General features: G+C 37.3%; 1 protein-coding gene across 1 annotated transcript; it reads left to right on the forward strand.

Moving 5' to 3' along the window:
* The first annotated feature begins 62,360 nt into the window (after window positions 1-62,360).
* On the forward strand, window positions 62,361-114,039 carry LOC150096557 (uncharacterized). Its single transcript, XM_090408637.1, has 2 exons — window positions 62,361-62,511; window positions 113,189-114,039. The coding sequence occupies exons 1-2, from the start codon at window positions 62,361-62,363 to the stop codon at window positions 114,037-114,039; spliced, it is 1,002 nt and encodes a 333-aa protein (XP_090264763.1).
* The last annotated feature ends 30,140 nt before the right edge of the window (window positions 114,040-144,179 follow it).

Raw genomic sequence — 144,179 nt, forward strand, 5'->3', positions numbered from 1 at the left:
GTCATTAACTACGTGAAGGACCAAAAAAAAAAAAAAAAATGAGGGGAGGGATCGGGGGAGAACCAAAAGGCAGGGGAGAAGAGGAGAGTGTGCGTGAAGCAAGTCGCTTCCTATCCCCAGTACGGGTTTCAACCCTCTCGGAAGCTTTCTTGTGTAAACACCACTTTGGGTTGAAGTGGTTCGGAAAATATGTAAGACAGTGAGGAGTTTGCTTTTCGTTGCGCCTGCTGCGTTTAACTACGCGTTCCGATTACGGGGAGACGTAAAATGGCGGGAGTTATGATTTCCTACTGACGGACACATTTAAAGTAGCTGTAAAATGTCTCAATGACACCTTTAGTTGCGCCCGTATTTGCACACGAGTCTGCAGGGGAAATCCCTCCCCCCCCCTTGTGTGTTAAAAGTAATTCCGTCTGATGAAATTGGTGGAAGGTTTTTTTGTTTGTGCATTTTTTTTTTACACTTACCACAAGTTTGTCTGTACTCGATGCAAAAACAGGAAACTGCCCATTAAGTGGCCATTCATGACAAGATTTTCAAATATCTTTTTTTTGGGTGGGGGGAGGAGATTGATTGTTAAAATTATTTTAATTTTATGCGTTTTTTCCATTATTTGAAATAAACTAAAAATATTCAAATATTTTAATCTAAACGAATACTGAAGCAACTCAGGTCGCTTGTATATTATATCGAATTGTGTGTTCTGTGGATGGTAAACCCTCATCTACATAGACGGAGAAGAATTCTTTTTGTCGAGTGTTAAAGCAGATTCAACACGAGTCTTTCTAGCGTAAAATCATCTCGTTTTCTATGCATTCCCGAGGTGAGTTGTGTTTTTCCTTCAACTAAATGAACAGTATGATAGCAATGCTACTTTACTAGGGAATTATAGAGCAAGGTGGTTTCCTTTACTATCCTTGTACAAAAGTGTTCTGTCTTTAGATAAGTGCGTGCGTACACTGTCGATTTATCTATTTTGAGGGAAGTACCCTCCACTGTATAACACCAGTTAACTCACTCTGACTGAAAAGTCCTCATAAAGGTTCTCCACATCATAGACGGGATTCGAACCCAGATTTTTCAACCAAAAGGCTCCGTCGAAACCAACCGAGCTCCGGACTCCTTTACTGAGATAAATCGACTAATAGTCCTGCGTCTTTCAATGGGCCATATATGGCCCGCAGTAACGAATATGGTTCTATTTGTGTGGGATTTGAAGATCCCAGATATAAATTGAAGTACATTAGAAGCTTCCTGAGATCTTGGATAAAGGGACTCGTCTGCTTATCTTACACTTTTGTTTTTGCCTTTTTACTTCTGACTTTCCACCATTACGCTATTTGTGTGCCGAATGTGGCTTTTTATAATTATTTCAGTGCATTGTTGCTGAGTGGTCTTCTTTCTCGCCTTAGTTTGGTTTGAAGTGTCAGTTTCGCACTCATCAATCAAGTCTGGCTTGGTAACAGTTGGTTTTGTCTCTTTCCTTTTCTCTATTCTTTTCTCTCCCTTCTTCGTCGTCTTCATTTTTATTAAGCGTTTTATGGGCCAGTAAAAGGAAGACAGCGCCGTAACAAGATAAGGGATTCATTGTCGTTTTTGCGTGACTGGAAAGAAAGCGAAGGCGTCCAACTCTTTGGGGATTTCCATCATTGCACCGTCAAGAAGTGTCGGCGTTAGCGGCCTCGCATGGGTCAGCAACGTGTGGCAATTGGTCAAAATCCTCGCTTTGCAATTTTGGCATTCCGATCATGTCCCTTCGATCGTGCCGGCAGGAAATCGACTTGGCCTCGTCCTACTTACAACGGCACTAGATGCCAAGATGCATGAAAGGGCAAGGCGTACGGATCAGGTGAAAAATGGCACCTCTGAGAGCGACAGAGGATAGAAGCACTCAAGAGAAGTTCGATGTGAGGCGAAGGGAGAGGAAAAAAAGTCAGACAATAGAGAGACAGGCCTCCTGCCTAAATCCTCTAGTGGGTCTCAGCAAGAAACAGATGAATTCGGTAGCGTTGGGAACAAACTAACAAGAGAAGTAGCTTTGTTCGGGGTCAGAGCATTAGCAGTAATACTAGTGTATAGTAAGTAGGGCGTCACCCACAATCTCCAAGATTAATATGTTAGGAGAGCTCCGGGCCGATAGTAGACACAAGAATATAACTGGAGGGAATCAAAAAGATAATCACGAGAGCAGATATTTCTTTTCTTGCCAGATCTGTGTTTTTTTTTTTATTATTATTAAACATGGTTAGCGAAAAAGCTACGGAACTTCTGGTAGGTGTAGCTCTGTGGAACAAATTAACTTGCACAATAGCGAAGCCAAATATTGAGATATTAATGGGCAACGACACGATCTTCTGCCCTTTATCTTCAACGTCCTTTTCCGAATAAACACGTTCTCTAAATGGACGGTAACAACTTCACCATTAGGTTTTCTTCGTATGTTACTGCTTCGCTTGTACTTACCATAAAACTACTGTTAATATCCATTCCTTCTGTTGCCCTATCCATAAACGTACTGTTGTTTTGCTCAATCCGCCTTACGATCGGAAAGAGGGGAGAGCACCAGTGACCAGGGACCCAACATTAATTATGCCCGACAAGCCCAGTAACAATGGAGACTGGGGTGAAATACGAGCGAGATTGCAGCACAGATTTCATGAGGGGGAGGGGGGGGTTTGAACGATGGCGACCAACATAAAACAAGGGCGACACTCTCGTGGGAGGAGGGGTGGGGTGAAGGAAAGATCTTTCTGATGTGTGTGTGTACTGGATTGTATTAGAGAATTGGATACAGAAGAAATGAGAAAGACGTAATATTTTATTGTGTATACATAAAATATTACATTTTTCGCCAGTGGCGTGTTTTATTTTTTATAAAACAATACTGAAAGGAAGGATGTCTATTTAACTGAGTTTACTTTGGTTTATCTCATAGGCTTCTTGTCGACTCCACACGAACCAATAGGAAGTCGGCCATTGTTTGAACTAATTTTTTTTTCTCAAAAAAAGTGGAACCTGAGTAATTTTGACGATGTATTGTTGCGTACTGTCCTGTCAAAAAAACAAAGAAAAACACTCACCTTAAGCCAATGAAACAGTCGAATTCACCGTGGTATTTTTGGCTTCTTAATGCCACTTCTTTCGATACACTTGACCAGGTCACTTAGTACATCGATGTATGGTCGTATAAATTAAAGAATACCACGCCTAGTAAATAAGAAATGCGAAAATATTAAGCAACAAATCTACTTTGATGTATCTTACTATATTTCTGAATACAGCACTAATAAATTACGCCCTCTAACAATATTCCCAAAGAGCATCGGAGGTCACTCCTCTGCTAATGATATTAACAAACTTAATCCTCCCTCCCTGACTATCCCTTGCATGTAAATCATCTTACCTAAAACCCTTAAGAACTAAACTGCTGAGAGCTCACGTAATCTGATCTTCTTTTTGCATGTCTAATCAATTCTATGCAGTTCTACCAATGAATTATGGGTAATTCCCCACGCATCCTTTTATGATAGGCTACGTGTTTTAAGTAATACGAGGTAACTTTTACGTTGAAACTTGTTCCACAAAAGAAGGTGTAGTTGGGGGGATGGGGAGGAGGACTTTTGTCTTGATAGGTGCGTGAGAATGCTCCCTAGAGCGCGAGCCTCTAGATCAACCTACGAAATCGGCCGTCACTCATCCATCTTAAATAATAGTGGCCCATGTATTTTTTATCGGCTTACAAAATAACGATGTTCAGTCTTTTAATATCTTGAAGGCTGGTGTCGTTGAAGTTTCTAAATGAGATAAAAAGAGGGTTTGTTTAATGCATCCTTTCCACGCGCTAGACATGGGACGCTGGCACATAACGCCAGTGATTTTTGTCACGGGGCCAAACTTTGCCCAGAATGTATTTTTTTTGCTTCTATTTTACCTGACTGTTCGATTAGTTGCGAGATTGAATGTTTCGTATACCTTTTGACGACTCTTCAGGTGAATCAGAAGTGTTATGAGAAAAATATTGTTATTTATCCTTCTGTTGATAGTTTATGAACTTCTCAATACATTAATAAAGATATAATTTATGCAGAAAAGTGCAATTATTATAATAACAAGATCTTTGAAACGGTATATGCCATTCTCGTCTCGAAGAAGAGTTATCTTGTAATGGGGGGGGATATGGGTAATTCATTTAGTCGACTTGCTATTCGTAAGAGCAAGTATTTATGCGTCTTTAACTGGACCAGTTTTGAGGGAGGAAAAAGCCCGACAAAGTTCACTTACCAAAAATATATCTTTCATATACAAGTTGGCATGGTTCTCAGACAGTTCTGCGTATCACTGAGAACTAAGATCAAAGCACACAATAATAAAGATACGAGATAGAATGTGTTTAAATAGTGCAACACCAAGACCACTCCTGCTGACGGTTATGTTTTCTTGAGGTGTGAATCTCTTTCTAAACATTTACGGCATCAAAGACCAGGAGCCTCCATAACTCAGTCGGTATAGAATAGACGAAGCCCTTTGGTTCGATTCCCGTCCCTGATGTGAGGAATCTTTATCTGGTCTGTTTCCACTAAAGGTGAGTTAGCCGGTCTTTCCTTCCCCAGAACAGACAAACCGGTCCCGTGAACACACTTGGATGATCAAGACGGTTCCTCCAGCCATAGGTCTGATTCATCAGCTATGCCGGTCCCCAACCCGGATAAAAATAGGTGGTCTGAGATGGTGTCGTACCTCCCCGTAAAAGGGACTCACGGCCGTTGAATCATCATACGAAATAAATAAATCAAAGACCAAACTGTTTGCTTAATTGAAAACCGATAATGTACAGGGTGTTTCAAAAAGAATGACCCGATTTCAAATAATTATATTTAATATAGAAGTATATAAAATTTAAATTTAGTAATCATTTTAATAATAGATATGCAATTTTCAAACACCTTGTATTTTGTTGTCTTTTCTTTCAGCAGGTATCTAAATATTTTCTTTTATCGAGCTGTCAGTTGTGATTGACTAAATTCGCCGATACTTTAATACTTGTATTTATTGGCGAGTCTTACAATCTAACGAAAAATTGGAACTTAAAGATGTTTTGTTGGTGATAACTGTACCCATTCTATCAACGATTGAGCTCGATTCTTGGACTTAATCCTATCATTACATTATAAAAAACGAAAGCTTGGTTATCACCAGTAGCATTCACTTGATTTTTATCAACATCAGAAAAAAAATTAATAAAAACAATGGTTATTCGCTGACTTTCTTGTTTATATCCTGTTGCTTTGGTCGTTGTGTTAGGAAACAATCAAGTATGACACAGCCTGCACCTGCCTCGAACAGCACGCACAATGCAGGCAACAATTGAAGCGATGACACATAAATCGTTTGATTTCCTCTTATTTTCTCGCAGTTCGCGCTACAGAATGTCTGATAATGCGAATCCTCTTAGTTTGCTTCTAGCGCGCTGACTGGAGCGTTTCAAAGCCGCAGTTCGGGCGACAAAAGATCATTCTAAAATAACTGCTGACAACTACACAAAACCAAATATGATGAAACTGTGAAAAGAAATGTGGCTAATTGTGTTGTGCTGAGTCAGATTTTGATAAGTAAGAACTGGGAATGGAGGGAATTTTTTTTTACCCTTCATACTCCTTCCGCTTCCGCTAGAGGATCTGTTGCAGTTATAAGGTTTGCACCAAATACAATAGGTGGTTGTGTTTATTGTTTAAAAAACTCTGCTAAGTGACGTAAGGTGGAAGCAGTCAGAGAGGAAAACATACGTATCACGTAGGCTTGTTGCTACTTCCTCTAAATACTGATACAGATGATTTATTGCGTGCATTCGAATTAAAAAAAAAAGGGCACGCGATGGAAGTCTATTCCCTCATTATTAACTTTGTTTGCTCAGGATGTTTAAATTTATTTCATCTGTTTCTGACGCAATTTAACTTCGAATTTAGTTGAAAAACTAAAGTTGGAATTAAATTGTCTCAGACATGATTCTTGGTCCTAGACGGGATACGAACCAACGTTTTTTCAACCAAAATACATCTGCTGTTCATTTTATTTCTTTACAATGGAGGTGTGTGTGTGTATCCTCGTGATGAAGATTCAAAGGAAATGACCTACTAATTAAACGAATTAAAAAAAAAAAAGGTCAGAAAGTTGCAAATTCCTGAGTAATACCAAGATCGTCTGCTATTTTTCTCTTCGTTCATACTGCCCTTATCAACCTTTCCTTCATTCTATCTTGAGACGATTTCCTAATGTTTTTACAAGCTGGTTATTTCACTTGGCCCATATACACTAATTACAAAGCATGTTCTTGCTGATGAGTCTCCATTATAACGAAACGTCTTCCGATTTGCATTAATCGAACGCATACGATCTTAGACATTGTCACCGTAACTCTTCTCGATAGGCACGTTCTTTTATTTTTTTTTCCTCAGTCGTTTCCGAAACCCTCCCACTTGATAAATAAAGTCCACAATCCCCGTGGATTGATTTGGAGGCGACAGTTACTGCCATGTTATTTATAATGTTTTTTAGGACATAACTTTTTTTATTTTGTTTTCCCCTTCTGGTAATACACAAAGGCCAGTTGTGTTCTAAATAGCTAACAGTTCTGGCACACAGAAAGAGTTTTGCGGAAATTGATGACCCACTACATCACTGGTATAGTGTTCTTAGATGAAGAAAAACAAGCACCCATCGACATTGTATCGGCCGCATTTTCTAACTGCCGTTGCAGGCTACATTTTATGATTATCAGTCAAAGAGCCACCCCCTCGATGCAGCCATGTATACGCTACTGTATATCTTAGCACGCGTGACTGTTTCAACTGCCGAATGGACTTCTCGGGACATAGACGTACGTAAGATTAACATATCTGTTCGTATCGTTGCCAAATTTTGTTCACTTCGAAGCATCCTGGCAAAGTTTTCTTTTTTTTTTTTAGTTTTCTCCTCTCTTATTTCTTGGCCTATCACCTTCACCGAGTTTCTTGCAACGTCTTGAGGGGGGTTATCAGACTTGAGAAATCAGAGGCGTTTACCATTAAGAAATACAACTACAGCACCCAAGGTTCCGCATATTCGACGGTGGGGGAGAAGCAGAAATAGAACATAAAAATGCAAAGCAAGCTATTCGAGTCTTTATGACCTACTGGTAGTTTGCTGCAACGGGTTTGTGCATAAGCTATTTCTTCTTCACCCCCTAACTCCCCCCCTCATACAATACATCGAGATATCCTCTGTCTCGAAATCACTTTGCTAGACTTTGTGTTGAACTTGGGCACGCGACAGCGACACCCTTCTCTCTAATATGTCTCCCCGAATGGGCCCCGAAACCGTGCGCCAGCTAACAGTCATTTCCTTTTATTAGTCAATTTCGTATTCAACTTGAATGCGAAGCCTCGATTTTCTCTGTCTAGGCTGGTACTTGGGAGGAGCGTTTATGTGCTAGAGCTGCTCAGGTGAATACGGTCCGCCATATGCCGAAGGCCATTTCCAAAACAGTTGTCAACAAATGGACGAAGCATTCGGTCCGTTTTCGCCTTCCGCTCAAATGAAGTTGGTACCTGGACCTGTCTGTCGTTTTTCCCGTTTTTGTAACTGTATGTGCCTAATGCTCTCAGCTATTCCACTCTCTCTAGAGCGAGAGAAACGGAGCGTAGACAGATAGTTTTGAACACGTGGTGTGGGTGTGAAATGCCTAATGTGCTTCTTCGATCTTTTTTTTTAGGCGGGGGGGGGGGAGTGAAGGTATCCAACTAAACGCAGAAAAGAATACGTGGCAATGGTAAAAAAAAAAGAGAAAAATAAATCATTACGATAAATTGCAAAATAATTTACTATTCTTGGATATTTATCACCCAAAAAACTTAGTTTCATAATTAAAACCTATGAATAAATTCGAAAACTCACTCAAAACACATGAAATTACTCACGCTATTCACGCATGCGCAAAAATTGCAACAATGCAAACCTATCCGTCACATGATTTGACAGCTTTTAGTCACCATAGCAACTTGAAAAATTTCCATTATTGCTTTTTTCCCTCAAAGAAGATATTATCGACGTTAGTTCTAACAGGAAGGGTGAAGGGAAGATGCTAGGAAACAAATGATAAATAAGATAATAATCACGTAATACGCATCATAAGGTAATGGGATTTTTTCTTCTCCCCGGAATAAATTTTTATGGACTCGCATACGTTAATATGTGACCTGATCATATTAGACGAAGCTCTTCCGTAGGTGTGATCGCCCAGTAGTAAGACTCCAAATGGCATTCCTTCCTATTACAGAAGGTTTTTCATGCTGCCTAAACGATAACTTCCCAACTCAGTTATCTTTCCGAGCTATGGGCTCAAACATTCAACTGCTACAGATCTTCGAGTCAGGCAGAGAGAGCGAAAGAGAGAACAATTTCTACTCTCTCTCTGTCCTCCAGCTGACGTCACCTAGGTAACGACCTAACGGGCACTCCTCGGCGTTTGCAATCATGCAGCAAAATGGCACTTATCTTCTTTCTGGTTCCGTAAAAAATCAAGCCATTAGATAGAAAAACGACAGGAGGGGAGGGGACGAACGGGTTAGGAGTTCGTTTCCATATCGGCGACTATAGTGAGTACTAGGAAACGGTAGTCTGAATGCCACTATCAGGAAAGACTTACCTAGTGTGTTACTCATTTCGCTTTAGCATCTGAATTTGATAGCAAAATTTAATAAATTGTTAGAAAAAAAAAACTAATGTATTATCATGACTTACAATCCTCGACAATTATCATCGCTAAAAAAGTCTCCGTGTTAGAGATTCGGAAAAAGCATTTAAAACATATTACCTTCCACTCCCCCCCCCCCCCCAAAAACATTACCATTTACAACTCCCATCTCTAATGTTCATGAGACTAAAATATATTTTAATAAAAAATCTAATTAGTTTTCCAAATAAACAGTTGGTATATTTGGTTATGTTATGGTGAGTGGGTTGTCTCTACGTAATTATTTTGTTTCTCTCAATTTTCAGCTTTACTTGAATCTTTGTCAAACATGTGAACGAAACAAGAAAGAAAAGGAATTTAGATATTTAAGGCTAAAATGTTCAGAGCATGAATAATCATAGGGTAATCATAGGTTAAAGTTCAAGCTAAATCAGGCATGAAACAAAGGATGGGTAATTAGTACTAAACCGGTTTGAAAAAGATGAATAACTGTAGACTAAAAGACATGAAAAAAAGAAGCACAAAAAAGTATGCATGACTGTAGGCTAAAATAAGCATGGACAATTTTAGGCTAAAATCGGACCTTTGAGAAAGATTAGAAAAGGACTAAGATATTTAAGGTTAAAACAAGGAAGCAAAAACGATGAGCACAATTTTAAGGCTAAAACGCTCAGGATAATTATATGCTAATCATACCTGAAAAAATATGAATAATTATAGGCTAAAACAAGCGGGTAATTGGTCCTAAAGTTTGAAAAAGAAGAACAATTGCAGGCTAAAGTAATCACGGACACCTTTTAGGCTAAAATATGAAAAAAAAGGACCAAGGTAAGGCCCGCAATGTGCAAAAAGAAAATAAACCCAGTTGATCTTTTTCACCAAAGATATAGTTTATAGGAACCCCCTCAAAGTATTTTCGTACGACACTATAAACTCCTATAAATACTTATGTTTCTTATACCTGTTACTTCTTAATTTCATATTCTGCTTGTATGGAGGCTGAAGAGGCAAAGAATGAAGGAAAAAGAGAAAAAAATTAAAAAAAAAGATTTATCTCATTACAAACCAACTACAATGGTGCTGACAGAATCAGAAGTTGAATACATTTAAATTAAAAGTACTTCTTTATTTTTCGGTTCACCTCCTAATTAACTGTACCAATTTCTTCCGTGTCTTCCAGGATAGTGTGATTGAAATCGAAAAGACAAAAAAAATGACTTAAGAAGTCTGCCAAAGAAACTTTTTGGAGAAAAGTTAATTGTATAGAATAACGCTCAACAAATATTCCTCTGGTGAAAATGTGGGATTCTATTCCAGCCTCTAGCGGCAAGCTAACAAAAAGAAAGGGAACGAGAGGGGGGGGGGAGAAGTAAGACTTCTTGTGCTCTCCTTAATAAGGGACACTAAATCAGCTAAAAGTGTTTGAAATAAAAGAGATGTGTTCCTCTTTAGCTTCACGATAATTGGACTGCTAATAGAAAGCATCGATTTTTTTTTCTCCTTTTACATTTAAACCCGGAGTAATTTGGTGTCCTAAATACGAAGTCCGCCTTGATCAAGTTAAGGCAGAATTAATTCTTCACATGTACGCTTTATCAATGGCTCGGATCATCTGCATATTGGCTGGCATGCAAATGATCCCAGCTCTGCTGTCGATGATAAAAGCAATGCACTGCTGCTCATGTACATTAGACAGACAAATGTCAGTTTTTTTTTTCGTCACTTAAACACTTTCTTTGTGCTATTGATTTAATGCGAACCGAATCAACAGCGCCAAATGATTGACTTTTTCTTACCCAGGTTGAAATACAGCTATCTGCCTGATAACAAGTACAGATTAAGACTTTATCTGAGCGAGAGAGAGACAGACAGAGAAAAAAAAGGAGCAAAAAACACAATGGCTTCCTTTGAAAACCTTTGCTAAATGTGCCTAATGAAGTTCTTACTGATCACTTGCACGCTTTTTATCTGCGCCCCCCTTTCTCTGGTCTCTTTTCTCTTCTTAATTGTAAGACAACACTGAAGAGGATCGGGAGCTTCTAGGGATTGCATTTTTTTTTTTATTGTTGCACTGAGTTAGGAAAGATGCCTGAGGAAATCAGGATGTTGTGATAGCAACCTTCCATCTGTTATAAGCGTCGAAGCTTAGTTTACGGAGTTTTCTTGCTAATGTCCATATTTGATACGTTGATTAGCGCTTTTATGTTATCGTAATGCGATTCGCCCCTTAAACGAATATTTGGCAGAATTTGACATCATTACGTTAACATCTTTCTTAATAAATAAAATTTCTATTGAACAATTTAAATTATTCGCGTCAATTTAAAGGACAAATATGCCACAGAAAACTTATATTTCCATTGAAATGCTACGTTTGTGAGTGAAAAGGGATTCAACCGATCACACCAAAGGGGTGAAAAATCAATTCGAAGAGGGAAATGGCTGAAGAGACGTTTTCTAAAAGCTTCGTCTCCCCCTTTTTCAAGTGATAGGAACCTGGTATTGAGGTTTTTTTTTTTCTCTCCTTACTCAACAGGGGAAGAGATGCATCTCCCCCCAACGAAAGGGAGAGAATCTTCTATTTCCAAAAATACATTTCCATTCTGCGGAGTGTGAATGAGTTGGGAGTAATCCGGAAGCGGGTCCAGATGTAGATAGGAATGCCTGCAGTCTGCCTCCAGGCAGGGAAGGACAGCAGTCGCGTGCACTGTGATAGACAGTCTCTGGCTGACGAGAGGGGGGACAAACGAAGCGTAATGGGATCCGTTAGCAACAGGGTCCGGCAACAGGTTCCGGAAACCTAATTTCACGTCAGGACCAAGATACAGTGCATTATGGCCGACAAAATCTGGCGAAAACGTATTTCATTTTCCGCTTTCGTTCGCGGACTGCCTCGAGGGCAACACCGTGATCGAATTTGGTCGCTCCATCAACCGCTGATCTGCCAGGACTTGTAGGCACAACCGAATACTTCTCCAATCAACCCAATCTATCCGCCATCCCACACACGGCAGTGGCAGCTGCCGTTGCTTGCTCGAGATGGGAGGGAAAGGGGGATGCGGAAGACTATGGACAGTCGAAATGATCGCCTGAAGGAAGCTAGTTTCAGCAAGAACCGTTTATATGCATTTCTGTGCCAACAAATTCGTGTATTTCTCGAAGCTACAATTAATTGTTTCTTTTATTTCATTCTTCTGTATGTTCTCATCCGTTTCTTTTATATCATCACTATGCAATAAGAGCGTGTATTTTTTTTTTATTCGTATTCCAGTAAAAAATACTGAAAAATTCTCAAATTTTCTTGATTGGCAATTACAACTATATATCTGAGTTAAAAAATCATCAAAGGATTGTTAATTGTACTATTTACATCCCAGGAGTTGCCTTGATATTCTGACGAAATCGTATTTATTTTTTAATTAGTGAATTTCGTATAGTTTCACCCTTGACACCTATTACTAACCGCTTTAATTTTTCGTTACAAATGCAAGTTAGTGGTATGCAGATTATTCTATGTAAGCATGAAATTGATTAATTTCGTTAAAAAATATAATGTATATACATTTTTTAATTGTAAACAAAATTAGGAAAATCTCTTTAAATATTTAAAATTTTATTCATACACCATAATATTTTATTTATCTGAAAAGATGACTAATAACATGGTTCACGATACGTTCTTTTTTAACGACTTAAAAATAGTTTCTGCATCCTTGTGTTCATTCCTTTGCCTCTCCCCTTCGTCACCCTCCCTGGTTGGTGCTTGGTCTCTGTAATTTAGAGTGCTTTAATTACCACCTCTACAGACCTAATACACTTCGGCAGTGCATCCATGCGTATACAGAGATACGGACCAAGATTTATAGAGGTATACTATACTCTTCCTCCTCCTCCTCTGCTATGTGAACATGCAGGATTAATTTGCTCATCAATTAGCGCACCTAATCATCTTCTATTAATGTTACCTTTGTAATGAGGGAACCACTTCATTCAAGAGGCGACTGATTAATTTCATAATTAATGCGCAACAGATGATCAGTTTAATAGAGCCTTACCGTTCACTTTCTCTCTCAATTCATCCAATACCCAAGGTGCACTTGTCTGTAATGAAAGCCATATATTGCATTTACTTGGCTATTTACGTTATAAACAAGCCTGAATAATCCTGACTTCTAAGACCGGGTCGATGCTCGAATCAATGGGAAATGATTTAGAACGAGATATGCAATATAAGTTTGTATGGAAAATGTGATGTCAGGCTTACAAGAGTAATTTTGATTCTATACTAAACATATTTAATAATAATAATGCATCTTATATTATTTTTTTCAATAAAAACAAAAGGAATTTCTTTAAATATATAAAAATTGAATTAATACACCATAATATTGTATTCATATAAAAAGATGACTTATAAATGGTTTAGACATTTTATTTATGCAATTATGTTTAATAATGTAGTTTGTTCGTAGTAACATACTTCAGTAGTATTCATGTTTGAAGAAAGTCGATATTATTACCAAAGGAACCACTTTGAAACGGTGCCTTCCCCTTCTCTTACCCTAGCAGCACCCCACTCTGAGAGAATGCGGATCCTTTACAGATACTTTATTTCGTGAGTTATATCACTGGTGTAGCGTCAGACTTCAGGGAATGAAGTGGTAGCACTCCAACGCCCCGACAACTGTCACAACCAGTTCCCTGTGTGCTGCAGAAAGTCAGTGAAACACTGCACCCCTGAGCCGACGTGCGAAAGCGGCACCACCATCGCCTTGACATACATCACAAGGTAGATGTTCTGAAAGCTATTTTATTGCGTCCATTAGCTGTTGTGCATGGTAACTTCCGACTTCCAAACCATTTAACTTTACATTTCGACGCCAGAGGAGATCTTACGTGCTTCTGAAAGCTTGTGGGGTGGCAGAAGTCCCTCGACCCACGTGTGTTGTGTACTCAGCGTGTCTCATCCCCACCCTCTTTTCATCCCCTCTTTTTCGTAAACGAAATGCGAGTATTACCAGGAAGAATAGAGGAACTTAACATGAATACCTAACAGCAGCCGACATGTGTAACATATCCGTTTACATGCAAAACATTCCTCCGACAACCCCCTCTCTGACATTACTTGTGCAACATTAGAGGGTTGTGTGTGCCAAAAATCCGGGGAGACATTACAATTCTTTCCGGCGAGTTGTTGAAGAACCAGTGGCGCTAACACCTTGTAAAGTGATCATGACTCATCTGGGTTAGAGAGTGCTGTGTTCCTCTCATGTGTACATCCCGAACACAAAGATGGATGCTACGTCCAGGGAATATTGATATTCACTACTTATTTGGGAAACTGTAAATCTGTATTTGAATGGCGAAGAAAACCTGCTCAAAAAAGACATTTATCTTTGCAAGAAACAAGTAGGACCCTTTCAGTATTCTTGATAAATGACGAATAAACATCAGAGTGCTGTTTTGTACACGTCACCAATTTTTTTAAAGGGATCCATTTCATTTTGTTGTCGCCTAGTTTCCAATAATTTGTCCACCTAGTGTTGTCTATGTCATTTCACCCGATTTAGGCCTAACAAAAGAGTTAACTTCGATAGAAGCCTGTTTACTAAATTTCAACAAACTTCCTTCCGACAACACCAACCCAATGGAGAAAGGAAAATTAACAAAATCCTATACCAGTTAAGTTAATTGCGTTATATTAGGGATCTGGATAAGTATCTGTTCGCTGTATTGTTGCTCATCAAAGAGACCCAACTTCGGTAATTATGTTTATTATCGTATATACGGTTTATTCACAGCTTAATGACAAGCACCGCTATAATGAAGTACCGCCCAGTATTTCCAACTGGGCGCACAAATACATAAAGTCATTTTTATGGATAATAAAATATTTGTAATTTGATAGACCACTAAAATTAATTTGCATAATGAGATGGGAGCTAAAAATATGCGTAGTAATCAGATCTCTGTTGTTATTAAGTATTCCGAACAAGCTCCGTAAAATTCACACTTCTAACACGTATTATCAAGAGTGCGCGTGCATGCTTTGTATGCACGTGTTTATACCTTTCATCGTCAAAAAGCTGGATGAATTGGGTATGCCTTAAACGTTGCATTTGGTCTCATTTCTGGCTGCGAGTTTTCTTATCTGGTTAAATAGGCGATTTGTTATATTATTATACTAAAGATCAAAGGAACATCGTATATAGAGAAAGATTCTTAGAACTAGAGTGTACAGAGTGATGCAACAAATATTTTGCTTCATTAATCCATATCTTGTACGGCTGATATTTTGCTATCTCCATCATAGGACGTACAAAATTCATACGAAATCTACTGGAGTTGGACATCTTTGTATTAATGTGAGTTAAAGGAGATATTTTCAGAAAATAAACGCTGACATCCAGTGCCATCATCCCTTAGAAATACAACTATTTCTTAACTACTTAAGAATATATATTTCTTTGTGCAACACCGTGTTCACCTATAAAAAGAAAACAAAATATAATTTATTATCATGTTTTTTAGAGGGGGTTAAAAAGACTTTGAACCTCGGTTCCCTAAAAAAATAGATGACACTTTCACCTACATTAATAATAAGACATTCTTAATCGCCAGAGGGAAGTAACTGTTGGCTGAATGGGTAATGTATCTTCAACTGACAGGAAGTACGTATAAATCCCCATAGATATGCATATTGATGAATGTCTTTCGGTAGATGATTTTCACCGCCTGGTGTGATACCATCCTGCTTATTGGAAACCTGAAGTGGAATGATTCTAATAAGGATTTCAAGACTCGAATTCTTATCCCACTCGCTGTATTAATACGCTATAGGCGGGCGAGTTTCACATAAAAAACCTACGTTTTTTTTTTATGCTTGGGAAAAATGGTCAGGCTGAGCCACCTTAATATGTTTAAGCTTCAGGAGAAATACTAAGGATGCCGAATGCCTTTTAGATTTTATAGATAGCGTCTTTATAAGAGAGTCGTTAACCTTAGGCGAGTACTCCGTCCAGGTTACGGCACTATCCCCCGTCAATATTTAACTTTCTAATGATACTTTGACATGGACGTCCGTAGAGGGGGGAAAACGGGGCACTTCCCCCCCCCCGAATCTACTTGTGAAAAAAATTAAATAATGCAATTATTTCCCTCCAGCTATGCCCCCCCCCCTCCCTACTGAAAACTTTTCTGCAGATGCCCATGACGCCTGATCATATTACAATTATCTGCATTCTTCTCTCGTATTGTGTGAAGAAATTATCGGTGGAGATGCCCAATCAATTGGCTACATTCCCCATCACGGTAGCGCCACCTACCGGGAATACGATTCGGTCCCGTTAAGCCTTTTAATTTGGATCTATTAATGGGTGTCGAACTAAATTTCGATTGACCATCGTTCGGGTTGCGCGAAAACTTATTTTCGTGTCCGAAGAATCGATGCGACAGTCTTTATTATAAGGACAAGGTATTGTATTTTACTGATGAATTGCGGCCGCAACATTCCTATTTGTGTCAAGTAAAAGGTTCTCCCTACTTTAAACGAGGTTGACAGAAACGGGGTAATGGGCAGTTAAAGTGATTGTGTTTGAAACGCAAGAGAGAGCGAACAAACAGTTGCTGTTAATCCTAATCAGTAGTTCCCATTAACGACAATAGAGCCCCTGTGTGTATATGTCCTGGCCGTTGAAGCGTCGGGGTCACTAATTGCATGTGGCTTCTCAGCCAGCCTTTATCAGTAGGTCGGTAATTAGGTAGATAGGCTTAGTGTCCATTTACAATTAATTCCCTAATATGTACTGGCAGTATTGTTAACGTACTAGATACGTTATCGTTTGAAACAGAAACGTCGTCATTGTTTCTCTCATTGTGACGTGCTGACCACGTCACAATTAGCTGCAGGAAAATGCGCGAGAAGGCTGGCTCGAACGATCTAGGTGAAGTGGATTGTTGATAACTGCAAGCGCTACCAGTTGTTAATAATGTTATCCGATTTCGTATTAAACACAGCGTCTTGTAATTATATTTCACTGCTCGGTGTTATTTAAGCGAGGTTAGGCACTAGTAAGTGATAGAAGTTTAACCTGAAGACTGGTCTTACAAGCAATGACACGATATTAATTTCTTCTGAAACACTTCTAGCAGAATTATCTTTTGCATTTACAAAATTACGCATCACTCGGAATGTACACGCCTAGAATTTGATAAAAATTTCCTATTAGACAAAGATACTGAAGTAATTATATACCGGACTTGATATTTAAATTCATATGGATAACTTTAGGTGTTTTAACTCAACTTTCAGTTTCTTAGAAAAATATTAATTTTTATGATAAGATTTTCATTATTTCTTAAGTATAATATAAGATACAAGACTATTGTATTTATTTACTTGTATTTAATTTATAGTATTTACTTTTTTCTGCGCATAGAAAATTCTTTAGGACGTTTCAACCATATAAAATAAAACTGACCATAATGTGTCTATCACTAAATATTTCTTTAAAAAAGAAATTAATCTCAAGTCTTTACAGTCTACAGAAAATTACCTAGCGTATCTGAACAAAGAAGCCGGCACCAGAAAATGCACACATTGGTTACTGTAGTTACTCAGTCGTCGTCATCATGCTTGTGAAGGATTTAGGCCTCGAGTGGTCTGTTCCGGCCTTAGAAGTCATCGTTGAACCTGATGGTTTGTTTTGGTGTTCCATCCGTTTGTGTTTATATTTTTTTAATTACTGATTCCGTGGTTTAATTCTTCACATTTTCTTTTGCGATTGAATAGAGCACTTTGCCGTTTTTCTCATAAACTTCATTTCTGCTGTTATTAATCTTCGTTTGTTTTATTGTCCAGATTTCACTTCCATACAATAGGACTGGTAGGGCTAATGTATTGCATATTTTTAGTCTGGTTTGAATACAGAGTTAATTACACTTGTTATTTTTAAATCTTTTGCAATTTTTACGTTTATATCTTTTTCATTTTTATATGTGATCATACATCCTAGGTAGTTAAATGAATTCACCTGTTCTAAGATCTTGTTATCTATTACTATTTTAGTTCTTACTGGATCTTGTTCCTTAAAAGCCATCGTTTTTTTATTTTTCTGTTGATGTTATCGTTCCATAATCTTTGGCTATCTCATTTAAATTTAAAATATCTTTCTGTAAGTTATAATTTGGTCATCGGCAAAAAAGGAGAGTGTTTAAGTTCAGCGTAGGAGAAAGATTAATACCTTAATGGAAATTTTTATTCCGTTCAGATAAATATTAAAAAGAGTTGCTGAAAGGGGACATCCCTGTCGGGCTCTTTGGTTCATCTCTCTCGTACATGATAGTTCATAATATTATTTGGCATTTGTCTTTCTTTTAATATGCTAAATAAAATGCTTCTTCAAAGTCAATAAATGCAATGTGTTTCTAAATTGTATTCTCTTCTTTGTTCTATTATTAATTTAAGGCAAAAGGCCGGATCTATACTTAGTTTGTGCTTAAAATATCTTCGATTATGAAACAAGGACGCATTTATATTCTAGAAATTTGAAATCTGCTAAAAGAATTTTTTAAAAACGTTAAAACTGCTATATTTATAGTAACAATTGCTTAGATTGTATTTTTGATAGCGACCTCCAGTGACATTTTAAACATTTAATTAGGTTTTATAAATTTTGCACATGAAAAAAGTACGGATTTATAATATTTTACCATTATTAAATGCAGAATCTGCTATACACCATAAATTTCATTCAATCATATTTCTATATATGAAGAGCAAATAAAATTTTTTCTTTCAGATGGAGGTGGTCAATCGACCGTAAGATGCGGTGATTGATTCATTAATGCCCTTGGGGGTAACGGATGGCAACAATGCAATGCTGTACCAGTGAAGTTTAACTGAGGTTCGGCTGTTGCTGTTACCCCCTTGGGCGACGAGTTTTTGAGTTCGCTCTCTTAAGGTTTTTGCTTTAAGGGAGCACTTTGAGTCTCCGGGGGAGGTGTTCTCCGGCACGGCCCGCTGAGGGGCTTTGTCGGTGAATTATTTTCCTCGGAATTTGAGCGGTTCTGCTCAGTGGTCGGGGAGCCCGTCACTGAGTGGAACCAACGCTGAGATTAGGACGGTCTTTCGCCCACTATGGAGTGGCCTAGAGATCGTCCGTATTTTTGAGATTTCACCTTTACTTACATAGTCGGTGATTGATTCATTCAATCCAATACCCTTGGAGGGTAATGGATGGCAATGCTGTAACCAATGAAGTTTAACTGAGGTTCGGCTGTTGCTGTTACCCTCCTGCCATGATCAGAGCTTTAATAGCTCAATAACACCTTATCCCTACACTGTCCGCTACAGATAACGGGGAAGATGAAAAGCATTCTTGCTTCGCCCCTTTAAGCCAGTCCTTATAAGGACTTTTTCTTTCAGATAATTTTGATTTGATTTCAAAATTGATACATTGTTTCATGTGAAGGATTGCTTTTCTTCAAGTTTTCTATGATTGTAAGCGATTTCGACAGCGGAATTAAGTTTGCTTTTTTTTTGGAATCGCTAATTTCTCTCTCTTTTTCTTTCGTACCATTTGTAGAGAGAATTCTTTTCTTATGATTTTTCAACGTAAAATAATACAGCGGCTATTATCTCGGAAATTTATGATAATTATTCACATTTTGTACAAGAAAGGACACCCCGTTTACCATTCTCTTTTACGGTTTTGCGAAAGAAAAGTCAGAGACAAAAGCGGTGTGGACACGGATGATGCACTACTTACAGCACTGAGATAACGATGCTCTCTAGTGTCTCCAAAGTAGAAATAAAAGAAGTTCATTATGAAGACCAACAATAGCGAGGTTAGCGAGGCATCTTTTAGGAACAGATTTTGTGTGTGTGCTCCTAAACAATGACAGATTTGCTCCTGTGTAGCAATAGATTTTTACCACTTATTATTTTAATGTGCGGGGCCTTGCAGATGTCTAACAGTAGCAACTGTTTAAGGGCTTGGAGTGCTTGTTATCCTACACCCTGATGAAGAGGAGCACGGTCCCCAAACAGTCTTTTGTATGTAATGAGAAATTGATGGAGGTTTCCTCGCTATCCGGTCGAGAGCTGTTAATGCGTTTCAGTACCCCTTACCTCAGTCAAAAAGGTACTAATGTGCCACTGCAGTCGGAGAGACTGAAGGTGTCAGAAGGAGATAAATGATTAAAGCTCCGGTTTTATTTCTCTTCACTCTCGGGGATTTTTATTAATGACTTCTACAGATGCCCAACTCCTATGGTGTACAGCGACACGAAAGGCTTAAACAAATGCCACATTTACCCGAGGAAAAACAAGCTGTGATTGTAGCATTTCTGTGTCGCTTTCTTTAACTTTGTCTTTCTTTTTTCGAAACAGTTTTTTTCCCTACCGAAATCAAGTCGCCATTTTTATAAGTCTTGATTGCTAGTTGGACGTTCATTTTTCGTGACAGATAAAGAGGATGGAGAAACAGTGGAGGAACTTGATTCGGAGTATTTGGAAACTAGGTCATCTAAACAGTAAAACATGATTAAATTATTTGGGTTTTCTTAGAAATACTCGACTCCTGTCCGGTGTAGAAAGATTATGAAATAAGAAAAAAATAGAATTTGTAATCAGATGCATGGAAGATAGAAGCGAGGAGGAAAAGGGCACAGATGTCGAAGTAAAAATTATGACTAAGCAATTAAGAGAATATATGACGTCTTTTAACTGCTGCGTTCTCAGGCTGGTTTGTCTGTTTTGGGGATTGAAAAAGTCAGTTTTTTCAATAGGAAAACCTTGTTATGATTACAACTAATTCAAAGAACACTCGTAAAAGTTATTTTTGGTTCTAAATTGCCTTCGTCACAACCAACTGAACTACGACCGCTCCACGTGAGCAAAAAGAGAAATTAATAAAACTTAAAGAGATTTTTTTTAAAGATTAAACTACTTATGTATTCTCTTTTTTTTTTGTTCCATTCTGTATCTTGCGTATTCTTTGCCCGATGTCTTAAGTTCACGGTGGAGTGTTATTCCGATGCTGTTTTTCGAGTAAGCAATTTGAAGATGCCCTCACTTTCCGATAAACATGCAATCTCAAACATCTCATGTAAGGCATTCTTCACACGATTATCTGATCAATAAGTTTAAAGTGCTCTGAAATCCCAAAGTTTACCGTGATGGAGAGAAAATGTCTGTCATTGGAGAGACACTTGACGCTCTTAAAGACATAGATGCCAGGCCAAAACACGTAGGTGACTCCCTGCTCATTAATCAGTTTTGAAGCAGCCTCCACGTCTATTCCGAGACTCTTGCCAGTGCTAGGAGATCGTTTTCATTGATCTTCGCATTCTGCAATCTTTCGTCATCCCCCCCCCCCCTTCCCTGCTTATTCTATGGAGGTTTTCTGACAGACACTTCTGACTACTCCTCAACACACACCAAGGAATGTATTGAAGCCAACACGCACTGGGGTTATTTTAATAAGTGCGTGTGCGCGCGCACACACACACTATGAACTTTGTCCAAGGACTCCAGAGATCAATACGATTGCTATCAATTAGAATCTCGTTCGAAACGGAAAAGACGACGGAGAAATCTTCATTTCTCCCCCGCAGTCTTACCCCCCCCTCCTCGCGTCTCTCACGCGTTCATTCAGTTTCCCAATAGAATGTGGCAGTTAGAGGTGAAGAAGCGATTGTTTACGGCCAATCTATAGAATTGTTCACGAGCCGAAGGGTTTTATTCGCCCTACGGGATGTGCTTGGATACTCATAAGGTGCTCGGAGTATGGAAGACTAAGCATTCACTTGTAGAGCGTGAATTACTAGAAGATATGCTCTTTGTTTCAACTCACCGAACTATTATAAGAGGTTTAATGGCGACTTTAAACGTTCCAGAATGACTGGCATAACCCACTGAGCAATGGTGTTAGGAGACCTAATACGAAGAAGACCTTGATTGTCACTCTATTGAAATAATTATGACCCACAGTAACCGGTGTGGATGATGTTCAATAGTTCACTTAGTAGTTTTCACAAAGAACCTCTTTTTTTTTATTGGGGTAGCATCTTTATCTTATTTAACTCTCCATGGTTGGTTTTTAGTAACAACCATGAAGGCGGTATAGAAGAAGCCCTTTTGGTCGGAAAGGCTTGGGTTCGATTCCCTTCAATGACATGAGGAACTGTTATGTGATCTCTTTCGACTAAAGGTGAGTTAGCCGGTCTCATGCGGAGAGTTTTTTCTCCCGCAAACTCTGATTTTTTCGTCCCTCAAAATAGGCAAACCGGCCCCGTGAACACACACACGGATCTACAGACAATAATACCTCTTCCCGCTCCGTGACAAGTCGGTTGGGATCGTATCATAGAAGAAGAAGAATGGTTGGTTTTTAGTACGAAATAAAAATCTGATATGAATCCCAGATGTAAATTTGGATGATATTAGTTAAATCGTCTTATACGCAGTGGATTGGAAATCATGAGATAGATCGTCCAGTGGATGATTTTTATCAGCCGGTGTGATAACACCACTTGTTTATTTAAAAGAAGACTGCAGCGTGAAAAAGAAAAGGCCTCACTAAAACCAGGGTACATGTACGTCTCACATAAAAAAAAAAACTGACGTCAGACAATCATTAACATTATAAATACTAATGTTAGATATCATTTTCTAACATTGGCATTATATCCTCCCTGAATATTTCAAGAAGATGCAATCTTGATTCCTTAAAAAGAGTTTTGTCCAAATCTCTCACACTGAATGTATGCTCGAACAAAATTCTTAATTTGTCCCTCTTGGGAGGTGCAGCGGTTCGAGAGTATCTGGAAATTGATGGGCGAAAGACAAAATGCGTTCTCACTCAGAAGAAAGGCTTTAAATACCTGATGAGGAACTCGGAAACGTAAAGGCGATAGGGATCACTGCGATCGAAATACGAACGCTGTATACACTGTTTATGGGGGGGGAGGAAGCTGGCCTAGTGAGCCGACAGTCAATTAAGATGAAAGAATGGAACCACTGAGTCTTTGATGGACTATAGAGGGGTAGAAGAGTGCCACACGACAGTCGAACAGCATCCGGTAATGTTCATAAAATAACTTTGCAACTGGAGAGTGTTGCAACCTGAACCTAAAAGAGAACTCAGTAGATTGCTCAGAGAATGAAAAAAAAAAAAACTTTGTCGATTCTCTTCCAGTGTGCACATCGTTCTCTGTGTCTTTTGGTAGCATCATTGTGGCCAATAGACGTCGCTCTCTTAGTAGGTGACCTTGTTGACGTGTGTGTGAGTAGCTGTAACAGAACGAAGACTTGCTTACTACGGTCGTAAGTGGCTGGTGTTTTTCCAATCAGCTCCGACTGTCTTTGTGCTTTACTGTGATTAATGTATTCGGGTAAGAGACAAGCAAACATGACTTCAAAAAGTTTGTATTGTGATTAACTAGGTCGAAAGACATTTTAACTACTAGATGAGATTCCAGACTCGTTTTTTTTTTTTAGTTCAGGTGCTTCATATTGTAAGAATTACATCCACTGATTTTCAAAAATTACTCATGTCGATTATTGATAAACTGATGACGAATATTTAAATTAACTCAATTTTTTTCCTTCCGAAAACTAAAAAAAAAAAAAAAATCAAGACTACAGACTGGATATTTTGTACTGGGGACTCCACATCTTTCGGTTTATTTATTATTGACATAAAACAACTAAATTTAATAAAAAAAAAATTCGCCTGTTGATCAGAAGTAGACCCTTAAGAACAGGAAGAGGAGGTGTGAATACCATAGGGGAAAAGTAGGGAGGGATACAAAGCACGAGGAATGAAAACCCCGAAATCGACAGATATGATTTTAGAAAGAGATAAAAACCGCAAATTTCACCGCTCCAAGCGTCAAAACCTTCAAACAAGGCAGGCGTTTCTGGCTGGTAGTGGTGTAGTCGCACAAGGCGTGCGGGACGGGCGGCCCGCATCCGATAAGCCTGTAACGAAGTCTGTCCGCAGCCACCGTACACAAGGCAGGAGCAAGTATCATATTAAACACATTGTCAATTCCGCACACGCAGCCGCCGCCTTGATCCGCCGTAAAAGGCAGCCTTAGACAGCTCTTACGGTGATGCTACTGGAATTAAATTTACGCCAACTTAAGGTGACATTTTTGGCGTCCCTAGGGGAAGGGGGCGGAAGTGGTTGTGGTTATCAGATCACATTGTCAGCCTCGGAGACGGGCGATCACATGATGAAAGAGGAGCAGAGATTGGGAAAAGGGGGGAGTAAAAGAGGATAGGTGGATGTGAGATGGAGGAGGGGGGGGGAAGAATTTTGTGACTTTCCATTCTCCTGCGAGAAAATCTTGGTTGGCAGCCGGATGCTCAACAGGCCTTGAATAGATATTCATACCGCTATGTTTTTTTTTTTGTTTTTTTTTCGTTCTCGTCACCATCTAAGACAGCCTTTCTCGGAATGTAGACGTGTTTCGCTTATGGTTGAGATCCTCCCATTGCATCTTCTGTAGAAGTGACGTCAGTTTTTTTTTTTTGTCCTGAATGATGTTGTAGTCCCAGATAGTTGCTTTATTACTTGCTATTAAGAACCCCTGAACTGGATTTACTTCCTGTTTAGTACAGGAAGTAAAGCTCTCCCTAGGTAAGTCCGTCTTAGGATGTCCTAAATAACTTGATACCGAACCCACTTGCGGTTTCTGCATAACACAATGGAGTATTAGATTGAAGAGTGGGTTCCATCCGTAGTAAAGAATAAAAAAAAAAGATTTAGATTTTTTTTTTAATAGAAATAGAAAAAAATCTGATATACTTAGTGAAATAAATTTTATACCAATAAGAACAACAACATTTGATAAAAATCACAAATCTGGGTAATTGATTCACAACTTGCCATTATATAGAGGGGCAGGACTCGCCTACCTGTTGTTTAAATTTGGAGTTACGTCAACTTTTATGAATGCATTAGAAATTTCTATCCATCTATATAATGAAATCTCATTTGAAGCAATAGCCGGTAATGTTTCCATGACAACAATGGATTCCACGGGATATTTAGTTTCCTTCGAAGCAACTTAGACGATCGATGTGTTATATCAGTTAATTTGCGCACGGTCTTAGGACCGGTTTGTCTATTTTGAGAGAAGAAAAACACCAGTTGCGTGGAGGAAAACCTTCCAACTTTGTATGAGGTTGACTAACTCACCTTCAGTCAAAAAAGCCCTTATATCCGCTTTGGGAGCTAAATGGGGAGACACCCAAATGGGTGAGATTTTTAACGCGATCCGAGTGTAACCTTTTATAACCTCACAGAACTAAAGACTATTCCATCATTATATTTTATCTCCTTCTTATCCTTTTTTTTTTCAATTTCCACTAGTGAGTCGATTGTATAAGAGAATACAATCCATTTTAGATCCCCCTTACTATAGCCTCTTATGAGACGTTAACCTCTAAAAGAAAAAAGTACATCGATCAAGGATGGATCCTGGGTTTCACAAACTGAACTTTAAGAATAATAAAAGTAAAAAAAAAGTGATGGTCTTAGAGGAAGTTCATTAAGCCTGCCCGATCATAATCCAGTCTGTCTCGAATCCTGTGCAGTCACTCGTGCATGGCGATGTGATGGTTGCCCATTAAGGGCTAAGACAGACTGGTGGTCCCAAGAAGGGAACAACCTTTCAAATAGCGGCAGGTGTATATGATTAAGAGCAGTAACGGCACGCACGTGTTGAAGCCAAGGAGCCTTTTACCGTGTATTTTTCATCCGGCATTAACAGAGTGACAGCAACAGGGTCCGCTGATGCGATGGGTGGGAGGGGACTCCGCTCATCGATCAGTTAGGCCTGGTTGACAAAAGACGAAGGTCTGGTGATGTGTCTACCTCAACTGTTGCCCCTTTTCTCGACAACGCCCACTCTCGTACTGGCATCTTGCCAGGCGCGAGCCAGAAATGACACGAGGCCCCTCCGCATTCCTGAGCAAAAAGACGCCATGCAACAGAATAAATGGTATTTGCGTGCTCTGCCAGGGTGGCGAAGATTAGAGCGAAGATAAAAGTCCCATTTGGGGGGGAATAGCCATTTCTGTTTAGTCATTACATCAGAGCTGTACTTGTCTTCACTTCTCTGTCATCAGACGAACGCCTTTGCTTTTCTTTCCACCTCGACAGGGATGAAAGTCGAGGGGGTTATACTTCTCCTAGTAGTTTTGGGAAAATGTACGCTAAGTGACATCACCGTGAAAGACCTCTGGGATAGCTCCCAGAAACTGTTGTTCACGTGATACTGGGCTGCATGCCACTGACAACTTTTCATTCTTTTGCGTGTTTTGTTCTCCACTGTAGGCGGACCTAACTGAATGGTTTTCCACGCTAACACACGTTTTTATTTAATTAGCGTTTGGATACTTAATTATACAAATAACAGGTTCATTATTCTCTTTAAAATAATTGCAAAATGAATTAACAGAGTTTAATCAACAAAAAAGCGTCTAAAGCAAAAACAAAACAGCTAATGTGACGTCACAATTAAAAATCGGAAATTTTAAGCAACATTATTATTATTATTATTATTTTTTTTTGCGTGTTTGTTTCTTCCAACACGCTATATTGTAGTTTTCATAATGATCACAAAAAAATGTTAGTATCACGTCACAATTAAAAGGTGGATATTGATAAAAAAAACAAACGGGTTTTTTGCTTGTTCCTTTCAACACACTATTGTAGTATTCATAATGGTCGCATAAAACAGTTACTGTGACATCACAATTAAAAAAACAGATATTGCTGAACAGGAAAAATGTAAGCAACAATTACAATTTTTTGGGTGCTCCTTTCAACTTGTAGTTTTCATAATGATCGCATAAAACTATTATTGTGACGTCACAATTAAACATTGGATATTATTAAAAACAGAAATTGTAAGCAACACACATTTTTGCGTTTTTTTTTTCTTTTCCCAAACATGATCAATAGAAAAAGAAACTGGTAAAATTTTAAGCCAAAAATAAAGTCCTAAATTGCGGAATCACATTGAATCATGTTTAGTTATTTTTATGAAATAATTCGAATGTCTGCTAAAATCAATCGGTTACTTTAGCGATTAAACTTAAATTTCCTGCTGAATTGGTAGTTTAGTTCAAAGATAACAACGTACTCAGTCTTCAAACATGTTATAGTCCGGAAGCTATTCAATTTCTGCGTGTGCCTTCAAATAAATAATAAAAAAAAACCCCGAAATATTTCGAGTGAAATGTAAATTAACAACTCCAAGTTAACTTCTCAGTTTAATAGATGTCCCCAACTGCACTAATTAAAAGTAACGAACATCCATTCGTACAACTGTTTATAAATATTCCACCAAGAAACAAGTGTTTACTCCTTGTGTATGGCGTCTTCAATGACACCATCAACATGCCCATCAGTAAAAGCTGCGTCCTATCGAAGATCCAGCAGCAAATTAAGGGAACACAATTTAACACTTGTTATACTAGCTAAACTGTCCCACATCATTGTAGCATCTCTATTCTGTACTCTTCCCCCCTTAAGCAGCTTTGAACTCCTTTATTGTATTCGTCTGTTCACCACTGCCTTCGGCTAGAAACGTGACCGGCATTACATGCAATTAGTCTCTCGCGCGCTGACTACCTTTTGAAGCACCTCACCAGTTTCGGACCGTGAGACAAAATTACACATTTTCGTATGTAGTCGTCTAAATTAGGTGGGATCAATAGTACACTCCGACTGCTACAGTAACAATTAGGACACAGCAGTAGCGAGGCGAAAGGCTGTTCTACTGTATCATTTGAAGACTGTACGCGCGAGCTCTCTCTCTTGTCGTTAGAGGCGGACGAAGCTCGGTGCTCATAAAGAAAAGAGGGGGGAAAAGATGGAATGGAGAAGGCCTTTGGGAAAGAGAGATCGAAGCGAATACAGGGAACAAATGTATGGTGTGAAGGGGTGCTTCCAGTAAAGCTAAGCAAGCTGACAGCAATATTAAAGCGCTTAGAATATGAACTCCACCCCCACCCCCCTTTTGAATTTGGCATGATTAAATGCATTTTCTCCATCTAGACGAGTGCGATTTGGAAACCTCGATTTGATAGAAGCAAACAATACAGATACACTCTGTAAGGTCATAATGCTTCTCTATCACCATTGTGACGTCACAGTAATGAGTTTTTGTTTTTTTTAATCTCAATAATGACTTTTTTTGCCGTTCATCGTAGGTTTATTTCTTTAATGCAAGTTTTCGAAGGATAATTATCGAAACGCGAATAAAAATATTAATAAAACTTCATTTGCAAGTGAAAGATGCGGATTGTATACTTCGTAGTTGAACAAGTAGTTTTCGATGGTGTCATCTTAACAATCGAGCACATTATTTCCCCCTCCTTCAACGAAGTTTTTGCATTCCTCTCTTAAGAGAACTTATAATTCAGGCAGCGCTGGCTACAATTTCTAATGTGCGGGTTTATTGTTGCTAAGCCTACAATAATATTTGATCTGCAGCTAAACCACAAGCGCTTTGATATCTGAATTTTAGTGGTCGGGAGATCTTTTCGGTCGACACTAATACTTTCTTCGGGCTTACTAAATGATAGAAGTGAGCGGATTGGTGATTTATTCTAACGGAAGGAACGACTTTCTTCTTAAGTATGATAAATGAATGATTAAGGAATTGGTTTTCCGTCCACAGGCTACGATTTCCTCCAAATTCTTCTATCGCAACGTAATAACAGAGGTTAAAGTTAATGGAACCCTCTTCCTCATTCCCTCCCTCCTTCCATCGTTCTATCTCGGTGTCTGGTCGCTCTTGATACACCGGTTAACTACACCAACACTGGCGTGGCTGCAGAAGTAGTTAGCATGCGGGCACGAGGCCATAATTCAACTTAATTCTCTAACCCTAACGACTTCGACGGAGAATAGGGTGCTAGGTTTCTTACCGGTTCGGCCGTAAACCCTCTGCCCCGCAGTTGGAAGGGATTAGGGTAGCAAGCTGCTTATCTTGTAGCCTTCGAGAGGCTGAGTCAGTGTTTCCCCCCCTGCTCCCATCACCGCAGGCACTGTACGGTCCTTGGATTAAGGCAGTTATCGGCAGGGGCCATGCAACAGTTTATTTCGTCACCTGGAAAAGCGCGCGTTGGGGAACAGTTTGGGCGATGCCAGACCCGATACACTGCCTGTTAGTTTCATTAGACATCTAATAACAATGTAACTCAGTTTTGCCGCAAGAATACAACTGAACACATTGTTGAACATTTTACCACAACAATGGCAAAAATTGCATCGATTGTTAGCATGTTTTTAGTATCCCCCCCCACTTTATCGATCTAGTCTTCTTTTATCAAAATTTTATTTTTGCATTGCAAAGAGGGAAAAAAAACTGCATCTGTATGAAAAGAAGAAACCTTAACAACCTTGACAACAAGAGTAGGTTTAAGAAATGACCATATATCATTAATCATATTTTCTTGAGTGTACGACAGCAAATGGTTTTCAAAAATCACTCGCGAAAGACGTAAAAGGGGGAGATGAGAAAGTAGAATAAAATTTTTCCGCACAAAACAGAGAAACTGCAAGATGTGGAAAACACAGTGGTAGCAACGTCATTAACCCAAATACAAGCATTACCGAACGAGGATTAGGAACAATACAAGTTATAAGTGTGCTTGCGGAAATAAGTGGAGCATGTAAATCTGCCTGCATCGCGAGAAAGAAACGAAAGAAGGAATATTAATAATACCTTAACACAAGGCACTAAAAGCGAAGTGGGTTGTCACCGGAATGGGGGTCTTGACGTTCACTCTCTTTCTTATCTACGAAATGACAACTGTACATACTCGAGTGACTTTTGACCTTGAAAGATCTGTATGTTATTTTTCATTCGAGTGACCTTTACCTCAAGTAACTTTTAACAAACATGACCTCTGACCTTGAAGTATCCCGTAGATTATTTTAACCTTTTTTTGATAAGTTAAAATGGTATCTGACTATTATTATTATGTGACACCTCCAGGGAGTCCAAAGTTTTGTTCGATGCTGTTGGCACACTCATCGAGGGAGAGTGTGCCAACAGCATCGAACGATTAACCCCTTCCAACTACTAACCGCGTCAAACTTGCTTAACTTTTAGCGTGCGCCATTAGTAGCAGAGACAATACCAATCAACCAACATCCGACTATTATTTGTTTTTGTAGTTTTTTTTTTAAACTAATTTTTTGATTCTGCGGATCGAACTGTAGTTTAATTGACGATAATAAAATAATCACAGTTGATCCTAAAACTGATTTTTTGGCATTTTTCAAAAAAAATCAAGGTCTCTGTAGCTCCGTCAGTTATTGACGATGTCTATTTGAAAAGTTCGAAGAACCTTTATCAGAGCTTTTCAAATAAAGCTGAGTTAGTCAGTTTCATACAGGAATAGAAGGGCTTTTCCCCCCTTCGTAAAACAGGCAAATCTGTCAGAAGAACACGCACAATATATAGACATAAGAGAGTGCCAACCTATTCCGTCGTATCTGGTTTTGAATCCTGCATAGTATTATCAATCACAAATCCTAAATTTCACTAAAATCTGTTTAGCCGGAAAAAATGTCGTGTAGTACCTCAAAATAAATAAACAAAAATGCCGATTTCTTTACTCCCAACCTTCAACCTATCACGGAAAGGATTAATGGCTGAACAAACTACTGAGTATGTAATTATCTTAAAATATACAAATACGATAGACAGAAGGAGAAATATTAATGATTCAAATTAGATTGCGATGGGTAAAAGATCTAAATAGTAACCGAACATCTTTCCTGCACGCCTTCACTACTTACTTGGCTTCTTTTACTTTCTTTCTTTTCTGATAACTTTCTTGCCGACCACATGTCGTACGGGCGCCTTGTTACTGAGTCGGAGGCAGCGAATAGATTCGCCGTATAATTTTTTGGCGTGGCAGTCGGTGATTGAATGTGTGACTGTATGCAAATGGTGAGGTGTCTCTCCACTGCTGCTGCCGCCTCCCATTCTGGGATGTAAGAGTCGATCTTTTTACCCGTTTTACACACTCCTTAAGATCCCTGTTGTCATTTGAAATTCACATCGTCTCTCGGGGTGATATAATCTCGCGATTATAAGTAACTGCCACATGCGGGCGACACTTTATAATAACTTCGGTTTGAAGGCCATTTTCTCTCACAGCGCCATATTTAAAATATTTATTATGAAAAAGTAATTTTTTTCCCTTAACCCAAGGCGCATTTTTGCTACTGCAGTACCCGAATAATACATTGAATTATGTTATGACTGAAGGTTTTGATCATTTTAAGAAGTATATTTCTAAGATATTTTAGGTCATTCTTTCTTTTGCTATTGATATTAGATTGTACTATACTGCTACTATTTGTCTTTCGATTATGACAATTTTATGTGCCAGAATTGTTTTAATATTTCTTAGAATTACACCCAAATAGGCTGCTCTTAAATCTTGGTTTATACCGAACAACAAAGGCGTCGTCTTGAATTTTTTATTTGCGGGTCTATTTCGGTCTTGGTGAGGTTTCTAAAGACACACAAAAAAATTCACTTAATTCTGAAACAATAGCAGCGAAAATATACGACTGTGTGGGGGTTGAAAGTGTATTGAAAAAGGTAACATTGCACTACTGTGATTTGGAATGATTGGAATACGAAGAAAGTCTTATTCTAGAAATAGCTAAGAAGTGATAGACCAATGTAAATCATTAAAACTAAAACGGCACACTAATACGTTAAAAAAACGGGTCAAACCGGTTATTAAATAAAAACAGATATCGCCTGTTCTGATTATTTGTATATATCATTCTCCCCCCCCCCCCACATGAGCAGTCACAAAAAATTATGACAGAAGAGTACTGTGTACATATGTGGGCCGAATCAAGTAAGCCTATGAAATGCGTGTATATTGGTTGGTTTGTCTGTTTTTGTGGGAGAATTTCATATTACTGAAACAAATAGAAGTTCTCTTCCAGAAACTACACTATTTCCAGGGGTGGGGGGAGGGTTATCTCCCGCATCCGTATGAAACCATGCAATCCACATTCAGCTGAAAAGCCTTTTCGAAGTTTCGTCGCTTAACAGACGGGATTCGAACCCAGGGTCACCGTCGATTCCACTGACCTGCAAAAACTAAAGAGAACTGATTGCACCCGACTGCCGTCCTCCTAAAAAAAAAGCTAAGAAGATTCCAGTAAGTATGAATTTTGTTAAAAAAAATATCTGTGTTGTCTGGAACATATCTGTACAAGTCATAAGCAACTGTGTATTGATGAGCCAATAAAGTTTTTTTTTTTTCATGCCGATGCACTACAGAAATAAACCTTGATAGTCAATTCTGTGACCATTGTACAAAGACATTCCAATCAGCATTTTGCAACTAAAGCTAGTTATCTTCAATAAGTTACACAGAAAAGCTATGTAATTCTTTATATGCAAACTTTTTTTTTTAATAATACTAGTTTTTTTTATAATATTAGCAAACAAACACGACACTATTTGATTTTCTTTAAAATGAAAATAAATAACCTTCAGATTTAAGTTAAAACTATAATACGGATGATTACTTTCCCAATTTTGAAATCAAAATTGTTTTAACTTCCCCTAACAGTACATCAAGAAAAGTTATGGCACCATGATTTCCCATAACTTTATTTATCGGAAAGGATGTGACGTCATGCTCCTATGGAAACAGTAGCAATCAGTGCCATCGGAAAAATGTGGTAAATATTTCTTATATTTTTTTAACTGAATGTAAGTTACTTATTTTATTTGATCAGTTTTGGCTTTTAACGGAGCTTGACAAATATCTGAACGCTCTTAAATGACTAAAAGAAATAAGCCTTAGAGACAATTAAAAAAAAACGGGCTCAGTTCAATCAAAACATTCCACCCTCTGAATATATGATTATGGACAGAACAATGCTTCAATCCGAACTTGATTTTCTTGCCACTAAATTCCTTTGTTCAAAGTCTCAAGAAGGATATAAATACCGCGAGTTTTAATACCTACTGCCACCTAAGCATTCGGAGAAAAAAGTAGTGCTAGAAATAAAAGCAGCCGACAGCAGTAAAGGTCACAGTCTCCGATAGCCCTGCTAAGTGAAGGTACGGATGAGAAAATGCCACCTGCTGAGTGCCAAGAGAGAGAAATGGGTGTTCCCACCCTCCTGTCGCTGTTAGTCAAGCAACTTTTGTCTTATCTTACATTACAAGGGCTAAAAGGTCGCCTAAGCAACAATTTTTGCTTGTAGGTTTCAGTCGCGTGTCTAATGCATTTGGTCAAGGGCGCGCGCAGTTGTTCGATTGGCTGAACAAATTAACAATTAAAAGGCGAAATTAGCGATAATTAATATTTGTTCTTGCGTAACATGCACGTGAACGTCAATACCCGCGCAGAGTTCCGTCTTATTGTATTATTAAGACATTTTTCTTAAATGCTCGTGCATTCTAAATTCTTCCATATAACTAGGTAAAGTTCGTGCACTTCAGGCTGACTATGACATATTTTTATTGCTGGATTATTTGCATTCGTAATAAAAAATGATTGCCCTCTTCGTTACATTTGGTATGCTGAGCTATTACCTGCGTATTGCTAGCCTGGAATTGTTACTAGCCAAAGGCAGCGCAGAAGTAGATTTATCATTATGTTATTATCTTTTACAAAAGCGTTTGCTACAGGGAAACAAAGTCTTTTCCCATTTTAAATCACAAAGAGGAGCTAATGGAACAACCCTGGTTCATATTTGCATCCATATTTACATAATGAAGAGCAGATAATCCACTAGAACACTAAGTGCGTAACGTTAGCATTAGCCAACGGTGTGCACATCGGGATGCCATACTATGATAAATAACCACGCAAGATAATGGCTTGTTATGATAGCTGTCTCAGTATTTCCATCTTGTAATTATGTTATACTTCCAGACGACTATCGCAAGATTAAGGCTTCAGACTATATGACAATATGATTTAGTGTTGTCTTCGTCTGTTTTATAGAGATTGATGTCGCCTTTGCTTTCTCGATACTTACTGAAAACGAGATTAGGAAGGCAGTAGATTATGAAATGCTATCGATTCGATCAAGTATTATCCAAACAGATAAGTGCATTGGAACGACTATTAAAATTTTAAAATTTAAAATGACATTATAGCACGCTGACTTCAAATAATAAGTTAAAATTTTTATAGATTTCCTCCGCGTACTCCGGACTTTTGCACAAGAAACCTGGTTTTCCCTTTTCAGTCGTTTCCCACAAAGTACCCCTGGTGATATGTTTACAGGGTAGTTCACCATTGCTTCCCCATCCCTCCAATTTTATCCGTGCTCGGGACCGGCATACGGCTAGGACGTATTCATGACCCGTGAATATTCATGGATTACGTGCTGTAATTCAATGGGCCAGTTCGTTCTGGGGTTGGAAAAACACGAGTTTCCGTGTGAAAAAACCCTACCTCCGTATGAGACCGGCTAACTCACCTTTAGTCGAAGGAGACCAGATAAAGGTTCCTCACGTCACTGACGGGAATCGAACTCAGGTCTTCGTCTATACTGACTAAGCTACGGAGGCGCTGCACAAGAAACAAATAGTAAAATTTAAACGGAATCACTGCCCACTGAATTCAAAGAATAAGTTAATTTTTAGATATTTCCTCAGGGGTACTCCGGTCTTTCGCCCAACACGCAAATCAGTCATAGACAGAATTATTATGACTTCACGTTTTTTTTTTTTTTTGTTAGTTTGGTGCACTGACTTCAAAAAATAAGTTATTTTTTTTAATAATTTCCTCTGGGTACACCGGTTTTAAAATACATGCTTTAAGTTCACTTTCGACACTTATGCTTTGACGCGTTTTTTTTCCCCCCCTCCAGTTTGGCTTTTCGAGTAATTACGATTTGAGTGCTCGTGCTACTTAAACACCCATTAAGTCGTTAACAAGTTATTCGCGAAAAGTGGTAAATACAACTAAAGTCATGCACTTCTGACGTGTCCCAAAGTGACCACGTGGTGTCATTTATCACTGGCCTTAGCAACGGTTTCACACATTTCTGTCACTTGTCAGCAAAGAATGAAAGAAAAAAAAATAACGGAGAAAAATGTGGAGAGCAGGAAAACCAGCAGATGTTTTTAATAGGGTGAAAAGACATTCTGTTGCCATAATACAATTTGAATCCTGGCGGTCACATTACTCAGAAGGTGTATATACATCCCCGAAAGAAAATATGAAAAAAAAACAAGACTGCAACATCTTTGGAGTAGCGTAACCATAGCAACCCAATCAATCAGTGCCGACCACATTCCTGGCTACGTCACACACCCATTTCACGCCCCTCAGAAGAACAAAGAGAACTACCATCAGTGTGGCTCTGCCCTCGCCCACAGCGTCACGGCCGACACTATGTCGGGAGAGACTGATGAAAAGGTTTCGCTTGCGGCCTGACCCAGACCCTTTTGTGTCATCTGGTCTGGCGCACTCCATCATACACCACCTGTCACGGGCATTTTGTCCCGGGGCTCCAAGCAGTGCCAGCTCTGAAAGATACTATAATGGGAAGTGAGTAGAACAAGAAGTCCAGCTGTTTGGCTTCCCACTGGTTGTTGCTCGATAGGGAGCCCCCTAGTGAATAAAATTGTAAACATTCACCTACTACGAAAATTCATAGTTTTATTTATTTTTTCATTCGTGTCTCGAATGAATCCCACGCATTTGGAGATCCGCTGATGAGGAAGTAGTCTGAGAGCATCCTCAACAGCATCGCAAGCCAACAATTTCATATTATGTAAGACTGCATAAATGTCATGTATTCAACAGGCAAATCACATTTATTATGTAATCAAGAAATCCAGTGATATTAAAAATGAGATTTTTTTTGTGGTGTTCCATCAACTGATTCACGTGACTCCGACATGCGAAATCCATTCGCAAAACCGTAATCTTACTATTGCGTATATAATAAGGTACGTTTCTTATTCTGCCGTTAGGTGTCACTGATGGGAGAATCAGATTATCGGACTTATGAGAAAGCAACTGAGACATTGAGAACTACCTATTTTGCGGGATGAAAGAAAAAAAAAAACAAGAGGAATACCTCACCTTCACTTGAAAAGTCTTTAGCCAACTAGGTACAACTCTTACACCACACTGCTGAATATATCTATATTGTTAATTAAATATATACACACACATTGTCGGTATGGAACCAACAGTGATTTTTTAGCACCAAATATCCATTGGTAGGTTTTTATCGTTTCAAGTAAACGATGCCAATTTCTCTGTTGTTGAGCGAGTCGTCAATATTTTAATCACCATTGTTATCATTTATAATATGAATAATGAGATTTGTAATTCAATAACATATAAAAGATTTATATTTTTACTAGAAGTAATTTTATTAATTCATAAACGTGACTTTTACTCATACACCAAAAACATTTTTATATGTTTAACATTGATTATTCTTTTGAGATTAAACAGCTTTAGTGATGACCGTATCCTGAACAAAACACCACGGTTTTGTTCTTTGGTCTGTAGATAGATGCGAAACTGCGGCCAAGCACTGACCAAATGACATAAAACTGGTAGAAGGAACGATACAGATGTTTGGAGCTAATTCACCCAGACAGTAGTGCGCGGGTACTTCTACAACTTTACTATTTACCCATTCGTCAGGTCATACTAAGGCGCGAGGAGACAGTAGCACGCGCCCATTAAATGCGGGATATAACCATTAAAGCGGGAGAGGCAAAACCAGCGTATGATTTCCCTTCTGATACTATCTAAGTGGTACCGTAAAGTCACAGACGTCCATGGAGGGAAGGGTGCAAGAAAAGGATGTAGTTCGCCTGCACCAAGTTACTGACTGGGTTTCATTTATTGTCTTCTTACATGCGCTCTTCTCTCTATCCTTCGCTGGCCTTTTAAAAAGTGGTTCTAACTTTAGTCATTACGATTATTTTGTATATTCTTAGATGTTGCTAAAAAGTCCACACACGTTTCGGGGGGTGGGGGTTGTCTTTGAACTAAACCATAAAAACAGTTCGTTTATAAATAAACTACTTTATAGACAGGCGTTGAAAGAATTTTTTTCTTTATAACTTAAGATTTATTCTTCACCGAGTTTAACTTACGAATCATGCTACAACAGACGTGTAGAAAAAGTGTGGTTTTATTGCAGGTGACACACTCGAAGATTCTCTAAGCTTGTATCCAAGATGGATAACTCATTTCTCAGATTAAAAGAATTTGCCACCACCAGGTGGCGTCTCATCTCTCCGACTTTTACGTATGATTTTGGATCGTAAGTTAAGCAAAGTGAACTTAACGTCAATACATTTGGAAAATAATATTCAGTGTTGTGTAAATAGTTGGCTAAAAGCACTTCGTTTTTAGAATCCGGTTATCCCTTAATAAAACAATTCGCCTTTTAATACGAGAAATATCCTGAAGAGAAGAAAAAGTAAATAAAAAAAAACTGAAGTAGTAATGAAAGAAAAAAATTTTCTTTTCTTAATTTGAATTTATATATAGCTTTTAACTGCACACCGTTCTTTTTTTAATATCAGTAACTTAGATCAGGATTACTGCTGATGACATGCTAAAAGTAAGCATTTTTTAAACTTGTTCATTTTATAGGCTTTTAAGTAATTTGCAATAAATATTTGTGTGTTTTCCCCCTTTGATTTAAACACATTGGTAACGAGAAAGTAAAAGACCAACTAAGCAAAATTCTACCAAGCAGTTCCTAATGAGGAACTGCTTGGTGAATTTTGAGAACGAAGCAGAGGATGTGTGTGTGCGCGCACGCTATTTGTACTGCGACTTACATTCGTCCTAACTCATGTTCAGACTTCCCGGAAGGGCTGAAAGAAGGAGGACAGAGCAATCAGTTGACGCAATAGAAACAAACACACGTTTCTGTGGGAGGGGTGGGGAGGGGGAAAGCGAGACGGAAACGAACGGTTCTGCCTTGTCATTGTTGAAAGGTTAGATCTTCGTCCTTACCCAGAGCACATCTTCTGCATAGTTGCTCATTTTGCAGGCCCTACCTTTATTCTTTATCCCGAGGCCCCCCAGGAGAGTTTGTATCTCTGACTTAGCAGTACTCTCTGGCGATTGTGTCTCATCCGTGCAGGGGACTCCTAATGCCACGCAAATAGCGGTACGACGAGCAACAGAGCGTACTAAGCAACGGGCCTCGTAGACCGACTTAAGCCTCTGGATATGAAGTCGTGTACAAAGTGCCACAGCCCCGGGTTATTAAAAATTGCGCTGAGTCAACAGTTACTGTCTGATCGGGACTAGCAGGTGGTCGGGAAGCTGCTCGAGTGAAGAAGGGCGAACACCACTTGAGGTGTCCCCGAGATGTTATCCGCGTAGGATTCCCAATGTTCGTATACGATGTTAACTCTTTAGCACGAACAGGCTGCTATTGTGTAGTTTAGGAGTTGAAGAGGGGCGGGAGAATTTTTTTAAGTGCAACGCTGGTGGGTAGTGGGATAAGACATAAACAATCGTTGTTAAAATGAACATGAAATGATTGTCAATTGATGCTTTTAAAACGAAAAATGGAAGATATTTTTCTTGAGAAAACACTGCGTGGCATTTATCTTTGCTCTAGAAGTCGAGGTTTATTATTTTTGATTTGAAAACTTACACTGCATTTTTTACCATGTAAAATTAATGAGGCACAAAACCAACGGAAACTTGTGTATTTAAGCCTTTTGAGACAAAGAGAATAATGCTGATCTCGAAGATGTATAATACTTTATTATCTAAAGGAGAAGTGATTTGTCCATTTATTCCTATGTGAGTCATATCGGAATTGCTTTTAAGTATGCCGTGAACAACCATCACTACAATCCCAGAATATTATCATTTGAATCCGTGCTCTGCAAATATCAACGAAAGTCAGAAATCACCACTGTTTTTATTATTTCATTAGTTCGACTGGCTCGTCTATACCAACTGAGTTGGTATAGACGAGCCCTTTGGTTGAAAAGACCCGGGTTCGATCCCGTCTTAAAGAAAATTTTATTACGTAATTTTCAATCCGATGGAGAGTTAGTCGGTGTCATACGAGGTAGAGGTTTTTTCCTGCTTCAGAACAGACAAACCATCCACGTGGACACAGTTCTGTAGACATAAAATACTCCTAGAGGGAGCAGCAGAGGAATGGGAAGCTGGTTGCATTGACTGTCTACAGCCCTTGATCAGAGAACTCAAACCGTCTTGGATGGATGGAAATTTTTTTCACATTGGCCAAGTGATTATTGCAGTGAAGACGACTTAATGTATGGAAGAAGAAGAGTGGGCGGTAATTCAATTTTTTTACAGGATGACGGCGTTAGCAGAATCATATTGTGATGAGTAAAAATAAGACTTTTTTTAAATGATGTTTCTCCAACAGGTGAACGTGGCTCCATCTATATGTTTAGTGACAGAAATTTAAAAAAAAGGATGATGACGCACACATTTAGAGGAGCAAGTGGGGATGAGAAGAGACCGAATGGGATCACCACATCCCAGAAGAACTGGCACAATTACCGGTATCCTCAATGGATATTTGTTGTTTAAAATGACAGCAGCTTGTCAAGTTGGCTTCTCTTGTTCGTTACAGCGATGTCTGTGTTGGAGGGGGAAACAAGGACGCTCATCTCATTCAAACATAGTACATCCCCGTCCTTGGACAGACAAGCTTAGATAGCAACGCTTCAACCTGTAACGAGCCTGTTGGCACACGTGCTTCGAATGACAGACGAACGTAGGATGCCCGCATTCATAGCGTCCATTGTTTGCTCGTAGGGGCCCCCTTTGCGTCCGTTAGCGGGCGGGCGGCCAGCTGGAAGAGAGCAAAAGGGGGAGCAAAGTCTCCATCTCAGGCACGTATCGCCGAGGAGACCGTTACGGCAACGACGCGAGGGAAGCCTAATTACGGAGAGCCAACAATTGAGACCGACACCAGTCATCAGGAGCTCCAGCCATTGAGCTCGCCTACCGCCTACTGACAAGAAGGTCTAATTGCAGGCCCTTGATAATAGAAGGTCCGTCAGGACAACTGGCCTTCCCCGGGAGACTGTCAGGATAGGTTCCTGTACGTGATCTTCAGCCCTTGTTTGATGGCACCCCCCCCCACTAAAAGATCAAAGAAGAAGAAAAGAGTGACTTCGCTACAACTTCATTTCTGTGTACAAAAATGTTTAGATGAAATTCTTGGAGGATCCCCTGCTCCAATGGCCTTTCATAATCCATTTTTCGATTGACTGTGATGATATATTCATAATAATGTCATGTAACTTCGTGAAATCTCGGATCATATGATAGTTTGCGAGATTTTATACATACATTAAATGTTAAGAGTTGATGGATGTTTAACATTTGTTGCCTAGTCTTGTGCTCCTAACAACCACGAAAAAACCCTCTGTAAACTGGTGTATTTTTTTGTGTATCCAAACTTGATATATTCGATATCTATACTAATAAAATACGAGGGTGACCTGAAAAGTTCTCGGCCTAATAATGGAAAAAATGAATTTATAATTAATTTTATTTCTCAACGTTATCTTCCTTAAGACTAATACATTTATTCCAGCGATGCTCCAGTGCCATTATCCCGTCCCTTTAGTGGTTCTCAGCAAGATCTTAAAAATACCCCTCCACAGCTGCAATCCCCTCTTGATACGAAGAAAAACGCTGACCAGTGAGGAAGAGATAGAAGTTACAGGGAACCAAATCTGGGGAATTCCAATAATTCATAGTACAAATCCCTTAATTTTCCCATTTGCCAAAACACCTTCGTGGGCAGGTGCATTGTCCTGATGAAAGATGCTTTTTTCTTCTGCAAACCGGGTCTTTTCTCATGAATTGTTTCGTCTAGTCCGGTTAATATTCCTCTGTTATTGTTTTACCAATTTCAAAATAAACAAAATGCCTTTAGCATCCCAAAACGCCGATGCCATGACCTTTCCTGCTGATGGAACCGACTTTGGCGCTGAACAACCGGTTTCTGTCTGCTGTTTGGATTCTGGTGATGCATAGTAATAAATCGACTCAAAAAATCAGTTTTATTCAACGCTACAAACACTGCTCAGAGATTTTAATGCAAGTGCGTTTTTGATCTTCTGTGCACGCACGGCACCTTTCTTGCGCATAGCTTTTTCACTTACAATTCTTTATGCAAAATATATCCTACGCGTTCTTTTCAAATGCCAATAGTCTCAGCAATTGACTCGCCGGTCATCCAATACCATATCCTGCACTTAATCAATGATTTCTGGTGTTGTTACACTTTTTTTGGACGTCCTTCACGTGGATCATCTTCAAGGCTGGTACGGCCACCACATTTAAACTCGGCAGTTCATTTCTTAATTGTCGAAAACGAAGGAGAAGAGTGCCCATACACTTTTATGAACTTCGAATGAATTTCTTTTGGCGTTAAACCTTCTTTTACAAAGAATTTTATAACCGTGCGATACATACTCAATTTTATCCATTTCAAGGGATACAGACACCTGTATAAAACAAACTACTCGATAGAATGACTTGCGATTTCACATGGATGCTTATGACAGATGTACCAACTCAGAAAAAAAAATTTTGCCGATAGTGTTGCCATCTATGGTTCGAGGCCGAGAACCTTTCAGACCACCTTTGTACATTTAACGAATTCATATGTTTTAAATGCCATTTAATTCATATTGAGATTTTGTTTTGTCTGCATCATGGATATTTGCTATGAATTTAACAAATTCATAAATTTGTTCTTTTTTTTTATTCGTATATAGAAAGAGAAGGAACAAATTCATTTCGAAAAAAAAAACTCTTCAGCTGACAGATGAAATAAATTTATTTTAAAATGGCAGTCGAATTTAAGATTCTTCTACTAAAGAACCGCAAAGGGAAAAAAATCTAAAGACTTATGAGGATTGTCCACTCCGTCTTTTTAGGAAGTGACCCGAAAGAGTTCTCTAAAACTACTGACGAAGTCGCATGAAAGGGATAACTCTGGGGGCGTGACACGACTTGGCTAGTTTTAAACCCGTAACAAAAGGAGAAAGAGCTTAGGAGGTTTCTCAAAAAACACTTGGATTGGAGTTGTTCCAAAGGGAAACTGATATGACAAACATATTTAAGATTCACAAGGAAAGTGAAGTAGGAGAAAAATATGCATTCAGAAATAGGTCAAAAGACAAACATTTCTACAAGTGGCTTTAATTTTTATTGAATTATTATATCGGAGGAAAAAATACTTGAAGGTTCGTTTCTGATTGTAATTAAACTTGTTATATATGAGTAGATGGAGAGAAAGTGGAAGTTGATTTTGAGTGCTATTTGTCCTTTATTTATCAATGTAACGGATATAAAGCAACCCCTCGATTAATGCGCTCTTTAAAACAGACTCATTAATCGAAAACGCACAACCTACGGGAAAAAGTATAATTCGTTCCTCAAATTTCTTTTTGGATCTTTAATATTTTTATAAACGAATTAGGGTGGGTATGTCTAAAGGCCTAGTTAAAGGAAAACCACGAAGCCGAAAGGCAATAAAACATATTCAGAATATAAATTTATTATTCTGCTTCTTAACAAAAAATTGAGCTAACGTAGTTTGGCGGGCATTCCGTTTCTTTTTTTTCATACAACTGACGGTATGGCCCGATTGCCTTTTCTACTCTTCTGCAAATGTTACTGCTTCTCTCTTCATCAGGGTCAGCCTCTAAGCATTGCTGCTTAAGAACTTCGGTTGACAAAAAATATTTCAATTTGTTTCTTTGGACTTGTCAGCGACGAAATTTTCTTCTTATTCTTTGGGATCTTCCCGCTGTGCATCTACATTTAGCAGGTCGGTATTACTCAATTTCTCAGAAATAGATTCATTTGAAAAGCCTCTAAAATCATTTGCCCAATGGGGAAGAATGTGCTTCCAAACAGCTCGCATATTGCTTGCTCGCAGTAATTTAATTCGACTTTGCAACCAGGCTGAGATTTCTCTGATTTAGCCAGAAAAGTCTTGGAAGGCGTCCACTTTCACAAAAAGGCCGGTTTCATCGATATTAAATATTTATTGGTTAAAATAGCCCCCTTTGTCCACAGTTTTCTTCAAAATCTCTGGATAATTTGCGGCCACTTCCAGCTTCGCCTGTGATTCGAACATTATGTAGGCTATTTCTCTTTTCTAAACGCTCAAAGCAAGCACCCAGCACTAGCGTGGAATTCTTATTTTCCATCATTGATAGCCCCTTTCTTTCAAGGATGCAAAGAGACTTAATGATTTTGATTTAATAAGGTCAGCTCTTAGCAGGATCCGTTTTTCGTTACAATCTTCGATCCGTGTGTACAAAGAAGTCTCTCTAATTCAATCATTATAATACTTTGTATTCAGCAGCTTTGCTTAAAATTGCTCTTATAGTTGATTCGCCCATTTTTGCGTTCTTTTATCTTTGCTCTGGACTCGCCTTGTTCATTTTCTTTATTACTTCAGGTTTTTCTTCCAATGAGATTACTTTTCGAATCATTTTCACACTTCCAAAAGATTGGGAAAATACTTTAAAATAAAAAAAATTAGGAGGCACGAGATATGATCATCAAACGACATTAATTAAGAAACATAGTGTAGATAGGAATAATGTCGTATGCCATTAAAAACAACGTCGTAAAATGTTTTAAATCGGTAACTAAATTATTTCATTCTGGCGAGTGATTTTTTAAAATAGTTAGCCATAAAAATGTATAGATCGAAAATTTTTGAAATCGGTAACATTTATTTTTAAGATAGGCGCACTGATCGAATTTGGGTATCGAAAAAAAGTGCACATTAATCGAGGGATTGCTGTATATTTTTAAGTAATATTTAAAGGGATGGGACAAGTCATTGTGTGATTTATTTATCCACTCGTCAAAAAAAAAAGTTAACCGATCTAGTATCCTTCATGTTTTTCCCAGGGGATGGAGACAACTTGTCCGCGTCTACATGCTTAGTAAAAAAAGTAGATTTATCCATTTCTCAATTATTTGGTTCCTAAGAAGTCCATACAAAAATTACACTGGAGAATTTATCAGTCCATCTCATATGAATAAAATGCCACTGCTGAACGAAGCTTTACCTCAAAAAGTCCTCTGTTTTGTCTCATATGAGCTTTTTTATGTCACTAAGTTCTCGCCTCTGAATAAAGTGTGCCTCCACACAAACTTTTATTCGAAGCTCATAATCTACCTCTTCGAAATATTTGTTGCAGATGATAAGCTCTCTGTACAATATTCCTCTGAAAGAATCAGTTTTAGGAACACCAAGACTGTATCCCTCGAAGCTTATTATTTTGAAGGCGGCCATAAATATCTCATTCGGATACCATACATGCACGATTTCTACTAGATACTCCTGTCTGGTTCAGTAAAACCTTGTTAATTACAGGCAAAACGGTCGCAACCAATAAAAAGTACACACTTAAACACGGACAGTGTTTAAGTGTGTGTTTACAATCTACGAAAAAAACCTGCAATAACTAAACGACACAACTTGACCACGATATGTTCACTGTATTTACCAGCAACTAAGTAGTGAAATGAGCCTATCATTCTACCGGTCGAATCTAAACCAAGTTGGGTTAAATGTTTATTATTAAAATCAATTACGGCATCAACTTCATGAAATCTAGAATATCCCTCTAATTCAGGGACTGTAGTTCAATATAGAACTGCACGTACTTTGTGATTATCTTTTTTATTTGAAAAGTCTTTAGACGGAGAAGATTAATTCTCACGTGCAAGCTAGATATGCATATTAATTTTCCTTTATACATTCCAAAGACAGAAACAGAGACAATTTCACTTCAATTACTTGTGGAAATTGGGAGGTGGAGAAACTTAAAAGAGCAAAGGTGAACAAGAACGACACACACACAAGAGACGCCTCACTAACTAGAATGAAGAGCTCATATTTTCGTTTTATTTTTCCACCTTCCTGCTCATGCTAAGAAGAAAACAAACGCAATTTTTAAGGGGGGGGGTGTCGGTGAATGTGGTGCCGCAACTAGTGCGGAACTAATGACCCTATTGTTGGCCCAACTAAAGAGAAATGCGATTCTCTCTGCCTCAGTGAACAGTGCTTTGCCGCAAGTAGAAAACTCCACTAAGATTACGCTAAAAAGGTTAAATATGACCACTACAAATCTTTAACTAGAACCGGGTCATTAGCACCAACAGTAAATTGGTGGTTGTATCGCAAAACCTGACAAGAAACTTGGACCAGCATCACGGAATTAACTACCATGTAGTAGCTAGTAAACTCGCAATTTTCTCCAAGTAATTATAGGTTGAGCTTTGTGTATATAATCTGATACGTTTTACTCTTGCGACAACACAAAAACAATCAAGCAAAAATGATGAGCCTAAACACACAGTACTTTTTTTTTTCTTCCTATTCGCCTTACAAGAATGCAATAGCGCTAACTAAAGCTAGTGTTCAGTATATAGAAATATATTTTTTTATTTATAAGTAAATGGGGAATAAACTAATAATACCAACAATAAAAAATCACGAGTGCTAACAATCGAAATTATCCTAAAACAATTTTATTTTTTGAGATGGCCGTTAGGTGTCTATTTTAGTATAACGAATATTAATATTTTTAATTAAAATTAACAAGACTAGTCAGTACACAGAAATGCAAGCTAGGTGAAGATTTTTTTTATTTTAATTTTCATTTAGATATCGAAGCTCTAGACGCGCCATAAAAATGCACTACTGTTTTAAAAAACGGTAGAAACTTCCCTGCAATACACTACTGCAAGAAGGGGAAGATACTTTGTCGGATAACTCAAAGTCTCTCGGCCTTTAACCTATTTATAACGTGTGTTTTTTCCCTTTTCTACCAGCACAAAATTCACATACTTCTATTTGCAAAGTAGCAAGAACAGTGTTTCCCCTGATGTAAAACACCCACTAGAATATGTCAGCAGATTCTGGGTGTTGAGGGGGATGCTTTGAACACAAGTACAGAAAGAGAAAATTGTAAAAATCAAGAAAGAGCAGAATGGGAGGAAGATGGTTGGTAAGATTGTTCTACTTCTTATCTATATATTGTACACACACTAGGGGTTTTTATAAGGTAATCATAATTTTTATGCATTTCACTCTCGATCCACTGGACTTGTATGGAATCAGAATGAAAAGTAACCATGAAAATGCAAAGGCATTCAAATGAAGTAAAGGGGAATTCTTTGCGCCTGATTTATCTCCGTACAACGCTTCCATGTGATTGCACAGCTGCTGTAGTGAATCACTTTGTTACAAACTTCCCTGCAATACACTGCTGCAAGAAGGGGAAGGTACTTTGCCGGATAACTCAAAGTCTTTCGGCCTTAAAAAAAAAAAAGAGGGGTAAGAGAATTAAAATTTCCAACAAAGAAAGAGTGAGATAAAATTAAGAAGAGGCAAGTCGATATTAAACTGAAAGAAGTTTACGTATAACAAACAGAAAAGAGTTATCTGGATTCACTTTTCTATCATTAAAACAGTATTTTCGCTACACATCGGAATTGCGATTTACGGTTAAAATTTGGGCTAAATTATTAGTCAAGTGTTTTGACGCCATCTGTCAGCGTAGATATTTACTTGTTTCTTAATAAGGTTATGTTAGTTATAAATATAAATAAACTAAAAAGTTAACAAGGTTATGCTGAAATAATAATACGGCAGATTACTAAAAGTACTTTTTATTTTAATAAGTAATATAAATATATATATATATATATATATATATATATATCACGTTGGTATGTTTGAATTCCAGTCTTTAACCCAAGATGAATCGATTAATTCATTGTTTTTTTTTTTCATTTGGAAAAATAGAATACAAAACATTTGAAGGTGTTTTTATACTTTTTGAATTATAGAAAGTTTTTAATCTATAAAATAATACTGAACTAAAAGTTTAAATACTATTATAGGTTACATTATTTTTTTATATGAATATAAAATAGTATATTTTCTGATTAGTGGAAATCTATGGCTTTTTGTTTCTTCCATCGTGACATAAACAAGGTTAGATGCAAAAATATTGGAATTTTTTCATCTTCTTTTGTAGCCTGCAATTAAAGGCTTGTACAGTATTCAGTGAATTGAAACTATAAGCCTCTTACAACCGTACTGTCAGAAAATATTAATGAAATTGTGCCAAACGTTTTAATGCTCCTCTAACCCAGATACACAGGCCAACAATTTGCAGGCTCTCTTAGAATCGAGAGGGAACGTTTAACACTATGCTCGCTCTCTACGTATCAACATCATCCTTGGCTTTTATTTCAGCAACTGGTTTTTATCTAGGTCATTAAGAAGAGCACATTAAGTTCCCTTTCTTGGAAGTCGCTACTGCGTAAGAGATTGAGTTAGGCGTGAAATTAATTTATGCCATGGCTACTTCTTTACAGTGAAGGTATTACAGGCCGTAAAATGACCCCCCTTCTTAGGTTACCCCCCCTTTCTCTCTTGTCTCACGTTTTCCAGAGGCCGTAGGATATGAATATGTTCGTTTAATGGGATTATTTCCTCACGTATGCCTCCCTTGCAGTTTACTAGCTACAAGCTGACTCTACAAAGTCAGGGATGTGAGAAATAACTTCAGCACTGCGCACGTTTTTCATGAAGGCCAGCGTCGCAACTATCTTCGTTCTCTCTAATTTACTTATAAGCCCCGCCATGTAAAAGATTCTTCCCTCCCCCTTTAGTTTTACTCACTTCATAACAAATACGAGAGATCTATATTAACTCGGCGTAAAAGCAGGTATATTTTATAATGCACTTTGTTAAAATTGCCCATTTTAAAACACATTTTTTATTATTTATATCGAAATAAAAGCAACTTTAAAACCGGGATTTCCTTTTAGATACGTAAGCTAGTTTACTTTACTTGATTTTATTTAAATTTAGTGTGATTGAGGATCATGACTAATTTTTAGAATCGTTTCAATGCATTTAGAAAAATGCGTACCAACTTAGCCGTCTCTACACACACACATTCTTAGGTGGTAGAATTTCATCTCCCGGTTCGAGATTACCTCATCTGCTAATTGAAGGCATAATCCTAGTCAATCCACTATATTTAAATATTCGATTCCTTTTAAGTGCCATCTTATGCACATTATGGATCTCAGGTAGATGACCGTAATATGCAGTGGAAAGATAAGATGGTGATGTTTTAATCTCTTCTATCCCACATCTGTAAATAAGTGCGTTTACATGACCGGTTTGTCTGTTTTGAGGGGCGAAAAACCGGAGTTTCCGGAAGAAAAGAACCTCTCCATTACCATCATATGAGATAGGCTAACTTACCATTTGAAAGCATCTGAAAGGTTTCTCTCGTTATACTCAAACCCAGTTCTTTCGAAATGAAAGGCTAGTCTATACTAACTAAGTCACAGAGGTTCTTTACTTGTCTGCAGAATAGACATAAATGCAACAATATTTTAAAATAATGAGTTTCTATTTGTATTCTTGTGAAATGACAATAATGATCCAATGACTGAACGTATGGCTTAGTAAAACTTGACCTATTGAAGAAAAAAAAATGAGACGACACATTTCATTCACCCAGAGCGAAGTTATATGTTCGGAGAGACAGAAGATGCGATATTCGATGACTTCAGTGAGAGAGCAACAGTCTAGTAGTAATAGTTGAATCTCAGTATTGAAGGAGAATATTATGAATCTTTAGGGTTGTTTCCATACTATTCCACAGAAGAGCGTATCGTACCTAAAAAAAAAAAAGCTTAAATTATACAAATAGTATTTATTCTCATCTAGTATTACTCACCGAAGAAATATTTGTGTGCAAACATCACCATTACGATTCTTAATGCAAATCTAGTTCACCCAACCAGTTGCTGTTACGTCAGCCTACATATCTACAGTGACAAGCAATGCACCGTGAAATACAGCCAACTTTCCGATAATGATAACATTACGTCTTCTCATTCTTGGTCTTTTATGCATCTTGTTTTAGTTTTTGTACATTACCCTCCTAAGTGTGACTCCGTCCAGTGTTCTGTATATGGCCAGTTTCCCCTGTATGAGGATATCTCTCTCGCTTTAGTACTTTGTTATAAGAGGCGTCAACATTCAGTTTGCTAGAATGGGGAGGCCAAAGTATTGGCGGACAGAAGGCGCCAGTCTGCAAGCTACAAGATGGGCTTTGTGCTTTGTGAATATGTAGTAGGAATGGACTTTAGTATTCACACTACACTGTCGTCACATAAAAGGTCACCCGGATGAAAAATCGCCGTGTCAAACGACGGAAAAGTCTTTGTCCAAAATGGTGCTGGACGACAGTTTTTTTTCCTCTCTCCTTCTTTCTCTCTCCACTTTTCTTTCTTCCATTTAAAGAAGGTGTCTGTTGGCCTCCGTTTGCCGCAGATAAATATCCTGCCATTTGTAGCACTAGAGGGATGGCAATAAGGGACATGATATGTCGTGTATGTCCCCTTTGCTGTTTTTCAAGGAGAACTGGGGAATATTCCCTCCTTCTCAATATGCCTGAGCTATTTATATCGGAGATCTATAGGAGGGATAGCTCTGTTCATCTGGTAATGGCTACGATAACATTCGCCCAATCTGTGATAGAACTCTTATACTTACAAAAGAGAAAGGATATTTTCGGAGAAACCAAACAAAAAAAAGTGAAAATCAAAAGAAATGAGGTTGTAGGATGGAAAATAAATACTCCGTTTCTGTCTTCATAATGTGTCTCCATGGCAATGTGCACGCTGAGACGAGAAAACAGGAAATATGTAGTGTGAGAGGAGATAATAGATCCGAAAATGGAAACAGTGAGATAGATGGAAAGAGATAAAAACATAGCGATGAAAAAAAAAGTTTGGTTTGTTACTGAAAGGCAGTGAATATAATAAGTTTAGGTTTCCGAGATTCATCTTATCTCTATAGATAGATGTGACTTGCATCGCTTGACTCCTGTTTAACTACCAGGAAGGTATCTGAATTTTTTTCTTTTATAAAAATTAATTATTTGACTTTAAGTTTTTAGACGCATGTATATTTTTTGCTTATTTAATATAGAAAGAAGAATCTTTTATACAGCTCTGTAAAAGACTATTCCAATGTGATAACTGTGTTAAACGTATCCTAGAAATGTTTTTAGTGGTGTAGCGTTTTATCTTCCATAAATATAACTTGCGATTACCATTACACACTAGAATCCAAACAACAGTCAAACCGGTTCCATCAGCAGGAAAGGTCATGGCATCAGTGTTTTGGGATGCTGAAGGCAGTTTTTTTATTAATTATCTTGAAACGGGTGAAACAATAACCGGGGAATATTATTCCCATCTTTTAACCAGACTAGAAGAAAAAAATCCTCTTTCATCAGGACAATGCACCTGCCTACAAAGGTGTTTTGGCAATGGGAAAATTAAGGGATCTGCATTATGAATTGTTGGAACATCCACCCTATTCCCCAGATTTGGCTCCCTCTGACTTCTATCTCTTCTTAAAGCTAAAACTCTTCCTCGCTGGTCAGCGTTTTTGTTCGAATCAAGAGGGGTATTTTGCAGATCTTACTGAGAACCACTACAGGGACGGGATAATGGCGCTGGAGCATCGCTGGAATAAATTTATTAGTCTTAAGGGAGATTGTGTTGAAAAATAAAAATAATTTTGGAATTATAAATTCGTTTTTTCATTGTTAGGCGAGAACTTTTCAGACCACCCTCGTATATTAATTTACCGATACCAAATTATAAATCGTGTACATTACTAGATTTTGAATTTTTACGCTTGCAGTTAGTCACGAGTTGACAATGATACCATTTAATCTCTGTACGCTTATTTAAATATTTCGCATTCCTCTGCTATTCGTTCAATTAAATTTGTCATATAAACACTGTGGTAGTATACTTTCAGAGGGGCCCTAAGTTACATATTCTTTACGAATAAATCTGATCACTATGGAGTGACTAAAACAGTCGCTGCACAAGGATCAGATCAATATTTAGATTCTATCAGGTTTATATTGGTAAATAATGTGACGCATTGTCCTAAAATAACAATCTAAACACTTGGGTCTTATGAATACGGTGTTAAGAATACTTAGGAAATGCATCGATGTCCTCCAGTTATTACAATCTAAAGTAAATGTTACAGGAAGACTCAGAAGTCATGACGTAGTTTAAAATATTAATAACGTTTTTGATTATTATTTTAAGGAACATTTTGGAAATTAATCATAGAAAAATTCACATCCCAACAACGAATCAAAATCGGGAAATTTTAGTTTGAAAATCAGCACTCGATTTCAACGTTCTACAGATCTTACTGCTCCCTATGGGGTTCCTTGAAAGAAAAGGCGTAGGGGAACAAGCCCCAGAAGTTCAACCTTCGTGCAGAAATCGGCCGTCGAAAGGGCCATCATTGTAAAGCCGAAAATGAAAGGGATAATGTGGTTTTTCATCATCATACGCATCAAGGATTTAGGCCTAGCATGGCCTGTTCCGGCCTTAGAAGTCATCGTTGAATCGTTTTTCAACGTCGTGGTTTTTCATATCTAGTAAAAATATCCAGGTTATGTATTTCATTATAACAACAAAAAAAAAAAGAATGAAAATAATGTTTAAACCCCTTCGTGACTTATGGCCACCCTTTATAACCTAATAACATTCGAAGGGAGAGTGTAAGTTTCAAATCTTAAGTAGTCTTCAAAAGATTTTAGTAAATGTCTCCATACTATAATATGGAGATTCCGTACTGGGTAAGGAATGTTGTCCAGTAAGCTCGATAAGATGTACAAAAGGAGATCATGAATGAAAGACAACACGAGAGAGAGAGAGTAAAAAGGTACAGACTATGATAACAGAACAGATGATGGAGTTGATAAAAACAATAAAAGCAAAACGGAAAAAGTTATCAAAATAAATCGAAATATACAATCCTGCTCTTTAACTAGATCCTGTGCACGTAGGTAGACAATCGAAGGATTATTGCAGGGAGGGCACGCCCCCCCCCTTTCACTGATATGCTGCTAAAGCGGGGACATTGACTCCGTACATTATCCACTTGGATGTGTGTACCTAAGTGCAGGAAAGAGAGAAGATGGAAGAGATGAGGGATGACCGTTTAAAAGGTCTCTCTCTCTCGACATTCGCGCTGCTACTCAACATCTCTATACCGACCACCTCTCTTGTTTCTTTCCGAAGGTGCTCCATTTTCTCGTGCAACAAGAGATTTTCTGAAGGAGGGGGATGAAAGGGTCCACGATTGCGCACCCTAACTCGATGACCAGAAACAGTTGGTCTCTTCAATAGCCCCGATTACATCTTGCGAAGGTAGAAAGGAGGGATTTTGTTTCAGTGCGGTTATTTGCGGACGCACCGGGCTGGGATTTCCTCAATGGCCTAGTTTACAGGAAGAGCCTTGTACGGAGTCGTGCGGTACTTATAGCCGTCGCAGCCCATTGTGTGTGTCGGCTCAGCGTAGAAGAATACGTAAAAATGTCTTGACGCTTTCTAGCGCTCTTGAAAAGTACTCTGGGGGCTCACTTTGGAAATAGGGTTCGTTTCTGATAGCAGAAGGAAAAATAAGACGCAGCAAAAACAGTGACAAGTGCGAAGACTTATGAGGCAGCTCAAGTGTTCTTTTTCTTCGGGATAATCAGAGTTCACCGGAAGCATCTAGAGGGTTGTCATTATCCCACTCGAATAAATGACGTCACACTGCCATTCTTGATTAGATTTCATTGCAGATGGATCATCGCAATCACCTTTCGATCAGGTTGATGGGATCTTCTTCTAACAACTCCCCCCCCCCCCCCCCAAACAAAAACAGTTTTAGTACTTAAATGTGCGTGGCTACTACTGATCATCAATCTATCACTCTAATTTGAACAAGACGATCTTCATCTTTTAATCATTTCAAGGATAAACTTTAGTAATCTCTTGTATAGGAAAATAGTCAGCAGATTCATTATCATTGGTTTTAACAGGCACTTAAGTACCCACGATCTTCTAAAGTATCCTTGGATTTCGTAACGGTAAAATTGGCTAACTTACCTCCAGTCGAAAAGTCCCTCGCATCTTAGACCGGATTCGAATCCAGATATTTAAACAAAGGAGTCAAGAGATTAACAGAGGTTTATTGTGAAAAACCAGCGGCTTTAAATAAAAAAAGATTTTCATCATTAGCCAGATGATGAAAACCTAAAAATACTCGAATATTTTTATGAAAGAGCCTCCGTAGCTCAGTCGAAGTCTTCGATCGGAAAGACCTGGGCTCGATTCCGGTCAGTGATGTGAAGAACTTTTATCTGGTCTCTTTTGGCTAAAGGTGAGTTAGCGGGTCTCATGTGGGGGGGAGAGTTCGTCCCCCAGTGTAAACCGTCACCAAACCGGCCTCGTGAACACACATGGATATTGCCCTTGGTGGGGGGGGGGATGCAGTAGAGGAGTGACGAACCAACTACATTAATTCGTCGTAATCCCATCACTAGGGAGGTGCTCAACCCTATGAAACAGTCTTCACTGAATTAATGTTTAGATTTTGAGTTCCCAAATGTAATGTAGTATACTCAAAGGCCAATTTGGTATGAGGAAATTTCATCGTAAGAATTTCTGAATGCTAACGAAACAGTGTGAGATTTTCTAAACAAACTTTTGGCATCGATGTTATTGTAGGTGGCTGAATTTGTTTTTATTTAGAGGCAAAACACCTGTAAGTGTGGTCTTTATTTTTTTTTAGATATCTCACTTATAAATCAATGATAATTCGCAAAAAAGGTTGCTTAGAAAGCAGTTTTCCATATATTCTTTTTAGATCCAAATTTAGCATAAAACATAATTCTCTATGCGTACTCAAAAGATTACAGTTACTTAAGGAGAGAACAAAATGCATCATCCACAGATGCAAAAAAAAAACAAAACAAACCGTCTCCACGTTCGATATCTGGATTATGACATAAAGTGTGCCTTGCACACAACAGAGCCAACAAGAAATCTACACGGCTATTACACCTCGTGCTATCTAGGACCAGGCCACGTGACTGATGTATTGTTACGTACGCTGTGACGAAATCTAGGAGCTGTAGCCACTTTATTTATGTCGACGTTATGCTCATTACCATGATGGCGATTTGATAAGCCACCGATGCCTCTCGGTTCGTTCTTTACCGTTAGTCATTTAACGGATACGACTTTCACGCGCGCACGCGTGCGTTCTGTCAGTGTGTGTGTGCGTGCGCGCGCGCTCTCCCTCTCTCTCTCTCTCTCTCTCTCGGAGGCTGCAGTGCGGCCCAAAGAGGACGCTAGTGACTCATTACGCCTCTAGCGGCTTTGGGCGGCAGTTTGCGTCCACCGAAGGAAGTGGCGGGGGTATTCATCAACAGGCGAACGCCTGATGCGCGCACAATGCTCGGATGATGATGTCAGAGCCGACGTCTTTGTTTCTAGGGGAACGGGGAAGCCTCCGCGAAAGTTGTGCACGCTAATGTGCGGATGGAAACCCGCCCTCCCCAGGTACAGGAAGTGGCTCACTAAAAGAAGCAGCGCTGTGGACGGAAGTGGATTATGGCAGCCAAGAAGTTATTGCAATATGCGTGAGAGACGGTCTATGAAAATGAATACGAGACAATGGGCTCGATGGGAATGCGTGTGACCACAGTCGATTAAAATGGGTGACAGTCATCTCTTTATTCATTGCTCTGTTTGAACGACAGCAACGATCCCAGTCTTTACACTTCTATTCTTTCAGAATGAGAAACAGAGAAAACAAGCGACACAGCCAAAACACTCTTTTCTAATTAGACCCCAAGCTACTGATTAACATCTGTTTGCATCGATCCACAATTACTTTCGTGTTCAATATTTCGGAGATAATTATTCACTCTTTCAATCCATCTCAATTTATTTTTCTAGTTAGTTGAGTCGAACGACCGACAATTATGGGTGCAAAAGTCATCTTGATATCTGTTCATTGCTCAGCCCGACATACGAGATCGTTAAATTATTGGGACTTTTAATAAGTAAAAAATAGAATTAATTCTTCTAGCTCTGATTTTCTGATGGAAATAGTGCGGTAACCCCTGATCATTCCTCTTGAAAGAGAACCAAGATATTCCTCTGTATTGCTAAGTAGACATTGCGTTTCAAGTCAAAGCTGGATATATCTGTAGAACGTTGTCGATCCCCAATTGAATATATTTCCCAGAGAAGTAATACACACCTTAAACAATTTATACTTGACAATATTTCGTCCAACTATTTTAGTTTTCTTGCTCATCAAGCGGAGTGAAAATTTCGCCTGAAGATGAAGGCAAACTTGCATAAAATAGAAAATGTAATCGCTTCTTGCAAATAAGTACATTTTATTTGGAATCTTTGGAAATAAGCACGTAGTTGGGGGCTGGTGCCCCCTACTATATATTTTCTTTAAAATACCAACTGGCCTGTGCGGTTACCCTAGTGGCTATGCACTTCGCAACCATATGCCTACTTCACGACGGGTTTGATTCCCGTCGCGAGGAGCTTAAGGATCTTCCTCAAACATAGCTAAGTTAGCCGGTCTTGGGCGTGGACAGCAGAGTTTCTCTCTCCAGTTCACCTGGGGTTTTTCCTCCCGCAAGCGGGCAAACCTCCCCCTTGAACACACGCAATTACAGCCGTAGGACTAGTCACATTATCCTCGCGATTGATACGACTTAGAAGGCCTTAAGATAGCTCTATAACAGGCCAGGACCTAACACGTAGAAAGGAGAAGAAAATACCAACTGCGTCTTAAAGTCATGTCATGAAAAATAAAGTTAAAATAGCGTGCATTGGAGACCCGAAGTAGCTTGGAAAAGTTCCCTGTTTGGTCTACAATTTTCCGGATCAGATAAAAAAAATTAATAAAAATAGAAAAACCCTTAACACACCCACAAGGTGATGTACTGTAGATTGATAACTAAACTTTCGCACGTGCGAGTGACATAAAACTACTATCGTGGACTTACCACGTCCGAAATTTCACCTGTTAGCAAAGGTGCATTTTCACTTAAGCCGTAATGTGTGCCAGTGACATTTGCAGGTGTTTGTCCAAAGTGGCGCTGCTGTTCGCATCAGTGTCACTGTGGAGTGCAGTAGGCCTGCTAATGACTAATTAGGCCATTATTCAAAATTCAGCAGATCACTCTTTAATCATTCCACACGCACCACAGATTAATGAGAACTCGTGTCAATGGTTGCCCATTAAACAGAAGTTAATAACGATAATCACAAATTGTCATAGACACCGAACAGGAAGTCTCCACAAATTCCTAAGAGGCGCGGATTTCATTGTAGATTAGGAAGAAGCAGTTCGCACCATCATTGACGTAAAATTGCCATAAAAAGGTGAATGACAAGGTAATAGTGAATTAATAATTCCTCTCATTCATTCTGTGAGAAAAAAAGGAAGAAAAAGCCAATAGAAAATACGTTCAATGATTAACCTCTAAAATGCTAGTATTGTGCAATATAAAAATTTAGTATATAGTTTGTTTATCTATTCTTGAATACAGGATAAAAATAAAATTTCTTTTTAATTATAATTTACTTGATAACTAAGTGAAAAATATTATCATATTTGGCTCTAATTTAGAGTATTTTAAAAATATGATTATAAACCATTTTTTTATTTGTAAATGAAAAATACGTTTATTTCTAAAATTGCTATATATGCTGTTAGGTTTTATTCAAAGCAGAAATTTAGGTTTATGAGCCTTCCCATAATGCATAGTAGTATATATATGCACTTTCAATAGGAAGTGTGCGTTGCATTATGGGACACTAAGGCAAATGATGTGAAGTCAACAGCCTCTAAATACGAATATCACTTCTGTGCAAATTTGTTTTGCCTACGCTTGGGTACAGGATTCAAACAACGGTACAAATAAAAAATGATTATACAGCAAATCTATAATATAAATTGTCTTTATATTGCAAACACATCTGAAAAGGATGATTCTTTGTTATTATTTTCGTTAAAATACATACAGTTTGGGTTATCTTTTATTATAATCATTCCTAAAAATAAGCCTAACCATAATTCACTAAAAAAAAAAAATTCTGTGACATTAAGAAAGGCAACGTGGGCCAACAAATGACATTCACCGAAACGAACTAGTATCTATGTATTGAAGCCGGGCCATCCATCTTTCAAACACATCTTGACAGCATTGTCTCAATCATTTGGAGCCAACAGTTGAACCACAGACTTTCCCCTATTATAATGTCTTGCCTGCTATCACCGAAGTTAAACAGAGCAGCCTCCATCTCAGGCGGTGGTCTGCAGGCGCCCCTCCCAGGCCGTGTTCGAAGCTAATGAGGCTTCATGCGAAAGGCGGTATTTCCCAGTACTCTATTCATTCTGCGAACGGTTGCCTCTAGAGGGCGTTGACTGCGACGCTGTTTTAAAGGGAAGCTCGCATACCGCTCTGTCTTACTGCTCATTTGCTAGTTGATTGTGTTGCGAAGATTACACTAATTAATGCATTCAAATTAATTACGGCGATCAGCTGAGTAGTCGGTTCCATTGAAAACAACAACTGCAGGAAATTGAGTCGCGCGCGCGCTACTCGGTGCCGAAAGCCCCGTTCTTTTGTAATCGGTCCGTTTTTGTCTAGCAGCAGGTATTGTATTATTTCTGATTGCTTTAAGTGTTCGGTGTTGTACGGCGACTAATTTCGAATAAAAAGGGAACGTGGAGAAAGGTAAAAACAGGAGCAGAATATACGTCAATAAAGAAGACAGGAAAAAAACATCTGCGAGTTATAAAGCTTTAAAAAATAGACATCCATCAGTTCAAACAATGTAATGCTACAGAAATTGTTATTAGCAAGTAATTAGGCACATGACTTTTTATATTGTTGATGGGCATTGTTGCAGATGGTTGACGTATGCTCATTTAGCACTATGGATGAGAAATGAGATGAAGGATGCCGATTTTTATGCACAGATACATATAGATGATGATAATAGTATCGTGAATGTCTAATATTATCCATGATATCATTAGGTCCATTAGATAACTACCCTAATTGTTACGCAAAAATAAATTAGGTTCTACTGGTACATCACAAACTTTTTTTGGAAAGTTTTTTTTTTTTTGCATAATGGAGAAACAGAGAACGAAAGCAATATATAAATATTGCACAAAACTCTGACTGCAGCTGTGATTCTGTGTGTGTTTCCCTGTGGACTATGAGCAATTCTACAGCACACAACCCCCCCTCAAGAGATGCCAGATGATATATAGCATAGAAATGTTTCATCTTATACAAAGAAGGATGGTTTTTTTAGAAGAAACGCAAAAGATAAGTTGCCGAGGTTGGGATGAGGAGGAAGAGGAACGAGGGGGAATGCGAATTCAAATATGGTGGTGAAAAAGGATGAATTGTCAGCAGTAGATTGGAAGACGCATACACACTGCCTTTGTTTACGTAGAAACATCATTTGAGTTGCGCCTTAATATCTTGATCCTCTTTGTACAGAAAGTAACAAAGTCGGGATGCCTTCGATGCAATTTTAATACTCACCGACGTCTATCATTCATTCCTATCTGCTCCGGAATAAGCTGGGTTTCGATATCAGACTTTAGCGGGCCATTAATTTCCAAACAATCAATATATTTTTTGCCTCTACCTGCAGAACCCATCTTCTACTTACGAGTTACCTGTTGTCAAGGGAACGATGTACTCACTCATAAAATAATATTTATTAACTCTTAATTTTTTCCCCAATCAATAACATCCACGCAGAAATCAGGAAACAGTATTTTTTGTTCACCTTGCATTTCTGATATCCCATGTCGATTAACTGTTTTTCTTTTCCATTTGGAATTAGACCTTTCTATAGATTTTTTTTTCTCCCACATCTTTAATGATAGAAAAAACATTTGTGTATTGATTTTTTTTCAACCCCCTCTTCCCCCAAATTGCGATTCAATTTCTTAAATTAGCCCTCGGCTAATGTATTGGAATCAAAAGTAACAATCGACCGAGCGACCAGGCAGGTTACTGTGGGTGATCTATGCCAAACGAGGCTCACTCGCATTAACACAGTAATGGACATTTCACTTCAATAACCTACATTTTCTGCAATCACTGCGCAGATGGAGACCGGTTGTGTTGTTCTGCGCAGCGTAATCATTACTAATGTACTGTCGACTATAGTAGGCACATCATTAGCAGCGTACATTGCGACACACCAAGAGAGTTTGTCGAATTGACATAACGCTATCAAAACCGTACAAACAGCTTCCTTCTTCTACTTGGCCGTCTTCCTCTGTGTTCCCCCTGTTCCTTTACCTTGCCTTTTCGACAACTTTTTTCCTCTACTCTTTGATTGATAGGAAAAGTGAAAAAATTGATGGGAAGGAGTCACGAATGCCAACGTGCATTGGAGCTTTCTCTTCACTTCTCTTTTACTTTCTTCGTCCAAATATATATCTTTCTTTTCTGTATGTTTAAAGAAAGAGCCTAAGGATTTTTCATTTAGAAAAAGACCACGAGGGCGTTCGTTTTTAGAAAAAACAAAGCCTAGATATTTAACAACATCGGAATGCAATTTATTAGGAAAAACCCTAAAGTGTTTACGTAAAAAAAGACCCGGATATTTGTTCTTAAACATAGATTCTGGAAAGACCCTGGCGGAAAATGGAGAACCAAGAAGTAAGTTTTAGAAAAACATAATTTTTAAAAAAAGACCGAGAATACTTTTTTTTCCCGAAAAAACTACGCTTTTGTTTAGGTAAGACCACGAAGATGTTTTTATTTAAAACATAATCTACAGATTTGTTTACGGACGATCCCCCCAGTCTCTTTCTAAAGGAAAATTCTGTATTTTATGCGGCCGATGCTTGTGCTTAGAAAAATCTCAATTTTTCTATAAGAAAGACCCCGAAGATGTCTTTTTAAAGAAAAATCCAGATCTCTATTTCGGAAATGACAGTTTTTTTAAAGAAATTGCTTTAACATTTCTTTAAAAAAAAAAAATTCTTAGAAAAAATCGATCCTTTTTAGGAAAGTTCCTGGGAGAAAATCTAGAACTAAGAAATAAGTTTTTTTTAACAAACTCTAAAGACATAGTATTTTCTAAAACTAAGCTTTTTTAGGGAAGTTCCCAAAGATGTTTTTTTTTTTCTTTAAAAAATTATAATTTAGAGATTTGTTTAAGAAATACCCCCGACAAGCTTTTCGGAAAGAAAGAAACGCATGTTAAAGAAAGACCCTGAAAATGTTTATTTTTAAAGAAAAATCTTTAAAAAGACCTGCTACGTTTTCGAAAAACCCAGATTCTTGTTTATGAAAAATGCTGAATATTTTACCAAAAAAACCTTGTTCAGACTTTCAATGATGGTATTTTTAACACAGTAAACTCTGGTGATTAAAACACCATTTCAACTTTAAATACCATTACAATGATTCCAAAGACATTAACAAGTGCATAATCATACCATTACTTGTCACGCACATAAATGCATTTATGTATACGAATGAGTTAACGCTTAAATTTTTAAATTCAAATATTTTGAGCAGTCAGGTTATCTGGGTTCAGAAAGAAAAATCATATTAATGTTGTTTGCCCATTCCAGCAATGTCGACTTCAGAAATGCTCTAACAAAATGTAAGCATCTGCATTTTATCTTCACTCCTGCAGGCCGTTGAAAGTAAAGAATAAATCCACGAAATATTGAGAACAAAAATTTTATTTTTGACCTAAATATATTAGGAATTTCGTGTAAAATCTCAATAAATATGTGCTGACCCAGTGAATTATCTACTAGAAAAGTGTGCCAAGTGACGTATAAAAAAGCGTTAACTGAAGAAATAACCGGAGGTTGTAGTTTATTGCTAAGGAAACGATAGATTTGGAATTAAGACCCAAGATATGATTCACGATAGCGGAGCTTGCATAATTATTTCTAACCAATACTATACGGATAACAGTAATCCTTAGCTCACCCATGGTACAAATACGCTATAGGTTTATTAATAACCTTTTGAGGGGGAACCGCATAAAAAATAACGTAGTATTAAAATATCAGATGATTAAAGGAGTGTTGATATAAAGAAATTATTTCAAGCGGGATATTGCATTTATTACGACAAATTTCATTTCAAGCTAGAAAACATTAAAATATGCCACGCTGATTGGATTTGGAGGTTTTTCTAAATAGTGCCCGTGATTCTCAGCAATCCTTATAGTAGCTTCGATTGTATGTCTCAGGATGTGTTTGCCTCAGCTAAGAGGGCGACCAGCAATCGCAGTATGACTGAGGGAATAAGATAAGATGTCCGTCACCACTATGAAAACACCACCTAAGACATCTACTAGTACAGTCGGCGCCATTGAGACCAGCCAGTTTCCCTCCCCCCTCTAGTGACAGTGGCTGACAAGCCCCAAACCTTCAACAAGTCCACTCGCTAATGTCAAGTGTTCTAGGGGGAGGGGGGGGGGCTCAGTTTACCTTCGGTTCAGGACGCTTGATCCTCCGTCGAGACTAGAATTTTTTTCTCCTTCTCCTGCTGTTTGCCATCCCGATTTGAAGGTTTGCCCCGAACTCTAAGAGTTGTTTGCTGAGCTTCTTGTGCCGCCGAAAGCCCCCTCCGCTGTCGGGCACTAGTATTTCTCTCTCTCAGTTTGGAGAAAGAGAGACAGAGAAAAAGAGAGAGAGAGAGAGAGCAGCCGCGGCCGTATTAGGTCTCGTGGCCGGCGTATACACCACCACTGGCGCGGCGTTCCGATCGGCTGTTTAGCCTCTGTTGCTTTCACTGTTGATCGCTTCAATTACTGGTGTAATCAGATGCGAGCCTCACCGCCGGCTCGGGGTGTACAGTCAACGGCGGACCGTGGTGGTCGGTGTAGCAGGCAAGGCAACGCAGGCGGCACACAGGTTGACGTGATCGACCCGGCTGACGGCATCGTCTCCGCATGCGCCGTCAACAGATCGAATAAAATTTGAATGGACGAGCAGGACGACAGCAAGAGAAGATTGGAGATGAGAGTGGGTGGGAGCGCACAGATCGTAGGGGGAAGAAGGGGTGGCCCACTATAAAAGGATGACAATCGCTCTGACAGGACCCAGTTCCAGGCGTCCTGGCACCACGTCCGGCCCCCTGGCCACATTCGGGCACCAGAGGGCAGAAAGATCTGTTCTTCCGTGTAAAATGCTCCAACTCTGACGTCCTCCAGTCGTGCAGTTTCGTAAAGAGGAAAAACAGGGATGAAAACAACAACCGCCGTGTTCTGGCCATTGGGTCACCGCTGGGACTCAGTTAAACGCACGTGATTTCAACCTGTTAGCCAAGTGTGAATTTGTCGGCGTGGATGGAGTCTGTGCTATTAATGACACAAACAGCCAGTGCAGCAGTGGTCAGATCTGCGCGGGTGTGTATTTCCGGTTTTCTGTCCTTTTGTCTTCCTCTTCAATTCACCTGTTCATCGCATCCCTAGAGGCTTACCCGTCCTCCTCCTCCTCTGGTGGCAGACATTTCCTAAGACCATTAAGCACCCACAGACTTCATAAGCCAAAGAACATTGCTTTCTTTTTTACTACGCATCTACAAACTTCTGCCACATCTTGAAATGCCTCGATCGTTTCTGGTGAAGAAAGCCAAATACCCTGTTGACCACGGCAACCGGTGGCCGTATCGCGAGCCCTCAAGCCCTACCGAAGCCGCTACAGCTCCTAGTCCACCGCCGCCTTCTCATTGCCTCACTGTTCGGTACAGTAGTGGTAAGTTATTTAAAATATTCCATTTTATTATCCAAATGCTTATAGTTTTAAATAATCTAACTCAAGTTTTAGATAGTGCTGACTCGAACCTTAGCAGCAGTCAGATTGAATTGCATTAAAAAAAAAAATTCTTTATCAATACCAAGTTAGTTTCCCCCTGTAGTTTGATATATCTCGGATAGCACTGATGCATTACAGGGAAGCTGACATTCGGATATTGTTTTGTATACATAGTTGTTGGAAATATAAATACGATTGATAGTATAAATGCATTGTTGAATACAAACATTGTTTAACAGGAATGCAACAATACATAAATATATTCAATGATGAATTGTTGCATTTTCATTCCCAAATAGTTTCTTATTATATACTTAGCCTACAGGAGATAGTGATTGTAAATATTTATCATCACAAAGACCTGTCACTTCGATGGAGAATTACTAATGCATTCTCATTTAAACATGCTAAAACATTTTTTTTTCTTACAAAAAAAAAAGCTTTACTCAAAATATGCCTTTTAGGTTATTAATGAAGTGACAATGGTCGTTGGTTAGGATATACATTTACTTAGATGACAGCACCGAATAAAGCACAAGTAGATCAGCGATTAAAATTTATGACAAGAAAATGTATGCTTCCATTAGTAATGAAATTTCGTTTTGGTAGACTGTCATGCATTTCTATAAATGTTAAAGCAGTGGAGAGTAACTGACAGCGTCTGTATATCAAATGGAAGTGATGATCCCAAGTAGAAAAATAAAACGCACTTATAGTAAATATAGTTTTTAGTTTCACGTAGGCTTCTGTGGAGGAAGTTATTTTTAAATACAATTTCTCTAATGCCTCTGCATTGTATCTGTCATTTTCGGACAATACTTCGAATAAAATCACGCATTTGTTACCATCTTTTAGTTCTGATTTTCTAAATTATATTATTAAGATAAAATCTACCGGACATTAATTTATTTTTTGCCCATTTTTGTACAGTTGAAAGCGAATGATTATTTATAATAGGTGCAGTTCGTCATACTGATAACACTGGAGAAATAACATAAAGCATTAACGTAGGAAAGAGAAATCACATATATTAATTTTAAAAAAAAATACCTAAACGTTTATTCACTTTTTAAAATACACCATAGCTTGTAATGAATAATTCCTAATTAATTGTGCCATAATTTATTCTATATATTTAATAATATTAGATTCGGTTGTTGTTATTATACTGTTCGGAGCATGAAGATGCATTATTATTACTCGTGATTGGATATTATAGAATCATTTATTTATATGTTGATGATGCGCAAATGTCAAACGGACTCTAGACTTAATATAATTATTTTATACGAAATCCTAGGTAATAATATGTTTGCAACATCAATTTTTTTATTTCACCTTATCTTAGAATACTGTATGATAAATAGAATAATATAGTTAAGTATGTGTGAAATAAAGATGTTATTCTGGTGTATAATATCAACGAAATACGATAAATTACACCTCTATTCAAAAATATTGGAATTAAACACGTTACTCAAATGTCTTCTATCATAATAATAAAATGGATATGCTTTAAAAATTTATTGTATTTATATTCTGTCGCTATTTTTCTTCAAATAACAAAAATTAAATGGATTTAAAAGTAGTATAATATTTGTATAGGAAAATGTTTCGTATTAATAAAAAAAAATGCCGTAAGCAGTGGCTTCCTGCCATATTTACAGAATTTTGACTGTACGTGCCGATATTGACAAGGATTATCATTCTCACATGACTACAAATGCAGATGTTCTTGTATATAAATATGCTTGTTACAGAGATTACATCAAAAGGAAGTGTACAGATATAACACCAATATTTAGTCGTTTTTATTTACACCTAAATGATATGAATACGGATTGCGTTGATCCATTACTTATTTTAAGAGTGAGTCAAGGAAGATACGTTTTAGTGATATCGAAATACTATTAATTATTCCATTTACGAAGATTGCATTCGTTTTGAACCGTTTATAATTATATTTCTACGTGGAAAAATTTTAAATGACTTTAAAAATTTTTATATTATTCTGTAATGCGACACAAAAAATAATTATTAAGGACAGCGAATTTCTTTTCCCAATGACACAGATCATAACAATTTCTAAGTCTTTACAAGTACATTTATTATTCGTAATAACTTTTAAGCAAACAGTACATTTAGTTCTCTTCCTTTAAATACGATTTATTTACTTATTTTCAAAGGTTTAGTGTGAACTTTTCAATAAACAAAGACCTGTCTCGAAAAAATTCAGATTGAGAAAGTTAATTCTCAAATATTAACATTTCTTTAATAATGTACATGTATGCTTTAAATATTATACTGTGAATATATTTCTTGTATTTTTACAAGTCATTTTCAAAATTAAATTCAAACGATTAGTATATTGAAATAAATATGATACTTACATAATTATTTTATAAAATTACTTAGTTTCTATGAATCCAAACATTCCTACTTTCAGTTATATTCATTCAGACTTTTAACATGCATTCAAATGACAATCATATCATCATTCCTAAACTTTTTATACGTTGTTGCTGCAACCGAGTAGGATTTTTAAAAGGCACACCTGGGTGGTGATGGTGTCCAGATACATAGATTTCTTAATTTGAAACCATCCAGTTATTTTATTGCTTCTTGGCATTTTGCACGCGAAAATTTTTAACACGTGTTTTTGATTTGTTGCAAGTAACTGAGCTAGCCAATAAGAGCCTCGCATTTTACAAATACACTGAAAATTCTAACGTGTTTCAATTTATAGTCCAATTATGGGGGGAGAATTGTGCTGGTAATCATAGAACAATAAAATAAACCCTTCTTGTATTAAATTATATGTTCAGAGAGATGCATTTGGATACAAGAAAAACCTTATGTAGAAAGCAAATACCCTTTTACTAAGAATTATTTCCGCAGTCTAAGGCCGACACAAATAGAAATTAGCAAATTTATTTATAACTCTTCCTATTTTAAGAACAATTTAATACAATTAATTTAAATTTATGTAGAAACTATGCGTTCTAATTGGCTTTTTAAAACCGTGTATTTTGAAACTGTTATGATACTGGAAAATGGATTCAATTTTTATTTATTAAATCTCTTAATAGGAACACACACAGTATATATACATTATCTGCCAATAATTGTCCGGACACCCCTGTTATTTGAACTTATGGAGGAACATTTCATGTTTGTTAATGACATAAAAACCTATGTACAGATAGTAGGAAGCGATATTTCATCGTAGAAGTTGAATACAGGTGGTATGGCAACATGACGTGAACTCAATGACTTCCAGAGAGATGTCGTCGTGGGCTCTGACATTGGTGGCATATCCATACGTGCGATTGCCGCTCAACTGGAGCATCCAAAATCGACGGTTGGCGAGGTTCTGGCATGACTAGTGCAGGAAAACACCCAGAGACAGGAGGATGTTAAAACGGGTAGCACGCAGAAACCGACTACAATCGGCACAGACAACCACCCGTAACACCATGGTGAGTACTAATACTGTACGAAAAGAACTCCATTTACTGGTTTCCACGGAAGAGTAGCGGCACACAAGCCGAACATCAACACCTCGTCTGGCTTGGTGCAAAGAGCTTGTGAACTGGACAATTGACCAGTGGAAAACGGTATTCTGGAGCGATGAATCAAGGTTCATCTGTTTCCACTCTAATGGCAGCCTGGTGGACGCTTGTTTACCACAATAAAGTTTGGCGGTGGAGTTGAAATGGTGTGGGGTGCAATTCAGCTGGTTTTGAGTGGGACTACTGGTCGTTGTCCGTGGTTCCATGAAGGCAGCTCAGTACCTTGATATTTTGGATAATCAGGTGCTGCCTATACTGCGGAGTTTTTATGGAACGGATTCGTGTTACTGTCAAGACGATAACAATGCTTCACGGTACAAAGCTGCAGCTGTTATGGAATGGTATGAAGAGATGAGTGTTAAACGACTGCCTTGGCCTGAGCAAAGTCCTGACCTCAATCCCATCGAACACCTGTGAAACGAATTGAAGCGCCGATTCAGGTGCAAAGCAGCACGTCCTCGATATGTGGCTGAACTCAGTGCTGCTTTGATGGAGGAATGGAAACAAATTCCACCTGATATCTGCCGTACATTGGTAGAAAGCCTCTCTCAAAGGTAGACACACCCGATATTAGGGTTCGCCTGCTGGTGTCAGTTGTAAATTGCTAGTATCCGGACAATTATTAATAGATAGTGTGTACGATCATTTCAAGGTTTAGGCTTAATATGAATTGCACCTATGCTGATGTAGGTAGCTGAGTGATTAGCTTATCCGCTATTCAAACTGTGATTTCGGATTCATGGATTGTCTTTAATCGTCCGGTGTGAGACCACCACCCAGCTAGCGGAAAACTTGAAAAACGTTTCATGATGGGTCTCTAAATTATCCATTTTTCGCTTTCATAAACATTTCGTATTTATACGAAATGCCGTCGAATGGTTTTTCCTCCGAAAAACTCTGAACTTATATAGGCGATACATTAGGAAATTGATATTCTCAAAAACGAGTCAGCATTAAAAGCTTTCTTCAGTCCACTTTTGGACGAATGCCTGTCCGTGCTTCTTCCATTTTGGCCGATCTCTCCAAAACATCTTACCGCTAGTCTACTTGGTTTCCATTCTGTCCTACCCAGCGCATTTGTTGCCTTTTATTACTAATGCAATATCAGTTGCGAGGATGTAATGCTTATTATTAGTTGATAAAAAAATAAATTTGAACTGGTATTTAGTATCTTCATAGAAAGATCGTTGCATCGAAAATAAATATATAATCATTGTATTTAGTACAAATTTTGCCGGATGCAGGTAAAGTGACCTAGCGGATTATAAAGTCCTAATTTCGAGTAAAGGTTAAATAATATTCTTTTAAATATCTTGTCATTTTACATCAAACCAAGCAGACGTCAAAGAACAGGACGTGCGAATGTGGAGAGTGTTAGAAAAGCGGATAATATACTTCACTGATTCATAGAGAAGTTACGACTTACTCTCGGAAAGAAGCAAAGGAAGTAAATCACAAATATTCGAGTGGATTGATCGCTGATGATGAAAATAAAAGAATTTATCATCAACGAGCGAAGAGATTCAGATCTGGACTAAAAATGAAACTCCATTCATGGAATTAAAAAATGTAAGAATAATATTGAATGGTTGGAAGAGAATTGGCTGTTTAGATTACAACAAAGTAACATGACGATGAATGGAGTGTTTAGTTGGAGGACACAACTTTTTTCTCGTGTTAAGACGGGATTTGAACCAAGATTTTTTTTTCAACTAATGGGTTTCTTCGATACTTATAGAGTTGGACTGAGTAGATAGGTTTACACCATTAAAACGTTTCAAGTTACTGATATGCACAAAAAGGAGAATATTTTCTACCCTCATCGGAAAATATACGGAGATATGTAAGAGTTCTTTGTAGTCATTCGTGAATTCTTGTTTCATTTCAATGTTTGTGAAACAAGAGTTCATATTGTCCTCTGAAAGTTAGCGAATTTGCTTTTTAGAAGGAAGACGACAGGAATATTTCAGGATACTCCAAGATAAAAAGTAAACATGTTCTCAAGCGCAACGGAGACTAAGCGCCGATGATTCAAGTAGGTGTTGAGGGTGTTTTAGCTGATGTAATGTGCATAATATAATTAAAACTATACAGATATGGAATGATAATGCATGAATCGAAAGACAAGAAAAAAAAACTTTTTAAGGAACGTAAAATAAATATTGAAATCAATCGAATTAGAAAAGATGGGTAATTTGCAACTAGACTGTGTTTTCTGTTACCATATTGCTGGGATTGGGTAATTACATGGCTTGAGTTCAAATTATCTCAATTTTAAAAAAATACAAAGTGAATAATTTAAGTATCAATATTAAATAGTTTAGAGAATAATATTTTAAAGACAAAATTAATTAAAATTTTAAAAAAGAATTGTAATAATCCATTTTCGCTTTATTATTTTTCTTACACCCTTTTATTATTATTTTTTTTTTTTTAGCTTTCGCACAATATGTCTCTAATTTAAGTTACTAGGTTTGAAATCGAAAAAGCCAAAAGTCCTTTTTAGGACTTCCAGGGTAACAAATGGCAATGCTGTAGCCAATGAAGTTTTAACTGAGGCACGGCTATTGCCGTTACCCAGCCATGACTGGAGCTTTTAGCTCGATAACACTCCATCCACACAGATTTTCTTCATTCAGATGACGGGATAAAGAGTCAAGGACTCGGTCCATCGCCCAGTTCTTTTAAGATTTAAGTTACTATGTATGTATATATACATACATGTGGTGCGATGCCTATATAGGCTACCTACCAAGTTTGCAGTTAACAAGTTAAGTTTGATTTCCACCTGATAGGTGATCACCCCCCTGTATATGTCACAATACGGATCAATCGACCGTGAGATGCGGTGATTGATTCATTCAATCCAATACCCTTGGAGGGTAATGAACGGCAATGCTGTAGCCAATGAAGCTCTAACTGAGGCTCGGCTATTGCTTTTACCCTCCTGCCATGATCAGAGCTTCAATAGCTCAATAACACCTTATCCCTACACTGTCCTCTACAGGTAACGGGGAAGATGAAAAGCATTCTTGCTTCGCCCCTTTAAGCCAGTCCTTATAAGGACTTGTTATGTAGTTGATAAGTCCTTTTTAAGACTTCCAAGATGGCAATGACTCCCAGCCATGACTAGAGCTTTTATATCAATAACACCCCATCCACACAGATTTTCTTCATTCAGATGACGGGATAAAGCGTCAAGGACTCAGTCCATCGCCCAGTTCTTTTAAGAACTTACTATGTAGTTGAGTGAAAATAGAATCGACCGTGAGATGCGGTGATTACTATGTAGTTCCGCTATTGCATTTTGCGAACATGAATTTTCAAATTTTATTTCTTTTGAGGATATACTGGTCTGTGAAAATGCCTTTCTGTTGAACAAAAAAACCGATTTTGAACGCCATAAAATAGTTCTACCTCAGCGTTTTTTGACTTGGCTTATATAGTCTGTTTAATGAGGGACTGTGAATGATTGTTTTGCTTGCAATTATTGAAAACCAAAGGATGTTCCGATGAAATTAATTCTAAACGTAATTATGGCATTTAATTTTTTTCCCCTTGCAAAAGTGAGACTAATGTTCCCACACATACAAAAGTAAGCAGTGAATTTAGTGTCTTCAGCTATTCTAATTAAAAAATAAAAATAAATTGATAATTTCCGACAATTAAATTGAGCAGCTATGTTGCTCTGAAACTAGAAGGTGGGTTGGGTCCACATAAAATGCACATACTTGGATAATATAAAGAATCAGGGGAAGTGCGCTGAATCCCTTTATCTAATTTTCAAAATTTGTGATCATCATTTCGACAGGGTTCGAGCACTAAAATAAATAAATAGCCCAAACATTGATCTTTCTCCGATACAATATTCCATGTTTTGTAACATTAGCCTTGGCTAGAAATACTGGTATTGTCAACTACTACCACATTAACTTATATAAGGCAAAAATAATTACTTTTTTGGGGGGTGGAGAATGGACTGAGTCTTTAAATCTTTATCCCTTCATCTGATTGAAGAAAATGTGTGGATGGGGTGTTTTTGGACTAAAGGCTCTAGTCATGGCTGGGTAACGGCAATAGCCGAGCCTCAGATTGCCATTACCCTGGGTATCGCTCACCTCAACCTATCCTTATAATTACTGGCTTAAAGGGGAGAAGCAAGAATGCTTTTCATCTTTCCCGTTATCTGTAGAGGACAGTGTAGGGATAAGGTGTTATTGAGCAATATAAGCTCTGATCATGGAGGGTAACAGCAATAGCCGAGCCTCATTTGAAACTTCATTGGCTACAGCAGTGCCATCCATTACCCTCCAAGGATATTAATCACCGCATCTCACGGTCGATTATTCGATCCGCTTATATATATATATATATATATATATATATATATATATATATATATAATTACTATTCATTTCTGAATGTTTACAAATATACGTTACCAGTAATTTAAATAAAGGTGCATGAACAAAATTGTTTTATTTCTATCTTTTAAGGAAGAGGTTTTTTTTGGGGGGGAGAGGGGGTATCTTGCAATATAATATTAGTTACAATTATTCTGTATAAATGAAGGACTGCAAAGATGGATATATATCGTGCAGAGTGTTATCCTCCTTAGTAACTTGCTCGATATTAATTCGCATATATTTGCATGTCTCTCTACTTCTATTACATAATAAGGGGTCCCCTATATATTTTAAAACAACATAAAAAGTTTTGAATTCCCATTGCTTAAAGGGATAGTTCTTGTTGGAAATGAATGTTAGCATTACGTTTTTATAATCATAAAATTTTAATTTTAGAAATAATTCCATTTGATGAATCTCACAAGAGTGTGCAGGATAAAGTCATCCTCATCCGGGAACTAATCTTCGATAGTGCCCCAGAATTATGAATTGATTACAAAAATAATTCGTAATTCTAAAGGGGGGTGGAAGGACCAGATGACTCACGGAAACCACATCACAAACAACTAATCCAGTTGCTGGAAATAATCACAGAGAGCGAAAGGAAAAAATAAATTAATAGCATCGCCGCACTTAAAGAACCATCTCAGGAAGAATGCTAATTTAAAACGCTGCCTCGGCATAAAGAGTGACTTTGTGCATCAAAGTTCCGAAGCGGTTTCTTCCCAATTGAGGCAAACACTCCATCGCTATCTGCCGTCGGTCAAACATCCCGCTCGTATTTTATCGTAGAAAAGAGCAAAAGAAAAACAACAAACCCCCTCAAGAACTTCGGTTACAGTGAAGAAAGGAATCTATTAATTTCCATCCGGGCAACAGGTATGATGAGCACGTGGTGTTGGCGTCACGAGCTGCCTCAGCACCTCTTGAAATAGAAACCCTGGAGGCGTTCTTAGATGAAGAGATGCCGTAGAATTAGCTCGGGTAACATTAATTAATTCTTTTCCGCCTAAGCTGGTTTCTCTTTAGCTACAACCCCCCCCCTTGCTTTTGGAAGCGTGTTGAAGATACAAGTAGGCCTTCCTCTTTCTTCTCCCCTACATAGCACTTGTGGCAGCAGCCGTAGCCACCTGAGGAATGACAAGCGAACCACCTGCCGAGTCCACCTGATCCGACTCGGGATTTTACAGAACCCACACGATGAAGATGATACCTCACTGGTAGCGTTCATTTATCTGCTTAAAGCCCTCGCGACGTGCTAGAGAACGGTAATTTATGCAGCTAGCTGCACCAAAAAGGGCTTCCAACCGTCTCGAACGCTCACGTGCTGAGAGAAAAATCGTTTGCCTTTATGCCTACCAACCAGATTTGGAATGCTGATGAACCAAACATCCACAGGAGGTTCCTGCTTTAGCCTGTTCTGACAGTCACCCCATGTATCATAACCAGAGTTTCATCACTGGAGGGATCTGATAATAGGGGAAGTGGGGGGGGGGAAGAAAGAAGGGAGGAGAAAAAAATGCGACTTGCATTAAACTGGAGCGCAAGAGATGTTTAATTTATATAGTTGGTGCTCCGGTACATCAGCTGTAGACGAAGACAACGTACAACCTCATGTTCGCTCCTGAAACTAGAAGCTCTTTGATGTTTAATTTTTTTTTTATCTCCTCAATTCACATAAAACATAACAAGTGTGTTTTTCTACGTAATCACGTTATTCATCTACAATAAGTAAGGCAGTTAAATGCCGGATTTATTAAAATATTCTTTACTTATCTTGAAGAACATCCCTTTGATATCTTAAAATCACTCAATGCATTCAAATCCCTTTACAGAACGATTGCATCTTATTTGAAGAATTATTTTCGGATCGATTTATTGCGCGATTGTTTCAACCATTCTAATTCAGTCAACCTGCAGGCACGATTGGACAGAAGCGATGTTCAACTATTGGCCAATTATAGCCAATGCGTGAGCTACAATTCAGATATTACTGATACTGCATGGCATCCAAAATGGACAGAAGGATGGGATTAAACCCTCATCACTCTTTGCGTCAAGCACGCAAATCTTCCTTCAGGTTAAACGTCTGTATTTTTAGCCACTTGTATATCCTTAAGTGTGTACGTTAAAGTGTTGCGTTTGTCTTTCTGTCTAGACTTTTGACACTTAAGATGGATTCCACCGACTTTAGCCCTCTTTCTCTTCGATCTGTTTGTCATTCTTTCTTTCTTTCTTTTTTCCCCTATTGCATTTTCCGGTTGTTTCTAATCTTAGCGTCTTATCATTTTCTTTAGTTTTAGGATTCTCTGGAACAAATGGGAAGAGGGAACCACAGAAAGAAGAAGAAATATCCTCTCACCATCTGCTATATGGCGATACGACTACAGTATTAGGTGGTAAGTTGATGCATGCTTGTGATAGGCATCCTTAAGGTCTACGAAAAGACATTCTTAAAGAATTTCTTATGCTATTCAAACCAATCAGTAAAGAAAAACTTAAGATAACTGTATCAGCTGATTATTTTATAAAGAAAAATAGAGTAAGGATATTAATATCCCCCCCCTACATTTCAATCTTCTAATAAATTATTCGATGGAAATTTAAGGGGGTCTGACTGTTTAGAAATCCATACCTGAATAGCATGTTGAGTTCTGATGTCTGTTTTGGGGAAAGAAAAAAAAACATTGCACATCCAGTAAAGCCATGTATATATATACCCAGCTGGCCGAGTGGTTAGCGTGTCCACGGGTTCGAATCCCTCCGTAGGCATGGATGTTTGCGATTGTCTGTGGAAATACTAGTGGTGGCGGTCTGCGTTGGTGTAGTTGGGGTCAATTGATGGAAGAAGAGCTGTAGAGTAGATGCCCTCCCTCGATGAGTCTTTGGACTCCCTGGAAATGACAAATAATAATAAAAAAAATTAGGGAAGACTAAAGTAAAGTAACATTCCGTTAATCGAGTGCTCTACCACGAATGTGACAGTAGCAAATTCACGCCTATTAAGGGATACTATATTAAACCAAAAGGAGGATATCATTGCGAATTACCAAATAAAAATCACCACGCTATGAAAACAAATTTGAGTTACAAGGATTATATCCGGATTATGGGATTGCAGACTCTGGTTAATAGGAGAAAGAAGGGTGATATGATAGAGGTGTATAAACTTTTGAATGGGTGTTATAGCATTTCAAATGATGAAATTTTTCGTTATATGGAAGGCGGGGAGAGAACACGGGAGTATCCATGGAAGCTAAGGTTGTTCTCTCAGAGAGCAGTGAGTGAGTGCATCTTGTGTAAATGAATTTAAGGGAAGGTATGATAGCTGGGTTGAGTAATTTACAGCCTCCCTGGAGGTCTCAGATAATAATAATAATAATAATAAAATCTACATTCTATACCGACTACCTAATTCTTATAAGTCTGTATTGACTACAAGAGCAGAATAAGACTTTTCCTCTGGTCACTTATACATGAAAGTTACCTTACAGTAAACATCATTTTTTAATTAAATAATAAAAACAAATTAAAAGGTATTCTAAGGGCGATCTGCGGCACTTCCTTTGTGTTTCGCAACGTATTGTACTATACAGTACGTTCGTCATAGAAGGCACGCGCGTTTCTTACTACAAATAACCAAAGCTAAACATTTGGCAACTGTCCTCGGTAGCGTAGCGTCTCCGGCGCGCGCTTGCTAACAGAAAGAACCTGCGTTCGAATCCAGGCGTGATTGTTTTCTCAGGTTGTTTCTGTTGGTACCAAGTTAGTCGATCTTGGGCCGAGGAAGTGAGGGGGGGTTTTAACCTCCCTCACACTCCAGACAAATCGACCTTTGAACACACATAATTACAGACAACCCCCCCATCCAACAACCCGTTTTGAATTTATTTACAGTAATGTTTGAATAAGCGGAGAATTTATAAATCCCGTACATATAAATGAAAGACAAGCACCGAACAATCTACGGCCGTCTAGTCTCGATCCAGACAACATAAAATCTTATCTTGTACACAGCCACGAATCTGTCCGCTCCCTGCTGTAAGAATATAATGTACGTCGAACATGGTTACTGCGAGCGATGCTGTAATGTGGATTACAGCAGTTTAATGTCGCGCTTTGTTATTTATGACGGCATCATAACCCACAGATTAGTGACCTTGTTATGACATATTAAGTGTAATATATTCCATGGGATGAACTGGCTAGCATATTCTCGCTGTCTCGTGAAAACAATATCATAGTTGGGAGGCTTTTGTTGTAATAATGCTATGACAAGACTTGAGTGCTAGGGATTTCTGAAACGACAGCGATGTACCTGTTGTCAAGTGCTTCTCACTCAGAGAGTTATGTAAAAAATACAGCAACGCTAATTAAAAGAATACTTGTTACGTCAAATTACGAAATTATTAAATTCAATTGTTACGTCACAATCAACAATGTTCTATTTGGTTGATTGTGACGTAACAATTGAATTCCTAACAACTTTTTCTGGAGCTAAAAATCACTATGAGCAGTTCTGTAATACTTTTAAAAATCATAGAAGTGATCTACGATTTTTAGTGATGGTTTAGAACCATAAGAATCTTAATAGCAATAGAGTCACGTGGTGACTGTTCGGTTATTTGTTTCAATTTTATCAAATGTTGCTTATGTAGATTTACAAGAGTCTTAAAGTGACCCAAACCGCAAGTCATTTCTTTTGTTGTGATTGCGTCCCATCAATAATAAACGACTCCATAGAAATCTATTGAATAGATTCTATTTCCTTCACCCGGATGTTATCCTTTCCACCAACATCCGGTGTTGCATCAATGAACATTATTGGCTGTCTTCCGGTCTCGCTCTTTCTTTTTCTCCCACTTTCCTCTCTGTTGCTGTAAAGACTTCGACATTTCTTTCATCTGTGCACAGTCTGAGACTTCAATGGAGTACACAGAGAGAAAAATCTGAGACAGCTGTCTGCACAACTTTACGGCCTAAGGAACAGAAGATACGGAGGTAGTTTCAGAATCAAGAAAAGAAAAACTGACTAGGGAATGTCTTCTAGTGGATGACGATTTCGTAGAAAGAAATAATATAATAAATCATTTGGAAGGTCGAGATACTTGGACTGTGATGAATACGTCACTGCACTTATCCCTATGGTGACGTGATACGGATTATAAATTCCGTACAAAATCTTTGACGGAATTCGGTTTTTTATTATTATTTTTTTAAGGAGTTGCACAGAACCAAATTCAAATCAGAATACTCTTTTTATGTCATATTTAAAGTAAGTTCCGTGCATTAGGTTATTATAAAAATTCGTCATCAGTCTACATCTAATATGATGACAGCAGTTTCAAAATGTGTACTCACGTCCAATGACGCAATTTTTATTTCTATGAATATAAGCATATAAATAATATAATTTATGTCATAAATGAAAAAAAAAATTAAATTACTGGAAATATTTTCTAAAATTCTATCATACACCTTTAAAAATTGTATATCAAAATATTACAATATGTTTAATGTAAAAAAAAAAAATGGGAACGATGTTGGTGCAAAGCTTTCCAGAGCAATGCTGTTTTAACTGAGGCTCGGCTATTGCCGTTACCCAGCCATGACCGGAGCTTATAGCTCAATAACACTCTATCCACATATATCCACATATTTTCTTCAATCAGATGAAGGTTTATATAAAGACTCACTCCATTTCCTCCCCCAATAATATTCATAGTTTCTAGAAAACATTTTTTTTTATTTGCTACAATGATTTTGAAATATATATATAATAAAAAAATATGAATGATTAACCCGTGATTTGATGGGAATGAATTTTTATACTAATAACAAGAACATTCTACACAAACATATTGACCCTGAAATAAATTAAAAAAAAAACGAATACATTAGATTAATACTCATGGTTTAATTAGGCTCTACTCTTATAGTGGTAAACAAGAATGCATTCGCGAGATGCATTCGAGAAATTTGTAAGCTTTAAAACAGGTAGCCGATGTAAGCCAACTATTGAACTATTAAAACACTGTATACGTAATAATTCTGATAACAGCAGCCTCAAAACGTATAATCATTTATTATTGTTATTTCTATAAACAGGAATATAATTTTATTGGTTGGTGGTGCTATCAAGGTGATAAATGGTGTTTACCTACCCGGTGTGACAACCACCTATAGATCTGAAGTGCCATAAAAACTATTTCGTATCTAGATTTCTATTAGTTTTCAACCTGATATTCAGTCTTTGACCTTCTCTCTCTCCCCCAGAAAGGAGGTGGAAAATAAACCGAATCTAAAAAGTTTAACTAAACTACTGGACCAAACCCCAAATAGGTTCAGCTGGTTCATGAGGCAAAACAAGAGGATGGTAAAAGAATGACAGAAAGAGAGAAGGATAAACATCTATTGCTATCTTAAGCGTTTTCTTCATTCGTCAGTGTGATCGACTGGTGTGTGTCGATCCTGACTTTCCTGTGAGGTGGGCTTCTTTTTTTTTTCTTTCTCTCTCTCCTATTTCGGCTTCTACTGCAGGCGAGTGTGAGCCACAAATTGGGATGGGAACACCTCGGGTGCCACGTTGCACGGCGAAGCTTATTTGCTCACAAACGTAACACCGCAGATGCGAGACATCTCTTATTAGCTATCAGTCCACGTTCTTGTTAGCGTGGCATTAGAGGCCAGGACTAGGGGATCTCGCTAGGCTCAACAGCTTCTGATAATCCCTTTAATCAGTGCTCATCACCCCACTGGCACCCTCATCTGTTGCTGTACACAGAAAGATGGGGGGGGGGGATGCTGCAAAACAGGGCTCTCCATCTGGTCGATACGCACCGTATTTATGTGGCTGCAACCCGCGATATTCTTAACACTTTTCCAATGCAGATCAAAAACGTTTTGTGCCTTTATTTACACCCGATGCGTGTGTGCGTGCTTGCGTTAACCCTTAACACGATTAAATGCTGCAAACAACTTCGCTGACAACTGAAATGCTACACTTTAAGCCGACATTTGCACTGCCATTGTTTAGTAAACCACAATGGGATCCACCTTGAGCACTATTCAGAAACATGCTTATAATACCTTGTTAGTCTGCAGTGGCTCCCTCTCGCGGGGATTCTCTGGTTTGAAAATGGAGAAATGAATTGCGACATGAGATGATATTTAGACGAGAGGGGAAACTGGCAGAATAAATTATTTAGAAAAAGAAAATAGGTTATTAAATAAAAAATAGAAGATCCCAAGAATGATAAAATATACTAATAGTTTAATAATCTTCAAATGAAGTGTAGTCCATTTTGTTTTTGGTTTTCCTGATCTATCGGTACAAAAGATAATTTATCAGTAGAGACTCTGTTATGTATAAGGGGGCGATCCTTTACAATTTAATATAATAAAAGCGCAAAAGAACGAGAGCCCGCAATCATAAAAGATCAAAGCCTGAGGAAGATTCAGTTCTCCAGAATGCAGGACCGAATCTGCTCTTACAATTCTTTTCCCGACTGGAAATGAAGAATTGGGATCAGTATCTAACAACTTCAGCTGCATTTTTATCTTTTGCCAAATATTTACGATTGTTTTTGTCATTCTTGAAATGACAATAGACGACTGAATCATCTTATCATAGAAGCCATCTTTGCCAGAATACATGCGAGATTAATATCAATATTATTCCCATATATCAATGCGTCCAATGAAGATTTGTATCTGCTAAGGTAAGGAAATACATTTTGATCCTTGTAAGCGCCATTGAAGCTGTCTAGGATTAAGTCACCCTTCTACTGAACGGAAAGAAATTTAAGCTAAAGGACAGAAAAAAATTCCGACACACCACGTTAAAGATGCCATGAAGTCACCACGCCTACACTTAGAAAACGTATTACAGTCCGCTGAGACCAACATAAATATACATAACAACCACTAAACCCTTCTACGTGAAGGTCTTAGATCACGCGGTGTGGCTGTTCAAATCGAACTATCGATTGAATGGCTTCAGACGCGGCATCTGACCACTGGATGCAATTCGAAGAATCCTCCCCTACCCCTTACCAAGATATTTTTGTTATTTTAGGAGATTCCTGATAAAGTGGATCGAATCGGTGTTTTGTATCGGCGTTTAGTTATTTCTTCGTTACCAGGATTTGCTAATTTATTATCACAACCATGCAGATTATTTCGCCGTAAAAGATCTTAACAGATTACAGATTATTTCTTAAGGCAGAACGAAAATCTCATCTCAAATGAAACATAATGATCTTCGGTAACCCGGTTGTCATTGCATTTTAACTTTCTCGTATTTAGAGTAAAAGATATTCCACACCAGATGGTTCAGGAGATATTCAGTCCAGTGAGCATCACCACAGTGTATATCCCAGCATAACTTCCTTTAGTTTTTGTGTAATTCTAAATGTGTGTTGAAAATCAATCCAACAAAGAATTCTTGCTGTAGTTCTTTTTAAATGGGAATAAATTACTTCAAGATTCAAATGAAATAAAGTAAGTCTATTGACAAATTTTAAGTATTCGGCAATCAACCAGCGATCTGAAAGCTGAACGTATCGCATTTCAGAGCATTCCTATAAATATACTGAAATCATATCGCAAGCATCGCATCCAAATATCCAGTTCTATTGGATTGAGATCAGAATGTTACGTTTTTTCCATTCCACATTTTTTTTTTTTTTTTTTTTTTTTTTTTTTTCTCCTATCAATTACTGTCGCGTTGGAAGAGACACAAATCTGTTTCCTAAGACTGTCATAAGTATGAAGCAATTCATACTTGTGACAATTCGTTTTCCAGAAGATTCACATATTCGTCAGTGTTCATCATTTCACTACTGTCCGCGCCGTTAGCCGAGTGGCTATGCGCTTCGCAACCATATGCCTGGGTTCGATTCCCGTCGCCGCCGTGAGGAGCTCAAGGATCTTTCTCAGCCATAGCCAAGTTAGCCGGTCTTGGGCGGGGAAAGCAGGCCCCCCCCCCAGTTTATCTGGGTTTTTCATTCTGCAAGCAGGCAAACCGGCCCCGTGAAAACACACGGATCTACAGCCATAAATACGTAAGCCCCCATGAGGGGGCTCAACTCGCCTCAATAGGGACGGGGGAGAAACTCCATATAAATAAATAAATTTCAGTACTATAGCCAAAGGTATGCGTCCATAGCAGCCTTAATAGGTCTAGAACACTTGGGGTGTTGCATTCGGGCATATTTAGTCAAGGCGTCTGTGACATCCACATTGGCCCATCCGATCGGAAAAGTGTGTAACACGATTGGCCAATCCTATCAGCATTTTGAATGCTGTTTGGACTTGTGCCAATACTGTTGGAATTCTTTATCACCAGTGAAATCGGCGTAAGTGGTGTATCTATACATACCTACGACTATTATAGCATCAGTCACAATAGAATCTACTCGATTTGGGTTTGTAATGCTCATATGGCTGAGGACGGTACATATTTTTTATCGAAAAAAAAGTTCTGTTATAGAAATTTTGATATTAATTAAAATCAATGGAAGTGAGAACATGCACGAATTTCACTTTTTTGTCCTGAAGTGTCGAAAATGATTTCATTTTTAATTCCCTCAAGTCACTCGAACGCTATGGAAATTATTTTGCGATTAGTAACATAAATATTACAATGAATACCGTGTCATTAACGGTAAAAATGTGTCCGATATTCAAATCCAAAGTATTTTATGTAAAAAAAAAATGTTAACTACGTTGATTGTTAAAGCCACAAACCCTCCACCTTACGCAATGCCTTTCAGATGTTACCAACTACTGCAAGCCACAGAGGCAAAGTCAGCATCAGACTCGGGGTGATGTAGGGACTTTATGGGGATATGCAGTGGCGTTATTGCTAAGGTCAACCGACAGAATAATACCGTACCGTAGCAAAAGCGACCTTTAACAAAAACCAATAGGCCTTAGTCACCACTGCAGCCCATTTCCTTTTTCCAACGCCGGGAACCGAACGACAAAATAGCCACATTATTTTCCAGCAGCTCAGCAAGACATTTGGTCAGTGATCTGGTAGTCACTTCCGCTTTGTCCTTTTTAAAACAAGTCAAAATCTACTGCAGTGTTTTCGATCTATGATCCAAGTATACAAACGAGGTAGATTGCATGGTTTAAGCAGTAAATGGATATGATCGTAGAGTGATGTTCGAGTCCAGCCCACCTTACCAAGGGAATACCACCAGTGTTTATTTGGTCTTTTAATATGCAAAACTTGGTTTTAAAAGAATACTATGTCATGATGTTTGTATCCATTTCTTCAAGATGCAATAGCCTAATAAAGGAAATATTTCCTATAGGGCATTTGGATAAATTTCCGAATGTGCAAGCCTGAATAAAATATTCAGTCTTTTTCTATTGCTTACGATATATTTCATAGATTGAAGCAGGTAAAAACTTCCGTGAGAGGGAGCCACTTGCGTAACATATTCAGTGAAAAAGATATGAATGCTGTATAAAACGGAAACTGCTTTTAAGGACTCCTAAAGGTGTTTTATATGTAGTGAGAGACACTTGTTAAATGACACCAAATGGAATTTCTACATTTTTGTTTTCTTGCCCTCTTTATGTGCTTTTTCCCCTTATATCGGAGTGTGAATTTCGATTCTAAGAGAAGTCACCACGACCATCATTTACAAAGAGCGGTGTAACTGACACACTTCCGAAATTCCCCTAAAGAATAAGGGTCTATCAGGTTCTGACCTCGAGCATATGGCGCAGTTACTGGAAGTTATCTGCAGTGCTTTGGTGTGGGTTGGACACGTGCCAGTATTACCCAGGGGTATCTGGTGCATTACCGTAGTTTTTCTTTCTGCAGGCATCGGATTTTCTTTCACACACTGACAATCTTACACATGTATTGTTTCCTCTAAGATTTGAGGCCTGGCAGTTTTCTTTGCTGGGGGGTGGGTGGGGTGTATTATGTAGCACAGTGAGAGAAAGATAGCCATGAATTACGGGAAATATTCGCGCGATATTGATTTATCGGCCCTCATTACCGTCATGTGTTCCGCTTTCTACCTTCATTGATCATCGTTTGCATCCGCATTTTTATTGTTTTGCCGCCGCGACGTCCGTATCAACAGTAATACGCTACCCACCCACCTGGCCACCAGTGCCAGTATAGCAATCATTCTCGCCACATTGGCTACACTTAAACAGTGCTGTTGCTCTGCAGATGCGAAACTCTCCACTCAATCTTTTCATAAATGTAAGCAGCATTCCTTCAATCCAAGGAACTTTCATGATACATCTTGAGATTCTAATGATTATTTGTATGAATCTTCACCCATTATTTCTTTTTCTTTTTCTTGAGAGAGAGATTACAATTCCATATTTATGGAGGCGCTAATTCAGTCTCTAAACTTGGGCTATATCGACTCAAATTTTATTCTTTTTAATTGGACAGAAAAAGTGAACATGCAGGCTAAATAATTGTATTGATACTCTAAGAATTCTCACTGCAGGTATAGACGAACAGATTTCTTTGGTTTTTTTCCCCTTCCTCCTTATTTATCAAACTCTTTCTTTTCACTCTATCTCAGTCTTTCATTCGTTACATTTTTCTTTAGATTATTATCTACAGCTGCAGGTTCGGATCCCGTACAGGACGCACATAACCTTTAGCAGGTGAGCTATTCGGACTCACAGTAACAGGTTTTTCCTCGGGAGGAATTAGGAGACTCAACCCGCCTAAGAATTGACGACGATGGATAGATGGACGGGTGCATTCTTTATTGTGCTGTTGATAACATTCTTCATCTACTGACGCCCATACAGAAGTAGCAGGGTTTATCTTTCTGTAAAAGGCAAACAAGCCAGGGAACACACACAATGATTAATTATTATTATTATTTTTTTAATTTAAGCACGACCTCATAAGACCTTTGTGTAGCTATTCTATTAAGGACGTGGTTTTACCATGTCCAATACTGTCGTAAGACGAGTCAGTTTGGATCGGGGATGCTCGTGAGAGTCTATAATGCATTATAAAATGACGAACTCTTTCGTTAACAATATCTTGGAAGAGATCCCGTTCCCTCAATGAGTAAAAGCAAGTGGACAATATACAGGTATAATGCAATTCTAAGACGATTACGGAATGACTACTAACAAATAATAGAAGAGCCGCAACAAAAACTGGAAATGCGGAATATTAATCATAATTTTCTTCGAAAGTGTATTTCAAGCCAAAGATTATTTTGGATTCATTTCGAAATCTTATACACGGAATGGTAAATGCATTTTCTAATGCTATAAACCACAGTTTATAGACGGAAAAATAGTAATTAGTGTTTTTTTTTTTTTTTTGGGAGATAGACTGAGTCTTTGACTCTTCATCCCTTCATCTGATTGAAGAAAATGTGTGGAAGGGGTGTTATTTAAGTTCTGGTCATGTCTAGGTAACGGCGATAGCCGAGCCTCAGTTAAAACTTCATTGGCTACTGAATAAGTAAAGCAATCTCTAAAAATTAGGACGATCCCTAGACCGTCCATCTCAGCGTTGGCTCCCCCACCACCGAGCAGAACCTCTTATATTCCAGGGAAAGGCATCCACCGACACAGCCCCTCACCGGGCCATGCCGGAGACTCAAAATGCTCTCTCACGGCAAACCCCCCCCCCCCTCACCGGGAGCAAAATTTCTGAAGAAACTTAGGAGAGCGAAAGTCAACGTCCCAGGGGTAATGGCTATGGAGCCTCAGTTAAAACTTCATTGGCTACAGCAATGCCATCCATTACCCTCCCAGGATTTCATCCATTTGTTAATCAACAATATAATATAATAAATTATTAGGATATGAAAAGATTTAAGGTGTATGTGATATTTTTTGAAATACCCTTTCGGTAGCTAGTAATTAGTCCTCATAAGGACTGGCTTAAAGGGGGCGAAGCAAGAATGCTTTTTATATTCCCTGTTATCTGTAGAGGACAGTGTAGGGATAAGGTATTATTGAGCTATTAAAGCTCTGATCATGGCAGGAGGGTAACAGCAATAGCGAGCCTCAGTTAGAACTTCATTGGCTACAGCATTGCAATCCATTACCCTCCAAGGATATTAATCCCCGCCTAACCCTAGTAATTAGTTGTTAATCAACAATATAATAAACTATTAGGATATGAAAAGATTTAAGGTGTCTGTGATATTTTTTGAAATATTTAAAAGCTAAATGTGAAATTTCAAGTATAATATAAGTGGCATTATTATTTCTTAAAACTATTAGAAATTCTATTGCATACATCGCAAATATATACCACAAAAATTACTCGATAGACGTGGGAGGAGAGATCTCACTATCAAACGTTATACAAACAGGTACTAAATACTTCGAAAGAGATTGCGTAAGAATCTTACTGCTGAGGTAATATTTAAATCAATCTACAGAAAATCGTAACGGCTGATCTACATTACATGGAAATTTATTTATCACGTGCGCGAAAGTAGGAAATATATCGAGTTACGCTGCAACAACCCTGATGAGGGCACCCTCGTCCTATTGTTGATGTCACTCTGTAATTTACCGAACTCTCTGAATTATTGGGACTATTAAAGAAATTAATTATGCAAACGTGGCTATAAAAATTTGTGGTGGAATCTTCTAATTAAACCAGTGATTTGTAAATAATTAGCATTCAGGTCCAACACGCGACTACTTTACGGGGTGTGTGCGCGTTGGGGGAATAGCAGAGGGGAGAAAGGTACACTACATGAAGGCACGGTCGACAAAACGACACAGCAGAAGAATCAATAGCGGACGAAACGCTGCGTTGTAAACGATTCGCAATCAGATGACTGAATGTTCCCGTCATATGTGCAGCTAAACTTGGATAAGTCAAAACCTCAGAGAATTAACTCAAATTTTGACAAAGATTAGACTCTTAAGTTTTTATTTCGAGAATGGTTGATATTTTTCCTTCCCATTAAACCAAATCAATGAACAACAGAATTTTTATTTCTTTATTTAAAATCTTTTTTTTTTCTACGCAATCAGTGCTCCTCAATTTAATACATACACATTTGTTTTGATTTAAATGGTTACAAAGCCTATTTTTGTATTTTGTTTTTTTGAAAAGTTTTTTTTTTTTTACCCGATACCATTAATTGAGTTTATTTGAAGTACAGAATACCAATTAAGGAAGCCCATTTTTATTTTTGTTCCATCTCTGGTTCCTTGGTAAAGCTGATTTTTTTTTCGTATTTCTAAAAGCATAGCATTTTCTTAAGAAGGCTGTCAACTCCATTGTTCTGGTCAACAGAGCTTGACTAATGCTATTTCTTAGGTCAGTTTTTTCTTTTGTTTTTTTTCTTCCATGGCGTAGCTAACAATCCCAGTAATTAGATTAGTGTCTGAGTTAACGCGAACTAACCTAGAAAAACCGAAGAACTTTAAAACAAGTGTCATTGGCTTTGGGTTGTTTTTTTTTCCTTTAAATTACCTCATTATAAATCGAGTAGTTGGTTTTAATAATCTTACTTAAAATTAGTGGCCCCACAAGCTTGGATCAAAGGGTACCGAGTAATGAAAGTAAACTGCCACTTATCTGAGATTATATTCGTGTGTTTGTCTCCCTTTTAAATTTAATAGAGAATTTTTTGTTGCTGTTTTTTGGCTACTAAAAATGCAGAATTTTATCTATGCCAAATTGAAGCCTTTTGGCTCTACGGAGAGTTCACTGACATATTATAGTATTAAGAGTTTTAAGAAAGCTTGAAAGAAAAAAAGTTTGAGAGAAGGCTTGAGAAAGTCAAGCCAGTGACGTTTTTTAAGCAGCACATACTGGCTCTTGGGCAGAGCTTGTCTTTTAAGTGGAGCAAACCAAGGTAACTCCGATGCTTAAGTATATATTTTCATAAGCTTTCAATGAATTTTTTGAAACTGCTAAGTTTATTTTTATATTTAGATATAAAATATAGATGAATCTATAATATCCTCTATAATAATCTTGTCTATGCTAAATAATATCTCTTTAACTCTATACAATATAATAATTTAAGAAGACAGTTTATGAAAAATAAGATGAAGAATTATAAATTGACAAGATGCAGTGATTGATTCATTCAATCCGATATCCTTGGAGGGTAATAGATAGCAATGCTGTAGCTAATGAAGTTCTAACTGAGGCTCGGCTATTGCTGTTACCCTCCTGCCATGATCAGAGCTTTAATAGCTCAATAACACCTTATCCCTACACTGTCCTCTACAGATAACGGGGAAGATAAAAAGCATTCTTGCTTCGCCCCTTTAAGCCAGTCCTTATAAGGACTTTGAAGTCCTGGTTGTAGGATGTTACAAAACTTTTGAACGTTTGACAAGTCCTTAATCTATTAATGAAATTCAACATTTTACAGACAATTGAAAAAACTTAAGTTTTGTTTTCATTGGGTATATACATACACGTCATTTCTGCCAGCTGATGTTAAAAATGCGTTGACGTTTTTTTCTTCCAAGAAATTCTTACAGCATTGTGTTTTCCTTTACTTTTTTCGTACTTCAGGTGTGTTAGTTACAACTTCATAGCTTGCCAATAAACAACTTCCAACTTTATTTCACAAATCTTAAAGACGTCGGTTGTACTGAAAAAATAGTCAACAACAGAAGAGCATCTTGCATGCCAAGTAACCTCCTATTGTTTATTGTGTGTCAAACTAGGACAAACACGTGAAAAATCAAGAGAATGTTCCACATTCTCTTCTAGAATGCAAGATGCTGCCTTAAAATAAGGAGGTCAAGAGCGTAAAGTTTAAGACAGAAGCCAAACTTCCTTGAAGAAATGGGATTATTAAAAAAGGTTCATGTTAATTAAACAACAGCTGCATGTGCTTGTTAATTAACTGTACAACAATGATTGGGAGATAATCTTCAGAGTTCTACAATGTAAAAAGGTATTTGCATTCATGAATAGTTTTGAGAAGGCAGGGCAAACAAAGTGAATATTTCATATATTCAGAGATGGAAATTATTCAAAATTAATTACTGTTCTAATAACTGATATTTCAGTAAATAAGCACAAATTTGGACATTGTTGAAGGTTTCTTTTATATGTCAGAAATAGAGTACAATCCACTCATTTTGCCTTGTACAGCGAAATATTATCAGTTGACCATCACAGTAGGGTTAATTGTGTAAGCAGGTAGTAATGGCTCCTGGTAGATAACAAAGGACGACAACATTTGGCTTAAACTTAATTGATAATGAAAATAACCATTATGTAATGATCATTGTTCACATTCCTGACAGACTATTACGCATGTGCAATGAGCCACTAGATCTGCTCTTCAGTGTGCAAACAGCAGTCTAAACGATTATCTGGAAAGTCACCTGTATACTGGTCTACCGAAAAAAACTCATGTTTCATCTCGAATTAATGCTAATGAGTCACATTCATTGAGTCAGCACTTGTGGTCGTTTTTGATCTTATAGGGCTTCTTCCCATCATTTTTATAAATTGATAAGTCTTCGAAACGGCGGTGTGATTTCCTGTTTTTCCTAGTTTGGCCTCAGACCTCTGTTTGTGGTGCCACGAACATTGAACTCCGTGTTATCTGAACATTCTGGACAATGCAATGCTTCCTATTTTCTACGGAACCGACTATCGTCTCTTTCAGCTAGACAAGAAACTGTGTCTAAGTCTTCTGCTGCTGCTGTGGGATGAACTGGAACGTCGGGTGAGGTCAAAGGACCTCCACTCCATAACACTCCCGGGCCTCATCACATGCCTACAGAAAGAATGGTCCCAAATTCCCACTGATCGCTCTTTTCCGCTTGTGGAAAGTATTCCGCGTAAGATTGCTGCAGTTCATCGAAATCACCTCGCAGCGAAAGGAGGTCCTACATCTTATGAAGGTGGGCGTCATGGCTGTTTGTTCCTTCCTCACACTACGGTGTCTGTTAACTTCTTTGCAATCAGTGTATTTTCTGGAGGTCTGTTTGTTTCGAGACGATAAAAATCTGAGTTTTCGAGAAAGGGGGGAAGGAACTTTGCCATTTTATGCACCTGTAGTTGAAAATCCTTTATAAAATGTTCCTAGAATTGTACTGGGCCCAGTTGTTCCTCGAACTAACCACTATTTGGAATGACCTCTAACCTTCCGCCTTTTAATGAAAATAAATCACTTTTATTAATTTCCACTTTGTCTTTCACATACCTTTTACTGTATTCTACGGATAAATTACTGATTGTTCTATTTTTTTAAGAGTTTGTCTGCAAGTGCGTCGATCGGACTTACAAGCAAACATTTTTCCCCCTTTTTCATCATTTATCTCTTCCACGGAACAGCTTTATTTATTTATTATTATTATTTTTTTTGAAAATTACCGTGTTCCTACAAACGTGTTATACGGTATTTGTAGCCTGAGTTTGAAGTCACCTTCAGTGGAAGAATACTATAAGCCAAAGCAGCTTCTTGTATTCTTGGCATAAGTAAGAAAAAAATAGAGAAACATGTGCACTAAAGATAAATGAATAAAGTAAAAATCATACTTCATACTTTAAATTTCGTTTCCTAGTGAATATTTTCTATTAACAATAACATTACCTTTATCCATTGGATCGTATTTCTGTTTTGCAATTTAGATTATCATACTTTTTCCCTCTCATTAACAATACAGATGACATTTCATTTATTACATGGAACAATGAAAATACAAACATTGTTTCGGCATCAGTAACAATGGAATAAAAAATAACAAAGAAGTCTGAATTATTCCTAAATAACACTTAGGCACGTTTTGAGAAAAGGCTGATTATTGTAGAATTGCAAACCAAACTATTAATCCAATGTATTACGTATATATTATTAATTGCATGTTCTTCTAGACTTATTTGTCCGAAACAGAAACAAACCAGCTGAAGAACACATGAACCTAACATACATAATATTCGTGCCTTTTGCCTTAGTTTTTTTTTTTTCCTATCGACTCAATTAACCGTTTCGTAGGTTAGCTCCGCAGTACATTCTAAGGATCACAATTATCATCAAATTCCTGACATTTACCCTCAGGGGGTGTACAAGATATGATAGTATACTACATGAATTTACATCATTACTAACTTCCTATCTACAATTTTCCTCCAAATCAGTCTGTTACTTGTCAAGACTTCAACATTATCAGATCTGATATTTCTATCATCTAAGGAACTTTGTACAGTATCAGTCCACATATATCTTGGTCTTCCTCTGGGTCGTTTTCCTGCCAACCTGGCAGAGAACACTTGTTTTGCTAATCTTTCCTCGCCCATTCTGTTTAAGTGACCATACCACCTGAGATTAGCTCTGCTAACGCATTCCTGGATGCTGACAATGTCAAGTTCTTTCCTAATATCCTCGTTTTTAATATGATATTGCCATTGATGCCATCTGTTCACGCCTCTAATCTTTCTCAGGACTCTCATATCTGCAGTCTCTAGTTTTTGGTCAAGTGTTTTACTTCTGACCCAGCTCTCGGATCCATAGTTAAAACTGGTTTGAACACTGTCTCGTATACAGCTAATTTAGTGTTCTAATTTCTCTCTTATTCCATATGAATTTATTCAATTGACTTTCTACCATACCAGCTTTGCTTATTATGTTGTCTGTTTCTACAGCTAATTTTCAATCTTCAATAAAAACCGTGCCTAAGTAGCTGAAATGTTTTTCTTGTTCTGTAGGGTCTGCAGTTGATGTCTTCATTGCCATTATTATTTGCTTGTAATTGTGATCTGCAATAAATTTGGTATTTTAGTTTTAATACCAAGTGTATTACATATCACAATTACAAACTCTGTTAACACGTGAAGATAAATCCAAGCCTATATACTGTCAAAGAAAGACTACTGTATTTCAAGCTAGTGTACTTTTGTCCGTTGAATAATTCTTTGTAGACATTGAATTTTATTTTCGCATAAGTCCTATGCGAAAATAAAATTGCCACAACAATATTTTTCATCTAGAAGAAGCAGAAAAACCTGTTACCACGTAGAGTGCATTCTAAATCAATGCATGCAGTCTTGTAAGATGCGGAACTGAATCATTCCCTTGTCAATTGAAAATCGGTAAGATGCTGATACTTTTAGTTAAATATTTAGGTTTCCCGTCTTTCAAGTATTCTTTTCATTACTTACTGTGTTTTAGAGCGTTTTAGATTCATGGCTGACATGTTATAGAAATTGTCCAATTCCGATGTATCGTCTTTTTAATTTTTTGAGCAACTGTCCCTCTCCCGAATCGGGTCCAAGTCTCATCTCCTCAGACTGCACAGAATCCTATAGATGCGTCTATTATACTCCCTGTTCGTATTGTAAAATCATGTTTTCTCTCCCTGACTTGTCTGTTTGTTCTGTCTGATAGAAAAAAGTACAGTTTTAATTAGGAGTATTTACTTCTATATGCATCCGCTAAGTGGGACACATACAGATTTGTAATGGAAAGTTTTCTGCTTGCAAAAGTCCTTTTTATGGTAGCCATCAAATCCAAGTCTCTTTCAAAGGTCACGTGTCGTATTGGTGTTCTTCCGACTACGCTACAGAGACACTTGAAACGATCATCCAAACTTGCGATTTCTGATAACGTGCTTTTATTTTGATGCTTTTTAAACAGTTTATTCTGCAAACTAAGACCGATTAATTACTCCACTTTTGGTATGATCCGAAATCACGTGCTGTTAACTCGATTTGAGACAAATGGAAAGGTTGTTGAAGAAACATCTCTAGGTCTCCCGAAGGTCAGAATGGTGGAGACCTAGTGTGGTCCCACAGCCCATCGACCCTGATAGATTCCTTTACAGCAAGCAGACTCCAGAGGAAGCACGTTTTTTCCCTGGTGGGAATCGCTGTCGAATGCTGGCTGATTGATAGGCATAGCAAGCAAGGCCAAGGCAGCAGTTTTGTATATTTGCTTCTGGGATTGCTTTTCTGACTGCCGATTTTATTTCTCTTCATCCCCGAGGACCGGATCAGGAGGCAAATAAAGACAAATGTAGTTGCTACTCGACACAGAAGCGACTACAACACCAAGTTAACCCTCACTATTCGGACCAATTCTAAGAAGGAAAAAATATATAGCACTCAATCCCACTATTTTACCTTACCTGGACTTTTTACAATACAGTAATAACTAATCACGTTTCTAATAGGGTCCGTATTTGAGTAAGGCCGTGGATTCAGAGTAGAGATAGACTGGTCTCCCATGTGGCATCAGGAGAATGAGCAGACATGTATGAATATATGGAAAGTGTCCAAATTGAATACGGCTGTGTGGTTTTATATGTTCTCTAATACCAATGTGTTCAGACTGAGTGGACTCTGTCGCACAGTACCGAAGGACATTTCTAGGTCACGTAATCCAAATGGGGGGGGGGGTAGGAGTTCTCTTACCTCACTTCTATCAAACTTTAGCTCTACTTACATCACGTACGTCCTCCTCCTGAAGAGTTTTATAAAGTAACTTTTTGCCAATTCCATGCTTATAAGCACACGTGGCTTATATTTTTGACTCGAAAACACGACCGCACTTTTCAATATTTCTTTGATATGTTTATGGGTGACTTTGACAATCTGGTGAATAATTTTTTGCACATTATGACTTTCTCGGAGTACGAAGTTACTTCGTATTTTCTGTATTCCCAATTCCTAAGATTTCGGTGGTTTCCCTTCGGTACGTGTGTACTTGAGATGTTCGTAATTTACGTTTATGAACACACGTTCGCCGTAATGCCAAAAAAGAATAAAAAAAAAGAGAGAAAGATCTCTCTAAGACGTTAAGTTTTGGGGGCATTTATATATCTCTCTAAGTCAGTACTTTCACTGTTCCCTTGAGGGATATTTCGCGTCTCTTCTGTGCACTGATTTTATATTTGCACGCTATGTATAGATGTACACTACGCCTGATGCAGGAGATACCAGTCTGTGTCATAATAACTTCTACGGTCTTGGATCGGAAATTGCACTCATAGGCCGTCTGCATTTTTGTCCGGGAGTAGTTTATGTTAGTGGTCTGATGGATGAGTCCGAGATACATCACCTAACGGGATATACAAATACATTTAACATTTTAATCTGATATACCGTACTCAGAAATTGTTTATAATTCAGGATATTCACCTGAGGTTTTCTTCAGGGGCTAATTTGAAGATTTTCAGCTTTATGTTTTTTTCGTGAATTTCAGTCATACGTCATTTAATAGCTCTAATAGCAATTAACTTAGAAGATGAGTGATATGCACTCAGTCAATGATATGGTGAAAGTGGCAATATTTAAAAATGAATATGAACTCATATTACAAGTAAATGTGCTATGGATTTATTTATAATGTATCAGTAATAACGAACGTACAAGACTTGGCCGACATCTTTTATTTCTTATACTGATATTTGATTTGACGTACATGACGCTTAATAAATATTATGCGTATTAATATTAATAATATATATAGAATTAACTTTAAAAAATAAAATGTTTTATACTATTTATTTTAAAGTAATATTAATATAAACTAAAATTTGTTTATATACTCTTAACTTTAAAAGAACACCTTTTGGAAGTTTACATGATTTAAATATATTAAGAATGCATTTTGTAGTAGGTATCATTTCTTCCTAATGTAAAAATTTATGCTGAAAAGAGCCAAGGTGAAAATGATTAGAAAAGAATTCAGTAAGACGTTTGAACGAAAGAACCAGATTACAGGAGATGAGCAGTCTCTGAAACTTTTTGTAAAAATTACTACAAAAACAAGGGGGAAAAATGGCTACTACTTTGACACAAAGAAATGACAACTGGGATATAGAAAAAGCTGATAAAGAGCCAATGAAGAAAAAATGAATAAAAGAAGTTCTTTGCTTTGTTAAGTGTTTTTTTATCATGAAATTTTGGGGGAAGTAAGGTATAATTCTTTATTCATGTGAAAGATTAAAAGTAATGGTTACGAGAACTTGAAGTAATTATGAGTGTGTGTTATTCTGAGCAGTTACATTTCCCTGATATGGGACATGACTTCGAACAACTTTACATTTTACAAGACGGGGAAAAAAAAAACTGATTTGTTCAAGTAGTTACCAACAGAGATTTTGTTGGGAGATTATTTGTGAAAACTCTTTTTTATTTCTCTTTTGCGTATAATTCAGACATTTGTTTGCGAATATTATGACCACGAGAAATTAATCGGATCGTTTATTTATTTCCAGTATTGTGGAATTAATAGGAAATATTTTCACTGGATTTATTTAGACAATATGGCTATAAAAGCAGTTTTTTTCCCCCTAAAATGTTTTCGCTTGATTTTAAATGAAATGATAACAACAATCAGCTTGGGATCTGAAGGCGTCTAGTTATTCGCTGGATTTTATTTGTATTGCAATGCAATAAAAGTTTAACTATTGAATTTGAAAAATTAAACATATTAATAATTAGAGATTTAAACACACGAAAAACGTATTTATGATCAAGATGGATGCACCCGTCGCCTCTTTGTAATCACCAGATTGTGAGTTCGAATCCCACTGTAGCATGGGTGTTTTGGAATGTAATTTGAAGACAACCGTACCAAATAAATAATCATACACCCACTTTTTAGTTTTCCATAATTTATTTGTAGCAATGCGTAATATTTAAATGGTATATGCTCGATTTTCAAATTATTTCTGAGCTAATTAAAATTTTAATTATAATATATAAATTTTTATTTCAGAGAGAAATAAAAAACATAAAATGCGCAGAATTAAAAATATCAAAAACTTTTTATTAAGAAATTAGTATCGACTTTTGCAGCTAGAGTTCGACAGTACAAAAGCCTTTAAATTATTTATTAAATGATACAAAGTCCATTAAACCTCCTTTAGAAGGAAATTATATTTCCATAGAATAAAACTTTGTAAACAAAATATGATGTCTAAGAGAAAACAACTAAAAAAAATATTTATATAGTCATTAGACCAACATTGTATGTGAATTTTTGTGAAGGAAGGGAAAAAAATACTTAGACTTAAGTTTAGTTCCAGTGATAACTGAGATAAAACCATGTTGACATATGCTGTTAATTTCTGTTATTCGTCCTAACTGAAGCTGGCAATTTGCTCTGAGGGTTTATTTCCGATTAAAATACTGAAAAAACGTCAAAATAAGAAGGAATGTAAATCCAATGTTGTCATTTCTTATTATAAGGCTATTTACCCTAAAATATACGAATATCCCTATCATAACTGGGCTTTCTTATATGATAACAAATATAAAGGAGAAAGATAATATATTTACATTATTTTTTCGCCTGCTTTGTGATAAATCGTGTCATTTGGACGAGAGGGAGAATTGGGAAAGCTAGCAAAGTCGTAGCCGTGCGAGATGCATTTAAGTGAAGTGTAAATTGTGCATCCAATGGCGCACGAGAGTGTTAGTGTCATGGCTCTTCTAAATATCACACGCATGGTAATATAGTTACATCACAAGTTCCACGATGAATACAAGACACCTAATATATCTCTACAAACTAGGTCACCTTCACAATGCTCAGTCTTAACGACCCCGCATCACTGATCAATGCTTTTGTCAAACTTTTTGTCTCTTCATTTCAGCCTTTTGCATTCTATCATCTTGTTTTCTTTTTTAGTTCATTGGGTATTCTTGCTTAGATTCTCCCTTGTGTTGGTTACAGTCCTTTTTCTTAGTCTTTTTTTGTTTACGATCTATAAGTATTTATTTGTAGTGTTTTCTTATTGTTTCAAAACATTCAGTTATAATTTTCTGTTTCTCTATTGCACTGTTTAGTATATTTTATTTTAAAAGTGAGTTTAACTTTTTTTTTTTTTTAAAAAATGAAAGTATTGAAAAAATATAATAACATCTGTTTACAAGTCCCCGTACGGTGGCCGGGATAAGAAAATAAGAATAGCTCCACTGTGGCCCATGCATGTCGCACGGGGCGACTAAAATGGGTATGCAGGGAGGGTAATGGATGGCAATGAAGTTTTAACTGAGACTCGGCTATTGCAGTTGCCATGATCAGAGCTCCATAACAGTCTCCTTACGTAGTCTCTCTACAGATAAAGGGGAATATGAAAAGCATTCTTGCTTCGCCCATCTACCAAAAAAAAAAAAAAAAAAATGGTGTCGCTAAAATCTAATGAAAGCTATTCACTCACTTGTGATATGTTGTTGTTGTCGTTTTGTTTGTTTTGCTAGATGGGTGAAGCAAGAATGCTTTTCATATTCCCCGTTATCTGCAGAAGAAAATGTATGGATAGAGTGTTATGGAGTTATAAGCTCTGATCATGGCAGGAGGGTAATAACAGCAATAGCCGAGACTCAGAACTTCACTGGCTACAGCATTGCCATCCATTAATCCACTGGGTAATTTTAGTCGCCTCGTACGACAAGCATGGGCTACAGTAAAGCTATTCTTATCCCGGCCACCACACAGGGTAACTTGTGATAGTTTGATTTCATACGGGAATTTTGGGGCGTGGTTAGCTCGAAGAAACCAAGGCCATCATAGAGGCTGTTCAAAATCCGTCGTGCATTGCACAGTATATAGGCAAGACGTTCATTCTGTTTAAGGTTTGTTTAGATCCCCCCCCCCATTTTTGGGACTTTACCTTCAAGAGTGAAAGTAAAACAGCTAAAACGGTCGTTTTAGAAGTAGCCGGTGGAACAACAGCTAAAACTGATTAGCTAGAGTTGCCTTCCCTATCCTATCATTCTGCTATCGTACTATTTTTCTCTCCTCCCGACTTTGCCAATGATGAGACTTTTTCTCATTATCATATCGCAATATGATAATAAGATGACTGTTTTACACCAGAACAGATAAAAGCACGATTAGCCAACCACTATTGCCAGATGGGTGAAGGGTATTGCATGGATTGGCAATCAGATTCTTTTTATGCGAAACCCACCTACAAAAATCTGTACGCTACCGAACATTTTGCGAATCAAGGGTTAATAATCCGGAATGCTACTCTGGAGGCCATAGTATTTTTCCAAGCCACTTAAGGCTTGGAATAGAAAAACCGGTGGACTCAGACTAGGGAACAAAATTCATTTACCTCCTCAAGATATTCACAAACAGACACGCGGATTTGAAACTGCAACTTTTTGGCTGAAGAGCGGATGCCATCCATTCGTCAAGAAGGCTTACAAAAAGGAAGATTATAAAAAGATCTAACCTGTAGTGGTTATTTGGATTAGCAATCTCTCTCTCTCTCTCTCATATACACGCACACACACGAAAAGTCAAAAACATCTTATTATTACCGTAAGCAGGCTCAAGCTATGATAAATTGGACACCCAAGTCTTAGTCTCTGGTTCTTGCTCACTTAAGGTCAACTATGAACATTTGTTTAGTATTTAGTTTCTCCCTTTGTCACATTTTGCCTTAATTTTTACTTCCAGTTTTCAGCTAACTTCTAAGAAAAATATTTTATCGACATTCAACATGCACCTTCTAATAAATGTTTCCCTAATGACGCAGTTATCAGGAAGTTTTCTTTTAATTATTATGGCACACTGGATTTTATAAAATTTTGTACCAATATTAACATAGTGGACATGCTAACTCTAAAAGTGAGAAACATAGCTTCAATATATTATTCTAGAAATTTCTATAAAATAATATAATAACTAAAATAATCTATGAAAATTATTAGAAATAATTATAATATTTTGAAAATATTTCTATACCTTTTAATACAGTAATATTAAAATTATATAGATTGCGAATATGAAACTCCTGATTAAGAGCTAGAGGATGATCATGGTGATTGATTCATTCAATCCAATACCCTTGGAGGGTAATGGATCGCAATGCTGTAGCCAATAGAGTTCTAACTGAGGCTCGGCAATTGATGTTACCCTCCTGCCATGATCAGAGCTTTAATAGCTGAATACACCTTATCCCTAAACTGTCCTCTACAGATAACGGGGAAGATGAAAAGCATTCTTGCTTCACCCCTTTAAGCCAGTCCTTATAAGGATAAGGACTGTTATGATGAAGATTGGGTTATCCATCTGTTTGGAAAATCATTTTAATCGTTTACAAAATTTGAATATCGGAATTTCGTTCTACTGGTTTAAAATAAGTTCCACGTTCTCTTTCAGTCTGTCATCGGATGTACTGCTTTTTGTTGCTTTCCCCTCTAGATTCTATTATCATTTGTACACATTCTCATTAGTATTTTACAAGAATTTTCCGTTTCTAACTTAGATATCAAAACTGCATTTGGTGGAGGTTACGACGACCTTTCTGTTGAGTCTTTCCAACCTCGAAACACCAGCATTTATTCGTATTTTCCTAACTTTGCCATTCGTGTTTCTGCTACGTATGTCTATACATACAAACTGAATAATGCTTTAAGTTAAATGAAACCTCCCTACTTCTCAGACGAAACTGATCAAGGTCTTCCAATACTCAAAGCAGAAGAACTATTTCCAAAACACTCACAATTAACAGCAGCTATAACACCCTCTAAAGAAATTGTCCTTTGCCATCTATTTCTAAGTTTGACGCAGTTGTGCTCAGTTAAAAAGACACTTTCGGATGGATTCAGGAAAATCTTCCCCTTCTCTTTGGAAACCTAACTGCTGTTTCTGAATCATCAATATGATGTTTGCCTTTATTATCGTTAGGAATAATCTCGAACTCTCAGAATAATCTTTACATCGCAGTCTTGAATAATCCTTCAGAGTATAAATTTGGGTATAAGCAGAGTTTTAAATATATATTACGATGCTTTCATAGCATACTCAGTGAGCCATCGTGGAAATTACTTGTATAGCGGATTTAACTTCCTTCTAACATTAAAGACAATTTCAAGTATTCATCCACCAACTTCTTTTCCTCTGACGTGTAGTCCCAAACTGTCAACTTCATGAGCAGGCTATAAATATGCCTTAGAATATGAGGGAGAAAAGATACAGGAAAGTGTTGTCATGAAAGAAGTAGGTGGATGAACACTTACATCAATACTTGATTATGATCGTAATCAAGTGTTGATTAAGATCATAAGTAAAACAAGTATTAATAATGTGTAAATAAAAACTCTGTTGCATTACATATTATATAAAAATAAGTATTTTGCATTATAAATAGTTGTGCATCATAAAACATATGAGGTATTATGTATCGATAGAAAACCTATTTTCAGGAACACTGTCAAGATAAATGTGGTCGTTTCACGAGAATTCTGGCCCCAATTTCTCGGTTTTTCGTTAAAAGAGTTAAAGATTTTGGTATCAGAGATGTTACTTGTAAATACCATTGAAAGCACTGTGCATTTTCGATATGTTTTATTTTTATTTTATTAGTCTTCGGTTATTCATTTTTTAAAAATGTTTCACTTTGAAGTCTATTTCTCAGCGCTTTTTTTTTTTTTTTTGGCTGAACAAGCTTAGAAATCTGATTCACATAGCGCTTGTTTTCATTCATTTCTTAACGTGAAGAATAACTATCATAAGGCTCAATTCTCTTAGGTAGTAAATGCTATCATTTTCGAAGCTTTTCAGTACTCGTATTAGCTATTATTAAGAAAATGTATTATGTAATCATATAATACATATATTAAAAGAAGTGAAATCTTGTAATTTTAGTGTATAGATGAGAATAATCTCAAGTATTTATGTGTAAAATTAATACACCACTAAATTTATTCTATATTATGCCATTAATATAAAGATGCGGTGATCTTGTTAGGATGGATGAAACCCTGGGAAGGTAATGGATGGCAATGCTGTAGCTAATGTCTAACTGAGGCTCGGCTATTGCTGTCACTCTCCTGCCATGATCAGAGCTTTAATAGCTCAATAACACCTTATCCTTACACTGTCTTCTACAGATAACGGGGAAGATGAAAAGCATTCTTGCTTTGCCCCTTTAAGCCAGTCTTTATAAGGACTGGGTTTAAGGCAAGTCCTTTTTAGGACTTCCAGGGCAACAAATGACAATGCTGTAGCCAATGGAGAACTGAGGTTCGGCTATTGCCGTTACCCAGCCATGACTAGAGCTTTTTAGCTCAATAACACTCCATCCACACAGATTTTCTTCATTCAGATGACGGGATAAAGAGTCAAGGACTCAGTCCATCGCCCAGTTCTTTTAAGAATTGAGTTTAAGGCTGTATGTCATACTCAAAAGCTCATCGCTGAAATGCATTATGGACTATTATTACCCAGATCCTTTTCTGTCTCGATTTTTTTTTGTACTTTTCACTCTATTTTTTAAAAACAATATTTGGCCGTCTTTGATCCAAGACTATTGAATAAACTTCTAGCAGCCATTAGATACCCTTCTATCATTGCTTGTACTGAACTGATGGGTTTTATTTTCAGAAACATAATTAACTTTACAAATGCTTTGAAAAGAAATGTTTTAAAAAACCCGACCTTCCCATTCATCCAGAAAATCAGCTACTTTGTCATATTAACTGTCAACTCTCACCTATAATAAACAGATTAGATATCGAATGATAATAAGAGAGTGTGTAACTATACAACATGATCTTAGTTGAATCTGAGCAAGGGACGGACGTCACTCATGCACCGGTAAAAGTATCATAGAACTCGCCATGTTGCTGGTATTCAGGTAGTGCGATGTTTTAGAATGTGCCGAGAACCCGTCAATCTCAGCACTAAGACGACGTACAGCCATCACTAATTCTATGGCCATGATACAGATGAGAAGCCGATGGAAGATTAAAAGAATAGGTCGAACGACAACAGCAGTCTGCAGAAAAAGTGTTTCCGAATATCCGATGCATAGGACCCCTCACAGATGGGGTATAGCAACAGGCTATACCGATCTGGACTTCTGTCCGCTCAAAACAAGCAATCAGTGATAACCGGGTGCAGGAATATCGAAACTGGATGCTTGAGGAGTTGGAAAAACTAACTGATCCAGTTATCCCAGATGAGAGCTGGAATTAGCGACAGAAGGAGTAACTCCGTGGCAGGTGTTTCGTTCACTCGGCATGAAGGCTCCTCCCTCTGGTTGGAAAGTTCTGGGTTCGATTCCGTCTAGGATTTAACAACAAGTGAAGTAATCAGTAGCGTACTGAGGCGAATGGGTTTTTAACCTCGTAAAGCAGGCAACAATGGAGCATGCGCAGTAGTTTTCTCTGATGAACTGAGGCTGTAATGATGGTTAATAAAATATTGTATACACTAATACAAACATCTGTTTTTTTTTTGTTTGTTTCTTTGTTTGTTTAGATGACCTTCTGGAAAAAAACAAAACAAACGGGATTGCTTAGAAGCAGGTATAGAAAGTTTTTTTTTTTTTTGAAAAGAGGAAGTCTTTAAAAGTGAAGGAATGACGCAAGTGATTATATAATACAATAGTGAATGTAATTATTCCACAGATGATAATTGGATAAAAATCAGAATAGAGAACAGAAAATAAGTACAGAAAAAAAATAGTGTGACGAAATTTCTGTGTGCGCACGTGCAAAACCATGAGTTCTATCCATACACGATTTACTAGAAAACTATAAATGAATGCATATACTTACCATAACATCAAATGACTGTTCATACTGTGCATTTTAAAATACAAACTGACATTATCCAAGATGGATTTCTTAAGCTTTGAACTAATATTATTTCTGAATAATTTTTCGTTTCAACATATTCCTAATATATTTGAGTTCATACCGAATGCAAATGAACTTCATGGGAAGCCACATGACTATGATAATTCCGAAGATAAAGGTTAGGTAGTTTAAGATATCTTATTATATTCTAAACAATACATAGATGTGTTTAATATAAAAAATTAAACAAAGTTTGTATAAAAAATTGGGCATTCGTGGTTTTCCCGTGATTACCCAGTAGTCTTCTTTTGAAATGCTAGAGTGTACAAGGGTCAGCGCGGAATGTTGACCTTTCTGGGTACATGAATATTACGAATCGTAATACAGAAAATCAAATGGCATATCTTGAAAAAAATTTTTACATTTATTAATTTACTGAATGCTTGAATGAGTTTCTTGGAATTAGAGCCCAAACAAAGACTATGAGGCCAAAATTTTCTCGTAAATTGTGTGTATTCTTTTGGTACAAATATTTTGGACTACTTTTGCTTCGGCGAAATATCTTTTAACTGTCAGAGTGATTTGTTAAAATTTAATGAAAAGCATTGTGTTATAATCGTGTGTAGTTTTGCATTTTTGCGGGGTAGAAAAGGACATCCCCCCCCCCTCAATAGCAATAAGGATGAATGTTTGAATCGAAGATATTATACAAAACATCTTGCTACATGGACTGTTATCAGAACGTTCATAACATTGTATATGTTAGCAGTGGATGTTGCGTGGAGAAGGGCTTCACCTGGAAAATTTCTCATAAAGGATTCGAGGCACATAAAAGAGGATTTCTTCGTACTGTACCGAACAAAGTTCGTTGCCGTTGCTGTCCCCACATACAGCAACTAAAACTGGAAAAACAGTAACTGGATGACGTTGTTACTGTTCTTGTTTCAAGGTCCAATAAATATTATTACTAAAATATGCTTTTAAATCAGTGAATTAATAATCTGTTTGGAAAGTGATCATGATGGGCATCTATGAGAACATGTTATGGGAAGTCAATCCTGAACGACCGATGGAGGAGGAGGAGGAGGAGAAAGAATACCTGAAAAGTTTTCTAAAACATCCAGTAATCCATCTGGACAACACTCACAGCTGCGCCCTCTGACGTACCTTTTGCTGTAGATCTTTTTTGCTTTATGTTCATATTTCTTATGGGTAAGTGCGGCGGACGAGTATAAGAAAAGTGCGCGAAGCCCTGAGAGTGACCGGATTGCCTCTCAGTTCATGTTCAGTTAGTTGGTTTTAGTTAGATCATGTGAACTAATCAGTTCATTTCTAAATATTGGACTTAAAAGGAAATCAAAGTTTTGCGAATATCTGGATGAGGAGATTTTCCTTTATTTGATTACAGTTTTCGGAATCTGAAATTAATGCTTGAACATTAAGAGCTCCCTGTTCTTAACTGAATCTTCCATTGTTTTTACAATATCTCAGTAACAAACGCCATGTGATTCGCATTGTCCCACTCATGTTAATCCCTAAACAAGAAGAGAAATACACCTGTGGGAGTTAAAATTTACATCACGAGGATAACTTTAACTATTTCTAAACGCAGAGAACTTTCTCTTGAAGTAAAAGTTTAATTCAGAAACCAAAACGTAAGGTAACTGAAAAAAAAAACCAAATGAAGAACTTTCCGATTGCAGGATTAATTAATAATTTTTTTTTTTGTGTATTCGAAAAATAGTTTAAAATATATTGAACTTAACGCATCTTATTCTACATCTTAAATGTAGAATCGCTGAACTACTAAGTAAATAAAGACATTCTATAGCAAAAAAGTAGTAAAATGAGTCTTGTTATTACCCAACGGATATAAAATCAAAATAGATGTCCCGTTTAGGATGATAGAAATTTATAAATTAGAATAGCTTGGTATAAATTATGCTCTAAGAACACCATGACGCGAGAATGTATTATGCTGTTGTGTCACTGTTCATGGTAATGGATATCATCATATATCAGTGTGGCATATTATTGTGCGTTTTCCGATCCAATGTCACGTGATTTAGCAATTGCCAATAGTAATTCTGAATGCTATTATCTAGGACATTTACGGCGTACAAGTCATTGGGCATTGCTATTTCTTTTTAGAAATACAACCGCTTATTTCAATGACTGTTTCAAGTGTTCTATCCGACGAGAATCTTATCTGACTTTTATTTGCTTACATTATTCAACAGAGTGATGCTTATAGAGAGAGAATAATGTTCAAATTGCTATTCGGATCCTTCATTATAGAATAAAATCTGTTTTGGAAGTTACTCGTATTTCTAGGTAGCAAATTCTCCTATCAGACCTACAAAAAGTTGTATCTGCTGACTTCACTGTTTTACAATTCAACCAACAATCAATTACGTCATGCAATCATTTCTTATGGACCATATTTGCTACACGTTCGTATCCAGGTTCAACTGGTTTCCTCTTTCAGTCGCTTCCGATCATACGTAACTTTGTACGCATTGGTTAAAGTATTCCCTGGTGAGATTTTGACAGGGTAGTTCACCATTGCTTTCCCTCAATTTTATCCGGGGTCGAGGCCGGTATATGGCTTGGACGTATTCATTACAGGGGACGAAAAAACCCCTTACCTCCGTATGAGACCGGCTAATTCACCTTTAGTCGAAAGACTATAGGTTCCTCACATCATGGACGGAAATCGAACCCAGGTCTTTCCGATCAAAGGGCTTCTTCTATACTGACTGAGCTACGGATGCTCCCTCCAGGTTAAAAGATAATACAAATATGGTTTATTAGACTCTAGTTGCTTTTGCTTATTTCCATGCTAATAGTCAACAGCCCTTCCCGTCTGATTTTCAATGTTTCCTATTTATTTGTTAGGTTCTTTTCAACCTTCTGTCATTCATCTTGATCCCTTTCTTTCATTTTATCTTCTCTTCCCACTTTCCCTACAAGCGGTCCAGGTGAGAAACCTTCTGCGATTTGCGTGCAATTCACGTGATCCAACCACAAGAGAGGAAAGGCATTTTCTATAGAGCTTCGCTGGGAGGAAGGAAAGAGAAAATCGGGAGGAAAAGAGGGACAGTAGCCAGTCCAAGATGCGTGTCATGTGAAAGAATGTACTTCTGATAACAGGAACAGTTTGTGCTGCCCCCGAATTACGAGACGTGAGCGCTTCCTTTTTCTCTGTGTGTACTTCCTGTAATTCGGGGCCTCATCGCTGTTATCGGTGTTGTAGTTAGGTTGCATGAAAACATAATGGTTTCCATTTACAAAGGCGATGCTAATTATAACATAATTAATTAGCGCACGGAAAGTCGTAATCGGGGGTTTAATTACAGGGGCTGCATAGTTTAGCAGGTGATTAATTTAATGGGACTTTTAACGACAGAAGAGAAGCAGCAACTAATAGAGCGCTCGCGCGCTTCTTACGTCAACAGTAGATTTCACACAAACACACGGCCATTACGTCATTATCGTCTGCCTGCAGTCCTTCAAACAATGACTGTTATTACTGACAAATCACTGGCAGCTACAAAACATTGCTTTGTAATGGATTCTACTTTGTGCGCTGTTAAAACAAACACACAATCAGACCGGTTGAACGGTGTAATAACGACCTTGCAAATAGTTTGATTAGTTAACTCTAAAACGCATTAGTTAGCCAATCATTTTAGGTTAACCAACCTGCAAGTTAACGTCCATTTCTTCATCTCAGTTACAGGGAAGGGGAGTTACGTTTTATATATCGTTCTTAATCTTCACTCTTTCATTAGTTTTCTTGGAAACACCTTAATATTCAGTACAATACATCGGGATGATAAGATTCATATTAAATAACAGAAGAGGCCAATAATGTAGATTTTAATATCATTGCGTAGATCTTTTCTGAAATATGACTTCCCTCCTTTAAACAGTGTAAGTCGACTTTATTTGATTATTAATGATGGTTGAATGTCTTATCATTCTTGGGTTAAGGAATGAGCACAAAGAAACCGATAAAATATGAGCATTAAGTCGCATTGTCCAAATCTAGTGATGGTCTCTGATTTGATTTGAATATCCATTAAGATTTGAAAACTTCACGTTACGATTATGTTTCTTTTATTCTTTTTCCTCGAGTATTGTAATGTTCTTTTACAGTTGAAAACAAATACATACAGACGCATCATCAGAAACTATCCAGTATAAAAAACGCATTTTAATGGATTTTGTTACTATCAAATAGTTTTAAAATGTATTAATTAGCAAAACAATTTGAACACTCTTTTATTGTTAATTAGTACTTTACTATAAAAATGGATAATAGAAAATTTCGAGAGCACTTCAAAATCGTTCATCTTAATTCTAATGATAATTTTTACTTTTTAGCCCAATTAAAATAAGACACCTTAATGTTATGAGAACCCAAACTGAATCGATATTGAAAGCAAAGTTTTATTAGATTACTTCAATACTGTAGTATGCGATGCATTTACATAAAAATTGTTAATTTTCACAGTCTTGTAGCTTAACAGCTAGTCGACTATTGAGCATTGGTATGAGTCATGATATATTAAGTTCTGAAATAGAACTTGTTCTAGTTTTTTTCATTCCAGGTCTCTCTTCTGGTGATAGCTTGCTGGCTACATACAATTTATTGCAATACTACATTTGCAAATGCATATTATATATACGACGCACTATTATCGTAGCAAAAACCGGAGTACCTGTAACAAAATCACACCACTGCAGCAGCTGACTGTACTGAGGGAGAGGAATAATTGAATGTAATTCAGTTATGATATTGAGATGTTTGTAGGAGCTTTAAACTATTCCCAGAATTCCTCCTATTGTTATGCAGTAATCACGTGTCCATTTTCTTTCCCCGAGGAGCATAAATACCAAATTGAACGCCTTTTTAAAGAGTTTAAACAGAAAGGGAAATTTACGGGAGAAGTCCGTGGGTTTTTCCTGTTTTCTCAATCATAGGTAAAAATTCCCTGGCCCTTTTCGTTAAGGAAAATGCCGTTCAGTGGATTCTAAAACTAATGAGAAGATTTTTTTTTCTCCTCCTTAGCTTGCTATACGTTGGCGAAGTAATGAAGTTTACCGGTTTGGAATGAAACTTCATTTCCTGCTGGCAAGCTTCATTTTGCTTATCAATGTTTTTCCCCTCTCTCTCTCTCTCTCTCTCTCTCTATTGATTGTTGCTCGCTCAGCTGTTTCGACAGCAAGGGGGTCTAATGAGATATCCGAAAAGTCGAAAATTGCGAAATATCTCAGTTTTAACGTACCCGATCGACGAACCCGGAGAGCGTGCGCACATATGCACGCACACACACTTCCTTATCATGATCGGACCTAGACAACGTAAAAGGGAATTTCTGCTCATTAACTCCCTGCACATGTGTGATGCTAGTAATGAGTAGCACGGAGAAAAAAAAAACCTTCCTAAGGTTACGCATAATTGCTGTCTAGTTCTTGCATCTACAGTACAATTCAATAACATTTTTCGTAGTGAACTTAATGCAGTTGAAAGAAAGTACGTTTTTGAAATATATGGACAGAAAGATTTATTCGTTTTATTATACTAAAGCCATACTGCTATGGTATCCTATGAAAGAGTTTAAATTATTCCCCTGTAAATGTCGCTTCCCGGCTACACAAAAGTGCTCCACAGTAAAGCTACAGCCGCAAAGCGTCTTCGTTTGCTATATATATATATATATATATATAATGAAATTAATTACTAATATTGGAATGGTGTTAAAGCATTTATTATAGTTTTTCAACAGCATAATGTGCTTTTATATTTAAATCATATCGTACTAATCAGTATATTACATTCGTTTTTTACCCATATACTGGATGCGTCCAACTATTTCGTTATCAGAATTCAATTCAGGGTTGAATGTTATTTCTTTTAACAGCCCGAAGGAGTAAAAATCTCTTTCTGCAGATGTTGTTAGAAATGAACATTTTTCCATCTGCTGATTCAACAAGTTGCCCGTAGAAAAATGCAAGAATTGTAATTAAGAGAAATAACAAAGTGGTGAAGAGCACGTGCGCGCAACACACACACACAGTATTACCTGAGTTTTGCATCTGAAACAGACAGAAAAAGAAGGCACACTAACGTCCTTTTCCGCTTAAGGGAAGAGTACTTTAGAGCAAAGACTGAAATTTTAAAGTCATTTCGTTTCCAGATGCTGATGAAAGGTAGAGTACAAATTATCGGGCACGCATCCCTCTTTCCTTTTTATGGTACTCGGCGAATTTTTCTTCTTCTTTTAATGATGTTTTGGTTACATTCCCGAAGCTTATTAAATAGTTCATTTTCACCATCTTAAGTTTTGTTGGTTGTTGCATTTCTTTATATTTGAGCTCAATCTTTAGTATCTTTAATACCATCTATACTCGCTTCCTCTTTTACTAATACCTTAAGTCCTCTTCTTTTAGGGGGGGGGGATTAACGAGTTTTATTCAGTATTTATAGTTTTGGATTTGTTATTTTTATCTGTACTTTAAGCCTAACATTAGTCTCGCATCGCAATGATGGCTCACAGAGTTGTAGAATCATGTTAGAATGCCTTATTGTACATGCTTGCAGGTTGTTAAAATTGCGCTTACTAGGCGAATATATCATACTTTATTTAAATTGAGGGGATATTCAATCCCACATTGTTTTAAAACCGAATAAGAAATTCAACGATTGGAATCAGAGAGTTTCATACCGAATATAGTATAGTAAACTATAAAAGTATCGGCGACTACTAGCGTGAGCTAATGCGAGTAGTCCAAGTACGTAGTCAACTCGCAGCAAAGGTGGGTAAAGTTCTGATCGCTATTCTTGGTATTTTCCATAATGTAAAAACACATTTCCTAGGAAATGTATGGTGTTATTATATTATGGTTTGTGGGGGGGGTCACTACCCAGACCGGTTTCAGTCTTTATTGAGGCTTCATCAGTGAGTATATCTATTCCCTTCTGCCATACGGCCGGGGGGGGTAGCTATATGCTACCATTCTAGGGAGAGATGATTATGAGCAAGGTGGTTTCCCGTTGCCTTCCTTGCCGTAAGTATTTATGACTGTAACCTGTGTGTTCACGGGGCCGGTTTGCCTGCTTGCGGGATGAAAAACACCAGATAAACTGGCGGAAAAAACCCTACTGTCTGCGCCCAAGACCGGCTAACTTGGCTATGGCTGAGGAAGATCCTTAAGCTCCTCACGTCGTGGACGGGAATCGAACCTAGGACACTCCTTCCTCAGGCATATGGTTGCGAAGCGCAAAGCCACTAGGCTAACCGCGCGGACCATCAGTGAGTAGCTAGACCAAATTAATACCAAAGGGCATAGCGAAAATAACTTATGAACTAAAGAATTACATTATGGAAAATACCAAGAATAGCGATCTGAACTTCCCCACCTTTGCAACGAGTCGTCCGGTATCGTACTACGTACTAGGACTACTTGCATTAGCTCACGCTAGTAATCGCCGATACTTTTATAGTTGACTATATTCGGCATGAAACTCTCTGATTCCAATCTTTTAGTTTCTTATTCGGTTTTAAAACAATGTGGGATTTAATATCCCCTTAATTTGAATAATGTTTATATCGCTGAAATGAAGCCTATTGGCTCTTTATATATATTTAAGGAATATATCATAGTTAATTGCATGTGTTCTTCGACCGATTTGTCTATTCTTTAAGGAGAAAGAAACTCTGTTCTGTTACTTTAACGCGAGATTGGAAACCCATCTGTAGTTAAAAAGGTATTAAAATATTCCTAATATCTTAGACGGAGTTCAAATTCTCAATTTTCTAAAATCTGGGTATTTATTAGTTCGAAATTCCCTACGGAGTTTCTCTTTGTATAAGAAGATGCCGTTTGAAATCGGTTGAGTGAGTATATTTCCATATCTCGGTCATTACGAATATGAAAGTGGTGAAGTGTTATATTAGGAGTTGTAAAAATATGTAAATTAAAGATAATTCTTTGGTTAAGCTATCATGTAATCGGCTGAGGGTTAGGTAATTGGGAGTCTCTATAGATAAACCGGAAAACATTTCAATTTTCAGACCTCCGGGTTAGCAGGATTGAAGTGGCGTCTCACCAGACAATAATATCTATTATTATTATTATTCGTGACACCTCCAAGGAGTCCAAAGACTCATCGCGGGAAGACACCTACTATACAACTGTCTCCACCACTACACCGAACCTCTACTACCAATCATCTCCATCTACCACCCACAACAATTAATATTTGTTGTATGTAAATTGCGTATGTTCTGAAAGGCCGATTTGTCTGCGAGATGAAAAACCCTCTACCTCCTTATGAGATCGGCTAACTCACCACGATTGAAAAAGTCCACATAAAGGTTCTTCCTGTCACGACGAGAATCGAACTTAGGCCTATTCCAATCAAAGGACGCAATATACCGTTGTTATTCCAATTGCGCTACAGAGGCGTTAAGAGTTATGACATTGGGCATCCTTCGTGGACCCTCTGTTTATTGATATCCATTCTGTAACTTTTTTTCATTGGTTCTTAACAACTATTTGGCTGTTTTGAGGCATGTCAGTTATTGCAGCAAGCAGCTGATTTGGAATGTTTAACTTCTTGAGTACGATCCACAGTTTGTTCCATACATACACATATCTATCATCCGAAGACATTCATAAAACATCCAAACCCACGATGAGATTTGAATCTACATCTTGATTGGAGAGCGAGTATCTATCGGCCAAATAGGCCGATAGATTTCTGCAGCCTATTTCGAGTTTAATCTTTAAGTTTCTATGGCAACGGTGTTTGGTTAACATTTCCAGAATGACTGATGTCAATCGAGAGAACTTGAAAAGCGGAAAGAAGTCTGTTACAAGGATTGGGTTAATTGGCATCAAGAACTAAAGCCACTAATGCTATGACCTAGGTATTTTCTGTTAACTGTCTGCCTTTTCGTCGGCCATTTTGCTTATTTTTTGATGCAAAACTCAAATTTCTGGGAGAAAAAAAACTTTTCTGTATGCCCCACTATTAAACGAGTAATCTAAGATGAGATATACATGTTCTAATCCCTCTAAAATGCTCATTCCACGTAACATTCAATTCATGACCGATATACAGAATGGCTCGCTCAGCTGTGTGATATGGAGTTGAATGGTCAGGTGAATTGGAAAGAAAATGTCATGAGTGACCTAACAGCAAAGATGCCCCTCATTGTGATCCCCCTCTCTAAATTAATTTTTTTGTTTGTTGTTGTTGCTAAAAAATTACATATTTAAGATTACCGGTTTATCAACTGTAAGTTCTTGATATTATTTAGGCCAAAGAAACAGATGAGATAATCTACGAATTAACACCTTTTTGTTTTCTTTATTCAAAGATTTAATTCTTCGAATTAAAACATTTTTTCCGACACGAAGTTTAATCCTTTACCCAAGTGTAAGCAAAGAAAAATGAACGAGGTTTCTCCACGCTTATACAATCTGCGGGAAATATTTACTCGAATTTCTACTCCCGAATCAGAGATTGTTGCAGCAAGTTTTACCGCTTTGTACTTGGCAGTATTTTGTTTTTCATCCTTCACCCAAGCGTAAGCAAGCAGCGATAAAACTGCGTACACCTATCTATAAACTGGAGTATTTAATAATATGTCGATACACAATTTTACTACTTGTATATAGACAATATATTATTTCTGCATTTTTGTTTGGTATCTTCCCGGATTTGGCTTCCACTGATGAGATCTCAATAAAGGTCGACACCGGTCTGAGTAATGTCCTCAATCTTTTTTTTTTTTGCATTATGGGATATTAAGGCAATTAATCAGAAGTCAACATCCGTATAATAGTAGCGAAGATACTTCACGGGCAACAATATGATTTCTTGGACATGCATCGTTATCGACTGGGCTTCAGAGGCTCGGTGTTGAAGTTCACGTCCAGCTTCACTACAGGAACTGAATGGCATTTTGGAGGAGAAATGTACGGAAGTACCTACACCCTTTCATCAACATTAAGTGCAGTCATTTCTGGACAACCTTTCTGAATATATTTATGTGATTTTTACGCGACAGCCAATTTTTCGACAGGTGTTTTTGTCTTTGTCGATTCCCTCCCCCCATTCGCTAAAGGATAATAAAACTGACAAAAATGTCTGCGGCAATATCATATTAGAGACATATAAACTATCATTTCCCATCAAAATGCTATCACGTTAAAACCTACCGAAAATACTTTGAATTTAACTTGTAAAAAGATTTTAAAGCTGCCTTTAGGCCTCTGTACTTGGGAAAAATGGTTCGAGTATTTCACCCTGAATTTGAGAAATTCGGAATTTAAAAAAAATGAAATTAAAAACTCGAGCAGTATTCAATAAAATCATTCAATCAACATCACAAACAGAAGTTTCAAGTCGCTTTTAAATCTTTTAACAATTACGCAGATAAATAATTAAAAACTACTTTTTTTACTTTATTTACTCCCTCTCAGCATTCGAAAACAATTTCCATTCCTCCTAAACGATTTAATTTAAATTTCAATGGGATATTAATTACCCAAAGTAATATCCCAATCTCTTTTACCCCCTCGTGGATCTCATAAAAAAAGAAAACCATTGTCGACATCACGAACAAAAGTGGAAAAAAGAAAAGTACGCTGAGACCGCATCCTTTCTGCATCTTACCACTATAAGGTTGATAGGAAGAGGCACCTAATTAACTAAGTATTCCAATCACTAGGATGGACTTATCATGTAGACAGAAACGACTTTAGTTGTCTGCTTTTTTTCGCATTTTCGCAACGAAGCAATAAAGTAAAAAAAAAAAATTAAACCAAATAAAAAACCATCACACTTTGATTACTTACACAATTAGAAATCACAGTCCCGAAAAGCGAGACTTTGATAGACCAAAGCCACCTACTTATTCTATCGGATTTCCTTTCTTTTGTCGTCTCAAAAACCCCTTTTGTTACAGGCCGATAATCAGAGCACAGAAAAAAGAGCAACGCTTCTTTACAAAGACAAAAAAAAAAACCTTCTTAAACACAAAGGGAGGATTGCGTAGAGGAAACTAAGCCTATTTACTACTAATTCCATTGTTTCAACTTGCAAACCAATCTTAAAATTTGCAACAAGTCCTTTATGGTATAGAAAATAGAGATTCATATTCGTATCAGCTGTAATTAGATAAAAGTCAATTTTTATGTTAAACTGATATTAGAATATATTTTTTAAAATATTTTTTAAATAAATTATATGTTGCAAGTGATTTGAATTATTTTCAAAACTAATTTTAAAAAATGATTGTTTTTTTCAAACATCATTTTGATTTCTAAATAAAATTGATATATATATGACTTTCCAATGAAGTAAGTGTAATAAATAGGAGTGGGAGAGAGATTTTATTTAATACCCTTGGAGGGTAATGGATGGCAATGCTGTAGCCAATGAAGTTCTAACTGAGGCTCGGCTATTGCTGTTACCCTCCTGCCATGATCAGAGCTTTAATAGCTCAATAACACCTTATCCCTACACTGTCCTCTACAGATAACGGGGAAGATGAAAAGCATTCTTGCTTCGCCCCTTTAAGCCAGTCCTTATAAGGATATAAGAAGTGTATTATTATGGAATTAGCACTTGTACGTGGCAGTTTACCATTCTGGTAATTAATAACAAATTCGAGTAATTGCAAAGCAAGGAATTTATTAGCATATCAAATAACAGTCAGACTGAAGTCCTACGGTGGAAATCAAATTCTATTGTTGTGCGTAAAATTGACCGCTAGATGGCGGTTGCTTAATGTATAACAGTCATTAGCATCAGCGATTGCCGAGTTAAATATAAGATTTTTAAATTAAGTTGTTGCTGCCACAGTCGGCGCCAGATCAGTAGTCAAACTTGATTCAGTAGTATGAGTAGCGTTAATAATGTGTACGTTTAAATTATTCATCTTAAACTTCGGAACCGAGGGCGGAAGTGTGTAAGAAAGTTACTAACGGTAGTAGGGCTTCCTGCCCTTCCTCCTATTTTGTCAAAGTGTTGGAAATACATTAAATAAAACCCATTACCGGAGCAGATAATTGTAAAGATTTCATAATATATTTAACCATGAAGCAAAAAAAAAATCTTTTGGTCGAAATATTCAACATTCGTACGAATAGTCTGATTATATTAGATAAGAATATTTTCTTCGAGAAATAAATTGGTTTAAACCCAAGTGGGAAAAGAAATATAAATGTTGGAAAAGGTTGCCTTAAAGGCTTCTCTGTTAAAATCTCATGATGAAGAAACCTTTCTTAGCTACGAGATCTCATCAATAAGGCCAAAGATATAGTGGCGTGCAGAATCCATCAGTTAAATTACACTATCTTTGTAAGCATCTTCAATTAATGTAGCCAGTAATCTCCGCTGGTATTAGAACTGTCCAATAGTCCAGTCAGAACGGTTTATTTTATCAAAAAGTTCAAGGTATTTGATCGTACATCACGAAAGGTTACTTAAATATCCCAAAGAGAATAAGAGATAAACATCTCCGAATATCACCCACTCGATTACGTTCACCTAATCTGCAAGAATGTGGTCTGCTAATAATGATCAGTGAAAAAGATCACTTATAATCTCAAATGTCTAACTGATGGAGTCCCTCATTACCGAAAGTGTACGATGTAATAGGCAGATGCAATCAGTCTGATAGAGGGGGTATTTTGGGATGAAAAAGGAAGAAATCCGACAAAAGATTTTGATGAGTATATCAACAAAGAACCATTTTTCGGTTGTCTTTGATTATGAATGCAGCGAGATAACAGGAATACGAGGGAAAATACCCCACGAACTAACTCGCACACTTTTGTTGCTTCGGACCGTGTCTAAAACGGCTAATTCTGTAATTTAAGAAGTTTATAGAAAACGTGAAGTTATAAATTGCAATATTGAAGCAATTCATTTCAGGTATGATTTTTTTATGGTTTGTTTGCTTGTAAAAGAGAAAATGTTCGATTTATAACAGTTTCGAGTTTTCAAAGAGCTGTCCTCATCCCTGTAGTTAATTTCATAGAGATTTAACGGACACCAGTCCTCGTCTTTCTTTACGCTTTGCCTTTCTTTCTTGCAGGTTACATCCAGGACCTTCTGCCGGCCACCACCGCCATCATAGAGAGGGATCCGTACCTGTACGACGACAAGAGGTACGACGATGGCTTCGACAAGGAGCTGGACCTCAGCAACAGGAGCAGCCACCATCATCACGCGCCCGACTTTCTGCTCCAGAGCTCGGACCCAGGGGATTACATGGGTGGCTCCGAGAGTCGGAGCAACGATTCCGTGTGCAGTCACCTTGCCGAACCCGCATTGAGTCTGGGAGCTCGAAGCGATGCCGGAAGTCCAGGCCCTCAGATGCACGTCTTCTCGAACGGGGTGACAGTGAGTTACACGTACGACGCCTTCTTCATCAGCGACGGTCGATCTCGCCGGCGGAACGCGATGGGCATTCCGGAGCGCGAGCGGCCCCGCTACACTTGCTCGGAGTGCGGGAAGCACTACGCCACTTCGTCCAACCTGTCCCGTCACAAACAGACCCACCGCAGTCCAGACTCGCAGCAGGCCAAGAAGTGCTCCACTTGCGGCAAAGTGTACGTCAGCATGCCGGCCCTGGCCATGCACGTGCTCACGCACAACCTCAGTCACAAGTGCAACGTGTGCGGCAAAGCGTTTTCCAGGCCGTGGCTCCTCCAAGGTCACATGCGTTCCCACACGGGAGAGAAGCCGTTCGGGTGTGCCCACTGCGGCAAGGCCTTCGCCGATCGCTCCAACCTGCGTGCGCACATGCAGACCCACTCGGCCTTCAAGCACTTCCGCTGCCAGCGTTGTAATAAGTCTTTCGCCCTCAAGTCCTACCTGAACAAGCACTACGAGTCCTCGTGTTTCAAAGAACCTTCCGTTTCGCAGACGGAGTCGGAGCAATAACGATGCGGACTTAGTGCCAGAGTGGTTTTCCGACATTTGGGTAGCCCAGATTCGCAGACGGATAGGTGTGCGTGCATGTATGTGCAGGCTTGGGGCCCGAGCTTCTCTTCTTTCCCTACTCTTCTCGGTTTCCCTCCTCCTCGCAGCAGGTTTATTACGTTGCTGGAGTTCGTTCCCCTTAGCAATCCCCGCCTCCGACAAAGGAACTGCTGACATTCTTTGGTTTCAAGCAAGAGTAGGCTCTGCTAATGAAAATTAAGAGAATATATTCATCGCCTTTTTTTTTCTCGATCTCACACCTAAGAGCAAGGACTGTGTACATAGGTAGCTGATTTCTGACGGGAACTATAAAGACCTCTATTTTCTCAATACTTTTTTTGCGGGATGTAGATGGTCAGAACAACAAGAGGACAGTTATAATACACTGTACAGTTTATGGACCGGAGTAGCCGGGGACAGGTGCAATAATCTAGCATTGGACTGTTCGTAATGCAGTAACTTCCACAAAGTGAATTTAGCAACTTCAATATCATACTTTTCGTTTTTATGAAAAAATCCCCTCATACATTCCCTCCTCAAAACCCATATTTGTTAAAACAACGTTTTCAAAAACAGTGAAAGCAAAATGCACAAAAAGTAAATTTGACGTTTCGACACCGCTGACGCAACCATCATCAGATAACATAAGAATCACAAAAATAATGTATGTCTGATAGGTAAGAAACTCGAATAGTTTCCTCTAAGAAGGATCGGACTAAGGTGCGATTTCGAAATATTTCTTCGTTTTACCCAACACACTAAATGGGTTATTGAATATAGTTCTAATTTCGCACTTAAATTTCCGTCCATAAAGTGAAGAGTTCCTTACTAGAACTCTACCATAAACCGAATTCAACCTTCAGCGTATTAATGAGCTAATTGTATACGCGCATAGGAATACATCGCATTGACGTATGAATGATAAAAAAATCTCCAAAACGAATATTGGTTTTGTCTTTATAGAGCCGAGAAAGACACCAGAATATCATTGAATGACATAACAACAAAGAAATCACGACTTCATCTTCTAGCGAACTGTTTACTGTTAATGATCAATGTTAATTGAACCTTCGTAAGAAATGAGTTGGAATATTTCAATTATCTTATGAAGGAAAGAAATCTCAAAAATCACAACTGTTAGAAAAAATTCCTGGATGGATTCATACCATAAAAACCCGTCCAAATGAAAAAAAGAAGTACCATCTAAGAGATATTCCTCTCTACTACTTCGATACATGATTGATTTCCAACAGCACGAAAGATGAATTTGACCAAACGTGTCCATTACAATATCTACCAATACAAATACTGGCACACGTATTCCACAAGAAGCGCCACCTAACGGAAAATCCAGTCATATTCTAAAATTAACCGGCGACAAACTATATAATCTAACGAATATAAGTCAAACTTTATTATCTCATTGACGCTCCACCCCCCCCTCCGAAAGTTATACCCTATTTATTAATAAATTATGCTTGATTTGAACTCCCTTTTTGGAAGATATTGCAAGACGTCCAAATAGTCTGTTAATGCTATATTAGAGGCTGTAAGAAAAACAAAAAAGTAATGCATCGTAGCTGTTGTATTTCTTTTATTTATTTATTTAATGATCAGATTATGAGTGGAGGTATGTTGTGTTTTCACGTGGGCAACACATGCAAAGGATAAAATGAAAGGGACTGAGTTCCACACAAGCCCACAATTGTTGGCTACCTACCAACCACTTTGTACATTAGGATTTTATGAACAGAAGCATAGAACTTGTAGATTTAAACTCCCACTTTACTCTGTAGCAGGTTCAAAAAAAAAAAATCTGAAATAGTTCAAGCATCTCAGCCGCCATACCATCTCCAAAGTATAACTGAAAGCAATAATATTTTTGTGCAAACACCAACATAACAAACGAAAAAAAAAGATAATGAAAATAAACTTATGCAACTCAACAAACCACATTGCAACAACCAATAAAAAAATTACCCCGTTTGAATCTATGCACGATTTTGAAATTTCTAATGACTTTCATTTTATTTTTCTTACATAACTTCTCAAGCTTTATTGCAAGGCCGCTTTTCTATAATATAACAAGAATAGATGTTCTTGAAGACTTAAAAATTTTTTAGGCAAACGCTAATGCAACTAGAGGCTTGTAAATTACAATGCATTCATATAGCTGCTCGCTATCTATCTCTCATTATATATATATATATATATATATACACACACACTTGGATTACTGTAGAGAAGTTAATTACGTGGGGATGTCTGCATCCACGTTGTGTCACAACGAAATAACCCCTTTCTGTCTTCTCTATCCCCCCTATCAATCATCACCAGTTATTCACCTGACCGTTTGTATAGATAGAATAGATAGATAGAAACAATTAAGTTCTATATTGATTTATTAGTGTTTAAATGTACCATCAAAATCATTATTTGTAAAACTAACGAAAAAATACACCCTACTGTATACTGAATATGCAGTTTTGAAACGTATTTACATCAGTTAAATCTGCTTGAAGGTCTCGTATATGTTCAGTTTTCTTTGAATGTTTTTTTTATATCGCTCAAGGAGGTGCGTTGTACTACATATTGTGTGTATCTACTGTTTTACCGAGTACAGCTACGTGAAGATTAGTCGGATGAATAACTTCGTACCTGGAAATAAGAGAAATTGTCCCCCCCCCCCTCCTCTAGCTAATTTTAATAGCTATAATATTAACGATTAAATGTACATAAGTATACTATACGTAAAGCATAATTGTAAATACAATCTTGATAGCAAACAAAATTAAAGCAATAAACAAAAAAAATCAAAAAGTTAGTTCTGTTGAAGTAACTAAAGAATTTATTTTTGATTCCGACGATGGATATGAATATATATCCTTGTTTCAAAATTCATAAATTATATCGAAAACCTGGCAACAGTACAATCACAAATAAAACTCATAATAAGAGAAATCTCATACGAATACATTCAACAACGATTAATTATAATGATTGTTTCATGTGTAACAATACTTTAAAGGCAACAATTGCAAATGAAACTGAAAAACGACAAGTATTGTTAAACAAAACTTTAACAATGGAAAATTATGGCCCATATAGGAAAGATGTAACGCCAATGTCGTCTGCCTAACAAGCTAAGACTAAAAAAGCCGAAATGTACAACAATTGTATGCAGCAATTGTCACATCTACAAATGCGACAAACCTGTTTTTATCTTTTTTTTTCTTGTGTAATTTTTCCTTTTGTGACAAACGCATTGATTTGTTATCCGTACTTTTTTTTAGTTTACCAAAAGTGCTAAAATACATTAGTCGAAAGGGAAGAAAACTTTAAAGTCACGTCACTTTTATAAATGGTTGTACATCACACATCCTAACGATCAGTTTAAGCAATTGTTTATCTCCAGCCCCTTTTCAGTTCTTTTCACGGTTTTCGTATCATTCCAGTGTGGTTGTTGCGTCACAAAGGATATTTTTCTTTAGAGTCACCGACATTATCGCATTTCGAAAAAAGAAACATATAAGGGATTGCAGTCAGTCTCGTCCTACAATTATGTATATGAACACAGGCGACAAAAATCCAAGAAATATTGATCGAATAGTACATTGCGAACCACGTGATTACGTTTCAGAAGTCTCAACAAATCGGATTGCATTCTCGCTAAAAATGTCGGAATTTTTTATGAAGAAAAAAAGAATACTATAAATAAATAATTATTAAAATAGCAATAATTCTTATTTAAAATGTAAGATAAATCAAACGAATGCGATGTAGCAGAAGAATAGTTGATTTTTCTTTCATACATTTCATTCAAACACCTTTTTTTAAATTACATCAATAATAACTAAAAGAGTTATTTATTCATACAAGAGCGGATGTTGTGTAACATTTATTATTTGATCAGAAACGTATCCGATCATTGCCTCTATTTGTATATAGTCTGCTGTATAAGATAGATACCAGTAGCTTAAAAAAAACTAAAAAAAAAAGAAAAACAACGATTTTAGATATTAGTTAAGAAATATTATCATAATTCCAGAAATAACTTTTTTATCATCACCATTGATACGGAGCCAGTAGATGCAAGTAGTGATGTTCCTCATCATTTTTGAAATATCGTAGAATTTCTTCCTCAACAGTTAGTCTCCTTATAACTTCCATGGTAGAACTGCTAACAAATATTCATTCAATCACTCACACTTAGTTGTAGCAAGGAGCAACGCCTCCAAGTAGTTCTAGCGAATCACAGATCTCATAATCCAGCATGAACAAAGTATATACAACTGAAAAGAGAAAGTTGCTTTCTCTTGCAATAATCACGTGTAACTAAAGCAATAATGAAAAGGTGTTTCTTTTTCAGAGGAATCGCCTAGCGATAGCCAACGATATTTTTTTATATTATAAAGAAATACTCGTCATAATTTAGTTTACAGTATCGTTTTAAATGATAAATACGTAGTGAGTTCATTGGTTGTGTTATTCTTCATGTAATGCGTTATTTTTTTGAAGATTAAAATGAGCGCGCAGCAGATTATTTCGTGTCCACTAAGTTAGTTTAAATAATGGTGTATTATTTAGCCTAAATGTAGACGAGTTTGTACATACATTTTGTTGCATAGATCTGTATTTGTAGATGAAATAATGTTGTATGACTTATAACTATTTACCTATTTGTAAGAACAAGGATGAAAAATAAAATTTGACATCTTTAAAAACGTTGTTGATTATTTTATATAATATTTTAATAAACATTAAAATTTATTAAGAGAGAATAACAACCATTAGGTATAATATGAAATGTTGAACATAAGAGATTGGGCTGCCCTCTAGTGACCAATGGTTACACTAAATTATAATAATTCATCACATTCTATTAAATGAGTTATTTTCCGGATATATGTCTATCAAAAAAAAAACTTAATTTGGAAAAAATATATAAATTTGGGGAATTACATTAACAATATTCCTTATGTTCCAGATTAGGAAGAAGAAAGATAAAAAGGACTAAAATTTATAAACTTTTTTTAATTGTTGGATTTTTAATCAATATATTATCTTGAGTCGTTATTGCAATGATGCAATAGCCCTTTAGCGATGATTTTTTTTTCTCTTAAAATGTTTTTAAGAGAAAAAAAAAGTTTTTTAAGAGAAATATTTTTCTCTTCAAAACATTAAGCTAATTTAAAGGTTCTACTGAATTAGTATGCGTGATCAATTTGGAATATTTTTCTACTGTTTTCTGTCTGAGTTGATAGGAGGGTATAAAAATTGATACTTTTAAATGGGACAAATTAAATGTTCGTTCGATCACTAATACATTTCGATTTAGGCAACGATGAGAAAAGGTTCTAGAACAACTGTGGTTAATGATAAAGAAATGAAATACATAATAAATATACATTAATTTTAATCAACACTAAGCCTCACTTGTGTGCTAATTGTGGTAATATAATGATTAAATATTCATAAATGTTTAATAAAATTAATAGATTAGAACTAAAAGCATTACACACAGCATCAGGCGAAGTGGAAGGCTTATTCTTATGTCCAACTCCTTTGTGATCGCTCTTGCCATTACTTACCGACTAGCTACAGCAATACACACACGGTTTACATATGCTATAGAGCTTTAGTTCGAAATATGCCATTATTCATTTGTTTCTGCTACCTCTCGACTAGGTAATCCTTGACCCTAGATAAGGCTCTTTTCCTCCACTTTGGCGCGTGCTAATGTCCACAGTTTTCCTCATGGCGTTTGTGAAGAATGTCAGGAAAGACTTCAGCCGAAGAGAAGGAGGATTACATTGCGTACCGATGTTTTACATTTTTCTTTTTTCAGTTTCCTAAATATCATATTATAGTTGATACCGTATTCAGAGATAACTTCGTCTTGCACTGTAAACAGTATAGTAAAAGAAGGAGTGTTAGGGGTTTTTAACTAAACTATCATCAATTCAAGATCATAATGAATCTTCATCACAAGTCAAATAAAACCCAGCTTTGCTATCCAGTGTAAAAAAATGCAATATTTATTCCCTCAATTGTCATCACTAACTCCGACTCGCCTTCGATATTCATCGACCAAACACTGATTTTATACTTTGTGGGACTTTATTTATATCGCGTATCAATACATTTACGCAGAAAAGGGCTTTTTTGTACGGGATGAGTGTGACATTATTCCACCCGCCATTAATAAATGCTGTAGAAATAAAAGTTCTAACGACAAACTCTTCATACATCCAAAAACTAGAAAAACACATTCAACATAAAGAATTCCACCTAATCATAAACTGATCAAGTGGAATTCTTTATTTCAGGAGATTTATCTAGTCAAGACAAACCAAACCATCTCAGCATGTTTCCAGTACTCTTAGTTTTGTTTGCAGGCCGATCACTTTACTTTTCCAAATGAAGTCCATGGCCTTCAGATTTGTTCTTCCGTTTGAAATCCTGATCTTTATTTCTTTTTTACAGCGATGGACACTGTTTAAGTCGCACGCGGAAGTAACTTCAGGAAGTCCTGTCTGTTGCGTCCATCGATGAAATAAACAAAACCGGATGGAATATCCACTTCCGGTTTTCAAATTTTCTCTTAAATAAAAAATGTTCCACGCTATTTAACGACAGCTGCATGCACGTACACACACACAATAGAGAGTTTTATACTTCCGACGTTTAAAATTAAAGTTTTATAATCATCATTAATTCATGTCGATCGGGAGGAAATGGTTGAAGTTAGGAAATCTTAGTATTTTCAGAAAATCATCTAAGTGAAGATATACACTGTACGATTGCATTCGTTAGTACTAATAATCCTAAATCTCAACAGGCTACTGGTTCGAATCCCGCTGTGTGTGTGACAATGGATGTTTTGTGGAGGGAATTTCATCGTGTGAGACCACCGCCCAGCTTATTGGAGGCATGAAGTGGATTGAAAGTGTTTCAAGTGTGGTCTCTCGAGCAGGGTTTCTGGATTGTGCTAAAATAAAAATTACTAAAATAAAAAAAAAATCCTTAGATAACCGAGGTGCTCAAGCATAATAGTAACCCTATAGCGTAACATAGTTGCATATGCAAAGCCTGTCATTAAACAATCATGACGGATTTAACTCAGAAGTGAAGCACATTTCCAAACAGTTATTTTAGGTTCCTTGGACCAACAGTGCAAGCGTTCGTATAATAATAACCCAATCGGTTGAATGCATTGTTGGCTGCAGCAAATGCGGGGCCTTATTGGGATCAGTTTGCTGGGGTACGTTATTCAAGATAATCGCGAATATTTGCTATTAAACAATATCATAAATCAAATAATATATTTATTGAACATATTTACCAAATAAATCTTGCTTTTTTGTTCGGCAAAATCTTTCAGATTTTCAACATTTTTTTCTTCCTTCGAGGGCCGATTGAGTCCAATCGCATTAAAGCCGACCCTAAACGAGTGCAAAGGTCACTTAGCGATTTACGTAGTGTCCCTCTCTTGCTATCTAAATGGAGGGGTTTCAAAAGCACATCGGAAAGACTCAAACAGCAATAGTTGGATGGAGAAAAGTCTAGACTGAAGGGCAGAATACTTTAAGCAGTTGCTTCCTATGCAAGTCTGCGAATTGCTCCGGAACCAATCTATCGCAAAACAGAAGTGAATCTGTTTATGATTTATCGACAGAACTGTGATTAATCTGTAGTTGGTTTTGTCACTTCATCGATATGCCATCATCGTGTTGTACGGAAAGTGTTTTTTTCCATTCTATGCGGCGATCTCTTCAATGAATTTTGCACTTCACCCAACTTTCCGACCAATAAAGACAGATTCTTCTTCTTTATTGCACGTGTGAAGCCGTGTTCACGTGGAATACCTTACTTACACAACAATGAGGTTTCACTTATGGTTGTATGCGCGCGCAAGCAATGGGACCAATCGAATCAGAAGTACGTCAGCATTTGTAGATACTTAATGACTTATGTTAACTGCAGATTCGCAATCGCTCCATCGAATCATAACTGACGATGTTCTGTCTATGGACTCTGAAATGATGAAGACTCAGCTAAGGAGTCGGTGTATTATTAGAATGTACACAATCCAGCTAATTTCTTACAAGAAATACTGCACGTGTCATGTTGATTCAATAGGGTATTTAAGTTCAGCAACAGATTTTTTTTTTTCATTACAGTTTCATTCACGAAGGATTGACAGCCTACAAGAATACTGTGGTACAGGAAAATAAAGAGTTACGTGAATCAATATGTATTTATTTATTTAGCACTGTTTCAGATTACTATTGAGTAAGTTAGCGGTGTCCTCATAGAGAGACACAATTCATCTACTATTCAAAAATCCTTCTCACTCCACCGATATTATTTGAATTTCTAAACACAATTTCAAATGTAAAATGACAAACTTGTGTTGAACTTCACATGTTCTTAAAACCGAATTTGTCGAATCCGCTGGCTGATTGGATATCCATGTTCCCCCCATCCCTCACTATTGGCATGGATGCTTGTGAACTCCGTTAGGTGGGAGATGAATTTCGTCACCCACTGAGAAATCAGCACCCTACAAATTCTTGGTGTCTACATGTTTAGTGTCTACAGCAATGTTTCCAAGTTGTCTATCCCTCAGCCTTGCTACTTTATCTCATAGATGACACTTATCCCGCTCAGGAAAAGTTAAAAAAGGGCAATTATTCCAAAATTATTTAAAGTAAAGAAGGTTTAGCAATTATCTTTTACAAAATCAGTAATAAAGTCACCAGTAGCGCACTCAGGATTTAATCTTGGCGGGGGGGGGGGTCCGAGTTGAGTAGACGATTTGAGAATACACACTACGCATCGCATACGACCTATGACTGAGCATCTGCAGTGATCGCTAATTCATATGAAGTATAGAAATATAAGACAAGACACAACATAAATAAAAAAAAAAAAAATTTAATTAGGAAAAGATTTTTGGAAAATTTTCTTGTGTTTTTTTTTTCCCTTTTTCTTTGGGGGGGACCAGGACTCTTTGGCTTCCCCTCTGGGTGCACCACTGAAAATCACTGATCAAGCCTCGTTCAATATTACTCTCCAATAAAGTACTTTATATTTACCTTAAAACGCATCGCACTGAAATGCCCACTCGCATTTAAAACCTACGCACTGAGAGTTGGTTTTAGGCAGCAAAAGTAAACGAGCTTCGTTTGTCTCCGATTCATAGTCATTGATGTCACCGAGTAGTGGTGCAACCTTCGACTCTTCCGTGATATTTCTCCCACTCTAAGTAATGAAGGCGTTCATTTGCCCATAATAACAATCGGGCATAGTTTTCGGTTTCATTTTTTTTTTTCATTACAGTCCCATCCACGGAGGGGTGAATTCTGTAGAATATTAGTGTAAGGGCAAAACTGGGAACCCTTAAAGAATTTTTAAATTATAACTTCGATTCTCATTTGCTTCGATGGTGGCAAATATTAGGAGCACCCTCAGCTCAGTCGGTTTCAGCGAAGCGTTTTGGTTTAGAAATATCTGGATTCGAATTCCGTTTGGGATATACACACCTAACAGATCCTCCATACTAAAATAAATGTGTAATCCCAAACTCTTCAACAACAGTTTAGGCATCGACTTGATGACAACCCTACTGATGAGTTCCAATTAGCAAAAAAAGTGCTCATAAAAATTCAAAGTTTTACTGTAAAAATACAACTTATTTCTCATATACAATATATTTTGAATTAAGTAAAACAAAGAAACTTTTATTTTGATAATTAGGAAAGTTTGAGTATCAAAAAAAATTGTAACTTTTATTTTATAGAAAATTAATTAATAAAATCTTTTAAAAGTTTGGTTAGGGATAAGAATTTTTAATGAAAATAATACTCCATTTTTTAAAACTAATGCTTTTATTTATAACTTGTTGGATCACAAGCGCTTGCAATTTGGGCGATTGGTCGACCGTGAGATGCGGTGATCAATACCCTTGGAGGGTAATCGATGGCAATGCTGTACCCAATGAAGTTCTAACTGAGGCTCGGCTATTGCTGTTACCCTCCTGCCATGATCAGAGCTTTAATAGCTCAATAACACCTTATCCCTACACTGTCCTCTACAGATAACGGGGAATATGAAAAGCATTTTTGCTTCGCCCCTTTAAGCCAGTCCGCTTAGTTCCCGTCTTTCTTCAACATTTAAACAACACCATACATGTTAGGACATTTTAAGAGGAAGTTATATATATAGATAGCTTATGATTTCACAACAGTTACAAAGATCTAAGTTAACAGATCACGATGTATAAAGCTGTCCGATAAAGGATGGAGTTAAATTTACGGAATTTATGTATTTATTTTTTCCCATAAAAATGCAACGTTGATTTAAAAAAAAAAACAGTGTTACTTAAGATATACACGACTTCGAATGTTCTAGTTCCTGCAGCTTTATCTACAAAAATATTGGGTCTTCGTATGAAATAAATACCAATTTTTCCTTTCGTTAGATTCAATGGCATGTGATGGTGAAATAACTTAGCCTCTTGGAAACGTAATATTGCTTACGATAGTGTTGACAATCCTATCTGCATTGTGTCTATGGCTGTAAATTGCGCGTGCTCCTTCTAGGCCAGTTTCCAGGACCAAAAACACTTAAAATGGAACACACAAATACACACATCAATTAGATTACTTAAGTTGCAAAATCTAACTCTGCAAACATCTTAAACTCTCAGTAATAAGAATTGTGATTCTCCCCCATGCCCACTCCACAGTAGCCTTCTAATACTTCCTAGACCCACTTCTCAATATTCGCCCTATAATTAAAAAAACAAACAATAATAATAAGAAGATGATTCATTATCATCCCTCGACATTTTCGTTCTAAGTGAGTAGAATAACTCCCTAGCATGCCCAATATACTGCAAATAGCACGTACGCAGAATATCTCTATGATACGTCAAAAGAGAAAGCAAATCGTGTCTCTTACAAGTTAAGAGACCCACGATTTGTAAAGATAAGTAAAGAGCATCTCTTTATGACGATATATCGTCATAAAGATATGCTCTTTTATATCCATCATAAAGATATGACGGATATAATTGTCAGAAAAAAGTATATTTTTTTCTGCCAATAGACAGCCTGCATAAACGCAACTTATTTTAATCATATACTTAAAAGTACAAATAGACACTACATCTAAACTGGCACGATATTCAAACAGAACACAGACCGATCCAGGATCGTCTTCTTGGGATTTATACCATTTCGTAACCCTCCCATTTGAGACCAACAAATGGGATGGTTATTATGCCGGAAGAAAAAAATATACTTCCACTACCAGACCAGATAATTTATCTTTACTCGAAATTTCTTATGTGTTTTTCCTCCTATGACGGGAACCGAATCCGGGTTGTCTTAAGTGAAAGGGCATCATAACTAGTGACTGCAGATAACAGAAGGAAATACTAAAAGATATCTAAGAAATTGTGAAACAGCAACACGCTAGAGACTAATAGCCTTGTGTCTCACAGAACTATGATAGGATGTTTAGTTTGCCGTAATGCTCATGAAATATTCTTACAAAGATAAGAAAATTTCCAAGATTTGAAATAAATTCTTAAATTATTTATGAAAATATAGTTAAAATTTTATTTATAGTAGAAATAAATAGAAATTTAAGATAATTTAGGAGAAAATTTAGAAAAAACTTGAAACATATTCCAAAACCTTTTTCAAGATAATACGCGAGATGTTCTTAAACCCGAGCCCATTCCAACTTATAAAAATATAAAGCATCATTAAATGACAAACCAGCACACTAGTGACGTCACATGGTTCTTAATACCCGCCTCGCCAAACTCGTTAATAAGTGGCAAAACAATGCCTGTCATATATTTCCACACGAAGATCGATGTTTGTTTTTTTCCCTGCCTTAAACTCCTCCTCAGGATACTAAGCAACAATTCTAGTTGCTACTTACTTCGATTCCTGTGAACTGTTGCTCTGAGCTTCCCACACTCCTTACTGATGCGGCCTGGGGAATAAAAAAATGTAATCGCCAACATTAGAGCAGGAAAATGTACATAAATATACATTATTATTATTAGGCCAAAGGATGGCTGGTGTACATTAAAACCTCGAGCGTATTTTAGTCATTTTGTTACTGCAAGAGAGAGGCTTTTAAATCCTCCAACCCCTTCCATTCTTCTTTTATTTCTAAAAACAAAGGCGTCTTTAAAAACTTCGTAGAATATTAGACTAGAATTTCCGTAATGCCAGCCTTAAACTCTTGGCTCGCTCTGACTACGATTTTGAATGTACATGAATATTTAGTAGCATTTACATTAGCTTACATAAAGGAGATGGGATGCCTCTCGTTCTAGCTCCACTTCTCCCTATCCCTCCCTCGCTCTATTCCAGTGCTTTTTCCTTGGGATGTATTAGCGCAACGAAAAAAAAAAAATTTTTTTTTCATGCCGTTCACTGCATTCTTCAAAACTGAAGGTAAAAGTGTCTCTTCTGCACAACTGAAAATGTAAAGTTCCCAAATGTAAAATTAGCATCGTATATAGCTCCTGTTTCGTTCTTTCCCTCTTCTGGAGACGAAGTACACCTGATTATATCTTATACAAATAAAATAATCTTTATTTATCATAAGAATGTAAACTGGGATGGCTTATAGTTAGAAGTTTGTTGACCTTTTGTGATTTTTTTTTCGTATTCACTTTTTAGAATGCTAAAAGGTAATCTCAGACTTGAAACCAAGAAATTGGACGCAAGTCGAAGTTTGCCTAAAGTGTCTTTCTATGTGAATTTATTCTTTGATGACGTGGCTTCACTCAAAGCTTATACTGAAACTTAAGGTAACCTTGCAAGAGAAATATTAAAATATTTCTCTTGCAAGGTTACCTTAAGTTATTAAAAACTTTTTCCCCTATTAATATAATAGTTATTCATGAGCATATTCTTCCTGAAAACGATCCCGTATCGTTTTGTGTTTTCTCTTTTTACCGCTAGAAGGAGCGACGTACTTTCACTCAAAGCTCCAATATTATTAACTGCAGATAAAAATTTGCAGTTACCTTCATGAAATGAAAAAGAATTAACACTTATAAAAACGATTTTTCATCATTTCTTAGACATGGAATGATAAAGTGGTGTAATTTCTTCAGATCTATGTCTTAAGTAAAAAAAAAAATTACCGATCTAAGGAAATTAAAATTGGGGGGGTTTGCGAAAGTTCATTGATAGTTTTGTACGAATCACTTATCAGCATAGCGAGGAGGTAACATCGTTTCAAAATGCAATGTCTATCTAATACTAATCACCCACAAGACCCGCTTATAACGATGGAAAGAATCTTAAGATGGGAGCAGCCTCGGACATCTTTTCTTATTATACCATACGTAAGGTAATTAGAGTTACATCAAATATTCACGCATGGAGGACTTAAAGTGTCCTATTAAGCAAAAGGGTTTGGGGAAGTTTATACATTTTGTATGATGGCATTTCTCCCCTGCCCACCCCCCTTTGTGCGAAAGAGACAGGTAATTTTTTTTTGTTGCCGCAAGGTGGCAGGTCATGTTATAAATCATCTCCAAGTCATCAGTAGAAGTGAAGACTTAATAACTCCATCGATTTCTAACCGTTCGGAGCTGGTGAGGCTCCACTCTCTTCCCCCCCCCCCCTTGGCTCGGAACCCATTTATAGTGATAACTGAGGCACTGATTTGGGATGAGAATATCCACTGAAGAGCCATAATTGATAAAAGTTAGCAAATTACAGTCACAAGTGTGTCTTTATGGCTATCAAATTAACTCTGGGAGATGATTTAAAGTCAGTCTAAGTTCCTTTTAGATGAGGAATCAGAAAGTAGTAATCTTAGGTTTTCTAAGTTCTATTTTATGTTTGGGAATCTAAAGTAAACTTTAATTTCTAAAAAAATGCAAGAAATGTAAAAAAAAAGGAAGAAGAAATGGAGGATATGTTGGACATTACGTTTCTAACTGCCTTACGAGGTAATTGACAGTACTCAAGAAATTAATCTTGACCAGTGGTGGTTTGTAATGCATCCAAGGGAGCTGTTGTAAAACTATAAACATTAATTAGCTGAAATTAGTAATTTATAACGATATGGTGTTCATTATCTTCTCATCTACTGCTATACGCTGCAGTACTGAGTCAAAGAAACTTTCTCAGATTCCAAAGAAACTTTCTCAGATTCCACAGCGATCCTCAGCCATCCCTACGAGTATCCGTAGTCCGTTGGTTTCAATGACGCTCTTTGGTTGGGATGACCTGGGTTCGAATCCCGTCTATACGTAAAGAATCTTTACAAGAGTTTTCAACAGATCAGTGATCTAGTCTCATATGGAGGAAGGCAGACTTACCCCCCCCCCTCTCGGAAAATAAAGGTTTTTACTAAAATAAAGAGCCAAAAGCAAAAATTATAAAAATCAAGTGGCTATTAAATCCAGCATTTCAAAGCCGAATACAAAAACTATATCGTATGAAATTTGACCAGAGAGCTTACGGGAATACACTCGCCGGCATCTGAGAGTTGATCTAGGCAGATCTTATAGGAGACACGATCTCTATGGCCGAGCGTCCGTAAATAATAATAATAATTACTATTTTTATTATTCGTGACACCCTCAAGGAGTCAGAAGACTCATCGCGGGAGGACACCTATTGTACAACTTCCGTCTCTGGATTTAATATCCACTCGATTTTTATAAAGGTTTTTATTTCACAAAAACAAGCAAATCGGTCCAAGGAAGCAACAAACATTAATAGAAATATTACACTGGATCCATATATAATCCATATATAAATCCTATATGACGCTTCCTGCATTGAAAGCAGTTCAACTCAATAATTATTGATACATGGATTTAATTTCAACAATGGACTGTATTGTTGCAACCAATTTTGCCTTCTACTATTGTAGATTTATATTATATTCACTGCGGCTGATTGTACATTTTCGACATGTTGAAGTGACGTCATTGCTTAATTATTGAGACAAAAGTGATGACGAATAAGGCTGTTTATCTTCACTATTGTCTTGCAATATTTCATAACATTTAACTGCTCGCCGACGATGTCGAATTCCTATCTGATCGCCAATGACATCATAAGCTGGTGTGAGCGTGTAGCTTCTGTCAGATTATGATGCTATTGTTGGTTTTCCGCTATCCAATACAAGTGGAGATAAACCACTAATGTTTTAAGTAAAATACTCATAAACCAATTGCTTGAAAAATGCACCGAATACACATACCATCTAGCTGAAGATTTCTATGGAATATGCGGTTATCATCACCACCACGATTTGAGTTTCCCCCTCTATTTGTAACCCTACATTGTATACAGTGTATAAGCAGACATGATGCAACTCATTTTATCGAAGGATTACTAACTGAGGAATGGCCCTCCAGGTTTGTTTTCCCTTCAAGTGAACGTCTATGTGTTGTCTCCCAACCTAGTGGTTGGTGGGGGTAGCAATGCAACGTTACAAAGGAATTATTATACAGCAAGATTTCCCGTTGTCTTCATTGTCCAGTAGTATCTTCTCTGTAGATGAGTGTATGTTCACGGGCTCACTGATTATTTAGAGGGACGAAAAAACCCACCTCCGTATAAGACCAGTGGCTCTGCTGAAACAGGTTGACTATCGAGACTCGTTCAAGTGAATCAAGCTATAAAAAGCCACGAGAATTCGTCAATCAAAATTTCGTTCTACTGTAGTAATCTTCGGATATTCTTGCAGTTTTTGATACCAATTAGTTCACCATTCAAACAATGATCTCAAAAACCAAAAGAGTATTAAAACATTTTTAAATATAAAACTCCATTGTTGCCTATGTTTAATTGTTATCACAGATAAATCAGTTAAAAAGAACGTCTGGCGTACGCAGTAATTATTGATGCATGAATTTAAATTCCAACAATGGACTATATTGTTGCAACCAAATTTTTCATCTACTATTGCAGATTTTTATTATCTTCACTGCGATTGATTGTATGTGTAGCAATGCACACAAGACCTCATTTGAGCCGTAGAAATACAGTGGATTCAAAGTTTTCCCCACATTATTATCCGCTCAATAAATAATTCGTGCACGACCATTTGGGTTTAATTAATGAACACACAAAACTATCGCTAACATTTTCTACGAGAAAATAAAACTCAGAAAACGAACGCTTCTAAATGGTTCAGATCTCAGCTTGACTACTACGTTCCGACCCTGTCTTTATTTTCGCCTGCGTACACATAATGGACTTACAGGGATGTTACTTCGTTCGCTTCGATCTCCGCATCATCTCATCCGTTCCCCTTCCTCTGATGCTGACCTAAGCCACGTCTCTCTCTCTCTCTTTCTCTCTCTCTAATTAAACAGAAAACAAAACTTCCAAGTGACGTAAGTTAGATGGTTGATTATTGTCGTTCCACTTCACTTGATGTACATTTCGCCAAGGCGACCATCAACCGCCCGAACCCATCCATCTCCATCTGACAATTACAACGGAGTTTCCGATTGTTGTTGTCTTTCTCGACGACACTTGCTGCTCCCTCTGACCCTGCACGTGACTGGAGAATGATGCTGGACATCAACGTTAAATACTCACAAGAAACTGCTAATGTGGGGATTTCTCTCGTGTGCTCATTACCCACATGCTTAAGGGACTTGCATCGTTTTCTTTCCTCCATCCTTCGTTTCGTGTGTACGGCTACGTGTACACTGTAACCCGTGCCGTCAAAGGAATCGAGCTTTACGAAATTAGTGTTGTGTGTAATGCGGAGAAGCGACCATTTTAATTACTTAATGTAGAAAACATTTATTTTTAATCACGGGAAAATGCAATTATTTGAAATGAAATAAATGTGTGATGTGATAACATTCGTTAAAAAGATGAGTTTGCAACTGTCTGAAAAATTCCATAACAAATATTCGTTAAAGGGGATCAAACATCCGAAAAGACAGCAAAAGAATAGAGAACCAGTCCATTGCAAATGATTATTGAATATTAAGACCGTAGCGCAGGATGAGCAAATGCAAAGATTGAAACCTACACGACACCCGAAAAATAGCGTAATTCCTTGAATATGATAAGTGAAGAGTGTGTTTAAGGGGAAATGCCAGTTTATGTTTATTTTACACGTAACTCAACAGTCTGTGTTTGAATTTCGCATGCAATATAGTCAGCTAGCGGACAAATTACTGCATTTATCCTTCTACACATCCAGTGATGAAGAATATAAAAATATGATATGCTGTATCGTTTGGAGTGACGTCCATTTCAGAGAACTGTTCATCATACAAGAATAGGAATGAAACATACATCGTCAGCGATGATGTATGTTCCAACGGTGCTCTTTCATAATTAGAAAATATTCTTATATTTAACATGATGACATCGACAATGCCTTCAAACACTTGGCACTTCATGTATCATTATTTAGGAATGATAAATCATTTGCACTTGAACACGATTCCATCGTTTGTGAGTTTATATACGATATATGGAATTATAAGTGCATTGTAGGCTGGTAATTCCATCTGTTTTTTACGTTGCTCTAAAATAACAGAGAAAAAAAGTACACTCATTACTTAAAAATAGATGTTGCTTGTAGCCGTAATTCTAAAATATTTTAACTTCCACATCTGCAGTCTATTTTATAGTTTTATTTATTATTGCGTCAGTAAGAAACTGGCATTTTGAATCTGATATTTTCTATAGAATGAACTATTCATAGATCAACAATTAGTTTGTTCTAATAATTGTTATAACAATTTATTTAGATCATTGTTATATTACAAACATGGCTGAATTGATTTTCTAGCGACACAGAGAAGCAACATATACAGGGGAAACAAGTCTAATATTTATAATATTACACATATAACATACGTGATATCGAACATATAATAACGCACTCTAATACAACGAAGGTGTTACAGAAATAGAGATCTCTTCGAGTTTCTAGATGGTCGGGCGATAGTAGCTGAGTCAGCCGCGCGTGCAAGGAATATCGCATTAGGAGTGTTCATCCTCCCTTAATAACCTCGCTTGACAACATCATCTCCCTACCCTTTTCCTTATTACTCTTTTCTTTCTTTCTTTTCGGCTTTTCCTTTCTCGTAGCGTTCCAGCGAACGCTATCGGTGGACGCACGCTTTGATCCAATGTTTTAAGCTCGACAGTGCGCCAGGGCTTTAATTTCTACCCTCTTATTTTCGACGAACACACAGAGAGCCCCGCGTTTTCGTTTTCTGTTCCGGGGCCTTACGGACGAGCGGCGGTGGTGGACGGGGAGGCGATTTGGACGTAATTGCTACCTTCCTGAAGGACTTGTGTAAGCCTTATTGATCTGCTGCCATTTGGCGCCGTACAAAAGTTGCGCGGACCGTGTAATTTGGACGTGATAAATGCCTGCGAAAGGAGCAACAGGGGTTGGATTCTCCGGCCGGCCCGCACCTTGTAGTAATTACCCGTAATCCTCAATGCCGTTCTCTACGGCGGCACCCTGGTGATGATATGTCTGGTGGGGTGGTGAAGACGCTATCACTTACCCATAATTCTCCGCGAAAATGCAGCTACGTAGTTTATCGTGAGAATCTCTCAGCCTGTGTCACTGGCTCGCGTTACTTTCGCAGATATTAGAACACCCCCCCCTTTGTTACCATCCCCCTTTTCCCAGTCTCTTTTCTACTTCCCCCTCTTCTACACTCTTTCCAATCTCCGTTGTTATTTAAGGGTGTTGGAGTTTGCTTGTTTTTAAAATTATCCTCCTCTTGGAGCTGCATTTATATGCAAGCCCTTTACTAATAGCAGAGTTTTTACCCCTGTAATTAAAGTTTCCATAGCTGCTTGTGCTAAAAGTAGGCGGGCAAGTTCGGTTCCTGAAGAATGCTATGAATAATGAAGAAGGGCGCTTGTGTGAGTGTGTGAGATTCACGAAAAAGAGAACTTCGCTTAATTTTCCTCCCCTTCCCCCCGTAAAAAAACCTCTAGACATTTAGAGTAATGACCTGAATGCGCAAAAAGTGTTAAGTACAACAGTGTTTAAGAAATTGGCACCCATCTTTCTTCAAATTGAGCGAAATGAAGTGTACCAAAATTCGATCAGTGCTTACAAAGATGCCCTAACAAAGTAGTGGGTTGGATGGATGGCTTAGAAGCTTTGATTTTAGGACTTAATTTTCTTTTTTTACTTTTTTTTTCTAAAATAGAAGGAAAGGGTGTGTAAGTTAAAATGCAAAAACGATAAAAGAAATGCGATTTTTTTTTTTAAACGGCAAATGTTTTCCCTTTAATGTCTGACAAGAAAACAAACTAGTGCATCACTAAAATTTCGACTGTTATGTGATATCGTTTTCTCATTAGAAGCACTTCGGCTTAAATAGTGAACTCTCCTAAATCATTCTGCAGAGAAAGAGGGAGAAATTTGGGCATGAATGAAAACAAAATGGAAGAAAAGAGTTTATAAAAAAAAGAGAAAATAAACAAAAGAAAGATTGAGAAGAATAGAAGATGGAGAAGAAGACGCAGATGAAAATAAGAAGAAGAGGAAGATTGAGAAGATGCAGATGAAAACAAAAAAAGAAGATGGAGAAGATGCTAATGAAAACGAAAAAAAGAGAAATTTGAAGAACAGAGTTTGATCACTCGTGTAGAACTGAAAAAAATTGAAACAGAAATAACATCAGAAAAAGAAAAATGAGGAGGAAGAAGGCGAAGATGAGGAAGAGAATAATATAATGAGAAAAACTGGAGCAGGATGATGGAGAGGGGGACCGATAGATAGACAGAAAGAATGAAAATAATCAAAATTAAACATTGAGAAGAAGATGAGTAAGAGGTACAGAGAGAGAAATCATGGAGGACTGAAAAATTGGAGACAGAAATAATATCGAAAGAAAAATGAGGAAGAACAGAAGACAAGAAAAATTGAGGAGGAAGATGGAGAGAAGAAAGAATCGTTATCTCATCGTAATCTCAATGGTAACTTGTAATACACAGCTCAGACCGAATTTGATGACGTACTGTTTTAAAATCCACCAGCGGTCACCATGACAACCGGCTTAATCTCGTCTGCAATAATTCCCTCTTGGCAAATAAATTAGACATTTTTCACTGGAGATCTGTCACATTTCCCTATCGTCGGTAGGCGCTGTGTATTCGCATCTACGCCACACTCACACGCATAACCCGGACATAATTTTCTTTAAATATACGCGAACGACGTTCAGCAAGATAGGCGTGGGCGTTATTGAGTGCTTATGTCATCAAAATGGCCGTACGGGCAAACAGTCTATAAATTTTCTATAATAGTAGGTCTGCAGCTAAAAGGGAGGCACTTAATGGTAATGTACACTGATAGATGAAGGAACATTGTACGCAGCTATTTTAAAGTTACCTTGCTTCGAAAGACCCTTCGTGGGCAGCTCTTCATTGTGGTCTGCTACGATGTCTGATGCTTGATTTATTCGTTCCCAGTTGAAGTTTATGTAATCATTGTCTGATTATGAAATCTGCGCAATAATGCAGTAGATTCGCCTTAGAATGCTTCCGTTTCCGGTAGTGAGAATACGGTGGTGTCTAAGGAAGGCAAAAGAAATGGAATGATAGTGCCCAAAACTATTAGTATATTAAAAAAATTGAAAGAAAAAGGCAAAGACTACAGGTCAGTATCCTGGGATGTAGAGTGTCGAATTTATTGAAATAAAACAAGAAGAATCTAAAGCAGATTTAGGCTTAGGTACTGCAGACGTTTTTTTTCTCTTCCATTGTCAGCTATTAATGAGTTTTTCATGACTCACAGGAACAGACTGAGTTTTTTCAATAAGCACAGAAGAACGAATCTGTGTGGAATATTTTCCATCGGTGATACGAAACAGAAGGAAAGCAAAGGTAACAAATTAACTGCTTTGCAGATTAGCCCCCCCCCCCTCCGACCAAGCAAACGAAAGATGTTGAAACCACAATCTTTAAGAGATTGATTACGTCCGATATAATAATCAAATATTCTTAATCTCGTTCACAGGGTGTTCCGAACTTTATGAAAGAAAATAGAACAAAAAGAAAGAAAGAATAAGGGGATATTATTGAGCACCAGTTAATTGCAGACGAAGCGAATAAAACTATGATCCGAATACACTATGCTAGTTAATTGCGTGTGTCCTCCGGCTGGTTGGCATATTTTTCTAGATAAAAAGAATCCTGTCAGTTCTGTATAAGACAGGTCAACTGATCTATAGTTAAAAATACCTCATAAGGGGGGTTCGAAACCGAGAGGTAACTGGTGTATCTTCACTACGGAGTCTTTATTTAGTAAGATAAAATCAAGAAATGGACAAAATATAATAATTTGTATTTTATAAATTTTGCACTTCTTTTTATATAATAAAAAGACATTCGTTCCCCTAAGAAGGATGTGACGTAATGTTCCCACAGTAAAAATAATTTCCGCTAGCATCTATTTTCTTTCTGTTGTACGTGGTCAAGAACGAAATAGACTATTCAGTGGCAAGATGTTTGCCATATTGCCCAGATTTATGTAGCCTTTTAAAAAGAAAAGAGAAAGAAAGCGGAAATATTTCACGCTATTTTGCATCTTACCTCTAGTTTATTAACACAATCCAAATGATGAAAAAAACCGATGTAGAAGGACACGAAATGATTGACAGGAATGAGAGAAAGAAAGCCACAGGTATAACAATACGACAGAAGCTATTTTTCTTAGAAGTAAACAGTTGACCTTCGTCACAAAGGTCACCCAATTACCTTAATATCTTTCAGAATAGGTTTGTAAACTTTTGCGACTAAAACACCACTTTAAACTAAACGAGATGACTCCACAAATTATGGTAAATATCCCCAAAATGCTACATGTGAAAATACCATCCACTAGAAAAAAGAAAGAAATATTATGCGCATGGATTAAAAGAATCTTCACACTACTGCGCATACCGTAAAACAGTTCAAGATACTATCACCATACAACAATGCAACTAGTAATGACACCATTGTTCTGATGGCATTGTATAATTTCTATTGTTATTTATTCATCGCAATAATATTATTACAAGTTGACGTCAGGATGCATGAGTCGATCTATCTGATTGTTAACTCTTTGTACTAAGTTTATATAAAGTTGATGCGAATGTACACAAAGAAAAAAATATAAAAAAGTACAAGGCTGAATCATTCCAACAAGAAATAAAAAGACTTCCTAGACACGAAATAATTTAATATTTGTTAGATGATGAAAATAAATTAAAAACTCCTCCGTGTAAACATGGAAGAGTCATCTCATCTTTAGATGGCTGCTATTGTATTGCCTTTTGATGTACGGTACAGATAACCTTGGGGTTGGAGACAGGCATCTCATTATACGTTCAAAGAAAGATGAAGTATTATTTGTACAAAGCGACAATTGTATATATTTCGTTATTTCTTCTCGTTCTCTCCTTAATGCTACCTTTGGTAAGCACACAGTGTCAGCTAAGCACGGGGGTTGACTGATGGAATTCTATTCTTTGAATTCTCTCGATGTAACACTACAAAGTGCACCAACTTTAAGATCACTGTGGACTTTCATGACTTTGCAAAAGAAAGGAAGAAAAACCATCTCTTCCCATTAATCTTCAACAAAATGGGCAAATTTATGTTCAGTGGCCAGGACTTGAACGATTAATCAATATCCTTACATGTCCAACACGACATATGAGTCATTTTTAACTTTTTGTTTTTTACTTTCTGTTCTTCCCCCTTCTCTCTCTCTGTCTTTGAGATAGCACATGTGCAAAAACCATACGCGGTCTACCTCAGGAGTACTTGGGAGGAAGCACTTTTTTTTTTTTTTCTGGGGTAGTACCACGCGCGCGTGCTCCGACGTACTTCAACGAGGGACTTGTCTTGCACGTGGAGTTGCTGATAACATAGGAGCACGCGAATGATGTAGACAGTGAGGGAGGGAGGGAAAAGATACGAAGTATCAGGGATGTGTATTAAATGTACCCCCAGGATCGCTCTTGCATGGAGACTGCAATGTAGCATATGATAAATCTCGCACGCTGTCTATAGTGCGCTATTTTGAGGGAAAGAGCACGCAATTTTTGTTTCCAGGTGAGTCTTATTTCCCCCCCCTCTCTACAATCACCCTCTACCAATACTTGTTTTCATGCCCGACTTCATTAGCAAGTCTAACATCTAGCGAAATTTTTCTACACCATTTCAGAGACATTTATAAGAGCGGACAATACATTCTGGGATTGCGAAAGAGAAGGTATAGCTATCTGTGAAATATATTCACAGAATTTCAGAGCCTGCATAACAAAACAGAGAATAGTAATAATTTCAAACAATCCTCATATACAATTTGTAATTTAAAAACTGTTTCTCAGAATTTAAATATTAGAAGATAAATTCAACTTGTTGCACTGAATTCTTTAGCCGTTTTTATGGCCAAGATGATACCAAATCCTCAAATCCAACTAGCATAATATTGAAGATCAGTCTGTCATGTATAAAACAATCATGACCTTTTGATCGTCATATTAAGTATAGCGGTTGGAATGTTACGGCTAAAGACGACACGTGACGTAGTTGGAGTTACAGTTAAAGACAACTTTGGCTGGTTGAAGCTACATCTGAAGATGCTTGAGTTGTTTGAAGTAATTGCTGAAGATGACTTGCGTTGGTTGAAGCTACACCTGAAGATGACTTGCGTTGGTTGGTTGATAAGACAACCAGCTGAGTTGTCTTATCAACCAACATAGGTTATCTTCGGCCAGCTCAAGCACCTTTCGATGGCCTGTAAGTTTATCTTTTCCGAAGATGCTTCAGTTGGTTGAAGCTACATCTAAAGGTGCTTGAGCTGGTTGAAGATAACCTATGTTGGTTGATAAGACAACTCAGCTGGTTCGAGTTATAGTTGAAATCAATTGAACTGGATTCTGCTACTTCCACGACACTGAACTATAATGATGAACTTACATGAGAATTAAGGGACGGATGCCGTTATCCTCAATAACCCAACATTTCCGCAATTAAACATGGGCAATTAGTTGAGACTAGCTGATACCCACTTTTGACACCTCTCTCCCGATATCTACTTGAATTCACACTTTCATCGATGGCCTGTGAGTTTATCTTTTCCGCAATGTAGACTCGCTAACGAATTAGTCATAACTTCGTTTCCATTAATACTTGATCCGTGCTCATTACAAAGAATAAAAACCACACCGCTACCTTACTCAGTCAAACCACGAAGGAGGAGTCCTTGTACCGGTTAATTTCAACACCACCACCGCCAAATCTGACGCAGTAAAGCTTGACACACTTTGCGTCTGCTTGAAAGTATGTGTGCGCGCGTATGAGCGCAGCAGATTTACACAAGTCAGAGCCGTGCAGCTAATGAATTGGCCATTGTCTGAAGGGAAATTACGTCTGACGTTGAATAGCCATGTTTCTTCAGTAAGAGGCAACAGATGAGATTAATTAAAGTGGTACCCAACACCTATACATAAATCAACCATGCAGTACAATAGGGGCTGTTCACTAGACGAAGAAGCCAGTGTTTTCAGCTGCCAAATGCGTGGTTGAAGCGAACGCCATACCCCCCCCCTCCTCTCTTCTCTCTCTTTCTCTCTTCAATCCCCCTTCATTCCCTCTTCCGCCAACCTCCATATGCTGCCTCGGCTGTCCCTGAGCGCCAAGATCGGCTTGTAATTAATTACGAACATAATTAAGCCAATGAAACGTTTAATGCTATAGAGCGAAGTAGTAATTGGGGTCAACGAAAGCGGGCAACAGAAAAGCAGGCAGTCTGCTCACTGCCACCGGATCGGAGGTTGAGCTTAATGAATATGTCAGTGATTAAAGGGTTAGCAATGAGAACAAGCGACGCTCTCCGCTATTTGGCGTGCTTCCTTACACACCCTTGCAGCTGTGCCCTGAAAGGGTAAGAGAGGTGGGGAGCTTTCTGACCAGGGACCCACTATAGGGTCTAGTCATTAAGCTGTACTCGTCCCAATAGGATTTAGCCACATACACTAAACAGTACAAATATATGATGGATGGATCCCTCAAATGACATTCTGTGCGACAACACAGCCCGTCGAAAACTTTTCATGGGCACAAATGAATGCAATTGTTCCAAAAATTATTTCATTATAGGACCTCTTTTCAAAGGCTTTTAGAGCTAAGCCTTTTGTAATCAGGATTACTCAACAAAGTTTCTTCAAATTGTTCAACAACTTCATTCAACATCGGAGAGCTCGTCGTAGCGATACTTCTAAGGCCCTCATTATTATCCCAGCAGAGCTCATGTTTAAATTCAAAAGTGTTTTAAAGGCAATGAAATGTGTCCTTCTAACATTTGGAATCAGCGCTAAAAGTTGGATTATCATCTTAAATTTTCGCTTGAATTGAGGCAAATTTAGTACCAAAATTAGGAAAAACAAAATTACATCCGCAATACAAAATTCAATTGTTATGCACACAACAATCGAAATAACGTCACGAAGACATGAGTGACGTCACTGTATAACAACATTATTGTGAATCCCAAATTTTTTGTGTGATTATCATCATTGCAATACTTGTTTCATTTTTCATTAGTTTTTATATCGTTAAGTTTTTCTATTGTTATTTCTCCCTCACTAAAGCAGTAAACCCTAAATGGCTCGAGGGAATTTAAGCCCTAATACCATACATAAACCGTATCACTCACTCCAGACAACTCGTCTCGTATAAAAGCGAACCCAGGTGGTATTTATTCTCTTTAAATTAATCATTATTTTTGTGTCCACCCCTTGATCTTCTCTCAAAGTTTTGCTTCATCTTAAGTTCCGTAGAAGAATATACAGAATAATCTAACTTAACTGATGTTTTAAATACACAAAGGAATTTTTTTAAGAGTAACAAATTATCTTACGATATCCCAGATTTGACGAAGGTGTGCTATGAATGATGAGGTTAGTTTGAAAGTAAAGAGAATGAAAGAAGAAAAACAAATACTGAAGTAAATAAGCGAGATCTTAATCATGTGATGTCTGTTGGACAAAATATCCTTCACTTGTCTTCCTGGAATGGCCGTAAGAGAGGCTACAAGTGTCTCTTAGGTAACAAATGGTTCTCATCAAATCAGAAAAAAACCATTTATTTAATCAGGTGTCCACATTGTTAAAACACAAAGATGGATACTGATTAAAATTAATTCGAAATAATGACATTTTTTCCTGATCAGTAACCAGGTATTATTTGAATACCAACTAGTCCACACTGGATTCTCCTGATGGCATTCAGGAGAATCTATAGGATGTCCACGAATTTATTTCAATGCCTATTTCCCGAATAGATGGTTGCATAGAAAAAACAATCAATTCAGGGATAGCTTGTCCAGACCAAAACTCTAGGTCTTTTTTCTATGCAGTTACAGCAAAGGTGAAGTTCATACATAAAAATTGTCGTCACTATGGGCATTAAAAGACAAAATTAGATATGCTGTTGCTATAGTTACCCGGTTAATATCGGATGCATGTGGTAAAAGTTCAGCTGCATGTCCGAGCTACACAGGAATGTTCATCCCAAATAACCATCCCTCCAAACTGGTATTTATATCTTTTTTTTTATTGTTGTGTATTAATTATTCTAAAAGATTTTTTTACAGTATTAGCATTCTTATTTAGCAAAAGACTGATTTAAACTGAAATGAAAAAAAAAAGGATGAATTAAGAAAAATGCTTATCCTTTTATGTGCTATACGTTGTATAATAACATAATTCCTCTTTTTAAATATGGAAGCAAGAAACAAAGGAAAAATGAGAGAATAGGGTTCTTAGACAGTAGAATGATTTGCATTTTATTTTTTATAGTTAATTTTTTCTAAAGAATTAAGAAAAAGTACTAGTAAGCCATAAGAAAAATAAAATTATACAATTTTGGATACTGAAAAAAAATTTATTATAATATGCTAACGAAAAGGCAAATACTAAAGCGACCTCTGTTGATACCGCACAAATCTACAACAGACAGCCAATAGGAATTTTGGGTTTTGAAAATACAAAACATATGACGTAATGGTTATGAGCTTATCATAACGTTATTATCTATCAGCAGTGTAATTGACTGTCTCAAAGTGAAAATAGAAAAACAGAATGATTTAAATACATTACAGAATACCTGTTCTCAAAAACTGGAAGAAATAATGAGATAAACTATGCCTACTTTAAATGGCATTTTTACACAGGCGATCTATAACATCTATATCGAAAATTCTACAGTATACGATGATATCATAAGAAGTTTTGCAAGATTGATTCAACATAATTTCTTTTAGTTTTCTCGAAACTTAAACGTAACTTATATTTTACTTAAGATTAAAGTTTATGTTTTTAAATCATTAAGAATATTTTCTAAAATTCCAAAATTTTTAATTCACACCTTTAAATTTTATATATCAGATTATTAAAATCAAAACAATGAAGGCCAATAGTCAATTTTGAAATGGATGGCAATGCTGTAGCCAATGAAGTTCTCACTGAGGCTCGACTATTGCTGTTACCCTCCTGCCATGATCAGAACTTTAATAGCTCAATAACACCTTCTCCCTACACTGTCCTCTACAGATAACGGGGAAGATGAAAAGCATTCTTGCTTCTCCCCTTTAAGCCAGTCCTTATAAGGATAGTCAATTATATCGAATTAAAATTAATGAAATCGTCGAAAACTTTTTTTTGTAAACAAAATAAATGAATTTCAAGTGTTGATATAGTTTTTCATTCCTATCGAACACCCGGTAAATAATAAGCACCATGCTAGATTAATACATGTCAGTGGCGCACTCAGGATTTAATCTTGGAGGGGGGGGGCCGAGTTGAGTAGGCGATTTCCGAATACACACTAGGCATCGCATACGACCTATGACTGAGCATCTGCAGTGATCGCTAATTCATAAGTAGTATAGAAGACACGACACAACATAAATAAAAAAAAATGAATTTTAATTAGGAAAAGATTTTTGGAAAATTTTCTAGTGTTTTTTCCTTTTCTTTGGGGGGGTGCCCATGCCCCTTTCCCCCCCCCCTCTGGGTGCGCCACTGATACATGTACACGTAATCCAGAAATGGAATTATTTATACACAGGAAAAAATTCGATGATTGTACATGTTCAATGTAGAGGGTTTAGTGAGAGAGAATTTCTGAAAGGAATAGATAGTGTGATCAATGCTTAATATTTTTGCAACTGTGATCAAGCCAGCTTTGATCTAATCTAAGCTAGCAACTTGCTGACATTAGAATAAATGCTGATACCGAGGATGATTATCGGGAGTTATAGATGCACTCAAAGAGTATGCACTTTTGATGTAGCCAACCAGATACATTATAGTTCTATCCTTATTCTTTTTTTTCCAGATATTTTCATGGTACAAATTTTATACTGAGTGGAGACTAGACAGAGAGCAAACTCCTCATGACTGTAGGCCCACCGATAGTTTCTTTCACTCCCAAAGTTTAATCAGTCTCCCAACAACTCTGTTAATGCCCTCACTGAACTAAGTAAATACGTCAATTCTGTTGTTAGCGTTGCTACCAATTGGTTTTTAATAAATCATTAATATTACACCACAGTCCCCTTCTACTTAACATATCCGACAGCCGAGCAAGAGCAATTTGTAAACCAGGATCACTCATTTTACATATTTTATGAGCAATTTAAGTCGCTAGCTTGTGCAAGTGTCGCCGTCTTTCCAGCCCTGTTCTTTACTTAGTATTTTGCTGTACTGCGTGCAATTATTTCCGTACAATACGTTAACCAGGTTTTCTTCCCACTGGCTGTTTACTTCCCCCCCATCCCAAGTCCCCCCTATACCGGAATATTTCCCCATTCTGATACTGCAAAATGAAATGTAAACGAAGTCTGATGTTATATTCATGAAGAGAAAATAATCAGGATGTATTTGTTCTTGCTTCGGTCTTTAATCTGCTCCGAACACATCTCTCTAATTTTGGGTTCTTTTCACTACACACTAACGCACAGAGGATTAAGTAAAAATAAGCGAGTGGGGCCCCCTATTTGATAGACAAATGAAAATTACCGGGGAGAGAGCAAACAACAGATTATTTTAATTTATTTGAAGCTTTTAAGCATGTCCCCTCACCGATGTTAATATCGAGGTTGAATGTTGAAACGATGCGCGCGCGCGCACACACACGCACAAACACTGCAAAGTGTATTTAATTGTTATGATGTTCATTGAAGGACACACACACACCGTCCTCTACTTCCTTAATCAAGAATCATATTCATGTCGGATATATTCCATCTTCCATCAAACGGAAGAACGAACCACGTCTGTGATCATCTTTAGGTGGGATATTAATTTCATTTTTTAGTGTAAAAACATTATTTCATTTATTAGAAGCTTAGTAAAGAATAAAAAAAATTGATTTTTTTTTTCTAGCGTAGGATTTCAGGAACAGATAAAAAGTTAACAAATAATATAAACATTTATAAATTAATAAAAAAGCAGAAAAAAATCAGCTCACACGCAGTGCTAAGTACACGATAGATTTATAACCTTAAAATAAAAACAGAGGTAATAAAGATATATTTGATGAAATTTTTCCATATCGTTTTTAAACATTCTTTATATAAATTTAATTTTTATATGAATATAAATAATGTCTTAAAAATATATAATAAATGAACTATTTTTTCTATCAGTTATATTATTTACAAAATTAGCTCAGAATCCAAAATGGCGGCTTTCGATGGCAGTCATTTGAAATATTGCATTTTTAGTAAATCGACACAAATCGTTCTATAATGGCTTTTTTACGATCTTTTTTTTAGTACACGTGCAATGACTAAGAGTCATAGTACATAGTTTTTAATTCCCTTTGTTAAGTAGAAGAGATTTTTTTGCGCGGGGGGGGACGAACAACAAACTAGGACGCATATTTCAAATGTTCCCCGGGAAACATAGCTACCTGTCTGCAGCATTTACCTGTGTCATTATATCTGATGCTTTATTCCACCCATAAAACTTTCACCATTTTGCCCATTGAAGACGTGACATTCAACAGGAAGTCTAGGCGCGTCTA

Source organism: Typopeltis vanoorti, chromosome 18 (genome assembly GCF_054136105.1).
Source record: "Typopeltis vanoorti isolate ZY-2024b chromosome 18, IOZ_Tvanoo_1.0, whole genome shotgun sequence".
NCBI classification, from domain to species: domain Eukaryota; kingdom Metazoa; phylum Arthropoda; class Arachnida; order Uropygi; family Thelyphonidae; genus Typopeltis; species Typopeltis vanoorti.

What these genes read in the sequence shown, in the direction of transcription:
- LOC150096557 (XM_090408637.1), top strand. Translation starts at nt 62,361, where the DNA reads ATGCCTCGATCGTTTCTGGTGAAGAAAGCCAAATACCCTGTTGACCAC. An exon ending in CACTGTTCGGTACAGTAGTG is followed by an intron (nt 62,512 to 113,188) that starts GTAAGTTATTTA and finishes TCTTTCTTGCAG; the next exon opens with GTTACATCCAGGACCTTCTG.